Source organism: Urocampus carinirostris, chromosome 13, assembly GCF_059441175.1.
Source record: "Urocampus carinirostris isolate Australia breed hairy pipefish chromosome 13, RoL_Ucar_1.0, whole genome shotgun sequence".
Lineage (NCBI taxonomy): Eukaryota > Metazoa > Chordata > Actinopteri > Syngnathiformes > Syngnathidae > Urocampus > Urocampus carinirostris.
In genome coordinates this window covers 27,063,721-27,207,899 of record NC_142361.1, presented here as the reverse complement: position 1 = coordinate 27,207,899, position 144,179 = coordinate 27,063,721, and the positions used below count along the sequence as shown (strand labels likewise).

The window sequence follows — 144,179 nt, the reverse complement described above, 5'->3', positions numbered from 1 at the left end:
TAAAATTTCACTGACTGTTCAAGTTGAATATCGGTATCGGTCTGAAAGATATGGCATCAATCATCCTTAGAATTTCATTGACTGCTCAAGTTGAATATCGGTATCGGTCTGAAAAATATGGTATCGATCATCCTTAGAATTTTGCTGACTGCTCTAGTTGAATATCGGTATCGGTCTGAAAAAAGTGGTATTAATCATCTTTAGAAGTTTGTTGACTGTTCAAGTTGAATATCGGTATCGATCTGAAAATAGTGGTATCAATCATCCTTAGAATTTCACTGACTGTTCAAGTTGAATATCGGTATCGGTCTGAAAAAAGTGGTATCAATCATACTTTGAATTTTCCTGACTGCTTTAGGTGAATATCAGTATTGATATCTGTCTGAAAAAATTGAATCAATCATTCTGTTTTTCACTTTTTACTGTTGGAAATATATTTAGATTAGAGTACAACTTAGCGTTTGAACCTTGGACTTTAGAACTGCGAGGCGATAACAACTATTCCATAACGCTGCACATAAAGAAAACATAATCATGGGGAAAGAAATTACTTACATGACTTGGTCCTTGAGAACGTCATTACTAAATTGATTCTGAGGGGAAAAAGATATCAATTTGAATTAGAGATGATATCAATTTTGTTTAAATGACAATAGTAATAACATAGCAAATAAATATCATTTTAAAACGTGTGTACTTACCCATGGCTTATATGGCTTGGCTGCAGCGCCAAAAACGAGTGTGACCAAGAGTGCAATTCTACAAGTGGAAAGACTCCAAGTCAGCATTTTCTCACATGCACGGAGAAGAAATATTCTCTTCCTACCTGATCATCGTGCACTTCAGTTTGTGTACAGTCTCAAAAGTCTGAGAGAAATCGAAGCTATCTTTCCGAATCGGCGTCCAAAGTTCCACCAATAAAAACCCGTGTTTAACCTTTGAGTCTTTTTCGAAACTGCAACATTGAATCTTTATGGAGCGTGAGTCCGATTTGACGCCGATGTTTGCAAACACCAAATTGTATTATTGTTTTATGTAAATATGAGGTAAACAGCGTGTAAACATTCTATGCTGTAAGAGCTTTGACATTTTTATTGTTTAATATCTTGTGCATTCATTGATATGGGTGGTGTAAAGTGTAAGCCGTTTGTTTTGAAATGAAAGTGGAATAAGAAAGCTCGATACGGTTGAGAAATCGCTTATATTTCGTCCACTCTCTACCATATAGGAAGACCTCTTGAATCACATCTTCCCAAAGTAAGTTAAACTTAATTTTATTTATCTTTATTCATCTACTATTTTATTAAATGTTTATTTTTTAGTACTAAACAATACAGGTTAAACAAGCCATGAACATACAAAATATAGCACCTAAGCAACTTACGAACAAATTCAACTTACGTTTGTAAGTCGGGCATCGTCTGTATTATGGAATTTATCAGAGATGATGGGGACCGGAACCCCCAATTATATGTGAAAACCTGTGAAATAGCCTCCGATCTCATTTTTAACATGCGTTCTGCCGGCCCCTGCTTGTAGCAATAATCAACTGGGGATAATGGATTTCGGCCGCACAAGGTCTGCTCTTTATAACCGTAAAGAATATATTTTTTTCCCCTCTCTCAGCCCCTGTGCTTAGCATGAGTCGACTTGGGATAATAGAACGTCACAAAAGTAAAGTTCATTCTAGGCGGGCCACAAAAGCACGCCTTACGGGCACGAACTGAGAAAAAAAAAATCCATTGTTCAGAACAATAAATATTTTCATGTTACGATGTCGAACAGCAAGGAATAAAGCAGCCACATCCAAAGTTCGGCCTGGGGGCCAGTTACGGCCTCTGTCATAAAATTGATATGTGGCCTGCAAGTAATCTTGACCGCATTAAAAAAAAAAAACTACAAGAAAAAAAATATATCACCATTTCACCAGATGATGGCAGTAGCCTTTTGGCCAACTTCTCCTTGGCTTTCTGTGATAACTTTGACCCGCCTCATTTCCAACGTGACGAGTGTAAATAAAACAAGGAAAGTTGACTCTGATGGCTGCCGCTTCCAGGACAATTGGAAATTGGAGTATTCTTTCTCACGGAAATCCGAAACAATTGCATCTGCCTAATTTGCCAAGTGACTGTGGCTGTTTCTAACGAATATAATACCAAGAGGCACTGCCAGATGAAACATGATGACTACAAAAGGCTAACAGGAAACGAACTCTGTGAAAAGGTGAAGCAACTGGAAGCTGTTTTAACGACACAGCAGTTGATTGCCAAGCACACCAAACCTTTCATGGAGGGCCAATTTATTAACAACCGTTAGAAGAAAGCCAGGTTGAATAGTCTGCCCATAGCAAACCTGTCCCGTTTTCTGTAAAGTTTAGAAACCCCTGGAATAAAGAACGCTCTTCTTCTTGGAAATATTCGTAACTTTCTCCCATAAATCTCGACCAGAGTATTGGCCATGTTCCTGCAGATAATTCGTTAACAACAGCGGGAATGTCGTTGAGTCAACTTTAACTTTATTAATGTCAGCAAGCAAGCACACGCTTCCATTTTTTTCCTTTTTTTCTCTCTTCAAAAACAGCAACAGGAGTGACTTCCTGTCTGGAGCAGGGATGGCTCCAGTGCGTCTGCCGGGTTATCTGGCTTCGGCTATGGGATCCATATGTGGCAGGCGAAGCTAGGGCGCCCCCGGGTCGCCCTGTGATCTACTGTCCTCCGTTCTTTGTGCAAATGCCAAACATCTTCGACATCATGTGCGATATGTTAACATGTAAAAAGGCAACAGATTTTCTTATGTCGGGACTATACGAGGAAAATTGACTGTCGGAGAGGTATTTGTGTTGACATAAGCTTGATCAAAATCAGCTGGAGGGAGGATACCTTCCTAATGGACTTAGTATGATAAACACAACATTTTTCTCGTCTAAAAAAAACATAAAATGTATCATTAAAATGCAATATAAATAAAAAAATGATTCAGGGCTACGAAGCGTAAATTCCGGGCTACAGATCGCATCTGATTATAAGCCGCATGCACAAATTTGATAAAATAGCAAGATAATGACTACGATTACATGTAGGCAATAATCCGATAGAAAACTGAATATTGCCGATTGTGTAATCCCTCTCTACTTTGTGCTTTGTACTTTGCGGCTTCAGTGAATCGTAAAAAAAAGTTCCACGATCAATTATCCCCAAACCCATAGTTCTTCGAATAAGGGCCGGCAGATCGCTTGGTGGCTCTTTTTTGTAGTTCTGTCGACCAAAACGTGAACTTCTCTCGTGTGGACTCATTATCTTCGATTGCACATTAATGCAAGCAGGGACCACCCAAAGGTACTTTTGTCAGGCCAGGGTTTTTTTTTTCTCCGTTACTGTAATCCCAACAAAAATTAACTGCATTCTGACATCCTCAAGCCTTTATTCTTAATCCCATATTGTTGCAAGCGGAAACCCAGGATGCATGACATTCTGCCTGAAATAAGAACCACGGTTGTGGCCGAGATCCATTATCCCCATTTTACCATTCCTGAGAGCAAGGGCTGGCAGAGTGCATTATTTTCCTGGTTCAGGCCGCTGAAGCGCGCCAAAGTGGCACGATAAAATCAACTGGACTGTTTTGACATCGATCCATTATCTCCAGTCGACTACTGCTGAAAGCGGGGGGCTGGGGAGAAAATTTGTCATGTGTGGTGGATCACACATGCCACACATTTCCAATGGATTGTCAAAAAACATGGCAGAAGAAGACGTTATTAAATCTGTTTTCTAAGAAATGCAGGCAAAAAGGTAGATGATTGTTCATCATTCCCTTTATTCTTTGTGTTTTTTACATTATGTACCTCTCGTTTTTTTGTTTAGTGTCGGTAATCTAATTTTTGTATGTATTTATTTCATGTCCGGATGCTGTTTTATGATTTATACGGAAAAATACATCATACTTTTGCGGGGCTTGGAACGGATTAGCGCATTTACATTCAAAAGACGTCTCTACTTACAAATGTTTCAGGTTACAAAGCTACTCCCAAAACCAGTCAAATTCGTAGATAGAGTAACCACTGTAATCAGCATTTTAGTGCACAATTCCAGTGCAGCTATTTTTCCGCCGCATACCTCAAATCCGGCTTGTTTTGCTGTTGACTGACAAGGAAGACCACAGTCCGTGGGAGAGGATTGCGCGCAATGTGAAAAAAAAAAGAAGAAAAACCTCACACGTTCACACTGTGTCGTCGCGCTAAATACCGACGGGGGCCAAGAATAAATTGCCTGTCACTAACTATTTCAATGTACCATTAAATCTGGATTTATGCCTGTAATTCTGGGATGGCGAAACACGCAGCGAATGTTACCGCTCGCAGCAGTTTACGGCTCGACCCGACAGACAAACGCATATTTGTCTTAATTGCCGTTTGAGAAGAAGAAAAAAAAGAGAAAAAATTCTGGTTGAGCCTTTGCATAATGTTTCTGTTGCACAGATGTTGCGGCCTAGCGTGTAGGATTCTTTTCTTCGACTTAAACAAGTCATAAAAGGCAATTATTTGCTTTATATGGATCACTATGCTAGTTAATTACGCTTCATTAAAAAAAAAGTTGTTGTTTTTTAATTATGTTATTGACAATTATTGAGAAATGTGGTGTTTCCTTTAAGTTATGATTTATTCAGCTAGGCATTTGAGTGTGTTTGATTTGCTTTATCACTGAAATAAGTTATCTTGCGCAGTAGAAATTAAAATCAAAATGTAATATGCAACTACATCTGTGTTTGTACCGCGTTTATTTGATCAATCGATATCACGGTTCTGTGCAGTGCAACCAAAAACGGTTGCTAAAAAGCACATGGAAGAACTACGGAATGACAAACTGACCAAAAAGCAACATTTTTGATATTTCTCAACTAAAATTCTACAATTAACCAACTCACTTTTGTGTTGTGAATATATTCCACTTTTCTAACCATAGACAGCTCACATCTGGCTCTTAGTTCATTGTTCATTTGTATCCTTGCCCTGGCAATATCTATCCAATAAATAATCAGATAAAAAAAAATAAAAAAATCTAGCAACACATTTAGTGCCATTGACGACTATAGACGTCAAACCTGTAGAGGAACTACACTGCCACAAATTAATTTCCCTCAAACCTTTTTCCGACCACTGTCTCTGCCAACACCTCGAAAGGCCCACAAGCAATTGACAGGAAATGCCCAGATTTTCCAAGTGTATAATAAAGATTTGAAACCCCAAGCGTTTGAATGTAATCAATAGATTAATGATGATAGAGGATTTTTTCCATTGTGTGTCTGCATAAAATTTGGCTTATTATCAACAATTAGAGTTATTATAATAAATATAATCAACCCATTGGATACATCTATTTTTAGAAGCATCAACAGGAACTCACCGGTCACAGGACCCATCTCCAGTGACCGTGACATCATCATTTTAAAAGGAGAAGCGCGATTAGCTTTCTTCCTCTCTTCTCCCGCTTTCTTGGCTACATGCGCTTCAACTGCCAAAAAGCCCTGCTCTCTCTTGGTAGGGGATGTCACGCGGACCAGGACTAAGATGGCCAACAGAGGTCCCCAAGCTTTGGGCCTGGCCAACCCAGGCCCACGAGGCTTGGAGAGCCTGTGGTTCTCTCCGTCTCTGTCATTTGGATGAGAACAACCGCCGTGAAGTCCACCGCCAAAAGGGATAGGAACCTGGCTTTCTTCGTCTTTCTCTGAGGCCATGCGTTGCCTCTTTTGTTCTCAGTGGTACGAAAGAAGAGATAATGCAACAACCTGTTTCGGGTGTTTTGGGAAAAAACACATTAACACGCTATGAAAATAATTCCTGATCATTTAAATGAATTGATTTTCTTAAAACCACGTTTAGTACTGTTAACTAACAGAATTTCTTCTTACTACCCCCTTGCTAACCCTGCAAGTTCTTGTGTCAAAAATGTGCTTTATTCTTTTGTTTGATTCAATTTTCTTTGTCATGTAAATAAAATATAGTTTGTTAGAATCAAAACACATGCATTATTTATTTGTGTGTCTATATTATTTTCCTTCTGGACTGATCAACCATTATCCAGATCAATGAACTGTAAAATGGATCATTTAAAGCTAAAAATACTCAAATATTGTTTCGTAATTGCTTCCTTCATTAAAAATTATACCAAAGATAAAAGCGGCTATTTTGGGAACTGATTCGTATGTGAAACCGTTAGCACCACCTGCTGCCCGAATCGGTAACAGCCGAATTAGATTACTAACAGAATAAGTATGATTTAAAGCAATTTTCTCTACAAACCTTGATTTTTCATTCAAGAACGGTGGCTGTAAATAAGTGTAGAGCCGCTGTTGCCCTGAATGACTGAGTGATACAATCTAGAGACACATTCAGTTCCATTGACAGCTATGGACATTAAAACCCTATTTTTTGCCTTGTCAGAGCTCAGTTTATCTGATCTGAGATAATTTCTCATGGAATCATTGTTCTTTTTTATGCAACGTTCTCCTCAGTATAAATCTTCATCAAATTCCCACATATGTTTGACTCCTAGCTGACTCAAGTAGTCAGGAAACCAGCAGAGGTGAAAAGTCAAGTCAAGTCATGTTTATTTGTATAGTCCTTTATCACAAGGAGTCTCAAAGGGCTGCACAGACCACAGAATATTGCAGTTTTTTGGTCCAATCTGAACGTTATGATTGACATTTCAGGCCCTTATGCCCGAAATTTTGATCTGTTTGGGCTCGGGCTTAAGATTTTACCTTTTAGGTGTAAAGTGACGGACGAAACCTTATCCCGCTTGCGCACACTCTTGTTCAATAGCAGAGCCCAACAGCTTTCACTGGTTTACCCCTGCCGCATCACACAGGTGCCCTGCCCATCCCTTAGAACGCGTCCACACATCCCACTATCCTTTTACAACACCTCTCCACTCATTCCTGTCACCAGCAATTGTAGTCGTTCTTGCTCAGAACTACAATTGGCAAATCGCAGACAAATAATTACCTGTAAACCAAGAAATGGGGGGTAAAAAAAATCTAGCAACACCTTCAGTCCCATTGACTTTGGACGTCAAATTTTGATTTTTTTTAAGAGGATTGGCAGTACAAGAGATTACAGCTGCCCGGACTGACTTAAAGTAGCAAACCACCCACAAACATTTCCTCATAAGTGAAATGTGATCTAGCGACACATTCGGTGCCATTAACAGCTCTAGACGTCAATTTAAACGATCTTGCTGTGAACGAGTTCATAGCCAATATCGCTCCGACCGACTCGAGGCCTAAAACCGCCGACAAACAATAGTCAAAAAGAGACGGCTAGCTTGCCGGCTTCCCGCGAAACCTCCCGACACGCCGTTTGAAACGCAAATCATCTACACATTGTAAGCGCCGCACGAAAACACGAACCCACCCACTTCTAAAGCCGTCATCAGCTCCGGGCCACCGTCATTACTCGCAATAAATCACACCAAAGTTCCAAACAAAACCGCCGTTCCGTCTTTCCCCGTCATCTCCCCGCACACATTCGCAGCTTTTGGGAAAAGCGGATTTTTCTCTAAATGACTAAAATTAACGCAAGGCTCTACAATTAACTAAATTGATGCTTTCACCAATGCCCATTAGGCGCTCATTAGACATCTCTCGGTGGAGTCGGACCGCACAAATTACAGGGCGGCGAGCGGGACCTCCACGGTAGAGAGGACCCAAACGCCAAGTTAGTGACGAGAGTAACGTCTGACGTTTGGACACGCCACACAAGGATTCATCTGCTCAACAGTTGTGTGTTCAGTACTGGAAAACCGTTTCACTGAGAGACTCTCGGGTCTTCTGTTCGTGAGAAAATCAGGTGAGTCCGTAGAGAGGGAAGGGGGAGGAACCGAGCCGGCGATGAGACAGTCAGTCTGGGGCCTCGTGCCATGTGATCGTCACATTGACAATGGAGCTGGTGACAGCTGAGGAAGAGGGAAGATGTAATACACTCATAATCTGTGTCCTGTCTTGTATTGGGTTGGCACAGGACAGGATTGCTTTGCAACAATGGAGGAACTGTTCCCAGTATTATTGATAATACAGTAGACTCCCAGCATGTGAAATTAACCTGTTCTGAGGTTGCTGTAAAGAGGCGGATTGAAAAAAAAAAAAAACTATGGAAAGTAGCAGAAGGGTCTGTCAGCCCCAGATAAAAACTTTAAAACAACAAAATAGTGCCAACACAGTAATTTAGGTTGTTAAAATATATTTATTCCAGCCCAGTTTTGGGCATTTTAAGGATGTTATCTACAATAAATGTATTATCTTTGTTGATTTGAAGCAAAATCACCTAATATCTGTCTGTCCTTTTGGCAAACTTGTTCGCTGTCCATGAATTTTGCTAGCAGGCTACCTGAACAACAAGATAGCTACCTAAATAGCTGGTCTGCTATCTACTGTATCTAAATACTGTATCTATATGAAACTTAATGTTATTATTTTGTTAATTGTTCAGTAGATATGACTCAATTCTTACGAAGAAATAAAACAAATTTTTGCAGGATTGTTTTATCGGTCGTTTTGCTCGATACTATAATATTTTTCCATCAAGCAAACAAATGATCTGATTTTCAGTGGCTCAAACTGGAAAAAAATGCACTCAGCTGTCTCTTGCTCCAAGAAATAGTCAACTGGGGATAATGGACCTCAGCTTCCATCCTTCATTTTAATTTAGGCGGGCCGGAAAAGCACGTGGTCCCTGCTCCCAGGTGTATGGGATTGGGGATAATGTATTGTGGTCAAAGGAATGCTGTTTAATTTAGGCGTGATACAGTAATGGGCCTCAATGGAATGCTTCAGCGGCACAAAATGGCTGCTCTTTGCTCTCCTGCTCCCAGCAATAGTCTATTGGGGATAATGGATCCCAACCACAACCATGCCTTTCATTTTAGGCGGGCCTGATCGGCACGCCTCTCGACAAACGTGCCTTCGGCTAGTCCCCTCTCACAATTATATGGATTTGGAGATAACGGATCTTAGCCGGACGAATATATTTCATTTCAGGCAGAAAAAGAGGAATGTCAAAAGGCCTGACAAAAGTGCACTCTGCTGGTCCCTGCTTGCAGCAAGCAATATGCATTCAGGGGTAATGGATCACGGTCGCTCAAAAGCAGTTCACTTTTTGGTGGATGCAATAGCAAAAATGTATGGTCAGATCCAGCAAAAATGTGCTCTCTCAATCTCGCTCTCAGCAATAGTTGACTGGGGATGATGGACCCTGGCCGCATAGTGGCAGTTTATTTTTTGTAAAAAGAAAAGGAAAATAAGGAGCCGCCGCGCACGAAACAAATTTGCACTCTGCGCCCTAGCTCACAATAGCCGACTGGGATATTGGATCAAGGCCACACAGTGCAGTTCATTCTAGGCGCACTGGAAAAACGTGTCTTCTGCCAGTCCTTGCTCACAACAATATGGTCTCGGGAATAATGGATCGCGACCAAACGATTACTGTACATTTTATTCTGAAATACAGTTGCCAGATCCCACTTGCAATTAAATGTGATCGAGGATAACAGATCATAAGATATTTTTCAACCGTGATACTCTGAGGCCGCAGAGCATTACATTGGTTCATTTTGTACTGTATTCAGTGTCTGCGCCAACATCTGGTTGAAGCGTTTTTCAATATTGACGTATTTGTCAACATCCTGCTTTTCACGAAGTGTAAAAAAAACGCTAGCCCCTCGTTCCGTACCTCCCCGTGTAAACCGTGGAAAGGTATATTATTATTCCAGGCATAATAATTAGAGGAAAAGCACAAGCGGTCGGCTCAATCTTCACACAAACACGCTCCGTTATCCGCCCTTCATCACGCTCCTCATAAACTGGGTAAACATGTGGAAGCGGTTAAAGTAAGTTAAATAGCAATTAAATGTGTTTTGTAATGTACTGATTAGGGCATATTTTCCAAACGCGTGTTTAAATGACAGAGGTTATTGCTCAGGTGGTTCCCTTACGAAGAAACGGCCTCATTTCGAACATATCCGGCGTGCGTAACGACCAAAACAACCACAAAATCCGACTATTAGAACACCGTTTAACGGTCGTAAATTGCATCGATCCGCGAGACGGATTTAGTTACGGCGTTTGTGTCACTAACTGTCTGGCCCGGATTATTCTCGTCATAAGATTGGAAGTCTTGCAATTTGGGGGTCATTATATTTGAGACAATATTACCATAAGGATTCCCTATTTCAGTTTTTGGCATCCTTTGAGCAAAGACATTTTTAAGGCACACAGTCGTTTGAAAATGGTTGAATATATGTGTTTTTATTAAATGTTTAACTTCTATATTGATTAAATTGGCAGTTTTTTTTATCATTTGTTGCTCGGGGGTTAATACAGGTTGATTTTGTAATTTGGGATTTTATGACATTTTTATCCATTTTTTTTTCTAGATAAATAAGGAAAAATACGACTTAAAATTAGTAAAAATGATTTGCCAGTGTATGTCAAGAACCAGAACAGGAGGAGAACCCACACGGACGGGGCCAATTGGGCGCCATGGCAACCGTGACAGAGTGACACTTTTTTATAACTTTTTATTTTTTTTTAATAGAAATGTGAAATTGATAATACAATAAAATAGAGTATAATAGAATTGTCTTTATTGTCATTGATATCAACGTTATGAAACATTTTATATAATGAGATTAGAAATGGCACTCCAGGGTAAAACATGTAATAAAGACTTTGAAGGGAAAAAAGATAACAGAAAAAAACTAACTGCATAAATAATTTAAAAAAGGTTGAATAATAATTAAAATGATTAAATTTTATTCAATTTATTTAATTATTTTTTTCAACAAGATTTTTAAGTTTTACCTATTTTTATATTATTTTTCTCGAAAAAAAATGATAGGCCAGTGGAAGAAATGCATTTATTTTTTTGATAAAATTCAAATCAGAAAAAAAATCATGTAAGAGTATTTTTCAGTGAGATCCTTTACAGGCTCCAGGTATTAAATATACTGTACTACTTCATGAGAAGAGTACAACATGAAAAGAAAACCAAATAATAATCTGCAGCCATTTACTGAGAACAATGGCGTGGGTTTTTTTTCGCAAAGAACAAAATTCTTGCGGCACACTAGACAAGGTCTCACGGCACATTGGTTAGAAAAGCACTTCCCTATTTAACTTCTCTATAAAGTTGACATATTTGCCGTCATACTCATTGAATTAAGATGTTTTCACAAAGAACCCACACTATTTTTTTCTTTTGATATAAAAGCTATAAAATAAGAAATGAATAAGACATTACCAAACCATACTACAATTCTTTCAACTCCTTTAATCATTTAAGTCTTTCACTACAGTTTAATTTAATTTAACACATGTTTATCCTGGAGTGCCACATCATATCTCCAAGTAAACAACATGCATAACGGTCGGACATTGCCGGGCTCTCCGTTGCTCTTGTACTCGAAAGCAGATGTTTATCTATTTTGTTGGTATTTATTGGGGGTGCCTGGACATGAAATCTAGCTAAAGACGCTCCCAGGGGCCTAAAGTACAACTATGTACAATTTCACAACAATCGGTTCAGTCATTTTGGAACCTATAAGTCACATATAAATGCACAATCATGCCGATCGCTATTTAAAACTAGTTTTAGATAAATCGATTGATTTAGACAGATTTAGATACATTTAGATTTAGATAGGTTAGGTGGATTAGATCAGGCGTGTCCAAAGTCCAGTTACGGCCCATGATCACAATTTTACTGGAATGCGGGCTCTGTCATAAAATTAATAATATGTGGCCTGCCAGGATTGTTGATCGCAGGATAAAATAAGTTTATACCCCCAAAAAATAATTTACACATGGCAGTAGCCCTATGGCCACCTTCCCTTTGGTTTTCTGTAATAACTTTAACGCACCCTTTGTCCAACTGGACGCAGTCCGACTGTAAATAAAACCATTAAAGTTGACTGTGAGGGCCGCCGCTTTCAGGACAAGTGGAAATTGGAGTATTTTTCTACCGAAAATTCTAAACAACAGTCTCTACCTAATTTTCCAAGAGACAGTAGCTGTTTTCAAGGGATATGATATCAAGAGTCACTGCCAGATAAAACATGTTGACTAAAAGGCGTACTAGAAACGAACACTTTGAAAAGGTGAAGCAACTGGAAGCATTTTCAACGGCAAAGCAAGAGACCCTGCGAGTCAAATGACAATGTTACAAAGGTGAGCTATGAGGTTGTGACGCTGACGCCAAGAACTGCAAACCTTTAACAGAGGCTGAATTTCTTAAAGACCATTCAAAAGAATGCCAGGCTGTATTGTCGGTCCTCATACATTTTCAGCTTACCGAATCTGGCCTGCTCTCTGAAAGGTTTGGACACCCCTGGTTTAGATATACACCACGTTGTGATAATAAAGACAGTTCTATTCTATTTAATTGCACACTCTTTTGGCTTATGTGCATGAAAGTATTGACAAGATGATATTGATCTAATTTCTGGTCTCTGAAGGGCAGCCAATACTGCTATTGGCCTTTATACCTTTAAAGTCTGGTATCAGTAATGATACATGACTTAGTATCTTTCCTTCCCTATCTGTGGTTGTTAAATTTGTTGTCTACTGAATTAGTTGTTTTCATTCTCCCTTCCTATTTTGTCCAACATGTTACAATGAAGCAGTATTCGCCATATGTCGTTTTCCCCTCACCGCGGTTAAAATACGACCTAATGAGTCTCGATGTCTCCGTGCGAACCAAAACAGTTAATTTGCAAGCTGGGAAAACAGGCACTTCAAAGTTGCCGGGAAGCTCCTGCAGAGTCATGCGATAATCGTTTTCGGGGGTCATCACAACAAATGACACCTTTCACGTAGAAGAAAGAGAAAGAAATGCCTCCGGGACGAGTTCAGCAAACCCTGTGCCCCCCCGCCCGCTTCCTTCAATGAATGCCTCCTCGCTGGAGTCCGTGGCGGCCCTGCTTGCCAGCTGGAGTACCCTCTAACCTTTAACCCGTGACCCCCAGCGGCACAGAATTCATCACGGGGCCCCGACAGTCGGGCGCGCTCGACGGGGAACGGTTTCAGCGTAACGCGGGCGCGGCAACCGAGAGCAAGTATGGATGCAGGTGTCGAAAACTCACTCAGGTATAAGGCTGCGACGAAAATCTACAATAGAGATACATTACTCCCTCTGTTATCTCGGTTAATGGGGATTAGAACCCCCCATTAAACGTGAAAATCCACAAACTAGCGACGCCCACTTGTTTAAACCCCCAAGGGTCAAACTTACTTCTAAGAGTATACGACTATAACAAAATAACTGTAGATCTACAAATGAAAACACAGAATTTCAGTAAAATGAATGGTCTTTATGGACATTATTTATGTAAATGCTATAAACTTCATTTCACTTCTCAGATATCACTGTGTTTGTCTGCTATTTGATATATTTAACTGAAATTGCTGATCCGAACAACCTGTACTGTACTCTGTGTAACAGGTTTCATGGTTTCCTTAACTGCATGGGTCGTCACGGCACCAATGAGGACACAACTTTGGACAGCCTTCTCCATTGTTGACGGTCCCTGTTTTTGGGACATGGCAAAGTTGGCACCAGTCCATTCCTTAATGTTGTCAGCCCAATTTTGGGGGGTCTTCCTCTCCTCCTGCCCCCTTGGACTGTGCCCTGGAGAATTATCTTTGTCAGTCCTGAGGATCTTGTGACGTGACCATACCACAGACGTTTCCGTCTGGGGACAGTTGACAACAGTTCTTCGTAAGATCCAATGTACCCTCTGATGGTGTTACTCACCGTTTTGTTTGTCACACGGGTGAAGTAGCTGATGCCTAGACGTTTCCTGTATTATCCTGTCACCAAAGCCTGGATTTTCCTTTCCAGTTTTGCTGTGAGAGTTCATGTCTCTCAAGCGTAGAGGAAGAGGGAAGTAGACCTAAGATTTATGGCCCGAGCCCGAACCCGAACCCGAACCCGAGGCAATTTCGGGCCGGGTCGGGCCTGAAATGTCAGTCATACGGTCGGGTCGGGTCGGGTTCGGTCCTGCTTTTTTTTTTTTTTTTTTAATTAATTAATAATTATAAATATATGTTCATTAAAAATATATACTTAAACTATGTATGGATACTAGACCAAGGAATATAGTAAATCAAATAAATATTATTTGTGTACAATTAGTTGTGATTGCGGAAATCATAGCGTACGGTGACGTTGGTGACTTTTCCATCCGCATTAACAAACGCATTTTGTAAAATACGATCGCGCTTTATTGTTTAAATAAACGCGTTATATAGACTAGAATCTCCCAATTATAATAATTAGCTCGCTTTATTTTGTTTTAAAGCGTATTATATAGAATACGATCGCTTTTGTCGGAAGCGTACATTGACGTTGGTGACATTTTCATCCGCGTTAAAAAACGCAATTTGTAGAATACGATCGCGCTTTATTGTTTAAATAAACGCGTTATATAGACTAGGATCTCCCAATTGTTATAATTAGCTCGCTTTATTGTTTTAATAAGCGTTTTATATAGAATACGATCAGGGGGGGGGGGGGGGGGGGGGAATTTGCATAGGAGTCGGAAAAGGGCACAACACGTCAACACCCACTCAATGAAAGTGCTGCGCTAAAATCTTAAGGACGTACTACTACTGCTGCTGTGGATTATGGCCCAATGATCAAGTCGTCAAAATGACGGACGCCCTTAAATGTTTTCGCTACCTCAAAAAAAAAACCGTCAATGACAGATTGTCGCTTAATGTAACATCTGCAGTGCAGACACAGAAATATAAAATATGTAAATGTTTATACAGTTTTATTTAACTTAGGCCTAGATGTTGTAACAAAAGGCAGAGTTTAATTTGTTAACATAAATCACCCCTCCTTATAAATAAAATATGTAATTTCGGGCCCCCTCGGGCCGGGCCGGCAAATCCAGTTAATTAGTCGGGCTCGGTCCGGGTCGGGTTTAATACCCCTCGGGCCTGCGTCGGGCTCGGGTGCTTTTTTTTGGCCCGATCTTACCTCTAGAGGGAAGTAACTAGTGCTTGCAGGAGTCTGAACTTTGAACAGCAACAAAATGTCTCAAACTGAAATGTCAACGTAACACAAATTTAGTCTTTCAATTATCCCATTTACAGTTAACTTTATAAGATGATAAAACAAAATGGACCCTCTAAATATTACACAATATACATTAAACAGATGTATTTTGGGAACAAAATAAATCTGAAAAGAGTTTTTGAGGACACATAAATGTTAAATCATGTATGGTGAAATACAAACAAAAACCAATGGAATCGTGATACAGATCTGCAGTCGTCCATTTCTATTCTCCAATAAGTAAAGGAATCAAACTACTAGTTAGTTAGGTGCTCTACACACTAAAAATATGATTAAACTAATATTAAACACAACTGAGTTGCATGATGTCCTTCAAAATTTCCCACCTTTGACAATAGATCCTGTGAGCGGTTGGCTAACCGCGGACCGGCCAAGTAATAACATTACATTACTACTGATAACAATGAAAATATACGTAAAAATACTAACCAGCCTAAATCCACTGTGTAATCATTAGTCCACTTGAAATCTAGATGACACTGGAAACATTGGATTTTGTCAGCCTGGTCATCCTGGTGGGGGAATTACCTCATGTGCTGCCCCTTCTCAAAGTTTCTTCATTTTGTTCGTCATGAGCTTTTTGTGTTTTTCCTTGCCCTCATGTAGGGTTCAGATCAGGGGATGGTGCAATGTTGGTCTGTGCAGCTCTTTGAGACTTCTTGACTTAAAAGAAAAACAAACAGCACAAGTGTAAGCTATCAAATTAAATTCTTCAACATCTCATCTCATCAGCTGCACCGCTTATCCTCAGTAGGGTCGCGGGGGTGCTGGAGCCCATCGGGCAGTGGGCAGGGGACACCCTAAACTGGTTGCCAGCCAATCGCAGGGCACACAGGGACAGACAACTCGCTCGCTCATTCACACCTAGGGACAATTTTGGACCGGCCAATCCACCTGAAATGCATGTCTTTGGAATGTGGGAGGAAACCGGAATGCCCGGAGGAAACCCACGCAAGCACGGGGAGAACATACAAACTCCGCACAGGAAGTCCGGTAGCTGGAACCCACACAGGAGGTTCCCAAGACCTCAGAACTGTGCCGCACACGCGCTAACCACTGTGACGCTGTGCTGCCCATTCTTCAACATATGTTTTTTAAAACCCTGTGCTGCAGGTAAACATTGCTGTTCGAGGTGATGCTTTAAGGTAATAGAATACAACATTTGTGCGGTAAACGTCTTATAAAAGAATTAAGCTGAACCGTGAGCTTTGAAATGAAAGTGCCTAAAATCAATTTTCCACTTTGATTTCTCGCATTTTTACGTATGGGATAACGTCACAAAAATCGATCCTGGGGAACAAAAAGTTACCGAAGACCAGGGCAGACAACTCTGAAAAGTTCCCTGCCCAGCCATAGTTGCCTGCCCCATTTTTCACAACTTGAAACAAAATAAGTCAACTAATCGCAAAAAAAAAAGATTGTTGCAAAGTATTAGGGAATGATAATAAGAATATATAACAGAAGAACACAAGGAAGGCTCCAGGCCCGGACAACATTCCGGGGCGGGTACTTAGGGAGTGCGCCGATCAGCTGGCTTGTGTACTAACAGACATTTTCAACACCTCGCTAGACCAAGCCAAAGTACCATCATGCTTCAAATTTGCCAACATCATCCCAGTGCCAAAGAAACCCCAGATCTTATCACTCAACGATTACCGGCCCGTTGCACTGACTCCTATCATAATGAAGTGCTTTGAGAGACTGGTTAAAGAGCACATCACCTCCAGTCTCCCCTCCTCATTCGACCCCTTTCAGTTTGCCTACAGGACAAACCGCTCCACCAGGGATGCCATCTCCTCTGCGCTTCACCTGAGCCTGACACATCTAGAGGAGAAGAACACCCATGTGCGGATGCTGTTCCTGGACTTCAGTTCAGCATTCAACACCATCATCCCACAACATCTGGTAGACAAGATGAGACTCCTGGGTTTCAACACCCCCCTGCGGAACTGGCTGCTGGACTTCCTCTGTGACAGACCCCAATCAGTGCGGATAGGTCAGAACAGTTCAGATGTCATCTACCTCAGCACGGGCTCCCCCCAAGGCTGCGTCCTAAGCCCCTTGCTGTTCACCTTGATGACACACGACTGCGTCCCTAGGTCCGCCACAAACCACATCGTGAAGTATGCTGACGACACAACCGTGGTGGGCCTCATCAGGGATGACAACGACCTGGCCTACAGAGAGGAGGTGGAGCAGTTGGTGGGCTGGTGCACGGACAACAGCCTGGTCCTGAATGTCGACAAAACTAAAGAGATCATTGTCGACTTTAGGAAAAACCAGCCCAACCATGCCCCACTTTGCATCAACAACAAGGCTGTGGAGGTTGTCAGCAGTATCAAGTTCCTAGGGGTGCACATTACAAACAAACTCACCTGGTCCGTAAACACTGCATCACTGGTTAAGAGGGCACAGCAGCGCCTGTACTTCCTGCGGAGGATGAGGAGAGCCCACCTGCCCCCACCCTCCCTCATTACATTCTACAGGGGCTCCATAGAGAGTATCCTGACCAGCTGTATCTCTGTGTGGTGTGGAGGCTGCAGCGCTACCGACTGGGGTAGTGTGAGGAGGGTAACGAGGACAGCAGAGAAAATAATCGGGACTACACTTCCCTCCATTCAGGACATTGGCCAGAAGCACTGCCTATCCCATGCAAAAAAACATTACCGGGGACCCCTCTCACCCCCATCATGGACTGTTCACTCTGCTAGCCTCTGGGAAGAGGTACTGCAGTGTGCAGTGCAGGACCACCAGGCTCCGCAATAGTCTAGTCCCCCTGGCCATTAGACTGTTAAATGGTCAATCTAACATATAGTTAACTTAAATCTAAACGGCTGCTAATCTGACTTTTGCACTACTGGCAGTTTTTTTTATAGCTTGCCACTCCTTGCACATTGCTCTCTGCACTATTGTAATTACAGCGTTATTGTTACAGTGTTAATGTTACTGTGTACCTGACTTGTTAACCTGACTGACCATATTGCACATCTGGTTAGCTACTCTTCTTGCACTATCGGCACTATGGTAAAATACTACACGTAGCCAAAATACAATACAACATTATTTATATCTGTACATTCAAGGAAACTGTGGGGGTCAGATGCATCGACATTTCGTTCTGTATACACGTGTACTAGAATGACAATAAAGTAGATCTGAATCTGAATCTGAATCTGAACATCCATTCTATGTATATGACATCACTGTTTTCCATCTACTATTAGTATCTACCTGTATTTACTCATCTTCATTTATGCAACATTTGCGTTGCGTCGTCTGCTACAAGCCACGTGAACTCCTCTTTCCACGATGCTCTTAATGTATGTTTACATTTTGTAGCATCATCAATTTTGTTAGCTTCTTTTGAATCTTTCTTCTGGGGCTGAGGTTTTGGCTTAATTCCTAACCACTTATCCAATTTTCTTGTGTTTTCTATGCGTCTACTTTGGAAAATGATGGCAAATGCACGACCTTATAACGCTCGGGAGCGTCCGGAAGCACAAAGTTATTCGATGCAGGCTTCTGATTGGTTGCCGAGTATGCAACTTGCCAAACGAACAGAAATATCCAAACCTAACGAAGATTTCGAAATTGGTATAAAGCAAACGTTTGATTTGAAAAAGAAAAAAAAAAACAATGAATGTTTTGTAAGTTGTACGCCCGAAGTAAAACATGCACGCCGCGGGCGTCCAGGCAGACGTTATTTCAAACACTGATACATGAATTGATTTTATGGTCTGGAAGAATGGCGGCTGGGTGGTTAGCACGCAGCCCCACGGTGCAGAGGTTCAGGGTTCTAATCCAGCTACCGCAACCTCCCCATGTGGAGTTTGTATGTTCTCCCCATGCCTGTGTGGGTTTCCTCCCACATTCCAAAATCATGCATGTCAGGTTAATTGGCCGCTCCAAATTGTCCCTAGGTGTGAATGAGCGTGTGAGTTGTCGGTGTCTGTGTGCCCTGCAACTGGCTGGCAACCAGTTCAGGGTGTCCCCTGCCCACTGTCTAAAGATAGCTGGGATCCCAGCATCCCCTGGGACCCTACTGAGATTATGGATGGTAGGATTTTAAGGTCACACCCCTATCGGTGACTATTCAACTATTAAGTCAAGTCAAGTCATGTTTATTTGTATAGCTCTTAATCACAAAGAGTCTCAAAGGGCTGCACAGACCACAGATTATTGCAAACCATAGACTATTATGACACCATCCCCTCATCTAAAACCTACATGAGGGCAAATAATACTCAGGTATTGTCAACATAAAATATAAGTTATTCATATGCTATAGAATAGAAGTGAGTTTTAAGCTTAGATTTAAACATTTCCACTGAGGTTGCAGATCGAATCTCAGGGGGAAGAGCATTCCACAGCACCGGGGCCCGAATGGAGAACGCTCTCGAACGTGCGGATATCTTCTTGGCTCTTGGGATCACTAGTAGACCATCATTTTCAGAGCGAAAAAATAATCGTTAGTTGCAGGCTGACTCAGGTATCGCCGATTTATGATTTTACATGGTCAAAGGGGGGGGGCAGCACGGCGGCGCAGTGGTTAGCGCTTGTGCGGCACAGTTAAATGTCTCGGGAACCTGTCGTGGGTTCAAATCCAGCTCCAGACTTCCTGTGCAGAGTTTGTATGTTCTCCCCGTGCTTGCGTGGGTTTCCTCCGGGCACTCCGGTTTCCTCCCACATTCCAAAAACATGCATTTCAGGTGAATTGGCCGGTCCAAATTGTCCCTAGGTGTGAATGAGCGAATGAGCTGTCTGTCCCTGTGTGCCCTGCGACTGGCTGGCAACCAGTTCAGGGTGTCCCCTGCCCACTGCCCGGAGATGGCTGGGATGGGCTCCAGCCCCCCCGCGACCCTAATGAGGATAAGCGGTACGGCTAATGAGATGAGATGAGATGGTCAAAGGGACCTCTGTGACTTAGCGATCGACTTTGCGTGTCACGCTAGCATCTGCCCTGATGCTTCTGGGCTAAAAAGGGAGGATCCTGCTGTTCCTTGATGGAAAGCTGCCCGCTACAGAAAGCTCTGGTTACAAGAAGCGAATGCTTTCATCCTTATTAAAGAAACATGTGGCTGCCCTGCGTCTCTATATGGCAAATAGGACTTCCTCGGGGTCTCGCTTCGTGGTGATGCTATCTTGTCTGCATCAAAACTACTACCAGGGTGATAAAATTATAGGGGATGAGTAGTGTGCTGGCGGGAGAAGAGGAATAAATCAGCCTGCTAGCTTGGAGGGGAAACACGAAAAGTACGATGCATCATCATAGGCTAAAGTTGAAAGAAACATTATTTTGATAGTTAAATGATAAGCAAACACATGTTACACCACAGAACAGTTAAAATAAAGTTACCCATTGGAGTATATTCTTTATCCTCCTGGGTTGTCAAAGTATTGCTCATGTGTGGTACTGCCTCCTAGTGGCCATGTTAGAAGAAGCGATTAACAAGTGCATTCTTTACACCAGGGGTCTCAAGCTTGTTTTAGCCCGGGGGCCGCAAGGGAACAAAAACACACCAGACTAGTAGATTAAAGAGGAATAAAGAAGAAAGAAGGAGGGGGAGAAATAAAGGGATGATATAGACAGGGAAAGAGAGAGAGAATGAAAGTAAGAGAGAAACGGAGAGAGAAATGCAGAAAGCAAAATAAATAAGTAAAGCAGGGAAGAAAGAAAAAGGAGAGTGAGAGAGAGAGAAATCTAGAAGGGGAAAAGAGTGAGAAAAAGAGAAATACAGAAAAAAAATAGAAAAAAAGAAAAATAGCAAAAAGAAAAATAGTGATAAAGCAAGAAAGAAAGCAAGAAAGCGAGAAAGAAGGCAAGAAAGAAAGCAAGAAAGAAAGAAAGAAAGCAAAAAAGAAAGAAAGAAAGAAAGAAAGAAAGAAGGAAAGAAAGAAAGAAAATAAGAAAAGAAAATGAGAAAAAAAATAAAAAATAAAAATAAAGAAAGAAAGATAAAGAGTAACAGAAATGTGGGTGTTGAAAGAGAATGAGACAAAGAGAAGGGAGGAAAGAGAGAAGAAAAAAGGGAGGTTAAAAGAGGGAGAAAAAGAGAAGAATAAAAGAGTGAGACAAAGAAGGAAGGACAAAAAGAAAGCGAGACAAAGACAAAGAGAGACTGAAAAAGAGAGGGAAAAAGAGAAAGTCAAAGGGAGAAACTGGCAGAAAGAGAGAGGAAAAATATAAAAAGAAATTAAGGAAAAAATAGAGAGAAATACAGCAACAGTTGCTGTGGGATTGGCACCTGGCTTTGGGGACATGAAGTGGAAGTATTTAAAACTGCACCCCTTTTTATCCCTTGCGCTTCTCTCACTGTTATCTTGCAACAAATTTCATCAAGTTTATAGAAATTTCACATTTAATAAGGTTGTGTCACTTTTTTAGACATACTCCAAATGATTATCATTATATCATAATATAGAAATGATACTTGCTGTGCCTAAGAAAATATACAGATTTGTTTTTGTTTTCATTGCACAAAATATTTTCACCTCTTTAAACTGATTTTGCTCAATTAAGTGTTTTTTTTTTACGTGTTTATCCTGGAGTGCCACGTCTAATCTTCTTGCAAACAATATTCACGTTGATAGCAATGACAATAAAAACTATTCTATTTTATTCTGCTCTTCTCTGCTCTGTACTGCTCTGCTCTGTTCTGTTCTATTCTATTCCATTCTGTACTGCCGCGCTCTATTCTATTCTATTCTGTCCTGTTCTGTTCTGCTCTGATCAATTCTGTTCTATTCTATTCTATTCTATTCTATTCTGTCCTGTCCTGTCCTGTCCTGTCCTGTCCTGTCCTGTCCTGTCCTGTCCTGTCCTGGCCTGGCCTGGCCTGTTCTGTTCTGCTTGGTTCTGCTCTTTTCTATTCTATTATTTTCCATTACATTCTATTCTTTTCTGTTCTGTTCTATTGTATTCTGCTCTACTCGGTTCTATTTTTTTTATTTTTTTATTTTTTTTATATTTTATTCTGTTCTGCCCTGTACTGTTCTGTTCTGTTTTTTTCTGCCCTGTTCTATTCTACCCTGTTCTGTTCTATTCCATGCTGTTCTGTTCTATTCTATTCTTCTCTACTCTACTTGGTTCTATTCTATTCTATTCTATTCTATTCCGCTGTACTCTATTCTCTCCTATTCTATTCTGCTCGACTCTCTTCTGTTCTGTTTTATTCTATTCTGCTGTACTCTGTTCTATTCTATTCTATTCTATTCTATTCTATTCTATTCTATTCTATTCTATTCTATTCTATTCTATTCTATTCTATTCTAGTATGTTATGCTCTGTTCTATTCTATTGTATTCTATTCTGATCTATTCCGTTCTATTCTGTTCTGTTTTATTCTATTCTATTCTATTTTATTCTTTTCTATTCTATTCTGCCCTGTTTTCCTCTGCACTGCTCTGCTCTGCTCTGTTCTATTCTATTCTATTCTATTCTATTCTATTCTATTCTATGCTGCCCTGTTTTCCTCTGCTCTGCTCTGCTCTGCTCTGCTCTGTTTTGTTCTGTTCTGTTCTGTTCTATTCTATTCTATTCATATGAAAACATGTTTTCCATAAGCAGATGATTGATTTCGACAGGAGAGGGGGGAAAAAAAGCTACCCCGGCACTACATAACTTGTGTCTTAGGTGATAAGACTTCAGTGGCTGGATGTATTTAGAAAATGTTACTGATAATGAGCAGTCAAACAGAGCAGGAAGAGAAGAAGAGCAGAAGCACAAGACGTATGATAAGGAAAACTGATGTTTAGAGTGCATTTCAAAGAGTATGAAAAAGATCTTTGAAGAATTGTACTTCGTATATATTTATATATATATGTATACATATATATTTATAAAATAAATTAGCGCTGTAATGTTAGCAGGTAAACATTAGTGAAAGTCGTGGAAACAGAGGGACATAAGAAAATGTCTCGTCGGTAAAAACTTGTCAGAGCTACTTATATGCAAACTAAAGTAATTCTAGACAAACTCGCCCCCACGTGAAAACCAGCTTCGAACGTCTCGCTTCACCATGATGTGATGACATAGTAACTTTGTGGTTACAGCAACATTTTTTTTCGGTTTTATATTCTCTTTTCGCTAAAACCATAAATGCACTTTTAGTCCTTTTCTTGAGAAAAAAATGTCAGTGCCGGAAAGTTTGGTACATCCTTATCACAAATGTTTTTTTTTAACTTTTGCTTGAGTGCAATATTTAGGAAATTTTGACATATTTTGGAAATAGTAGCGGCAATATATTGTGTGTATATTTGATCTATATATATATATATATATATATATATATATATATATATATATATATATATATATATATATATATATATATATATATATATATATATATATATATATATATATAAAAGTGTACGCATCTTGTTTAAAGGGATTGTGAGTATTATCTGACTAGATGCGCCTGTTTTGTGTAGTGCAACCAAAAAGGATTGCTAAAAGGCACAAGGAAGAATACAAACTATGGAAACCGCAATATTTTGCCCAAACTTTTTCAAAGTTTTAGATTTTTTGGGGGCACCTTCAGAAGAAAGATCACAACAACAAATATATCAGCTCCCTCTAGGTGAGGCTCATGTACTGTTCAATAAATGCAATTTTCTTGACTTACGTGTACAGTATTTGAAAATGCCCATTACATGATAGTTCATGTACCTTTGCTTATTATTGAAATCAATATTGCTGTATTTATAAACACAAGGAGCTGCTAAATTTTACACATTGTCCCTTTAGAGGGTCCGCTTATATATGATATAGACTTTTATGCAACTATATATGGTACTTTTGTTGTGAAGTGATTTGAGATGGTAGAGTGGGTTACTGGGTGGATGCAAATGGGGGAGGAAACAGCTATTTTAAAAATGAACTAAATGCACATTTTTATGATAGTGCATGCATTTTACTATTTTTTTAATAATTGGAGGGGTTTTTCTTTTACGACTAGGAGGTACTTAATAATAGATACCGTCCCTTTTGGTGGAGAAGATTCGGGAATTCCCTACATACAATCATTTATGTTATTTCAAGTGACAGAAATGCTTGAAGATGAATACGGGATGCGAGTCGTATGTTTACCCTAAAATGGAATTAAAAGCTCTTGAAGTGGATAGCCGCAGTGTTCTTTTCTAATTAGCTTAACCCAATAGGGATACGCGCCGCGTCCTCTTCAAACAAGCCAGCCGACACGAGATGAAACCCCGCCGAAGGGGGTTATTATTACATTATTGCTTGACATAGGCCTAAGAACTTATCCCTGCGGAAACTCGCTCGCCAAAACGGGATTTTACTCAAATTTGAAAATCACTCCCAGCTGGCCCCGGCGCAGGAAATGCTGTATTCGTCTCTAAACCTCACAGCAAATAGTACATCTAGTGCAGGGGTCTCCAACGTGGTGCCCGTGGGCACCAGGGTGCCCCCGGTAGACACCCGAGGTGCCTGCGCGACAGTTCTGAAAATAGCTCGCCAGTGCTGGGTCGTTGTGATTTTATGGTAAAACGGTTACTTAGTGGCCCACTGAGTTACTTAAACCCTTCTTCATTTTCTCTCTTGTTTCTCTTTCCCTGTCTCTCTCTTTCTATCTATCTCTTTCTCTCTCTGTCTCTTTCTTTCTTTCCTCTCCCTTCCTTCCTTTTTTTCTTTATTACTTCCTTCCTTCCTTATTTTCCTCCTTGTCTCCCCTCCCTCTTTCCCCTTGTTCCTTCCTTTCTCTTTTTCTTTCTTTCTTTCTTTCTTTCTTTCTTTCTTTCTTTCTTTCTTTCTTCCTTCCTTCTTTCCTTTCTAACTTCCTTCCTTCCTTCTTTCCTTCCTTTCTAACTTCCTTCCTTCCTTCCTTCCTTCCTAACTTCCTTCCTTCCTAACTTCCTTCTTTCCTTCCTAACTTCCTTCCTTCCTTCCTTTCTAACTTCTTTCCTTCCTTCCCATCTAACTTCCTTCCTTCCTTCCATCCTTTCTTCCTTCCTTCCTTCCATCCTCCCTTGCTCGTTTCATTCCTTCCTTCCTTCCTTCTTTCCTTCCTTCTTTTCTAACTTCCTTCCTTCCTGTCTCGTTTCATTCCTTTCTTCCTTCCTACCTACCTTCTTTTTTTCTCCCCCTTCCCTATTTCCTTCTTTCTGTCTCCCTTTCTTTCTATCTCCCTTTCTTTCCCTTCCATTCATTCTCCCTATCTTTGTCTCCCTTTTCTCTCTCACTCTTTCTTTCTCTCTCTCTCTCTCATTCAGTCTTTTATCTCTCTCTATCCATCTTTTACTCTTTCATTTTCTTTTCTTTCTTACTTTCTTTCTTTCTCTCTTTTTCTGTTCTTTCTTACACTCTGTAAGAAGAAGAAATCCGCAGTGCTATGGAATACCCTGCCCCCTGAGATAAGGTTGTCAAACTCAGTAGAAGTGTTTTAAATCTGGACTTAGTACACACTTATAATTTATAGACCTCATCCTTTTGCTTTCCTGTCCTTTCTTGCTGCCTAACCGGTGGCGGAGTGAAGAAGAATGATGAACCTGAATGAGTCGGTGGACCAGAGCCTGGACCTGAGACATGGCATCATCTACATTGACCAGCTGGCTGAGATGAGAAGCTTTGTTATCGCTGTCTTGGACTTCTCAAACAATTTGAGTTATTACTTATGTTTTATTGTGGATTTTGACTATGTTTTACCAACTGTTGCCCAAGGAAACTCCACTCCAGGCTGGTCATCCTGGAAGGGGATTACGTTTCTTATTTTCCTCATGCTGAGGTTTTGAGTGTTTCCTTGCTTGCATGCAGATTTCAGATCAAAAGAGCTTATAATTGAGGTCTATGCAGTCCTTTGAGACTTTTGTGATTATAGATTTTTTTTAAAAGTTATGCAAATATGTTGCAAAATATTTCACGCCCCGTTAGAAATTTGGTCTCAAAGTTGACTGATCTGGCTTGAGTCCTGTAAAAGTCTGACGTCATTGAAGGAACACAAAACTTTCAAAATGGCTAGTTTCATCAGACTCCTTCAAGGTAGGCGATTGTGGCTTTTTGTTTGTGTTTTTTTTTCTACCAAGGTTGTGTTTATTATTCATTGTATGTTGTTTGGCCGGCTAGCTTGGCGTTAACACCTGTTTGGTCATGTTCCTTGGTATGTTTATTCCCGGTCGGTTTTGCGTTTGTCGCTGAAGCCGTTGCCACAACGTTGTTGGTTCCCGGTCAGCCTGGCTGCCACCGCATGTTTTTTGATTGGCCAGCCTGGCGTTTCTCGGCCTTTCGTTTTATCATTCTTGTTAGCCCCCCTAGCCCAGTATTCAGCCACTAGTGGCGGGCACAATTCCCCAAACACCGGCCCGGTAATACGCGTGCAAATCCCCAAACACTAGCCCGGTATGACGCGCACAAATCCCCCAACACGAGCCCGGATTTCAGCCACTATTGGCGGGCACAAGTCCCCCAACACTAGCCCAGTATTCATGTGGTTTTTTTTTGCCATTTAGTCTATTTTTGGCTGCTCGTCCTTTTTGGTCTCCTAACTGCATCCACTTGCAACACCAGAGATACCAAATCTTGGCTTAAAAAAAAACTCTTCAACGAATTCACAAATAAAGCATATGGTGACTAGCTTGCATGCGCCAGTGTTCTGCATATGTCTTCACAGCTCAGGAAGTCAAAGACGAGGCAGGGTGTCTTCAAGATCCCATCTCATCTCATCTCATTAGCCGTACCGCTTATCTTCATTTGGGTCGCGGGGGGGCTGGAGCCCATCCCAGCCATCTCCAGGCAGTGGGCAGGGGACACCCTGAACTGGTTGCCAACCAATCGCAGGGCACACGGGGACAGACAACTCACTCGCTCATTCACACCTAGGGACAATTTGGACCGGCCAATTCACCTGAAATGCATGTTTTTGGAATGTGGGAGGAAACCGGAGTGCCCGGAGGAAACCCACGCAAGCACGGGGAGAACATACAAACTCCGCACAGGAAGTCTGGAGATGGATTTGAACCCACGACAGGTTCCCATGACATGAACTGTGCCGCACAAGCGCTAACCACTGCGCCGCCGTGCTGCGTCTTAAAGATCCATCCAGAAATTAAAAAAAATGGAATACAGACGCTGCCCGACTTACGAACGAGTTTCGGACAATCGTCCGTAAGTTGAATTTGTACATAAGTTGCTTCAGTGCTATATTTGGTATTTTTGAGGCTTGTATAAGTAATCTGTATTGTTTTGCACTAAAAAATAAACATTTCATAAAATAACAACTATACTTTTGGAAGATGGGCAGTATAAGGTCTTCCTCCGTGATAGAGTGGACGGGAAAAAAAAGCGATACGACCATTTTCTCAAGCATCAAGCTTTCTTATTCCTCTTTCATTTCAAAAGAAATGACTCGCCTCTTCTTGACACTTCACACCATCAATATTGAATGGATGCACGAGATATTAAAAAAAAATGTCAAACGTCTTAGCGCACTGGAGATACAGTATAAAATGTTTACAAACAAACTGGAAAGAGGAAGCGGATTTCTTCTTCAGGGTGGATGCTGGGTGACCTCTCACAGCGCCACCACTCACCGGTGGCGACGGAAAGAAGAACTACAGTACTGTCCTGTACTCGGAAAAAGGTGTACACAATAAGAAATCTAACCTACAGGAATGTCCGGAAATTTTTTGGACATCCCGAATTTTTTTTTCGTATCTATCGTTTATCGTAAGTTGAATAGTCTGTATACTGATTAGATATATATAGACTTACGCAACCATGTAGTATTTCCTCACATAATACATGTTCTAGAACTTGACTTGACAAGTGCATGAACGAATCTCTCCTCTGACGAATGTCCGTCCTGAATTTGTCCTTCAGGCAGCTTGTGTTGCCTTCAGGGCCCCCACTGTAACGTATTAGAGGCAAACAGGCTTAAGAAGGTGTGAGGGACGCTGTTCCAATTCCCATATTGATGTCAACGATCGCACCGTGACCGAGGTCCTCGTGGATATTTAAAAGGTCCAAGGACATCAGTGGACATCTGAGCAGGCTTTGGTCTCATGCTTATGAAAAGCGTTTAGCGAGGACCCGGGGCCAAAAACAACAGTGTGGAACTGATTAGGGGAGGGAAAGAAAAGAGGAAAAGGGAGATAGCAACCGATAACATCTCACCCCGACAGCTTAAGATGCTAAAACGCTGTTTAAAACCTCGGGCCAAATGTAAACAATAACAATGAGGAATGGGAGAGAGGGTAATGTTTTCTTAAATTGGAGTGGAAAATAATGAGTCAATGTCAAAGAGGTTGATTTGAATTCGTATTACCAAAGGATGGAAAATTGTGAATTTTAGCGACATTAGCCCCACATTTATGTATTCGGTTACATAATATTGTTTTATCAACAGATTGAGATGAAATGTACGATTCAATTGCTATCCTTTTTTCAATTTACTTTTCGGCCTTTACACTGCAAAAAAATATCTTACTTCAGTTGCTTATTTTGGTAATATCTCCCATACACCGCCCCCTACAGGCAAACGATAAAAAACGTTGCTGATCACCGTACTAAAAAATAAAAACAAAATGGTGTCCGGGCTCATTAAAGAAGAGATTCGTTTTCACACTTGAATGGATGATAAATATAAATTTGCGGACTTGAAAATATTTGTCTGTAACATGCCTACCTTACTTTGCTTTTCCATTCTTTTCATTTCTTAAAATTTTGGGTCAATTTTTAAGGTGGCAAGAATTATGTCATGATTCCTCATTACACTCACATGTGCCTGCCCGTTTGGCGCCAGCTGCTGCTGGTTACCTGATTGGTTCCCCGTCCTATTTAAGCTCAGTCTTTTCACTCGCCTGTTGTCAGTCCGTCAGCAAACCTCTGTTTTTACAAGGCAAGCATTTTTGACTCTGACTCCCGTCGGTCCCGTTTTGTCACCGTTTTCCACTCGTCCGTTCCTGATTTCCCCGTTTGTCTCCTTCTACGACCCGTTTTTTGACCCCGACCACGTTTTGATCTCCTGTGCCAGCTAACGACCTGTTTATTGACCCAGACCACGTTTTGATCTCCCGTCCCGGCTAACGACCCGTTTTTTGACCTCAACCACGTTCTGATCTCCCATTCCGGCTAACGGCCTGTTTTTCCTTCTAACTGCGCTACGATCTCCCGCTCCGGAAGATCCACCCATTCGGAACACGCTCCGATCCCGTGAGCGGCTTGCTTCCCGCGTCCAGCGAGCACCGGATCACTGGCGCTGACTTTCCTCTATATTTCAATAAACTTGTGAGTAACGTTACGCATCTGGGTCCTCCTTCTATTCTGGTCTTGACAAATAAAGAAAAAAAATAAGAAAATAGTTGTCCTTTAATTGTATTCAAAAGAAGCAGGGATATATATTTTGAAAAGAAATAAAAAGGGAAAAGAGGTTATAACTGCAGGAGTTGAACTCAAACTTTTTAATTTTATTTCTTTGAAAAAAAAATGTTTTTCTAACTCTTTTGTCTTTTTCCCCACCTATTTTTTTACTTTCATTCTTTCATTGATTTTCAATGTTCTCATTTTTAACACTCAACCCTTAATGCCACCGGTAAGCAAATAAGCACCTTGCATGGCTGTCACAGATATTGGTGTGTGAGTGTGTGTGCGAATGGGTAAGTGTGAAACACTTTGTAAAGCACTTTGGGAGGTCTTCAGTGACTTAAAAAGTGCTGTATAAATGTAGACCATTTACCATTTAATTTTAGTGCTTCCTAGTGGTACAAAAAAACCTTTATTCAGTAAAATAAAAACATTGATGTGAACAATGGGCAAATATACATGAACTATCATACCAATATTAGTTTTTATAAATATTCATAGGTCAAGAAATGTGTAATTCTTTTAAATAGCAGAATCCACACCTCATAGTCGCTGCCATGTTCGTCTGGCATCTTGCTGCTTTGCTGTGATCCTTTGGCACTGGTTTTCATTCGCATCGGACAATACATTGCCATCTAGTGGTCAAATATTACACAACGTACCTGTAATATATTTGATCTCTCATGAAATAAGGAAAAAAGCATATTTGAAATAAGAGCAAACACTTACCAATAGTAGATCATTTTGCTAAACTATTACCAAAGGAAGAAAAATCGTTAATTTAAGCAACATTAGCCATCAAATCAAATTGTGATTTTTTTTATTAAAAAATACAACTCCTTACTTCATGTATTTGGTAAGGAAATATTTTCAATCAACAGACTAAAATTAAATGTTTATTTTAGTGCAATGTTTTTTTCAATTTTCAGCTTTTACACTGCACAAAATACAGTTTGACCTCGTATAAATTTTCCTATTTTGAGATACTTAATTGTGTTCCTTAATTTACATTAGAAAATACTCTTAAAATTAAAGGAATTATTTAGCAAACAGTAGATAATTTTGTTCATTTTTAATATGCAGAAAATACATTTGAAAAAAGGAGAATGATCTGTCCCATGTTAGATGCATTTGTTAATTTTCATATACTACTAGAAAAACAAAATTAAATATGTTCAGATAAAAATACAATATCTAATCTTGGTCTTTTGGTAAAATAAGGAAACATATACTTAAAATGAGAAAAACAATTCCCCCATTGATTGATAAGTTTGCTTATTTTCAGTTAAATTTTCCAATACTATTCCTAGAAAAAAATATCTTTTAAAATGATTTTGTTATAATATTCAGTATTTTCTAGGAAAACACCAAAGTGTATGCTTAAAATGAGCAAAACAATCTATTTGATGTTAGATACATTTCCACAATTTAAGTTTAAACGTTCTTAAATCATTACTTAAAAAATAAAATGTCTTAAAATTAAAATATAGTCTTACAATATCTAATCTAAGAATATAAGCAAGATGTTTTGCCAGTAGAAAAAGATTTTACTCGGGAATATTTGGTGATATAAATTCAGACTTCAGTATTATTAAGCTGTTGCCCAATTACTGTAACGATAAACAAAATTCGAAAAGCAAATACCACAATATTATGAATTATGTTTAACTATTAGTCCTAAAAAAAAGAAAGAAAGTCATTGTTCCAGATTTGATTCTCAAGTCATGGCAAGAAAAGGAACCGCGAATGATATCCATGATTTATGACTCTGACTCAATCCCTTATTAGTATTATTATGATTAAAGAAAGCAGTAAATCTTTTAAATAAATTACCATGAAACCACGTCGTAATTTTCAATATTTACTCCCTTCGCCCTCCGCCTCCTTTTTTCCTCTACTCCCACCGCATTGAATTTCCGTTGCCAAGTCTTCTTGTCTAAGTGAAGGCTGTAGCTAATAAAAGTTAAAAAGCAAATGAAAAGGAGGCGAGGGAGAAAGGAGGGAGGTGCATTCTTTCCTTGGAGAATGGAAAAAATGCTGCCATGCATTAAAAAGAATGGTCAAAGACACGATTACCTAAAAAATAAAAACAAACAAACTCTTGATTAACATTTTTGTCATTTCTTTTTTATTTTCCAAGATATTTATAACTTTGATACAATTAAATTGACATGTTTAATGTAGTGAATATTTCAATTGGTGGAGCTTGGTCACATGACACATGTAATCAGGAAGTGGTAAGTAGAAACGGTCCTGTAACATTTGCCTTTTTTGTGCCTTTTCTGTCTTTTTCTACTCCTGGAAACATCTTTAGTTCTAAGTTTACAATTTCATTTGGTCGTCAAAAGCTGTACAATGTTGATTTTTTATATTTTTGGCTTAACCTAATTTCCCCTAAATCGATCTATTACAAGCTAGGTGAATTGTGTAAGCTAATATGCTAATGGAAAAAGTCTCCTTTAACAATCGCGGAATATTTTTTTGTCTTTTCTTTCTTGTGTCTATCCCTGGAAACAGCTTTGGTTTTAAGTTTAGTTTATTTTTGTTAAGTCAATACAAACAAACTCTTGGTTAACATTTTCGTCATTTTATATATGTACAAAAACATTTATAAATTTGATACCATTAAATTGACATGCTTAATGTAGTTAATATTTCAATTGGCGGAGCTTGGTCACATGACACATGTAATCAGGAAGTGGTAAGTAGAAACGGTCCTGTAACATTTGCTTTTTTGTGTGTCTTTTCTTTCTTTTCTGTCTTTTTCTACCCATGGAAACGTCTTTAGTTCAAAGTTTACAATTTGATCTGGTCTATAAAAGCTGTACAATGTTGATTTTGATGTTTTTGGCTTAACTTAATTCCCCCTAAATCGATCTGTTACAAGCTAGGTGTATTGTGTGGGCTAATATGCTAATGGAAAAAGTCTCCTTTAAAAACCGCGGGATATTTTTTTGTCTTTTCTTTCTTGTGTCTATCCCTGGACACAGCTTTGGTTTTAAGTTTAGTTTTTTTTAAGTCAATAAGTGTTACACAATGTTGATTGTGACATTTTTGGACCTATTTAAAATCCCCCTCAAAATCTTAACTTTTACAAGCTAGTGTTGATGCCAGAAAGCTTCTTTTAACAATTGCCAGATTTTTTTTCTTTATTCTTTTGAGTTTTACCACTTTAAATGGCTTTGCTTGTAAGTTTACAGTTTAATTTGGTCTATAAGAGAGGTATGGTTGATTTTTATATTTTTAGACTGATTTTAATACTTAGTCTGATCTTTGATTTCACTGAAATTTTCCTGTCTCTCCGACTGGGTTTTAGTCCGACAAGTGCAGCTGTGATTTGAGCTATCTTGGCCATGATTTCTGGTTCTGACCCCTCTTCTCATATAACGACCCCAAGACATTTACATTAGGTTCAAGCTCTTGGTGGTTGATCAAGATGTTTGTGGTGATACCTTGGGGGTTGTTGGTCATTACTTTTATTTTCTTCTGTGCTGATTTCAATCCCATAATGAGTTGTTGCTTTGTCTAGGTGATTGACAAGATCTCTGAGCTCCTGTTTTTTTCCTGCCAATCAGGCAATATCATCAGCAGAACTGATGTTAGTGACGTTGTGGCCTCCAATTATGACTGTGCCTCCATGCTGCTCTTGGGCTTCGGTCATAATGCTCTCTAGGAAGATGCTGAATAAAGTTGGAGAGAGTATGACGCCTTGTCTCACACCGACTGTAGTTTGACACCAATGGTACCGTTGATCATTACAGCAATTTTGGTATTGGTGTACATCTTTTAAATGGTCTGAACTAGTTCCTGGCCCATGTTTTTTTTCCTGCGTTGTGGTCCAAAAGCGGGTTACTTTACTTTGTAAAACGCCTTAAAACGCACATTAGCATGATAGAAGTTACTCTGGTGTTGTTGAAACTTCTTGCGTAGGATGCACAGATTAAAAATGCGTTTTGTGGTGCGTCTGTTCTTCGGCTAGGATATTTTCAGCTTGTGGTTACAGTCTGTTCAGTAAGACCTTTAGCATAACTTTACTTGTATGGATAATGAGTCTGATGGTTATTGTAGTTGCAGCATAGTTGGAGGTATCCCTTTCTTGGTAGCTTAATTACTAGCGATTTTGTCCATGCACATAGGCACTGTCCTGTCTGCCACATCCTTTTGCAAATCTTTGCCAAGACGTGTAGTTAGTTCACCATCATTTCATATAAGTTCTGATGGGATGTTGTCGATTCCTGGAAAATCAAATTATGAATGAGATGTATGCTCATTTATTTTTGAATCAGACTTTGCCTCACCTGTTACAAACCACACTGCGCGTCACTGGTGTTTGGTCGAATAAAACCAAGTTAGACCCAAGTTTTAGAGTGCAGAAAAATAGTTATACTATCATTATGTTTGATGTCTGTTGGAATCACACCCTACGCTCTATGAAAGAGACCCACACCTTTCCAAACTTGACCGAGGGAAATTGTCCCGTCCTGTCTTGTCCTCTCCCCCCGACATGCTTAATAAGCAACACTATAGCGGTACCCGAAAAAAGCTCATCTCCATCTTCTCTGTCTCGGAGGAGAAGGCGGCCATTGTGTGCCCTCTCCTCTCTCTCCACAAGTCAGTTTCCCATTGAGGGTGGTGAAAGGGCCTTTGAGGGGCCCCCCGTTTTGGCCGAGGAGCTCACCTGCAGAGGGGAAACTAAGGGCCTATTCTGAAGCCCAGCAGCTGCCAGGGCACAGAGGCTGGCACCCTGCGGGACACAGAATAGCGGCCGCCGACTCTTTCAATATGAAGCCACTTAGTAACAGAAGGCATGTGCCAAGCCCGCAAAGGCAGGATGAGGAGTCACCCTTTGAAAATATCAGTAAAGACCCGATGTCGCCTCCTTTTCTCCCCGTCCTATCTCTTTGCTTGCTGACAGGATTGATAGAAAAGCGCCAAAGCGTCGGACCGGAGTCTTAACGCCGCAGCGTCCAGGCAGGACTTCGGACCCTGGAGCGCTGAGAGGCGGGAGAGGAATTGAGCAACTTCAGAGGCGTCAGGCCGGCGACACAAAGCCCCCTTTTCTGTCTGCTGCCTAGCTCCCACACTGGCGCTAATTTATGATGCCCTCACAGCGATTTGCACAGTCAGAAAAGTTCAATTGTGTTTTCCAGCTCATTAAGCATCGGCGCAACAAAGCTTTCATCTTCTCCTTCATCCCGCCGCTCTTCGGTTCCCTCCGCCCATCGCTCGCTCTTTATCCCGCCGTCTACTAATCTGCCACTTGTTTCTAACATCCAATCCAAAATAGATGAAGTGGAAGAGGTTAAAACGGCCATTCATATCAGAACAATCCATCTCTGAGTTTAGGTTTTAAAATCCCTTTTCTCGCTGAGCTCCAAGTTGGTCGGAGGGAGAATTTAGTGGTTGTTTATTCAGGGGCCTCCGCTGCGCCCTCCCATCTCTTTCAGAGCTCCTCGAGACAACGTGGCATCTATTGTCATGGGCCGAGAATCAGCCCCAACGTATTTGTTCAGGTTGTCACAGTGGCGAGATCACAGGAGCGAAGTGGCGTTCTCACACAAACGCATGTAGAAAAGCCAAACATTTGAACAATGCTTTTGTACACAGACTCCCACGTCACATCTCGGCATTGAAAAGTACAGAAAGAGCATAAATGTCAGCACGAGTGACGGACGGTCACGCCGTGTCTCCCATCCGCTAACGGCCTAATTGAAAGGAAGCCGACACAAAGTCAATCTCTTCCCACCATCGAGAGTTAGCGCGTAAGTGCCCCTTGACGAAAGCATGTAACCTCAATTTGTTCCACTTTTGACTTTTCTTTCGCTAGAACTATCGAGGCCTCTCAGAGACGTGATACCTTCGGGGTTTTTTTCTCAAAAAAGAAAGACGACACTCTGAAAAAAATGAAGCCAAGATGGAGAGTTTATCTGTTTGAGTCATTTAAGTCGTATATGTAATGTAGTAATGTTTATTTGCTGCATATTCTTTCTTGACTGCAGAATGAGGAAAGAAAATCAGTGTTTTCATTTCACTATCTCTTTTTATGTTTTGCACATTTGTTTTACTTGCACTGAAAGGACAAGCCCTTCAATTTCATTATGCTATTGTATAAAGACTATACATTCATTGAAAAAGGAAACGTTTAGGTAAATAAATAAATATTTTATGTTTAAAAAAAGAAAGAAAGAAAGAAAAAGAAAGAAAGAAGTCAGCTGATTTACCAGGAAAAGGTACAACAAGGCTTAAGTTTTAAATACCATAGAATGGCACAATTCTGAGGTCACGGACGACTGGATCAACGGATACCGATGACATACGAAAAGGCATTAGAATTTATCTCATTATCACACAATATTTAGTTGGTGCTATTTGTTTCGAATACCACAAAAAGAATGTGATGACGAGATCAAATGCGATACGTTTTCATGTGTCATGTACATCACCGCCGCAACCCGGGTTCGATTTCCATTGCATCCCACCACAAAGTCCGAGCTGAGAAAAAGTGAATTTAAATTTTATTATGATTTTTACTTTAAAATAAGGTGTGCACGTCATACACAAGTGTGCGTTGTAAACAAATAAAAGCAGTCATGTCCTATCCTGGGTTCTACTGTATATTAGAGCAATAACAATGTAAACGTAATATTTCCTCAATCAATTATGAATTCATGACGAATGATTATTCAAAAATAATAACATAATTAATAATTAAACTGTTGATCCAGGAAACAATTCTTAGAGTAAATTAATGGATGGATGGATAAAGATGGCCTTTCTGACTAAGCCTTCTGTTTGTGTCTCAGGTTTCCCCACTGCACCCGTTTTAACTCCTGTACTGTCATCACCTTCAAACGAAAGACGCCAATTTGGACTATCATGACCAGACAATAAAGCCTCCGTGATAAAGGGCCATCTCCAGCCTCCGCTGGAGGCTGGCGCTCTAAAGTCTTCATCAATGGCGTTATCACCGCTCGGAGTCTAAGTTCCCTGTCAGCACCGATCCCGAGTTCACCCCAGCACGGGTCCACGCGGGAGTGTCCGGTTCCATTTGTTCCCCGCTACACCCACCCGATATACTGTATCTTTGTTTACCTGTTAGCGATGCTCGCCACAGAGTCGCCGTTAGCATAACACTGGGCCCGAGGCCAGGTGGGATCCGCCTCCGTCCTATAAAAAGAAGAATAACAAGCTGCTCGCCGCTCACCTGTCAACACTTTCCCTGGCGGGTGAGTCGTGCTAACACGCAAAGGCTACATGAAAAGCACTTAACCAATCCATCAGGTAATTACAAAGAGGATCAGAGGATCAGATGTCACCTGTAGTTCTGCTACCAAAACAGTTAGAAAATGTATGCTGCTTCAGCAGCATGCATTTTGAACAGTTTTGTCGAAATCAAAGACAAACATACTAACGGATATAATTTATCTTGATCCTGCAAGATCATTTACAATAAGATAGATGGCACAGTGTAAAAATAAACGACATAAAATAAAAACAAACAAAAAAGAAATGAATCATCCCTTGTCATTATTGCACAATTCCCATCTACCGGTGTTTTATCAACGGTAATTGAGTGTGTTGTTAACAATCTTTCGGATGGTATGTTTAATCGTTTCTTGAAGCAGTTAGGAAAAAACAAGCTTACCTACTAATTGAAAACTAGTAGCGCGAATGGTGTGCACAGATAGACACTAGGCGGTGCTCATGTTTTTTTTAAATCATTTGTTTTGTTTATTTCTCGTATTTTTGGCTTTATTAGTGTTCATCCATCCATCCATTATCTGCACCGCTTATCCTCAGTAGGGTCGCGGGGGTGCTGGAGCCCATCGCAACTATCTTCGGGCAGAGGGCAGAGGGCAGAGGACACCCTGAACTGGTTCCCAGCCAGTCGCAAGGCACACAGGGACAGACAATTCGCTCGCTCATTCACACCTAGGGACAATTTGGACTGGCCAATTGCCTGTTTTTGGAATGTGGGAGGAAACCGTAGTGCTCGGAGGAAACCCACGCAAGCACGGGGAGAACATGCATACTCCACACAGGAGGTTCAATTTTATGACCTCAGAACTGTGCCGCACATGCGCTAACCACTGCGCCGCCGTGCTGCCCCTATTAGCATTTACTTATATTTTATTCAAGGTTTTTTGTTTATAATTAATAAAGTATTTTTGTATTCATTTATTTTTCTTACTTCATTTTTATTTTTGACCTTTAACTCAGAGGAAGTTTACCTATTTCTTTTTCTTTTGTTTTATTTACTTTAATGAAAAAAAGGAATTTAGAAAAAGATTTTTTTTAAAATAAAATCAAAAGTACTAGGAAGGTTTAATTTTCCATGGTTATGAAAATAGTGCTGAAACCAAAAATTGATTGTCTTATTAACTCCTATTTTAATTCATTTTTTTCACCCATTTTAACTCGAATGTTTAAGAGCATTTTACAAATAGAAATCAAATTACATTCATATACAGTAAGTGTGAAATATTAAAATTGCATATGACAAAAAAGTTGCCTTTTTCTCCTGTGAGCACTTGCACCAAAAATGTCCGTTGACCCCCAACGAGTATGTTTTTTAAATGTATTATTTTTTATTGATGGTAACAAAAAACAATTTTGTGCCACACAACACATTTTCAGGAAAGTGTTTGTTGTTTTCGCAATAAAAATAAAGTTTTTGCAGATCTCTTTTTAAACCAATATTACTTTGAAATCTTGTAATTAATACTTAAAAAAATACATTTTTTAATTACATTTAAAAAAAAATCTCAATAGCAGCTCAGATGACCTACACAGAACAACATGACACAACTCATCAAGGCTGACATGCTGTAGCAGTTCTCTTCATTAGATTAAAAGACCTCAGGCCTTCAACATCAACCATGACTGAACATGTATATTGTTAAAGACTTTACGATTTCAGTACCATTAGAGGTGAATAATTACCTAGATAAACTGTTTTATTGCTCCAGCAATTAGAAGTAAGATCTTAAGCCCGAGCTCAAACTGAAATCTGGGTCGGGTGTGAAATGTCAATTATTACTTCAGGTACAGGCTGGGCTTCTCTCTCTCTGACTTTTTTGGATTCTGTCCTCTTTTCCCGCAATGCAATCCACGTCCAGTATTGGGATTAACGCTGTTATATATGGGGCTTTATTTTGTCAGTAAAGGGGTAATCCAACTATTTTTCTTCCGTTACGACGCCATTACCGTTACTGTCGATCAAAAGCGGTGAGGTACTATGAATAAATTGAAAAAACTACCAGCCAAAGCGAGTTTTTACTCTGCTTTGTTTATTTGTCATCCTAGTACGTTTGAGAATACTGCCCCTGGGAGCCAAAACGTGTGTGTGTCATTTATTGTTATTCTTGTTTTGTCTATGGGGTGGTGGTGCATGTTATCTAACGTGAGGTTTGAGAAGCTTCTGCTTCTCAGATACAATCACTGGTTTGAGAAGGGGTAAGAAAGTCTTGTTGGCTGGATACATGATGGAGGAAGTACAGAATACCTAATTTGTCTCAGGTTGTTGGATTTACACTGCAGTGGTAAAAACACTTTTTTGAGTATTTTTTTGTTGAACGAATAAAAAAAGTAAAAGAATATTTGAAGTACAGTAGCATATGTCTACTTGACCAGTTGTCTGGCTTGAGACGGTGATCTATGCTACAGAGCGAAACTCACTTCATATTGTTTTACTATGGACTTTTGTTAAAGAAAATATTCTAGGTTCACTTGCCAATGTTTACTTGACCAGTTACATCAGGTTGTAAGAGTTAGATTCAATTGATTAAACTCACTTATAATTGTTTACTGCTGATTGTTATTTTATTAAAATGTTTCCTGATTATTTTTGTTGCACTTCAAGTGTAGGAAAAATCTGTTGCTGGTTAAGTGCAATACATATTACAAGGTTCTATAACTCAACTACCTGTCCGCTATTCTCTATTCAACTGACTTGAAAACTGCTCATAAAATTTCAAATTCTTTAAAAAAAACATTTTTAAAGTAATGGATAAACAGTGGTAACTCTACTTATGAATTTAATCTGCTCTGGGAGTGGCTTCGTAACCTGAAAAGTTCATAAGTAGAGACGCGCTTAAAATGAAAACGCACTAATCTGTTCCAAGCCCTGCAAAAATACAGTATGATATTCTTTGAGTAAATCATAAAAGAGCATCAGAACATGAAACAAATACATTGAAATTTCATTAGCGCACAATAAACATAAAATGAGAGGCACATAATGTTAAAAAACAAAGAATGAAGTAAATAATGAAAATTTTTATTAACTTTTCTGGCTCACGTTTCTTGAAAAACTGATCAAATGACGTCTGCCTCTGCCAACTTGTCAAAACTTTCCAGGTGATTTCTTTCCGCAAATTCCGAGACTTCACAGAATTTTGCAAAAATGTCCTCCTTCTCCTCAACACTGAACTGTGACGGTGACACGAAAAACATGCTTGGAGCACAAATGCACACTGGGTTGCCCGACAGAACCTAAGCGATGGCCCGTTTGTTTACGTTTGGGGAAACTCTGGGAGCGGCCAATAGCAGCGGGTAGTGTACTGTATTTCTGACTGTAACTAGAGGCAATCTTTCTAACTAGAGGCAATATTTTCCCGTTTGGGTACTCCGTAACATGCAACTTTCGTGTGTAGAGACATTTGTAAGTAGAGGCACCACTGTAGTTACAGTTCTTTTCCTGGTACATTGTTTTTTTTTTTTTTCAACAATAGAGTAAATCAGTTTAGAACTCAGTTACTTTTTGGAAGAGGTAGTGGAGTAACTATTACGTTTACGTGCCGAACACTGTCCACATTCATGCGCTTGGCACGCACGTGTCATTATTATTAGTCTATTTTCCTTTGTGTAGGATCCGCGCGCGATAGATACCGTCCCCTTTTAGCGCAATGCAACCGGCAACCTCCTCCTCACCAAAAAAAAGTAATCACAAAGAAAATATGAAAAATCGTGTTTGCTTCGGGCTTGGTCCCTCAAATCAAGTTTGTTCATTCGGCTCGAGCTGGTTTGGCCTTTAATAACCAAAGGTTGGATCGGGACTGATTTTTTCTAACGACAATCTATCAACTATATTGTTGTTCAAAGAACTCTGCAACTTTTTTATTCTTTATTTTTGTAAAATTTCACTTCTAATTTATTAGTAACCGATTCTCGTATTTAATACTTTCTGTACCAGAACCCCCACTTCATAACTATCTTGGAACGTAAGCGAAAATCCTAGAGTAGATTAGCCACAGATTTGAATGAAAAAAAGTACTGTTACTTTAGAATAATATGACTCAAGTAGAAATAAAAATCATCCAAATAATTGCTTGAGTAAAAGTACTTTGTGGAAAAAACTACTCAAGTACTGGGTAACTGTGGCTATGTCATATTTATTGATTTTTTCATCAAATCATCAAAGTCCATCCAATCAACAATAAATAATAATAATAATAATGGCATTGGATTTAAATATAGATTAAGATCCATCCCTGCGATTGCCTGGCAATCAGTTCAAGGTGTCCCCTGCCTACTGCCTGGAGATAGCTGGGATGGGCTCCAGCACGCCCGCGACCCTGCTGAGGATAAGTGGTGCAGATAATGAATGATTGAATGTATAAAACTTGCTCAATCACACTGAGACATGCATGTTTTTGGAATGTGAGAGGAAACCCATACAAACTCCACACGGGGAGGCTGCGGGAGCTGGACTTGAACCCTAAACCCCTGCACCCTGGAACTGCGCGCTGACACCCATCCACCGTCCCACCCTATGAATTAACCTAATCAAGGTAAATCATAGTACCTCAATAAACGATATGAAAATGATAGCACGAATCCAATAAATAAAAAAAACATGAGTAGCACATTTAGGGCCCCAGTACTTTTTCCAACAAGAAAAATTTGGCACTCACAAACAGAAGATAACCTCCCACTTTGCTTACTTTTAAAGACGTTACCCTCACTGCCAAAAAAACTCCAATGCCATGTGTTATATAAATGTTTACAACAAATGACTCAGCACCAGCATGCCAAAACACTCATGAAAGGGGAATCCTTTTTTTTCTTCTTCTAATGAAATAAAGCCTGCGCTGACATGTTTGGTTCGAGAGGAAAACCAAACTTATCTCATTAAACAGTTCTCGTCTTTGGCAAGCCGCAGCAATCGCTGATATGAGAGCAACTTTGTAAACTCCAAATTAACGGAGCATGCTATTAAATCTCCAGCTTTACGAGCCAAGATGACAGATCCGCAGGGGCAATAAAGGTATCGGAGTGCGTGGAGAGACAATAGGTGGTGCTAGAGCTTCTACTTATAAGTGCTCTCATAAAAAAGTATTTCTTTGAATTAAATGAGAACAACCCTAACTCTAAATATAAGGAGTATGCTATTAAACCTCAAGTTTTACAAGCTAAGATGACAGATGTGGAGTGGTAATAGAGCAATTTGCGTGTGTGGAAAGACAATAGGTGGTGCTAGAGCTCCTCCTTATATGTAATCTTGCAAAAAAGTGTTGGGTTTTTTTAAATAAAATGAGCAGCATGGTATTAAATCTTGAGCTTCACAAGCCAATTTAACTGATTTGGAACACATGAAAGGTCCCCGGTTCAAGACCTGGTGGAAAGATATTTTGGCCCGGAGAGGGATGTACTTGCCCAAGACACACCACAAGAAATGGTTCCCCTACGACACTAGTGGTTAAGGCATCCCCCAACCAACTAACCAATTAATCAAGCCATTTATGTTCAGGAAGATAATACATGGTGCTAGAGCATAGTACTCTCTTAAAAAAATCATGGAGCATGCTATTAAATCTCGAACTTTACAAACCAAGATGTCAGATGGGGTGGGGTAGTAAAGCTATTGGTGTGCGTAAAAAGACAATAGGTGGTGTTAAAGCTCCTGCACTCTCAAAAAAGTGAGTTTTTTTTTCTTAAAAACAATTGGAGGTCATTATTGACTTAAATTACTTTTTAGAAAAATTACTGTTGACAATCATGCACAATAATTTGGAAATTGTTGGTACATTTCTTTTTTATCAACGAAAAAACATTTAGAAAATACTTTAAGGGTGTTTAAAAAGTTCTCACTTTTATTATTGCACCAGGTTGTTCTTCCTAAATCATTGAAAGTGGAAGAAAAGATTGTTGTGAGATTACCTATATATATACTGGACTGTCTCAGAAAATTAGAATATTGTGATAAAGTTCTTTATTTTCTGTAATGCATTTAAAAAAACAAAAATGTCATACATTCTGGATTCATTACACATCAACTGAACTATTTCAAGCCTTTTATTATTTGAATATTGCTGATTTTGGCTTACAGCTGAAAAAAACTCCAAAATCCTATCTCAAAATATTAGAATACTTCCTCAGACCAAGTAAAAAAAATAATTTTATAACAGCAAAACTAAATCAAACATTTGAAAATGTCCATTGATGCACTCAGTACTTGGTTGGGAATCCTTTTGCACGGATTACTGCATCAATCCGGCGTGGCATGGAGGCAATCAGTCTGTGGCATTGCTGAGGTGTTATTGATGCCCAGGATGCTTCGATAGCGGCCTTCAGCTCATTTGCATTTGTAGGTCTGGTGTCTTTCATCTTCTTCTTAACTATACCCCACAAATTCTCGATGGGGTTCAGGTCAGGGGAATTAGCAGGCCAATCAAGGACAGTGATGCCATGGTCAGTGCACCTGTTACTGGTGGTTTTGGCACTGTGGGCAGGTGCCAGATCATGCTGGAAAATGAAATACTCATCTCCATAGAGCTTTTCAGCAGATGGAAGCATGTAGTGCTCTAAAATCTCTTAGTACACAGTTGCATTTCCTCTGGACTTGATGAAACACAGTGGACCAACACCAGCAGCTGACATGGCTCCCCAAACCATTGCTGACTGTGGGAACTTCACACTGGATTTCAAGCAACTTGGATTTTGCTCTTCTCCAGCCTTTCTCCAGACTCTGGCGCCTTAACTTCCAAATGAAATGCAAAACTTGCTTTCGTCTGAAAAGAGGACTTTGGACCACTCTGCAACTGTCCAGTGCTTCTTCTCCATAGCCCAAGTCAGACGCTTCTTCCGTTGTCTTGAGTTCAGAAGTGGCTTGACCATGGGAATACGGCTATTGTAGCCCATTTCCCGGACACGTCTGTGAACTGTGGCTTTTGATACCTGGACTCCAGCTTCAGCCCACTGTCTTTGAAGCTCCCTCAAATTCTGGAAGCGGCTCTTCTTCACAATTTTGTTAAGGCTGCGGTCATCTCTCTTGGTTGTGCAGCGTTTCCGGCCACATTTTTCCCTTCCAACAGACTTTTTGTGGATATGCTTTGAAACTGCACTCTGTGAACAGCCTGCTCTTTGAGAAATTTCTTTTTGTGTCTTACCCTCCTGATGGAGGGTATCAATGATGGTCCTCTGGACAGCAGTCAGATCAGCAGTGATTCGGTTTACTGAACCAAGCTGAGTGTTTTTAAGGCTCCGGAAACCCTCGCAAGGTGTTTCGAGTTAATTAGATGATTAAGGTGATTAGTTGAATAGCCTACTTGTATACTTTTTCATGATATTCTAATATTTTGAGATAGGATTTTTGAGTTTTTTTCAGCTGTAAGCCAAAATCAGCAATATTCAAATAATAAAAGGCTTGAAATAGTTCAGTTGATGTGTAATGAATCCAGAATGTATGACATTTTTGTTTTTTTAATTGCATTACAGAAAATAAAGAACTTTATCACAATATTCTAATTTTCTGAGACAGTCCAGTATATGTATATATATATATATATATATATATATATATATATATATATATATATATATATATATATATATATATATATATATATATATATTTATATTTATATTTATATTTATATTTATATTTAGAGAGAGAGAGACAGAGAGAGATTTTTTACATCTGTTTTTCCGAAAATTTGTATTCAAAAAAAAATCCAGATCTTATTCGAATTGAATGCAGACGAAAGTCTTTTTGTCCATCCAAAATCATTTCACATCAAGGAGGAAAAAAATATATGTATATTATTACAGCTGCCATGTGAAAAAAATCTTTGTTTTTCTTGTTTACAATGTAAAAAATCCATAAGTGCAAAAAAGAAGACAAAAAGTGAAGATGTTTTGCAAGGTAAACATCCCATAAATCAAATCGGTGATAGTGATATAATTTTCAAAATGTAAAAAATCTCATACATGCAAAGAAAACAATGATAATACAAAAATGGAAATATGTTTTTTCCTGGTAGATTTTACTGTGTTTTATTACAGTTTTAAATCATGTTTTACCCATGTGCTAAAAAAACATTTTTAACAAATACCAAATATGACAAGGATGATAAACAATTTAAATTTTAAAAATGCTTTATTACAGTTTTATATCATATTTTTTAATCTACATCAGAACCCAAAATGTTTACAGAGCCTTATTAGAACAAAAAAACAACAACAACACATCTTTGGGGGCTGCAAAAAAATTGAAACTTTATATAAACTTTATAAGAAAGGCAACGCATATTGTGTAGAACTAACTATAACTATAACCAATGACTTTTTAAAGTAACTCCCTGTAACATAACTACCTGCCTATTCATTTCTATTGAATTGGTCTGAAAATTTCAAATTATTTAAAATACAACAACATATATTTAAAGTAACGGAAATAGTTGCTTTCCCTGGTAACTAGTTACTTCTACTATTGAGTATTTCACTTCCTAACTCTTTACTTTTTGGAAGAACTAGTGAGTAACTATAACCAATTCCTTTTTGAAAGTTATTGGTCCATCTAGATGCCGTGACTTACATTGACAAATGTAATATCACCCAGAGTGCCTCAGTCAAAAATTTAGGTGTCATATTTGACCTCGATCTGTCCTTCCAAACACACGTTAAGAATATTACTAGAACAGCTTTCTTCCATCTTCGCAACATTGCTAAATTTCGCCCTATGCTGTCTCAGTCGGATGCGGGGATTATAATTCACGCGTTTGTTACTTCTCGTCTCGATTACTATAATGCACTACTCTCCGGTCTCCCAAAGTCCAAAATCAAGAGCTTTCAGCTGGTACAAAATGCTGCAGCGAGGCTTTTAACTAAGACAAGAAAGTTTGATCACATTACCCCGATTTTAGCTAACCTGCACTGGCTCCCTGTTATTTGTGATTTTAAGGTTCTGTTGATAGTGTTGGGAATTAATATCAAAATATACCGTTTACCAAATTGTTCGAATTAGTTATCTGACTCCATTAACCAAACACAACCTACATTCACCCAACAATTTATCCGCGCTCGTTTCTTGAGGGAAAAGATGAACAAGAGAGGCGACATTTTCACACGGGGGCAGATTTAATTTCATTAACAATTTAACTATGTGTACTGCATCGAAAACGACCGAATTAGCGACTTTGGAGTCTGTGTGAAGCCTTCTTCTGAAGTCCTTTAGCTCTGTCTTATTGGCCATCTTCTCCCCGCACAATGGCGTGCCGACTCCTCCCATGGGCGTGCCAGGGAAGCCCCCCTGGGCTCCACCATCTCGTCGGAGAGCGTCGCGATGTCTGGAATAACCAAAACCACACTGAGCGTTTCTACGTCATCAGGGCCTTTCTGCGTCTGGATGTGCTGATTATCTTATCAGCCCCAGTCCCGTTCCCGCCGTTCCTGTAAACAACATTTTCTACTAGGATGCCCTGACATCGCACCACAGCCCAGCCAGTGAATATCTTTTGCATTAAATGTAATTTGTATTTGATCGTATAAAATCCTTTATAGTCAAATGTATAAAATCCTTCAGCAGTATACAAAATCATGCATGGACTTGCTCCCTCATATCTTTCAGATTTAACTTTTCCCTATGTTTAAATCTAAGCTTAAAACACACTTCTATTCTATAGTATATGAATAACCTATATTTTATGTTGACAATATCTATGTATTATTTTCCCTCATATAGGTTTTAGATCAGGTGATGGTGTCATAATAGTCTGTGGTTTGTAGTAATCTGTGGTCTGTGCAGCCCTTTGAGACTTCCTGTGTTTAAGGGCTATACAAATAAACATGACTTGACTTAAAGCAACGTGCCCAACACTGGTGATCATTATGCAAAAACACAGCGAAATCACAATTCTTCAATACTTCAAATACAAAAGCACCAATATCCAGGAATGTGATTACTACATTCGAACAACTACACGCCCGTTTAAAATAAACAAAAAAAAAAACGTATCCTTTTTCAAAGAGCGGGAATCAAAGTCAAAAGTTTTCCCTATTCTCATTAAGTAGCAAGAATGTAATGGTTAAACACTAAATTACAGGCGCAGCAATGTCGTCTGGTTACTCAGCAATCTATCAGTCGCACACAGAGAGAAAAGGAAGGAGGAGGGGGTTAGACATGAAGCAGACAGGCGCCAGTCACAGCAGGATCAAAGCCCAGAAAAGAACCTCGGGGAAAGAAACGGTTAACTCCGTTTAACCAATTGTCCCACAGACAGTCAGCGAGCTTTTGCAGCGGGACCCCCGAAAAGTTCCCATGAGGCCCGGGGAAAAAAGAAGCATATTAGGTTTCTCTGAAAATGATTTGACTCGATTTGAAGCGCCGCCGAGCAGGACCCGATTGGACGGGCCTCTTTTAACAGCGGGGGCCTCTTTTCCTACGTTTTTTGGGCTGTCTGTCCGGGCTGACAAGGGACACAATGAGTTGAAATACAGCCAATACGCAGCCATAGATAATTGGATTACAGCTAGGTCAGGAGGCGGGAACTTTACAGTCATTTTGCCTGTATTAAAGTTGTGTCAATAAACCGGATTTTTGACATTCTTGCTTTGATTCGTCGCGCCGATGAAATGCTTGTATCTGTTCGAACGTGAAGGCTTAACCTATATACGGTATTTTCCGGAATATAAGGCACACCTATAACACTAGGATCTACCTGAAATTTGAAAGTACGTCTTGTGTACTGGAGAATACAATAGATAAAATGGGAATTGCATAGTTACAATTAACTTATTTTTCTCAAATGGGAAGAGCAGTTGCCAACAAATTTTGGCTATTTTAACTCATTTTTGAAAGCCTAATTTGATTTTTCTCTTCCTTTTGTTTCTTTTTTTCTCAGCTTTTCACTACTTTTTCATTTTGTATTTTGTATTTTTTTCTTTTTTGTTCTATTCCCCCCTTCCTTTAAGTCATTTTGTGCATAATTTTACGTAATATTTGGTCATGTTGGGATTAAAGAAGCAAAAACAACCCGAAGAGCCGTTTAGGATCCAAAAGAGCCGGTTCCTTTTAGTGAGCCGAGCCGAAGAGGCCGGTTCCCGACAAACTCTACTAACTTTACTCAACTTCGTTCTCCTTCGACTCGACTTCAAAATACCGCATTCAGGACACAACGTCAGGGAACCTGTGTATTTTTACCTTCATGCACTGTAACTTTGACTTGAGTCGCTTCTTAATTAGTAATTTTGAGCCCTCATTTTTGTGCGCTGGCTAGATTTCCTTGTGCGCTGAGAATGTGAGAGCAGTGCGCAATTGCGCACGCGTGCAGCTTAGAGGGAACACTAGTCAGGTGTATCGACATTTCGTTCTGTGTGCATGGTTACAAAGAATGACAATAAAAGTAAATTACATTCTATTCTTCTATGATATTGTAAAGATTTTTCTCTATGGTAACGTTGTTTGGGAAATTCTCGAATTATTGTTAGCATGTCTTAGCTTTGCTTTGAAGCTAACGGGACTTTTTTGTACTATTTTGTTTTTGGTTTTACGGTGACCCTACAAGGGCCGAGGCCGAATAAACAGCAACTCCGGAAAATAAGTCTGTTTATCAGGGACGTCCTTTGCTAGTTGTATCGCTGGCGACAAAGGAGATACTTTGGAATAAAGACCGCAAAGTAACCATTTATGAATTAGTTAATCAATTTCAGGGGTGAAACCAGATGTCATAAAGTTATTTTATGTTACATGAAATAAATGATTTCAATTTAAATGTATTTATTATTTGTATGCAACCTAAGCTCTTACTGTAGTTTTAATTCCATGTGCCTTACAGTCGAAAGCGCCTTAAATATGAAAAAAATATTTTTGAGCAAACATTTTTGGAGGTGTGCCTTATAATCCAGTGCGCCTTATACTGCAGAAGATACTTACATTCTTTCCACGTTTTGCAGCTTGCTAGTCAGTGGGCTATAAAACCAGTGACATTGATTTTCCCAGGGCACACATGAACGATAGCATTAACTTGTTTTTTCCAGAGAATTTATTTCTAAGTTTTAGCAATTGTGCATTAACTGCTCAAATGACTAAACATCCAAAGGATATCGGCGCAACTATTCTGTCGTGCTATTTGGTTTACATTTCTGGGGAAACAAAAGAAAAAAAAACGTGCGCGTCTTAAGAAAATATATTTTTTAGGGTAAATCTCAAAGTGACAGTGTGCAGTAATTCACCACTAGAGGCCGTGTAGCTTCAAATGGAGTTAAAATGTGTACATTTGAAGAAAAAGTCTTTTATTAAAATGTTGTTGTTTTATTAGTTTGTAAAATCAGAGCAATTTTAAAGTTAATGAAAGAAATTACTTATTTGAAATGACTTTAAATTGAACATTGTGATTTCTAATGGTTCTATTAAAGTGACAGTGTGTAATAGTTCACCACTAAGAAGAGATTTTTGTAGCTTCAAATGTATTTGAAGAAAAAGCCCTACTAAAAGTTACAAATTACTAAACCTAGGAGTTTTTAAAAAATATAAATTTACAAGATAGTACATGTGAGTTGCTTATTATTTGAATTAATAGTGTTATATTTCAATATATAAAACACGCTAGAGTATTCTCCTATTTGGTTGCGGGAAAAAACCTGCGAGTCAACTTTTTGTGCCATTTTTTGTTTGGTGGTGTGCCACGAAATTGTTTCCTAATGTGCCTTGGCTAAATAATAGACGCAAAACAAATAGTATGAGAGAGAATTGTGTTTGAGAGGAAATCATTCTCACTAACAATCAAAACACTTGAACCGAAATTTCGCAACTTTCACAAGATGACCCAAATTTGTGTCGGTTTTCGCTTTGAAACGAAACGTTTCTATTTTGAGAGTTGACGATTTCCTGCAGGTATCCATTCAATTATTTCTAACACTAAATTCATGTGAGGTTATTTGGGATTTTATTATTTTAGTTGTTTTGAAAATCTAGCTATCTTGAATGAAATTGAGTTCTTCAAAGTTGCACATTTATTCATTTACACTTGAATGTGTGCAGCCGGAAATACATTAGTCAAGTCATGTTTATTTGTGACGCCCTCAATCACATAGAGTCTCAAAGGGCTGCACAGACCAAAGATTATTGCAAACTACAGATTATTATGACACAATCCCCTGATCTAAAACCTACATGGGGGAAAGGAAAAACCCAAAAACCTCAACATGAGGAAAATGAAGACACTTTGAGAAGGGACCGCACATGAGGTAATCCCCCTTCCAGGATGACCAGGTTGCAACGGATGGAAGTATGATAAAGTTGTTGGTGTGCATCGAAAGACAATGGTTAGTGCTAAAGCTCATGCCTTTTCTTATTCTCAATTATGTGTTTGTTTATTAAAAAGTTTACAGACGTCACCACGAACTGAAATCAATCTTTTAGAAAAACTGCAATATTGGACATAATGCACGATGTCTTGTAAATTGTTATTTTTGTTTTTTTATCAAAGAAACATTCATTCATTCATCATCTGCACCGCTTATCCTCAGTAGGGTCGCGGGGGTGCTGGAGTCCATCCCAGCTATCCTCGGGTAGTGGGCATGCTAGCTCATTCCCACCTAGGGACAGTTTGAACCGGCCAATTAACCTGACATGTGGGAGGAAAACGGAGTGCCCGGAGGAAACCCACGCAAACACGTGGAGAACATGCAAACTCTACACAGGAAGGTTCGATCTCATGACCTCAGAACTGTCTAGTGAACGTGCTAACAACTCAGCCGCCCTGCTGCCCTTGTGTAAATTCAATCAAACAAATATGTTTTTTATCTTTTTTAGATAGGCCCCTCGGGAAATAAATTTGGAACTTAAAATTAAGAGTCCATATAGGCCACTTCATTCGAAAATTTGGACACCCACGCCTGCACCAAAACAACAAAAGGGAGTAAAATACCCAACGTAAACTGACCAAGATACAGTAAGGAATTCCAAATAACAGAGGAAACCCTGCTGGAATGTTCAAGAGGCAATATAACATTTTTAGGGTCTCAAATTAAGCCTTTTGGTCGGAGTTGTGCATCCCAAATTTCGTCAGGAAAACTCCTGCCCAATCACAGACAACCTGGGTGGAGTCACCGAAATCCACTATGCAAAAAACCTCTTGACACTGAGTCCGGGAAGCATTTGGATGCGTGAGGAGCAAGAAAGCGCGTCGGAGAAATTGAATATATATCTATTGCGTGCGTAAAAGCAAGTCAAAAGCGACGGAGGGCACGCAGGGACGTATGGTTGTATGGCACCTCAGCTGTGCGTCATGAATCCTGCGCAGGGATCGCCACCATCACCGGAGGGCACGTCCGCGGAGGAGCGCGCCCCGGGGGTCTCTGCACCCGAGCGGATCGAATCGTCACCTGTGGCCCGATGTAAAGGAAAAACAGTGGATCTTCCTTTCAGCGTGGAATCACTTATGCGAGTGACGAATCCTTCATCCACGGATGCGACCGGTGCGCGTTTGGAAGCCGACGCAGGGCGAACATCACCGGCGGAACTTTATCGCTTCAAGGGAGAGAACGTGGACGGGAACGAAAAGGAGAGCAGTCCGTGGTTGGGGTCCTCTTACGAATCGCCTCCGAGTGAGTGGGAAAGTTTGATTATTCATGTGTAAAAATTGCACTTTTTTTACGCATCGAGTAAAGTACATGCATACGCTTTCCCCGTATTGTATACGTGTTTTGATTAATTAAATTTGTATACCCCGTATAACAATCCTTGTAAGGGAATTTTTAAGATTAAGAAAACGTTTTTGTTAGACCCCAAATCGGCTCTAACCCGGATCGTCTCGGTCACTGGCAGCAGACGACAACGTCATCGTAAATTGGCAATATCGTCGCGACACCATGGCAAATGTTATCCTCGATCAAGCATTCGTTTTATAAAAAATAAAGTTGATACTTAAATTATTTGTTTTTAACTCAACATAGTATGGCTTGCTAAAACTAAGCGCTGCTGTATTTTGTAAGTTTTTTCTTTTATATCTCAGGTATTACGGTAACATATCTATTTTAAAGTTATTTGAATACTGTATTGTAAAGCGTCTTTAGTGGTTTATAAATGTGTATTTGTTATTTTAAATAGCTATGCAGGACTTTAAATATTTACGTTGATGTCCGTTACGCGTCTCACGTGACTGAAGAGAAACAAATATTCAAAACAAATAGAATTAAAATCGCCTTTATAAATATGGCACTCTAACTTTAATGTCAAGTTATGTAACCCTTGTATTTCAAGTCATGTACGCCATATGACAATTTTTGTACGGGTTTTTTTTAAATACGTATAAGCAACACCGAATTTACTGTTAGCGGAGAAAAAAACTGAGAAAGATGCTAAAATAATGGATTGAATTGTTTATTTGGTAGATAGAATTGATTACACAAATTATCTGTTTTTATTCAACATACTCTGTCTTGTTGTGAGTAAATAGATGCCGCACGAAGGTTTATTATCGTTTAATAAGGGGAATTGCAATCATTAATAAGGGGAGCAATTGGCTGAGGTTGACTGGTATTAAATAAACATCTCATCACGCACTTTAGTTTTATGCGTGATACAGTGTCCAGAATATTAAAAAACAACATGTGCTTGTTAAAACCCGGAAATTACGATTTTTTTTTCCATAACGGTAATCTAATGCAATCGTTGGAGCAGTTTATTCACGCATTCTTGTTTAAAATAAAGCTGCCATGGACTAAAATACAAGTCTAGAAATTTTGTGTTTGTTTAAGGGGAGAAAAGTAGTAAACACATAAAACAGTAGTTTTGGTGAATACGATTATAAAGATATATAAGAGAAAAATAAGAGCGGTAAATAGCGTAAAAATAGAAAAAAACGATCAGTTTTGAGCTTGCTACAAACATGCGCATGCTTTTAGAATGTTGACTCGATTTTTGTAATTTAATTGAAAATTGCATCTTGTGGAAAACATATTTTGAACAATTATTATTCTGCAGGACTCCCCAGCCCAAGCCACTGCAACCTGCGCAAACACAAGAACAACAGAAAACCCCGAACTCCCTTCACCAGTGCTCAACTCTTGTCCCTGGAGAGAAAATTCCGTCAAAAGCAGTACCTCTCCATCGCCGAGAGAGCGGAATTCTCCAGCTCTCTCAACCTCACAGAGACCCAAGTGAAGATCTGGTTTCAGAACCGCAGGGCCAAGGCCAAAAGACTGCAGGAGGCCGAGCTGGAGAAACTCAAGCTGGCCGCTAAACCTCTGCTGCCGGCCTTCGCTTTTCCTTTTCACCTGAGTGCCGCACCCATGGGTGCTCCGGCTCTTTACGGGGCTGTGAACGGGCCCAGACCCACCTTACCAGGACCGAGACTATTTGGTGGACCTTACGGGATGTACTACTTGACTTAATGCTGCATTGCATTGGACACTTTGCGTGTAGGATTGTGTGCGTGTGTGTGCCTTTAAGAATGACCTCAATGCCACAAAGCAACGAAAGTGAAGATGTTCTAAGACTATTTATTTTTTATTGAACACAAAAAGTTCGTATACATTTGTTTTAATAACTAAGGGGCCTTAACATTTTAGTCCGAGCAAACATTGTTTTTTTTTTAAAGCAAAAGAGGGAAACTTTTACAAATTGTTTATGTGCTTCCATCAGAATTGTCTTTAAAAAAAGATATTTATTGCATTCTTTCAATTCACCATAAAAAAACTCAAATTCAGACAGAGGCCATATGTTTAATGCAATTTTAACTGGATTGACGAGCCAAAAATGTCTTTAAATTGTAACCCAAAGAAGTATAGCCAGTCCGACACATTTGCACAAAATATGTTGTATAAAACAATAATTGTATTACATTTTAAATTAGATCTATGGTCCATTTATATGAATTTCCTATTATGCCAAATTAATACCCCCCATATATAAATAATTGTTACACTGCTGACCCTAAAACGTACTCTCATTTTTCCATTTCTTCAAAAAGCTCTTAGCGGGTACTATTTTCATCTGTAAATAGGAACTGATTATTTTACTAAAAGTGATCAACTGTGTATTTTATATTTGCTGTTTGAAAAAAAAGTTTTGGAAATTAAAGTCTATTACAAAATAATTGAGGTTCGTTTGTTTTTGTTGTCACGAACAAAGGGTCTGATTGTCAGAACCAGAAGAAATGGTAGACCCAAACGCGTTTCATTCAAAAGTTTATTGGGATATCGAGGAAACAAACGCCAGCGTTCCGGTGCTCGCTGTACAGGGGGAGCAAGCAGCTCACGGGATCGGAGCGTGATCGAAATGCGGAAGTGGATTTGCTGGGGCGGGAGATCAGAGCGTGGTCAGTGGTCAAAAACCGCTCATTAGCCGGAGCGGGAGATCAGAGCGTGGTCAAATGGACAAAAGGGGCGATAGCCGGAGACAAACGGGAAATCGGGAACAGACGAGTAGGATACCGATGAAGACGGGGCCGACGGGAGCCAGAGTCAAAGTGCTTGCCTTGCGTGTGCAGAGGTTCGCTGACGGACTGACAAGGAGTGACTGGAGTACTGGGTATAAATAGGAGGGGAATCAATCAGGCAACTAGCAGCAGCTGGCGCCAAACGAGCGGGCACAGGTGAGTGCAATGAGTAATCATGAGACTGATCACATAGTATGCAGAGAATATTTTATTTTTCATTATACAAAATAGTAGAGCTCATTTGTGATGCATGGGGGTGTTTTATTTCCTTTTTCCTCTGCGACCTCCAAAGCCTCGAATGGAGCCGTGACCAAAGCAAACATTAGAAGGAACCCTACCAGAAAAAAATGATTAAACTGGGATGTTTTGTTTTGTTCACAATTAAATATTCAAGTGAAAAATTGCAAAGCTGTCCCGCGAACCTGTAGGAATATCGCGGTTTCGGATGCTCGGCGTTTATGTTGCGATCTGCGGCCTCCTCGTTTGAGGCGCCTTTTTCAGGGAACTGTGTAGCGGGCATGGGCATCTCCATGGATTCTTCAAGTTCTGCATGTTTGGATTGATCTACACAATGAATCTGACTGCCATTGTCCTCTACTTCCATCGCTACATCCATCTGCTGCTGCTTTGTCTCTGAAGGTCTATAGATAAAGTCAAAAATGTTGAATATATTGGAAATCAAAAACTATGCACAACGTAAAAAGTTACTTTTGAATTTCTGCAGAGGTGGGTAACAATGTGCTTAATATTCTAGTCAAATGATTGAAATGAACCTTTTCTATAGATGAGCCATGATTTGTTGTTACTCGCTACTATTTTTATCACCAAGACATTTTTGCATCAGGTGACTTTTATGCTAGCATTGTTGAATTTTACGGTCAAAAATGTTCTTTACAGCACCACACAGAAGTTTTTAAATAAATAATTTACACAAACCGTGGTTAAAAAAAACACACGAAAGAATGGCTTGGCTAAAATCACAATAACAGCACTTACATGTCTGTATTAGACACCATAAACGTTATTTTTCATCAGAAAACAAAGCCGGATATTGAAATTATGAGTTTTATGTATTAAGTAATTAAGTATTATAAAGTTAAAAAAATTAAAATACGCTCAACAATTATTCATACAGCACTACATACTTAATGAAATAAGTAAAACATGGAAAAAAAAAATCAACATAAGTTTTTTGTTTTAAAAACTTTTAATAATAATGATACAGACGCTCCCCTAGATAAGACCATTCGACTTACAAAAAAACGGTAGATACAAACATTTTTTTACGGGATGTCGAAAAATATCCGAACATTGCTGTAAGTTAGATATTGTATTGTGTGCACATTTTTCAGAGTACAGGACAGTACTGTAGTACTACGGGCTACCGGCGTGTAGCGCTGTGAGAGGTCAACCAACATCCACCCCGAAATCCACTTCCTCTTCCTAGTTTGTGTGTAAAAATACTGTACTGCATTTCAAGTGCGCTAGGAACCCTGAAATATTTATTGTTTAAAGAAGAGGCGAACCGTTTCATTTCAAATTAAAATGGAATAAGAAAGCTTGATGCGGTTGAGAAAATGGTTGGATCGCTTTTCGCATCTTCCAAAAGTAAGTTAAACTCAACTTTATTTATCTCTATAGGAAATATTGTTTTCAGAAATGTTTTTTTTTTTTGGACGAAACAATACAGGTTACTTACATAAACCTTAAACATACATTCCCTACAAAAAATAGCACTAATGCAACTTACGAACAAATTCAATTTACGACTCATTCGTAAGTAGGGCAGCGTTTGTATTATGTACAGTATTACCTGTCTAGTGGACATAGTGTTTTATTACTGTCAGGCGAGAAAAAAAAATCTTAAAACTGCCTAATGAAGACTTTTTTAAATGTACTATTATTGTGTGAAAACTAATTACCACACGCTTCAACAACCTTTTTGAAGCCTGAGAGCGGTTGCTGATTACCACAAAAGGCTACCAGTTTGATTTGCATTTCTGAAATAACATGTTATTACTATGTTGTTACTATGTTATTAGCAGGTTGTAATGATTAGAAGTACGCCTCAAATAAGCTCAGTCAACCACTCAAAAATTTGCCTTGTATAAGGGCACAGAGTGATTGACATAAAGCATATACATTTTAGGCAAATTTTAAAGACAATTTTGGAAGAATGTATCATGTATTTAACAACACCGAGCATGACAATGATTTTCTATGCCAGTTCGAAATTGAATTTCCTAGATAATCACAATGACCCAGCACTGTTGAGATTTTTTTCAGAACAGGTCTGCGGGATACTTAGGTGATCTTAGGGTCTACCTCTTAGTGACTATGAACATCAAATTAGTGGCCACTGAATTTAAGCTTTTTTTCACTCACGCTTCAACATTGATTTTTGCTCAGTACTTGTTTCAGGATTTTTTACACTAATAAAACTCAATAACTTGGCTGGCAACCAGTTCAGGGTGTCCCATGCCCACTGCCCGATGATTGCTGGGATGGGCTCCAGCACCCCTGCAACCCTTTTGAGGATAAGCGGTGCAGCTAATGAGATGAGATGATGAAAACTCAATAACCAGTCTACTTCTAAATATCAGTACCCATAATATAGACCGAAATACAGTACTGTATTTAGCTGTTGCTGCCAGTGTTGTTTATACAGTAGTTTTATCTAAAAAGCCACCAAAGAATAACAAAAACTATACACAGATCTTTGCTGACATCTATTGAACAAACAAAGAAAGTGCAGTCTCACCCTTTCCCTTTTTTGGGTTTGTCAAATCTGAAGTCTGGAGGATACTTGTGAATTCGTATGAGGTGGTCCTTCCTGAGTGTACTCGTCCCGAATTTGTGTTCACAACCCTCCACCAAACACTGGTACTGTGAATCAGGTAGGCCACGCAAGCAGTTTGTTATTGGTATTTCCATTGTTATTTGTTTGATTTCCTGCCTGACATTTTTTATATGAAATTCGAACTCTCACATTTCATACCATGTCTTGCCGTTGCGCCAGCACCATGAAGACGGAATCGTGCCACTCCTGAATGTGAACGTCCAGAAGGCGAGCGGTGGGCAGAGAGCGTCGGCAGATGGAACACACGTGACGGTGTAAGGAATTATAGTGATGCTCGTACTCCTCTAAAGTACTGTGGATCGCGTTACAGCCAGAGATGTGACAGGCGAACTCTGAAACACTGGAAAAAGAACAAGACGAATAACTCCGGATTTCATAAGCGACTGGAAATTGAAGTGCTGTACAGGAAAAGTCTGTTAAAACGGAAAGGTTTTGGTCGGGTTCCAAAAGAAATGATGCAAAACATTGTGTACAGCTCTACTTGTTTAGTCAATAAGTAAGTAATTGGAGACCGACTTTTAAATCAGTGTTTTATTTTTACACCAGTAGATGGTGCTATACTTTATACAATTCAGTCACTCCCCTACTTACGACCATTCGACTTACGAAAAACGGTAGATACGATCATTTTTTGGGGATGTCGAAAAATATCCAGACATTGCTGTAAGTTAGATTTTGTATTGTGAACACCTTTATCCGAGTAGAGGAATTACTGAAGTCCTTCTTTCCGCCGGGTGCCGCTTTGAGAAGTCACCTAGCATCTACACCGAAGAAGAAATCAACTTTCTCTTCCTAGTTTGTGTGTAAACATTCTACATTGTATCTCCAGCGCGCTAAGAACATTTGACATTTTTATTGTTCGATATCTCGTGAATCCATTCAATATGGTTGGTGTAAAGTGTAAAGATGAGGTGAGCCGTTTCATTTGAAATGAAAGTGGAATAAGAAAGCTTGATGCGGTTGAGAAAATGGTCGGATCGCTTTTTTTTTGGCCACTTTTTACCACGGAGGAGGAAGTCGCCTAACTCTTAAAGCTCATCTTCCAAAAGTAAGATTAACTTAACTTTATTCATCTTTATAGAGCATATTATTTTATTAAACATTTATTTTTCAGTACAAAACAATACAGGTTACTTATACAAGCCTTAAACATACTTATATCAACCTTAAACATACAAATTATAGCATTGAAGCAAATTCAACTTACGAACGGGGGGATTCTGTGCTGTTGACTTTGTTGAGCATAAAAAGGTTCAAATTCTATGTATTTTATGTTTTTTTTGTGAATTTACAAATCCATCCATCCATCCATTATCTGCACCGCTTATCCTCAGTAGGGTCGCGGGGGTGCTAGAGCCCATCCCAGCTATCTTCTGGGAGTGGGCAGGGGAGACCCTGAACTGGTTGCCAGCCAGTCGTAGGGCACACAGACAGACAACTCACTCGCTCAACACACCTAGGGACAATTTGGCCCGTTTAATTAACACGACATGCATGTTTTTGGAATGTGGGAGGAAACCGCAGTGCCCAGGAAGAACATGCAAACTCCACACAGGAGGATTTGATCCCATGACCTCAGAACTGTGCCGCGGACGCGCTAACCACTCAGTCGCCGTGCTTCCCCAGATTTACAAATATCTTAATTATTTTTCCTGTGTTTTTGAGTGGTAATGTGTTTGTATAAAATGTAAGGTTAATTCTTTTTTCTTATTTTATCTATTTTTCCTCTTGTAATTGTATTTTTTTTTTGCATCTATTCTTTCCATTTTTATCTCTTTTTTTCTTTATTTACCAGACCTTTTTACATCATCTGTGCATACAGTATTGTTCCACAATAATTAGTAATGTAGGGATAAAAGCAAAAAAAAACAACCCGAAGAGCTGTTTGAGACCTGAAAGAGCAAACTTTTTTAGTGAGCCGAGCTGAAAATGTCGGTTCTCTAAAATGGTCGGAATTTCCAACCCTGTAAGTAAACTAAGCATAGAAGCACAGACTAACACTACATATTGATAAATACAACTGCTGTATCCACAATACATGGACAGTAGCAGTTTCACAATTGGGGCAGAAAACAGAACGGAAATGTCCCAGAGATTTCAACAAATAGATAAGAGGCTTTTTTAGTGAGTAAGCCAAAGTTTTCATGTATCATCCATGTTTGAACTACAAGTCCCTCAATGCATTGTTGCATTATGCAAGATAAGGTAAACTACCTTGCTTTCAATATAGATAGATAGATAGATAGATAGATAGATAGATAGATAGATAGATAGATAGATAGATAGATAGATAGATAGATAGATAGATAGATAGATAGATAGATAGATAGATAGATAGATAGAATTTCTTATTAGCGGAACTCCATGTAATACGGGTGGTTGTGGAACAGCTTACCAGCAAAAACCGAGGGAATACCTTAATAAGTCTTTATTGTACTTTAACTAAAACTTGGTGTTTATTTTTACAAATGCCTCTATACTTTTGCAGAATCTAATCTTGTGAGTCCCTTTTGAATGGTTGAAAACTTGAATGCTCTAAATCACAGGTGACAAACAGGCGGCCCGCGGGCCGGATCAAGCCCGCTAGGGGATTGAATCCGGCCCGCGAGACAATGCTCAGGGAAGCGCAAGGGAAAAACAAGCTGTAGGTTGAAATATGTCAACTTGATGTTGCCAAATCCAGGTGCCTCTCACAAAGACACTGTAGTTGTGTTTTTCTCTCTCTCTCTCTTTCTCCCACCCCTTTTCTCCCACTCTGTCTCTTTCACTCTCTGTGTCTCTCTTTTTCTCTTCCTTTGTTGGTCTTTGTCTCTTTCTCTCTCTGTGTCTTTTAACCTCTTTTGCTCTAACTTCCTTTTTTCCTTTTCTCTCTTCATACCCTTTGCGATTTCTCTCCTTCTGGCTTTCTATTTCAATTTGGATTTCTTTCTTCCGCTCCCTTTCTTTACCCCCTCTCTCACAACGTTTTATCTTTTCTTTCTCACGCTCTCTCCCCCTTTCTCTTTCTTTCTTTGTCCCGCCCTCTCTCCTTTTCCCTCCCACTTTCTCTTATTTCTTTATCTCTTTTTCTTTCTCTTTAATATGCTAGTCCGGCCCCCGACAGAATGTTTGTTCTATCGTGTGGCCCCCGAGTTAAAATGAGTTTGACACCCCTGCTCTAAATGTATCTAAAACTGGAGATAAATGTGTAAAACTCTCATACCTGAGCGTTCGATTTTCGTCGTCTGCCTCTGAAATATAAAGGTCCTGAAGGTACATATGTCTTTCAACGTCCCCATCCTGTAAATTAAAAAAAAACTTGCAGCAAGGCTCCATAGAAAATTATATTATTAGAAAAGCAATTCATATTCGCATTACCTCAAACAGCTCATGGTCCTTGTGAAGATAAATGAGCTGAGGGCTGAAGTTAAATGGGTTTGTTTCCTCCTCCGAAATGTCAGTAGGTGTGCAGTCAGAAACAGGCAGAAATTCTTTTAGATTTGACATTACTCTTTTTTTAACTTCTACGGATTTGAAAATGATGATTTGGGTATGTTTATTGTCAGTCCTCAAGTCGCTTAATGATGACGTAGAGGCTTAAAAATAAGAAAAGGAAAATGGCGCCATCGTGCGACCATGTGAAATCATCCACTGAGGAAATTCCACATTTTCGACCTTAACTTTATTTCACGAAAATAGTTAATTACTTTTTTTCAACGCTGTATGCATATTTTGTAGTTACCAGATTGAGAAAAGATAACATATTTACAAGAGTTTTGTATTTTGTTCTAACTTTCTCGTGTATGAACTACAGTACACGTAGATGGCCAGCAGGTGGTGAAAACATGACAGTTCGAAAACTTTTGTCCGAATAACAATTCCTTTATTTCTTACATTTTATTCAACAGTATTACACCATATTAATGTGTCAGAGTCTATTGAAAAATATCTCCAGTTGACTTATCATTTACATTTGTTTGTTTGCTTTTTCGCGCATTAGGTTTATGGCCGATTTGCTAACTTTTATTTCACGCATTACAAAAAAAATCAGTGTAAAACATATTGCATTTTTTAAAAAGAAATAACAAACGCATGCTTTTTATTCCCTTGTTCTTTTGTGCGTCAGAGGGTCAGTTTGAGGAAATTACAACAGAGAAGGGCGGAGAGAAGCTGGTCTTGTGCATTTTCTCAGACCGCGCAGCTCACAATGACTGAGTACGTCCGAGCAACATGACCCACTTTGGATATTCCATATGGATTTTGATTTCCGCCTGGGGTATCTATCTTTTCTACTTTTTCGTACTATAGACTTTATTTTTTATTTCTGTTTTCTTCATTGGCTCACTGGATATTCCTATTTGCAGGGAGTGTGTGGACTCTACCTCATGTGATGAAGTATGAAACAGTCACTCCTCAGAAACTGAGGAATTCATCTCGCATCACAAATGATGCCACCCATCAGGTAAGGATCTCAAACAGGTACCCTACAGCAGCGTAACCACTCACGTATATGAAATATTTTTTGAAGCATTCAGATGTACTGCAATACTCTGTGAAGATTGCGGGACAGAATCACACATTGCACTTGGAAAGAAATGTGTAAGGGAGATTTTTCAGTTTGTCCATTTGTATGAAAATACATTTACTGATTTTTTAATCACTTCAGGGAGCTCATCGGAAAAACCTTCTCTGTGACACATTATTCCAAGCAAGGCACCCGACTAACATCAACTCATGTGCTTGAGGTATATGTTATTGTATGAAAATTGTGAGATTTGAAATGTATATTTTAAGGATAAAAGGAAGGAAAAGGTGGGGGAACATTTCTCTTTCAGGGGTTATTTCAGCTTTTCTCACAAAATAGAATGAAAAAAAAAATCCAGCAGGATCAAATTCAGTTGCAGCCCGGGGTCCTTGGGGACCTATATTTTCCCATGTTTCCGTCCAAGTTGTGACCCACTTGTATAGAAGGCAAATAACTTTTTTCGGTGTGGTCTCTGCGGTTGGAAAGTCAGCTGAGATAGTCCAAGGACAAGGACAAACTATCACAATGGTCTCGCCCCTATAGTGGAGAAGGACTTGTTCATTCTTCAGTGTGTCAAATGCATGTTCAGTTTGGTTGTTCCGATTCTTCATCAAGAACAGGATGTCCTGTGGCATCATACCCACGCATGTTGTCCTTTACTCAAATTTGCATCATAGCCACTGAAGTGTTCGATTTTGGTCAAAGTTGGGCAAACATTTGACACACATTGGATTGTAAAATTTGGCAGAGGGGTTGGGTCAGTGGGGAAAAAAACATAAATTGATTTGTTTCATTAAGTATATGCCCAAAACTAGTCTCAGTCCATCCGATACCATATACAAAAATGATTTTAAAACAAGCAAAATAACATAATACGTCCCAATTTTAAGCACAAAATTAGATAAAACGCTTTGAAACAACACAAAATTCACTAGCAATAGTTTTTGGGGATCACATCTGATTAAAGTAGCAAAACATTTTGTATGTGTTTTTTTTCATGATGAATACTGAAAAATGTATCCCATAAAAATCAAATTAAAAAAATAAGTTGCAACATTGACACCGTTTGAATGCTGGCCTTGGGTGCAGTACACTTAAAAGTGTCAAGAACCGGAATGGGAGGAGAACCCAAATGCGTGACGTTTTTCACACAAGCTTTTATATTACGGGAAATGGGGCAGCCATGCACGTAACCCAAACGCCAGTGATTCGGCTATCGTTGGGAGGAAGATGTAATGCAGCCGTCTGGCGTGGAATGACAGGAAGCCAGAGACGGACGAGATCGATACCAATTCCACGAGCAAATATCGGACAGATAGGGTAGATACCGGACGGGACAGACTGGATTGATATCATAACTGGATATCGAAATTAAACAGGACAAAAATATACGGGAACGATACCGGACAGGAAACACAGGCAGGAAACCGGACACAGTCAAAACCCACGTCTTGCGGGGCAGAGGTTCGTTGACAGACTGACAAAGGTTGAGTGAGAGCACTGAGCTTAAATTGAAGGGAAGCCAATCTGTCGACGAGCCGCAGCTGGTGCCACATCTGCGGGACCAATTGGGTGCCATGGCAACCTTGACAAAAAGTGCTGCTAACACAATTTAGAACTGATTCATGAGCGTTTTTAATGCCACCAATGTGGATCAAGCTAAATAATTAGCACTTGCTAAACACTGACTCAGAGTTTCATGCACCGCAGATGCTATTTACGGTCATGATTGTTCCGTTTTCAAAAAAGAGAGAAGCTTTGCTGGTTCAATGTACTCAAAACAACTTGAAATGAGGTTTGAGTGCACCGTCTATTGAAGAAATAAGGTTATTGCCGTAAAAAGGGAAAACTATTGGTTGTACTTTTCCATATTGTTTTCTAACATATACACATTTGCCGCATAGGATGCTAGTTTGTTATATTGACTATAATACTATGTATAATATGCACTGTTTACATAATTGTCACTGTCATCCAATCATGTTGCTGTACTTTAATAGCCACATCCTTTAGGGTGGATCGGCATTTTATAACCTAGATGATTTAATAAAAATAATGGCTACAGAGGGGGTTAAAAGAGATTTAGAATTTGGCACAGTGAGGGTTTCTTGTAAATTCATTGAGGTCTTCTCTCCTTTTTTAGTGTCTACTGAATTATAAACTTATCACTAGAATTTTTATTCGGTGGGACCCATTAAAAAGCATAACGGGCCGTACGTGGCCCACAGGCCATAGGTCACCCGTGCCGGTTTTCGGTGCTGTGATTTCTTAATGAGACATTTCCTTCCTCGAATTCGGACACCTCACACCGGAAGTTGATTCGTAAGTCTAATGTATGTTCTCCCTTTCTCATTTCCCCCTTCAGCGTGACTCATAAAGTGCACCACATTGAACTTGGCCTCATTTGTGTTTAAATCTTTTCGTCTCCTATTCAGAATCACTGCTACTACCACGGACACGTCGTGGGAGTGGAAGACTCTTCCGCCAGTGTGGAGTTGTGCTCAGGGTTGAAGTACGTCTTTCTCCCTCCCCATTTTGTAAATAGGTTATTGTTGCTGTCGCATGGCATGTCAAATTCACTTAAAGCTATTGAGGACGCAGACTGCTCATCATGACTCAAATCCAGCATGTTAAATCCAGACTCTGCTGCAGCCGTTTCCTCCATTAGAAATAATAAGATTGATTATGACTATGTCTGGGTTGTAGATGTCTCATTCTTGCTTTAGCTATATGTATTGCATTTTTTTCTGCCAGCAATGCACAGACAGCCTCTGAGGGTAAACCCGTTTCTGTTCCTTCTCTGAATTTATCGTATTTCTCTGCAGGGGGTTTGTCCGCCTCCAGGATCAAACTTATCTGATAGAACCCCTGGCGCGGCAGCACGCCAAAGTTCACAGCAACGAAGGTCCTCATGCAGTTTACAACTACAAACACCTGAGAAGGAAAAGGAGCTCCTGTTCCCATGGAAACACGACCATGTACTACGATCATGTCTCTCGTCCGTCTGGACTGTTCCAGCTTGGCAGTCTGGTACGTAAAGATGCACAGCATGGACACAAAGACATTATTTATATATTACATTTCTATAAAGCAAACAAAAATAGAAAAACATATAGAAGTACAATTCACAGTTTTAGGAAAAGTGTGCAATCATTGTTGTGCTTTTTTTTTCTTTTCTTTTTTTATAAAAATCCACAGTTCTGTGTGTTGTTTTTAGACACAACTGGCAAACTACACAAGTAGACCTTTTTTAAAAGTACAATATCAACAGGGCTGTTCGTGATCTCCTGTCAGTTTTTATATCACCCTCTACAGTAATAGCCAACAGTTTTTCTCCCTGGTACATATGTTGCTATTAATACTGGAACTTTGATAAAGCATGTTTCCATACTGATACCAATACTCCATTCTTGCCTTGTCATGTAAACCAACACAAGGTGCCGATACTAGAAATACAAAAATCTTAATCTTCTTACACTTGACACATAAAAACACAATAGACGAAATACCTTCAAATCCCAACATTGTGATTTGCCCATTATCAATGTCAATGATGAAGTCAATGTAAAGTCATGTTAGCTCTACAAAACTCTACAAACTATTGGGTCAAAGTAACCCAATTTGTGTTAAGCGTGGGCCGATATCTTACTTGGTATAATTTGATCCGACTTTGTGGGTTGTTTGAAAAAAAAAAAAAAAAAAACATGTGTCAATTTTTTTGAGAATGCGTCCCATAAAATGGGGGTGAGATATATATAAAACAAGCCCAAAACTTGATCACTTTATTACAAGCTAGGTAGTGAGGTAGTACCTGTTATGTTTTAGAGAGGCAGTTACATGTGCACATAAGCTGACTGACAAGAGTTTATTTAGGGGCAAAAGTAATTAACAAAAGGCGCTCCACACATGGGAGCAGGGAGAAAATGAGTAACAAAAACACAGTATGGAAATCACTCACAGCTATCAATGTTCAGGTAGTCCAGAGTAGATCAAAGGCAGGTATACTCTGGCAGGAACTAAAGAACATATAGGGCAAACAACATTCTTCAGCTTTTGCTGTTGACACAGTCCTTAAATCCTGGGTTCCTGATTAGAGTCAGGTGCAGGTGATCGAGAACAGGTCTGGGGTCCCCCAGGTTGTCTTCCTGTTGGTGGCAACTGGAGGACTGTGGTAGGATGGATCCCAACAGTACCTCATACAAAGCTCTCAAATTTGTCGTTTTGAAACAAAAGAACCATAAAATTACCTTTACATCCATTTGTGTGAACCTGCTCCAAAAAGTTAGTTTTGTTGTAATTTGTTTTAAAAAGTCAAAAGTTTCAGTAAAACAACCCAGAAAGTTTAATTAAATTAATCCAATCAACGGATTGTTAAATTCTTGAACCCATTTTGAGTTGTTTTTGACCCAAAGTTTATTTTAAGGTGTAGTTTCTTGATCTTTATTGGGAAATGGCCTCCGTTGCAAGTATTGGCATTTTTAAAATGGTATCGACACTGATATCAGGGACTACTCATTCCTTGTTTTCACTGTTTTTGATTTTAATTGCAAAATCATATTGATTTTGATTTAACACTCCATACTTCAGAAAAGCCGAGGCCAGACTAAAGGTGGAGGAAGAAAACCTAGAACAGTGGAGCTTGCTGTGGTGGTCGACAACACAGAGGTTTGGTATTACTTTTCACATTTGTTTTGATTTAGAAGATACATCACCTATCATTAATTGACTTAAGTAAATGTTTTTTGTTTCAGTACAAGAGGTTCGGTAATAAAAGGACAGTGGAAGCCAGAGTGCTCGAAATAGCAAACAATGTCGACAGGGTAAGTGTCCCTCACTAAGATCGGCATCCCGATGTGATGCTCTAGAACAGGGGTTGCCAATGTGGGGCCCATGGGTACCAAGTGGCCTCTCAAGAACACTTAACTAGCCTGCAGATAGGTGCTGAGAATACCTTACCAGTGATGTGTCAATGCGATTTAGTGGGTAATTAGATTTTAAACTAGCATTAGTAATTACATGATAAGTGTTTTTAAATGTATGATCTATTCTTTCAAATTTATGTTTAAGTGAGCACATCAATAATATATTTAAATCACTTGGTATCCTTATACAAGGCAAATGTTTTAGTGTTTGACTGATACTTCTAATGATTACAACATAGTAATAACATGATAGCTTGTTATATCAGAAATACATATAAAACTGGTAGCTCTGCTAGTGCTAATCAGAAAAAGAGTAGGTCTCAGCTTAAAAGAAAAAAGGTTACTCCTGTGTTATATGATTATAATAAATACTGTGAAATAGTTTGATTCAAAATTCCATGTACGACCAGACGTATTTTATGGGTCTAGGATTATTTCCTGTGAAAGCACAATTTTTCCGTTGCGTCTGGATAGCAGACATAGAAAAAAAATTAAAGTGCTGATACTGTCTGTTCTCTACCAGCGATTAAAAAGAGAAGTTCTCTCACTTCGACTGCGAATTTTTACACGTTAGCAGAGGAGTTTCACACGTATCACACTTTCCCTGTTTACAATATTTTTTTAAGTGGGCCATTGACTCATTAGACTGTAGACCCAACACAAGGGTGGTCTGTGAAAGTATTATAGGCTCGGTACATCCGCGATCATGTGGTTTGTTATGTAATCTTGGAATCGATTTAGAACTTTTAGCATATAAGCAATCCATTTAATTACTTTAAAAGATTCAAGATTCAAAGTGTTTGTAGTTATTTGCACAGTAAAGAAACATGATTCCCTGCTCAATGAAATTCTTACTTTGCTGTCCACACAGTTGCCATCGTAATAAAACTAAGAAACTATATACATGTATACATAAAATAATATTTTGAAAGAAGCCCTCCTGTGGACTCTGCGGTGGAATATGCTCTGCAGAGAGGGCAGTGGAGTCCCGGTGATCTTCTGAGCGTTAAAAGAGTTCTACCGTTGTTTTTAGGTGTACCGTCCGGTGGGTGTCCGAGTCATGTTGGTTGGTCTTGAAATATGGTCGTACAAAGATCAAATTGAGGTCAGCTCCAGTCCCGAGCAGACGCTCAGTCGTTTTCTCGAATGGCGCCAGCGTTACCTCCTGCCGAGGCTGAAGCATGACAACGCACAATTCATCACGTAAGTCTCAGACGTATTTTTCGGCAAAGATAATTTGGTCTGCTTTGACTAATATGTCAAGAATGTTCTGTTTTTATTGTTTAGAGGTTTGGATTTTGAAGGCACCACGGTCGGGCTCGCCAACACAAATGCAATGTGCACCTCTAGCTCAGGAGCTGTCAATGAGGTGGGGAGCTTGCTTTTGTGTCCTATGATTATGCATACTTAGCACAAGGATATTTAAATTCTGTTAGCTGTGAATAACTGGGCACTGGGCAAAATCCCTTTGTTCTCTGAATTGGGAAAATATGAATTTTGTTTATACGTCAGCTTTTTATTCCATGCAACAAGTAGCAACTTCTTCTACACATAACTTCTAGCTTTATCTTTTACGCTCAAAGCAAGCCTATTTTATGTTGGAAACTAGGATCTCAATCTTCTACTAACCAAATACTAACTTAATCGTCTATGCTTAGAGCTAGCATCATTTTCCATTCTTTACCAAAAACTATGATCTTCTTCTACAGCGAATGCAAGCTTAATCTTCTACGCTAAGATTTAGCTTCAGCTTTTCTTTGCGAGGAACAAATATCTTCTTTATTGACACCCAAAAATTAGGGTTTTTTTCTACGCCTAAAAAGTAGCTTTTTCTTCTACACCAGAAACTAGCATCATCTTCTCTGCCGAAGCTAGGATCTTCTTCATCTGGCCTCAAAAACTAAGAACGTTGTATTCTCCCTCTGAAAAAAAAGCATCTTTTTCTGCAACCAAAACTCGTGGAATTTTTTTCATGCAAAATCTAGAATTTTCTTCTATGCCTGAAAAAAACTACCTATATATTTTTCAATGGTTGAAACAAGTACCTTCTTTTATTCATGAATATTACCTTCTCCTTTTAGTCAAGTCATGTTTATTTTTATAGCCCTTAATCACAAAGAGTGTCAAAGGGCTGCACAGACTACAGATTATTGCAAACCACAGACTATTATGACACCATCCCCTGATCTAAAACCTACATGAGGGCAAAATGAAAATTATGCTGAATTTATTTAATAATTTTTTTTTTTAATTTATGCTGAAAATTAGTATCCCTTTTTTCCACACCCCCAAAAAATAGCTCCTCTTATCTACACCAAAAAAATTGTTTAATCTTCTTCTTTGCAAACTACATCCTCCTCTTCATCTTTGTGCAAATATTTTGCTGTCCCCTTTTGTTATTTAGTGGTTGATTTTTTTTGTGCAGTGCCCAAATAAACTTCATTCATTCGTTCATTAATTCATTCATTCACTAAAAAAAAGTCATGTGCAATACATAGCATTTTATTCTACGCCTGCAAAATAAATCCTCATTTTGCTCTATAGCATAAAACAAGTATATTCTTCTACAAAAAATATTTGCACCGATGATTACCATCCTTTTCTTCCAAGCCCAATAATTAGCTCCTTCATCCACAGCAAAAACTTGCATCATCGTTTTATATATGCATAAAAACAAGCATCATATTCTTTACCATAAAAATAGCATTGTCTTAAAAATTATCATTTCGAAAGCATGCATGCTAAGTTAAGTGACTTATCCATTGATGTGAGTGGAATAATTATTCATCTGTTTGACTTGGTTTTGCATGACGACTGTGCACACAGGATCATAATAACAACGCCATCGGAGTTTCATCCACTATTGCCCACGAGATGGGTCACAACCTGGGTTTGTCTCATGATACTGAGAACTGTATCTGTGGCACTACAATGTCGAAGAAAGGCTGCATTATGGCAGAGAGTGTTGGGTAAAAGCAGTACAACTGCGTCCTATGTGACTATTGTACAAAGCTAACTTTGCTTCTGAATTGCTCCTTCAGTGCGGTACCTCCAGAGATGTTCAGCAGCTGCAGCCAACAGCAACTCAACAGGTTCCTGGAGGAAATCAACCCGGCTTGTCTTTTGGACACACCCTCCACAGGCCGAATATACGGCGGGCCAGTGTGCGGTAACGCCTTCCTGGAGCCCGGTGAGGAGTGCGACTGTGGAACTGTGGAGGTAGGCCATGCTCATGCATCTTGAAGTTATTGGAATCTATTTAGAGTTAAACAGCTACACATTAGTGGGATCAGAGTGTGAAATCAGATCGGTGTGTCCGTGTGCTGGGCACTGTTGAACTGGCCTCCCGAGAAGACACAGATAAAGGTTGATGTCAGTGGGAACACTGGACTTGGGCCAAGACTGGGAATGTAGTACTTGAAATGTAAGCCTGACAAGTTAATTTCCCATTTGGGATATTGCACAGCTAAATGTTGGTCCACACAATCTCAACTGCACAATAGTAGAGTTGACATCCGTTCCAGCTAAAAAACAAAAAAAATCACAAGATGGAAGAGAGACATGCTGGCTACGGGCTCTCTCGGTCTCGTCCAGCTTTTGTGGTTTGCTCCACCCTGTTGTATCTCATCCATACAACCGATTTTTACGTGTTAAAATGCCTATATTCCCCCGGTTTTATTGACCGTATTGTTGCTAGAGAGTAAGTAAAAAAGGATAAGAGGAACAAAACAGCTTTATAAAATGTAATGATTGAGAACATGCGTTAATATCCAAATAGACTAACAAATAACTGTTATTAAGATACAAAACATAATGATTTTAATTGATTTATCGAATAAGCGTGTGTTATTAAGGGCAGTGTTTCTCAACCTTTTTGAGACAATGAAAACTTGTTGTCATCAACTCTTGAGGCACACCGTCCGTCAGGAATGTTTAAAAAAATAATACCCTGCATCAGGTACTTGTTTTTTTGAAGGCAAAATTATAATTTTTCTTATCATTTGGGCTAATGAGGTAATACTGGTTATTAATTTTGGTTAATACATTTGCTGTAGTTTTTATTTTACCGTATTTTTAAACTGTTTTACTATATTTCTAAATAGTACTTAAAATTAGCAAATATTGTCTGCCGTTCTAACATTTTTTTGGGGAAGAAAATAAGAAAATCATTAATGTATTAATTGAAGCTGACCCCTAAAACTGCTTTCAAATAGCCACATACGAAAATAAATAGAAGATAAAAGGTGTAAACAATCCTTTGGAAGTAGTAAACCTTTATATTCTTGGTTCATACAATCTTGAGAGATGGCGATGAAACACCTTTTTGAAACACTCCATATACATTATGTCCCTGGTGTTCAAACAACTCCCAAGATATCCTTCTCCATTTTTGTCTACTTCAAGACGTTTTCTTTTTTTTCTCCAGGCATGATGTATTGCAATAATAAGTTTGAAATAAAAATACCAAAATTCATCACATTTTTATTTTAAATTCTGTACTCACATTTGCCCAATTGATGTAGTTGTTCTTGTATACCCGACTCTCCCCTCTTCACATTCTACCAACCATTCGATACTTGTGACACACAACTAAATTTTGTGTGCACATATGAACTAAACCCCTGATTTTAGTATTTTATTTGATAGTTTTGAATACAGCTTAGATGCAAGTATATACGGTGGAGAATATCTCGATGAGGAGAAATTCAGCATCCTCGTACTCTTTGCTCAAGACGGTGTCACCGTATCTGCACTTAGTTGTGATTTTTAGGTAAATATAAACAGGGTTGGGTAGGGTTACTTTAACTTGATTACTTTCAATTACTTTTGGATTACTCCAATACCAAATATGCTAATAAAAGACAAAAGAAACTAGATATGAATAAAATGATGACTCACAACACGTGGTAAGCTTTCTCTCCTGGCTTTGATCTCTTTGATCTCCGGCGAAACTAACATAAAATGCGACAGAAACAAAATGAAAATAAATCCAAACAGCTTGCCAACATCATTTTTGCCGTTCCATGTATTCCGTTACTCCCCAAGCCTGCACAAAAATTAGTCATTTTATTCATATTTAGTTTCTTTTGTCTTTTATTAGCATATTTGGTATTGGAGTAATCCAAAAGTAATCAAGTTAAAGTAACCGTACCCAACCCTGAATATAAACACACCCACCCTTCGCGTTCTTAAGCGTTAGTGGCAAATTGAGGGTTGTGTGTTACATCCTGGGCGAAACAGGAACAGTTGGCGATCAGAGGAGGTTGTAATTCATGATCTCCCTTAAAAAAGTAGCAGAGTAAAACACCATGTTGTAACGACAGTTGGGTTACAAAATCTAATTTATAACTCATTACCAAGAAAACTAATCGCGTTCCAGGAACGCATTCCTAACGTGTTAGTCCCAACACTCACTGTAATATTAATTTCTCTTCCTAGGAATGCAAGAATCCCTGTTGCAATGCCACAAACTGCAAACTAAGCACAGGAGCCCAATGCGCTGAGGGCGAGTGCTGCCACGACTGTCAAGTGAGTAAATTACGTGAAAACGTGCTACTATGCGGCTGCGAAGATTTACGGGCTTTCGTGTAATCAATAGCGTTTCAATCACAGCTGAAGGCGACAGGCAGCGTCTGTCGACCCAAGGCTGGGAGCTGCGACTTGGCAGAGCACTGCAGTGGACTGTCGGCCTCCTGCCCTCCAGACGCCTACGCACAAAACGGACTGTCTTGCAATCGTGCTAAAGGATACTGCTACAACGGACAGTGTCCGTCCAGGCAGCAGCACTGCAAGAGACTCTGGGGGCCAGGTAAAATGAAATGGAGTTTTTTATTTGTTTGTTTTTTTACTTTTTCTAAATTGGAGCTCATCTGAAATAAATTTACAATTGTCTTTATTGTCATTGATAACTACATAGTGAAAATCGCAGCAACATTAGACATGTCATTCCACGATAACAAGGAGACAAGACTTAAATAGCAAAAGATAAGGTAAAATAATGAATAGGGCTGTCAGGACCAGAAGGGAAACAGGACCCACTCGCATAACGTTACTCACAATTTTATTGGGAAGAAGGGAAAGGATAGCACACACGATCTGGAGATCGCTGGTTGCAGAGAGCAGGTTGCTCAGACGCGGAAGTGGTATTTCCGTGGCGAGTGATGGCGATGTCAGGAGCGGAAAAAACAGGTCAGTAATTTGGGAAGGGAGAGCAGATTTGGTCTAGCTCAGATAGTAACGGGAGAATAACAGGAGCAGGACAGGCGAAAAAGGGCTTGCCGTGTAAAAACAGAGATTTGCAGACGCACCGACAAAAGCGGACAGACAGGACAGTTTAAATACCGACTGTCAACAGGCTGCAGCTGGCGCGACACGAGCAGAGCCAATTGGGCGCCATGGCAACCGTGATACACGGGCGGGGCCAATTGGGTGCCATGGCAACCGTGACAAGGGCTTGGAGACTGGCTTAAATTGTAATAATAATCAATAGTGCAATAAAAATCTAAATAATGCATTGAAGAGTTGTGCAATAACATCTAGCAGCAACAACATTTCCAAATAAGTTGATCATTAAGATATGATTACCCATTTTTCTATTCAATAACCTGATGTTTATTTGTAACAATAATTCATGTATTTATTGATTTAGGGATTATTAAAACTGGCTTTAGATTGTAAAACAGTGAAGTCAATGTCAAATTCTTGCCTAACTTGCCGACTACATTGTTTACCCTATCACTGATTATGGACCTTTTTTGAGAAAATCAGGTCTAAAGAATCACAAGCTAGACAAATTTGATCAAACAGTAACTTATAATGTAAAAGAAAAATACTCGTTGCTAATTTTTGCTAATGTTTTTATTATGCTACTATATTTTTATCTCTGTATTAAAATAAAAACAGCAGTAATTGAGTTTGTTTGAATAATAGAGGAATACAAATATTACATTTATTATTATACTCGAGAAAAATTTAATACAATAAGAAAAATGTGGAAAGTATAGTTTTACACAAAAAATGAATTCATTAAAATAAAAAATAAACAAAAAAATATTTAAACATTATTGTAAATAAACAAAATGACGTTATGTGGAAGATGTTGAATAAATAAGATAAACAAATAAATACACCATAGAAAAATAAAATTCGATTTTTAAACAAGGATAGGACAAAAATAATCTCCAAGAAGCAAAAAATGTTTTGACTTATTTTAAGTATTTCTTAAGCGCATTCTATTTACTTCTACAGTAAAATAAGAAAAATAAAAAATAAAGATTATCAACCAACCTTTGGGAATGGAATGGACTGCATTTGTATACAACTGAAGACCTCCAAAGCGCTTCACAGTGTACTTCACACTTTACCAATCCACACACACACTCGCACACTGTTAGCCAGGGGCAGCCACGCAATGCGCTTACCTGCCTATTGGGGGCATTAGGGGTTCAGTGTGTTTGCAATTCCAGTCAGAATAGTTTTATGTTTTTGCTTATAAAACAGGGGCCTCAAACTTAATTGACTCAGAGCTAGGATCTGGCGAACAAGAAATTCCACCATTTTCAAATACATTTTTGAAAAATGTCAAATAAGATATGAATGCGTTCTTAAGCATTAGTGGCAAATTGAGGGTTGTGTGTTACATCCTGGACGAAACAGGAACAGTTGGCGATCAGAAGAGGTTGTAATTCATGATCTCCCTTAAAAAAGTAGCGGAGTAAAACACCATGTTGTAACGACAGTTGCTTATAAAACAGGGGCCTCAAACTTAATTGACTCAGAGCTAGGATCTGGCGAACAAGAAATTCCACCATTTTCAAATACATTTTTGAAAAATGTCAAATAAGATATGAAAATAAAACATTAATGAAATAAGAAGAAATAAACCGATCAGTAAAAAATTGAACGCATGTTTGGCATGGGCTGCACTTCAATTAAGCTTTCATATTAAGGCGGGGACGCAATTGGCCCTCGGGCTGTGAGTTTGAGGCCTGTGTTATTCAATGTTTGAAAGTCTGTCATTTACTCTTTGTGAATCCACTCCACTGTATGCATTATTCGACATTCATCCGAAACAACTGAAGTTTTTACTCCTGATTGTGTAAGGCAGAGCTGCTTTTTGTTATTAATTAGCGCCAAGGGCACCCAGTTTGATATGCGTTTGTAAAATAACTTATTGTGTCATTACTATGTTGTTACTATGTTATTACAAGGTTAATGATTGGAAGTAGGGTTAAATAGACTCAGTCAACCACTAAAAAAAAAACGTATATGAAAAAAATCCAAATGACCCAGCACTAGTGAGCTATCTATTCACCCTGGTCATATCCCTCAAGAGGGGTGACCGACAACAAGACAAACACATACAAAAACAAAGCAAACAAAAAAAGGGAAAATGTAGCAAAAAACACACAAACATTTTTGGACCAAATGCCCAAACACCCAAACAAGTTAAGCGCCTCTGCACCCAAGTCTGTCATGCTTTCGTCCCTCCAGATGAAACATGACACAAGTAAGCAACCATGTCCCTCGGATCAGGGTGACACAAAACACTCTTCTGTTCAACAGCAGGGCCCGACAGCTTTCACTGGTTTACCCCTGCCGTATCATACAGGTGCCCTGCCCATCCCTTATAACACGTCTAAACATCCCACTATCCTTTTACAACACCTCTTCACTCATCCCTATCACCAACAAGAGCTCTAGCTTCCACTACATTTAGTGCACTCATAACACCATCCATCCACGTCAATTGCGGCCTTCCGATTGGTCTCCTTCCATTGACTTCTGCTCTGTAGATCATCTTCAACCTTCGCTCCTCATCCATCCTCTCCATGTGTCCAAACCAACTCTCTTATCCACACGCTTGCTCAGTTCCACTACTACTCCAGTTCTGGCTCTCACAATTTCATTTCTCAATCTATCCAATCTTGTCACTCCTAACATACTCCTGTCATGTGGTGATGGGCCCTCTCCCCCTGGGAGGTGGTGAGAATTTTCCTACTGTGGTCCATTGGGTGTTGTAAGAGGCGACTGAAGTGGAGGGAGCGAGGGGACTGGGGATCTTCTCCTCTCTATCTGTACTCCCTAAGAGACAGCAAGGTAAAGAAAGGTGGGCGGGAGACCGAAAGGTCTTGCAAACCGTAGTTTTAGGGTCACTAAATGTAGAGGATATGGAAGTAAAGCGACTGAGTGAAAGAAAGGGAAAATCGGAAGGATGATGACTAAAAGGAAGGTTGATGTGTTAGCCTTGAGTGAAACAAAGATGAAAGAAAAGGGCACTAATGAGCTACTTTTAGAAAACGTCACCACACACCACAGTTGTCCTTAGGGGGCCGCCAGGTTGGGGACCCCTGGTGTAAGAGGACTGCTTGGTCAGCTTGTATTTTTTTGCTCCTAGATGCTGAGGTGGCAGCAGACGCTTGCTTCTTCCAGTACGGAGGCTGCAGAAGGAGCTTGTTCATGCGTCGATGTTTTGGCCAGTATGTTTTGACAACAAGATATCCGAGTGTTGCATTGCATTCCCTATTTTGCGATTCATTGCTTTACATTGTTTGGTGGCAGGGAGCAATCATGCGGGACGCTTTTCTGCTCCGGGGGATGGGAGTTCCCGGTTACATCCAGGAAGTCCTTTTACAAAGTTGGAAATGAGGATTGCAACGAGGCGACCATGAACCCTGAAGACAACTATCCTGCCGATTTGGGCATGGTGCCCACCGGTACCAAGTGTGGTAACAATATGGTAAAACTAAGTCTTGCTAATCCCGTAGACCTCCGGGATGCTATAATAATCCGTTTTGAGGTGCGGATCGCAAAGTGAATTAGATTTAAAGCGGGGGATAGAAACCTATGGTAATTATCTACTGCCTTCCCCCAAAAAAACCAGTATGTGTAATATAAATGTGTTCGATTAAAAAACACTATGAATAAATATAAATGTAAAGCAGTTGTCTAGAGTATCCCGGGTTTCTACTTTCTTGTACTTCCTTAAAATACATTCACTCAAACATAGCCTGCTCCATCTTTAAGGTATGCTACAACCAAAAGTGTCATGACATCAGAAACATAAGAGAATACGGAAGCAGTGACTGTTCCTCCAAATGCAACAACCGCGGGGTGAGATTCTTGCACTAAACACAGCTTTCGGCATCCCATATTGACTAAGAGTGTATCTACAAAACAGGTTTGCAACCATCAAAGCAAGTGCCACTGCGATCCTGGCTGGGCACCACCGTACTGTGATGTGCTGGAATCAGAAGTCACTCAAGGTATATTATAACTATACTCTTTGACTTTTTTTTGGTTTTCTTTTTTAATTAATGTGGGTAAATAATTGTATTATATCAATTGAATATTAGAATGATCTTAATGTATTCATTTATTTTTACATCTCGGTATCAATATTTGTTATCAATCAATTTATCTCTTTAAAAATAAATAATTTTTATGTTTACATGAGTGTTTTTAATGTAATAATACAACAAACGTCCAATTACCTATAAGGGCTAAATGAAGATCTTACTCACAGAAGGTTATTGAGGAGCTCCAATATAATGTTGTATCAGATACTATGAGTCAAAAAATTAAATTAGCCTAGCAAATATTTATGTTTTAGGATTTATTGTAGAACTGGAAAAAATATACCTTTCACTGTGGTATTTGATGCAGATGCGGTAGTTGGTACCAGATTTTTTTAACTGCTGTTCTGTCTAATTTTGAATTGAGGGGAAAAGTAATAAAACAAGTAAAATAATCATCTTTTCAATTTTTTTTCCACAGGTGGATATTTTTTTACTGTATGAAAATCATTTTTATAATAATAATAATTATTATTATTATTGTTATCACGATTTAACTGAGATTTATTTGCATAATTATTTTGTTAAAATGACACTGGTATAATAAGAGTGATTGAATACATTATCCATCGTCTACATTTTTCACTCTTTTTATTTAACAAAAAATGTGTTTAAAAATACTTTTTAAATTATTATTATTATTACTATTATTATTATTATTATTCCATTCCATTTTTTTCCCATTCCATTATTTGCACTGCTCATCCTCAGTAGGGTCGCGGGGGGTGCCGGGGCCCATCCCAGCTATATTCGGGCAGTGGGCAGGGGAGACCCTGAACTGGTTGCCAGCCAGTCGCAGTGTATTATTATTATTATTATTATTATTATTATTATTATTATTATTATTATTATTGTTATTATTATTATTATCTCATCTCATTATTTGCACCGCTTATCCTCAGTAGGGTCGCGGGGGTGCTGGAGCCCATCCCAGCAATCATCGGGCAGTGGGCAGGGGAGACCCTGAACTGGTTGCCAGCCAGTCGCATTGTATTATTATTATTATTATTATTATTATCATTATTATTATTATTGTTTTTGTTATTGTTATTATTATTATTTGTTTGAGATTTTCTTCCAAAATTATTGTATTACAACGTTGCAGATAGGCTGATCAAATAAATCATCCATCTTCCCCATTTTGCGATATTTTTTATTTTTATAGAAGAAATTGTTAAAATGATGGTAAGATAAGACAAAGAATATCTTAAAATGGGCAAAACATGTACAAGAATATGTGCATTTTAAGATTACAAGCATTGAGCCTGAGTATTTCATTATTATAATGGTGTGAAAAAAGAGATATCACACTTCAGTATTACGCAAACTACATTATGAGATAATCATGTACAATTCCAAATATAACACAAAAAGATATGGCATTATTGCCTTACGTATAAAACATATGATTATGAGATAAAAAAAACAGTGTGGGAAAACTAAACCAAAACAAGAGGACAAAACCATTAGATTGTCAGTACGTACAGTACTTACAGTAATTGCTTGTTTGAGTAGGATGTGATTTACATGTGACTTTGCCTTATTTTATTTGACATTTATTACATGCAACGTATTTCACGTGGCCTCCGAATACTGCGTTCTTGTGTTTCGAATAGAAAAGCGTTTTCATGGAATTTCCCTCTGAGGCGACAGTAATGAAGTTAGCGGGCATTAAGTGTCGCTCCCCTTAAGCTATTTTGATGCTGTGATGTCTACAGGCGGGGGACTGGGCCTTATTGTGTCTTTGGCTGTAAGTTTCCTGATAGTCGCCGCTCTCCTCATCGGGGGTTTCATGTGCTGCAGCCAGAAAAGGCAACCCACAAAAAGGTTTGAAATCCTTTTCCCCTGACCTCCACGGATCAATGAGGTCTTTGTCATTTGTTTTTTTGTATTGTAATGCTTTGTTCATTTTCCAGATGCCCCGAATCTACCTCAGGACAGACAAATCCTTTATTTCCATCAGGCAACGCTGGGCGCAGCCCTCATCTTCGCTCCACAACTATCAGCCAGCCAACATTTGTCGAGTCATCAGCCACACAACTGTGTAAACCACTTTCCTTCTCTGTGGTTGAAAAATCGAGTGTGGCGTGCAAGCCATGCAGAACGGCTCCTCAGGTGCGTCGATTTGATGGGGCATGTCAAGAACCCACTCGGGTTTGTGCGTAAGCAAAGTGCAGAAACACAGATTAGTGCAGGTCTTTTATCCGTACACCAGAAACTAGGTAGCCAGGCAACAATCGTGATCCAAGCAGCAGACGAGGGGTCAGGGTTCCACTAAACCAAAACAGAGAAGGCGACAGTCTATGATTTCTTCAGGCAGTACTTTTGGTCCAGAGGGTTAGGCAAGTGTTCAGGCCACTGGAATAAGAAGAAGTTGAGACAAGAGTGCTTGGGATTTGATATTGAAGACTACAAACTAGCAAGGTGCCAAAGGGGACAAAGTAGTAATAAAGGGAAGAGGTAAATCAAAATAAGAGCCAAAAGCTGTGAGGGGGAAATTAGCACCCATTAGTGATTGACCTATGGGAGAAAGAGAAAGAGAACATACAGAAAAGCAGACCTCATATTGCAGGATTGTGAGAGTGTAGTTTTTACCTGTTCGAACAGAATGAAGCCAGAAACAAGCTTATTATCATTGACTACGTTTAAATACAGGCTTATATCTGACTGGGATCAGAATTTGGATTTTAGGAGCTATCCGAGCGAAGGGTTTATATGATTAATGACAAAGGAACAGTCACGTATACATGGCGTTTGATAGTATTCCAATTACAAGAGCTCGGATGGGGCGATGCCATTACGCAAATATTTACCTTTTAAATAAATGATTATTTCATTCATTTCACTTACTAAAATCAACAAAGTACCAAGCTTGTTTCCCCTCTCCTCCAAAAGTGCTACATCCCTTGTTTCTACAAGCTGTGCTTGTTCATAACAAGCAAGAAGCACGGTCATTTTTGCCGTAGGGGCAGAAAAATAAAATGTATATGTCCTGGAGAAATCAACCAATCCACATGAGGCTTTTATTTGAGAGGAAAGCAGAGTTTGCATGCAACATTCATCTTTGTACTAGAAGTCCCAAGTCAAGTCAAGTCACATTTATTTATATAGCCCTTAATCACAAAAATGTCTCAAAGGACTGCACAGGATTACAATTACACAATTACCTGATCTTAAACCACAATGCTTTGCGGTATAAAATCAGACTACTCGAATGTGATTATTAAAAGGAAAATAAAAAGGACTGACGCAACCATCGCTATTGGAACACTTTAGGTCAAACCTTAACAAGACTTCTGTGCGTGTTGTCACGGCTTTACATAATTGGAAAAATGGCAATAGTCCGTTTACAATCGTATTACTGCCTGCATGTAAATGTAGTCATTGTCTCTGTAGCATTGCCCCCCTTGTATTGTGTCTTGTATAACATTTTACTTTCTGGTCACTGAGTGCACTAAGTCATGCTATCCGCTTTGTTGTGTTCTGCAGGCCCCCAAAAAGGAACCAACTGCACCACAGCCATCTAAGATACAACAGGTAACGTTACCCAGATGTTACTTTTAAACCCCCGCTCTTATCATCCTCAACTCAAGTCACTTAATGTTTTTTCAAGGGATTAAAGCCTCCCCTCAAGCCACCGGCAGTGCCCAACAAGCCAATTTACACTGAGGTACGTGATATTTTAAAGAGAATATAAAGCAAAGAACCATTCTTATTTAAATTGTGTCATTCGTTCAGGAAGATTGTACATAAAATGATTTTCTTTAGGGAGAGGTACAGTATTGAAAATAATTTGGGTTGGGAGTGGATTAATCTTTTACTTTGGTGAAGTGGTCCAAATATATTAATGTTTTATTATGAAGTGAAGAAAAATTGTGTCTAAAATCATAACCCCCAAAAATTGATCATTCAGTTTGAAACCGCAAAATGTAGATACTGGGCTCTTTGATTAAACCAACTCCAAAACATAGTACATTCTATTCTATTCTATTCTATTCTATTCTATTCTATTTTATTCTCTTCTCTTCTATTCTAGTCTACCCTATCTTGTACTATTTTATCCTATGTTATACGATTCAATTCTCTTATACACTGTGAAACATGAACTTATATAGAATAAGACCTCCTTGGAATACAGGTAGGTAATTAAGTTTGAAATAACACAAAATTGGTTATTTATTTTATTTATAAAAACCCAGAAAAAAAACCACTGTATGATATTTTATTTAACTTCAAATGTTATGTCTCTTTCTAGAATGCCCCCAACAATAGAACATAATCAAATGTTGTTATAATTAAAATTTCCATGCGAGCTGTATAAATAAAGTACAGAAATGGTCCCAGAAGCATTGAACACCCCCCCCAAAAAAAAACCAAATTAGATAGATAGATAGATAGATAGATACTTTATTCATCCCCGAAGGGAAATTCACTTTTCCAGCAGCATCCCTAAGCTGAGAACAATCGAAAATAACTGAGAACAATCGAAAATAACACGGGAGCTGCTGGAGTGGCTGCCATTCGTGACGGCGCCGGAGAAACGATTCAATTTGAATCATGTACAAACAAACAAACAATTGAATCATGTACAAGAAACGATTCAATCTGAATCATGTACAAACAAACAAACAATTGAATCATGTACAATAAACAAACAAAATATTTATGTTTCAATAAGTGGAGTGTTAATAAAATGGGGGGAAAATAATTTCTGATACTGATATAACCAGGTAAAACTAATTTTAAGTTACCTGTCCAAATGAATGTTGTGCCATCTCACCTTTCCCACTCTCTCTGCTCGCTCCTGAAACTTTATCAAATAGTCCAAAATTTTACCTCATCTTCTCCGCTCACCTCGTCGTCCTCTTCTCCTTCCACTTCGCACTACAGAGACTTTTTAGCTGAGCCGTCTCTTATGACACCATCCCCTGATCTAGACCAAACTAATGCAAGCAAAAATGCAATGGCAAAGCAAAGCCACTGAGGAGCTAAACGATAAAATGCACAATTATATGATACCGTAGTTTTGCTATACTAGAAGATGCAAAATAATACACACGTGGCTGTGGAAGTACGGACAATACAATAAAATTGACTTCCCTGAATTGGGTTATAATAACGACAATAAGTTAGATGCAGCACATACTGTGGAGTAAGCACTACTTTGTCATTATTTTTGCATATCTCTCCAAACAGTCTTAGTTTTTTATTCTCCTTAAAGTATCTCTCACATGTTTAGCCTGGATTGCCATGTCAATGTTTTACAATGTTGATATCAATGACAATATAGACTATTCAATTCAATAGACGCAAGCAAATCAACATTGTTATTGTCATTATTATATTATTGTGATGATGATAATAATAATAATAATTATAACTATTGTTTTTATTGTCATAAATTATTGATTTTATACAAAATAATCCAACAAAATGGGTCACTTTTTAAACTAGCAAAAGAAATGATCATTTTGTTTTATAAACAACATTGGACAGTTAAAAACCTATTTGCTTAAAATCCCCCAAATTGTAACAAATTTATAATAACATATAAAATAATATTGCTTGAAACAATCAAAATGATTGCATTGTTTTCTTTTTAAAGTGTAATGATTTATTATTTTATTCATATTTCCAATTTCTGGGACAAAAATTCAGGTCTCGGGTGGGGTCATTTAACAACACAAAATTGGGTTATATTTATTTAAACCCCAAACAAGGAACAAGGTTTGGCTGAAAGCTACCACACCAAAAAACATTTTGTAGAAAATAGCCTTCAAAAATGGGTTCTAATTTTTCCTTTTATAAACTACACAATAAATTGGATCATTTTGTTTGAAACCCGAAATCTGGCACATCATGGTCACAAACTAAGGTTGTTTTTCTTTTAAGGCGTAATTAGCGGTCTCTCTTTTTGTGGGTTAGCTAAAAACAAACTATTTTAAACACACATTTTCTCACTGTTCAGTATATTTCATGAAATTATGTATTCGTCGAGAACAGAAGAGGAAGTGTGGCCTTTGAACCTTATCACAGGGGAAAAGACGGTTGTCAAACACTCATTTCCCTTCACTAGTGCAAACACCCAAAAAGCTTTATTTTCTGTAACACAACGTAAAGATAGTTTTGTCTTTCTAATGAATAACTTTGTGGTTTGCGATGACTTCCAGCCAAAGCCACAACCTCCATCCAGACCTCTCCCCCCACTTACGTCCAAACCAGTAAGTCAGCATTTAATGTTAATATTTTTGTCACTTTGACGTAATTATCGGCGTACTTTCAGGTCATAAAGTCCAAACCTGCTACGCCTCCGGTCAAACCAAAGCCCAATGTCGTCCATCCGCGGCTGCCTCACACACAGTTGGTACGTCTTGATGCTAAATATCATCGTTATTCCTAGGGAATCATGATAATGGATTCAGGCATAGTATCAGTTTGAAAAAGGCGGTATCGAACGTCTCTAATGATGAATTATGTGTTTGTGGGGCTACGAATAAGGCAGCAACATCCAAGAGTTTGTTTTCTTTACCCCTTCGAGGGTGGCCATTTTGTCAATACTGTCCACTGATGATGACATCACAATGTCTTCGGGCTCAGATTGTTAATGTGATAAAACAAAGGCCACTTTGTAGTTGTTACACGAATCTTCGGGTACTGTGATGTCATTTAATTTCACTTTCCCTGAAGAAGAATAAGAGAGTGAATTTTGCTGCTGAATTCATTTTTCACAACTACAATATTAACGGGAATCGGAATATAAAAGAGAAATATCAGAATGTATTAATCTACAGTATTTGTGTACATTAAACTGTTTGAACTTATCAAAAATGTACACATATGGTTGTGGGATCACTTAACCATTACGGTTGTAGGAGCACCATTCCTGTGGAGTGTCTTGGGCAAGTACAGCCTAGTGGCGGCCATTTCTCTCCAGGCCAACAAATATAGTATTGTGTCCTTTAATTTGCTCGTAGCTTACAAACGAGCATGTAGCGGAGACACTCCATATCCATTTTGTCACTGGGGTCCAAACACTTGGTGGGTGGGAGGTTGAGGTAGGTAGGTAGGTAGGTAGGTAGGTAGGGTGGATAGATGGATGGTTAGATGGATAGACAGATGGATAAATGGATGGATAGATAGATAGATAGATAGATAGATAGATAGATAGATAGATAGATAGATAGATAGATAGATAGATAGATAGATAGATAGATAGATAGATAGATAGATAGATAGATAGATAGATAGATAGATAGATAGATAGATAGATAGATAGATAGATAGATAGATAGATAGATAGATAGATAGATAGATAGATAGATAGATAGATAGATAGATAGATAGATAGATAGATATTCTGCATATGTATTCTGTGGATTTTGTATGTTCTTTTAATTATTGGGCGAATGGATCCTCCAAACAGAGTTTCCTTGGTCTTTTTGAAAATGACAACTATTGTGAATCTCAAGAAATTGTATTCAAATAAGACGATGCTTCTTTTTTTTTTTTGTTTAGCTCGCAGGGAAAGCTGCCCTGACTCCTCTCAGCGGCAGACCTAGATGACCAAGGGGAATCCTTTTACTTCTGATGCTCTCATCTCACCGGCAAGGACGAAAATCAAAACATTTCTCGGGAAACGTCTTACAGATTCACACAGGGACGACATCCAGATGAAGGATCAAGAATAAAAAAGACAAGTTTTTACGCCGAGAGGACCGCCGCCGTTTGCCTTTGCTCCTTTGATAGCCAGCTCTAATGAGTGTGCAACTATGATGATGATGAAGATCTTTTTGAAGGGAAACATCTCCCCCTCTTTTCTCCTCCTCCATCCTGAGATATGTGAACATTTTGTGATTGCACTGCCGATGCTGTAATTATTTTTATAACCTTTTTTGGTACTTTTTCAAATATGGCACCAACGTGGGCACTTTAAAAAAAATCTGTGTGGTAAGGACAGAATGAATTTGCCTTGTTTTGGGACTTTTTGAATGTATGAATTATTGCTTGGTTATTTTTTCTTTGTCATGTCAATATGTTACTGGTAATTTTATCTACTCAAGGGATTTTTTAAATAATATTTACTTTTACAAGTTTCATTGTCACTCAAATAAGTAATAATAACAAATTCCTTACGACGAGGACTCAAGATTCGATTTGAGTTTAATTTATATTTATAAAGGCTATTGTGTGTCGACATGCTTGTGCTGAAATAAAATTTTAAACTGATTTTCCTTTTTCTCCTTTTCTATATATTTGAAGGGAAATTGTATGTTATTTAGCACCTCCCAGTGCTGGATAAAAACAGTCATTCATTAAAAAATCAATTGTGTTTTGATACATGAGCAAAAATAGATCATATAAACGTGCTTTTCCGAAATAGAAATTCCTAGGTCGAGAAATGTGTATTTTACATTTTATGAGGGTCACTGAGAGGGAGCTGACATTATAGTGGGCCATTTTGCCGCTAAGGGTACCCCAAAATCAAAAACCTTGTTGAAAATAAGGGAAGAAAACCATGCATTTTGGTTACTTTAAGTCTTCGTAGTTTGTATTTTTCTTTGTGCTCTTCAGCATTCATTTTGGATGCACTACTACTCAATACAGCGACATATAATGGGGAGCAATCATACAGTGATTTTATTAGTTAGTATCATCACAGTCCTACCAAATTGTGAAAAATGACACACTATAGTTACAAATATAAATAAATAGATGAAGACATATTTTATGAATCACTTTGAAATTATTATATTTCATATAAATAGAATTGGCTAAGGTTTATTGTTTGTTTACTTTTCTATCTTCTTGCTTATGTATTTTACGTTAATTGCAAAAATCATAGATTGTAGTTCAGAACTTTGGGATTTATATATATATATATATATATATATATATATATATATATATATATATATATATATATATATATATATATATATATATATATATATATATATATATATTTATATATTAGAGAGAGAGAGAGAGAGAAATTAACTTTCCTTCCGCAGTTCTAGGACGATGAGCAGTTCCTTTGAAGGTTTTATTCACAGAATATTCTGGGCACAAATGAGTCAAAAACAATTGCTGTTGACAATTCTTGAGTGAGGAGAAGAATTCTTATATCAACAGGTTGTCCGTAAGCTGAAACAAAACTTAAACTTAGAGGAAAATATACCTTAAGGTACAACAGTAGTGGAAATCTCCACTGCACAACAGTACTTGGTGATAATTTGGGTACTGTTGGTCATTAATTGTGTTTATATATCCAAGGTATGTTTGGTTTGTTGGATCTGATAACCACCAAGGTCGTAGGGGCACCATTTCCTATGGTATGTCTCGGGCAAGTACAGCCTGGTAGCGCCCATCCCTCACTGTATATCTTTTTCTTTTTATATTTAGTTTGACTCAAATGTGTGCTTCTGATTGTCACGGTTGCCCATGGCGCCCAGTTGGCCCCGCCCGTTTGGCGCCAGCTGCGGCTCATTGACTGATTGTCTTCCCTCCTGTTTAAGCTCAGTGCTCTCACTCACCTTTTGTCAGTCCGACAATGAACCTCTGCCCCCGCAAGACGTGGCATTTGACTCTGTCCGATTTCCTGCTTCTGTTTCCTGTCCGGTATTGTTCCCGTCTATTTTGTCTTGTTAAATATCGATCTCCAGTTTCGTTCCCGGCTATTTTGTTCTGTTTGATATCGATCTCCAGTGTCTGATATCATTTCCGTCTATCTCGTCCTGCTTGTTATCAGTCTCCAGTGCCTGATATCAATTCTGTCTGTCCCGTCCTGTATCGACCCCAGCTGTCCGATATCTGCTCGTGCAATTGGTATCGATCTCGTCGGCCTCTGGCTTCCTGTCATTCCACGCCAGACTGCTGCCTTGTGTCTTCTGCCCATCAATCGCCGAATCACTGGCGTTTGGGTTAACGTGCATGACTGCCCCTTTTCCCGTAAAATAAAGCTTGTGTGAGAAACGTCACGCATCTGGGTCCTCCTCCTGTTCCGGTTCTTGACACTGATTGATTGATTTGTTATGTTTTAAAGGCTTTTTGAACAAATAACATGAGAAATTTCAAACAATCAAAGCAAATGAGAAAAATAAAACCTGTTGGTTTGCTTTTCTATGCCATATAACTTTGTTTTCTTAAAAAACGTGTTTGTGTCTTTATTTTCACAAACCTTTAAAATGTCATCCCAAAAAGTATATGCTATGAGTGTTTTTGATAAATATTTACGACAGTATATCAAGAGTATTTTCAAGTAATGGATGTTATTGCGGCGCAGTGGTTAGCGCGTGTGCGGCACAGTTCTGGGGTCGTGAGATCGATCCTTCCTGTGTGGAGTTAGCATGTTCTCCCAGTGCTTGCGTGGGTTTCTTCCGGGCACACTGGTTTCCTCCCACATTCTAAAAACATGCATGCCAGGTAAATTGGCCAGTCCAAATTGTCCCTAAGTGTGACTGAGCGAGTCTGTCTCTGTGTGCCCTGCGACTGGCTGGAAACCAGTTCAGGTTGTCCCCTGCCCAATACCCTAAGATAGCTGGGATGGGCCCCAGCACCCCCGTGACCCTACTGAGGATAAGCCGTGCAAATAATGGATGGATGGATGTTATTGGGGGGCGGTAGCGACATAATTGCAAGCCTGAAATGTAAATTATATTCTATTATTTGTGCGTAATGGTTTTCTTGTTTTGATTTTCAATATGTCTTTCCTGTAAGAAAATAGGAATAGGGTAGGCACTTAAAAACTTTTGATTCAGCCTACTCCCTTTGGGCACATACTTATGCAGTATATATTAGTGTATTGTAAAACATATAAGGCCTATTGAAGCAGCTTCTCAGTGATGCACTCTGCTGAAAATATATTAAGATTATATTTAAACCAATGTATCTTTACATTATAATAATTAGTAAGCGTGGTAAATTACGCATAAAACACACTGTATCGGATTACGTGGGTATTGTTTACGTCATTTAAAAGCACTCCGCCTTTCCCTCTTGGTTGCCTAGCAACCCCTCAAAACAACCGCTCGACATCGCCTGGCCTTTAATTCGGTCCTAAATCGAATTCAAAAGTGTATTTAAACGCAAACTAGCGAATGGAGCGGGAGCTAGACGAGGATGAGCTGCAGGATTTGTACGCATGGATAGATAAAATTCGTCTTTCGAGACCGAAAAGAAACATCGCCAATGATTTTAGCGATGGAGGTACTTTAAGCTAGGCTAATGCTAATGTAGGACGTGAAATAAGCCTGTGCCGTCAAGTAACGGTTTTTCTCCTGTTGTTTTTTTCTTTTGTATGAATGACAAAGTTAATTTTTGTATAATTAAAATAAAGTGTTAAAATTAAAGTACAGGTCTAGAGTAAATAGTCAAACAATAAATAAAAATAAAGACTATTCAGGTGTACATAATGTCAGTTCCTTGCAATTTTCATTTCTGAATATATTGTTTATCATGTTTTTTATTTTTTCATTATATTTAATGATTATACATACTTTTAAATATGTTCTTTTAAAACGATACGTAGCACATTTTTATTTATATGCATAGATCATCATGTTATTCATTTTTATATTTGTTTTTAAATAGTTTCCTAGAATTTGTTTTAAAATCTAAATGAAATATTAGATCCTCTTTTAAGCACTTAATTTGAGATTTACTTTTGTAGTATTTGTTATATTACTGTTGTATTTTGTAGTTGTATTGTAGTACTATTTTGGTAGTATTTCTGTAGAAGTATTTTTGTATTTTTTCCATATATCTGTAGTATTTTTGTAGGATTTCTGTAGTCTTTTTTCCATAGTAATATTTTTATAGTATTACTCTACTTGTACTTCAGTAGCATTTCTATAGTAGTATGTTTGTAGTAGTATTCCTGTAGTTCTTTTTTTGTACTATAGTTCTGGCAGATGCTAGTTTTAGCTGTACAACAGTATTTGGTAGTATTTCTGTAGTATTTCTTTTCATAGTACGGCACACAAAAAGAATATATTAGGTCTCTGTTTTTAAGCACTAAATACGCTTTTTAGTTTTGTATTAATTCGGTAGTATTTTTGTAGTATTTTCGTACGAGTGTTTTGTAGTAGAGACACAGAAGGACAATGGCGACGAAGCTAGCACAACAAAAATATTTATTTGTAGTATTTTATTTACTATTATGTTTATTGTCATGAGTTTCTACCTGTTTTGTTCAGTGAGCGGGATTAAGTAGCCGACGGGCCGCATGTGGCCCGCTGGCCATAGTTTTTCCAAACCTGCTTAAAACACATCCCTTGACTTATTTACCGACACCTATTTGTGCAAAAATACTTCATATATTGACATTAAATACTATATATTAAAATATTAAGCAAAGTAGATAGACTCTCCCATGAACCTTTTTTTAAAGACTTATAAATTTACAAATTTGTAATTGTACTACAGAACTTGAGACTTTCTTTGACGAAGATGTTTGGCAGCCATCTTACAACTATGGAAGCCAAAATGGCCATTTTACACAAGAAGCCTGTCCTGGTGATGCTTTTAGAAGTTAACCCAACTTACTTTCCACAGCTAACCTCCGCATATGATGGCCCTGGAGTCCACTGCATTTTCCACTTTTTCCACTGTTTCCTTCTCTAACCACCCATGTTAGCATATAAGCCGAGCACCGCCGCTCACTGCCAGCGAATATTGCGGTTTCTATTGGGCTTCCGAAGTGTGTCTTCTTCCAATGCATACGCTTGAGCTTTGTTCTGATTTACACACTGTCACTTTAATTCATACCTGTTTTTGCCTGCAGTGATGGTGGCGGAGGTCGTCAAACATTTCTTCCCAAAGATAATCGATTTGCACAACTACACTCCTGCCAGCTCCACTCAGCAGAAGCTCAGCAACTGGAATCTTCTAAACAGGCAAGTCATCCATCAAAAAATGGACATGATGCAACCTGTCTGGTTTGTGTTTGTCAATGTCAAGTCAAGTCAAGTCATTTTTATTTGTATAGCCCTTAATCACAATAAGTCTCTAAGGGCTTCACAGATTAGTACACTATGTTACACAGACTATTTTTCAGCCGACAAGAAGAGTAGGCTATTATTCATATGCAATGGAGTAGAAGTGAGTTTTAAGTTTAGATTTAAACATTTCCACTGAGGTTGCAGATCGGATCTCAGGGGGAAGAGCATTCCACAGCACCGGTGCCCGAATGGAGAACCCTCTCGAACCAGCACAACACTTCTTTGCTCTCGGGATCACCAGAAGACCGGCACTCTCAGATCGTAGGCTTCGGACCGGGACATAGGGGCAGATCAGATCTGAAAGATAAGAGGGAGCAAGTCCATGTATGATTTTGTACAATACTAAGAGAACCTTGAAGTCACATCTTTGGCTAACTGGGAGCCAGTGCAAGTTAGCCAAAATCGGTGTTATGTGATCGTACTTTTTTGTCCTAGTTAAAAGCCTCGCTGCGGCATTTTGTACTAGCTGAAGAGACTTGATTCTGGACTTCGGGAGACCGGAGAGTAGTGCATTACAGTAATCGAGACGGGAGGTAACAAATGCATGAATTTAAAAAAGACAAGTTTTACATATTTTTTATTGTATACAGTAGCTATTAAGAGTAGTCCACCTCACTAGTAATAACAAAGAATAATATATTTTATAGAATATAAATAATTTATAATGATAAACATAATGGACAATGATAAAAATAATAATAATAACATCTGAAATAATATTGAATTTATAATAATAGAAATAAGGACTAATAAATAAGAATACAATAGCTAAAATGTTTTTATTTATTTTTTATAAAATGATATAGAATTTATAGTACCTCAAGGTTTCTTCATTTTCCTCATGTTGAGGTTTTTGAGTTTTTCCTTGCCCTCATGTAGGTTTTAGATCAGGGGATGGTGTCATAATAGTCTGGTTTGCAATAATCTGTGGTCTGTAAAACCCGTTAAGACTACTTGTGATTAAGGGCATCACAAATAAACATGACTTGACTTGATTTGACCGGGGGTCGGCAACCCAAGGCTGCCGAGTGGCTCCCTGGTGCCTTCCCCAAAACTTTTTACAAATTAAAAAAGATAGGGGGAGGGAAGCGTATTCCTTGTTTTTCTCTCTTAATAGTATCATGTTGCAAAAACAGGGGGTACTGGTTGTTGCCCTAAACCCAGCAACGTCATATATTGTGACATGAAGGTGTAGCTCTCAGGCTTGAACCCCTTAGCTGCAATGCTAAACTACAGGGCTGCTCTCCTTCTCCTGCTCTCCTGCTTCTTTTCCTCTCCCCTCTCTCACCCGTGTTGGAAGAGCAGTGTGGCTCAAGCTTTTCTCCTTTTAAATGGGCAGCGTCACAAGCTGCTATATTATACTATTTTATTTTTCTTACTTCACGCTGTGTTTGTCAAGAACCGGAACGGGAGGAGAACCCAAATGCGTGACGTTTCTCACACAAGCTTTTATTTTACGGGAAACGGGGCAGTCATGCACATTAACACAAAACCAGTGATTCAGCGATCGCTGGGCAAAGAAGAAAGACAGAAGTCTGGCGTGGAACAACAAAATGTAAGAGACCAACGAAATCGTTACCAGTTACACGAGCCGATACCGGACAGATGATGTTGATACCCGACAGAACGGGATTGAAAGGACTGATAACAGATATAGGAGACTGGAGACAGATATCAGACAGGACGAGAATCACGGGCACAACACCAGACACTGGAGACGGGAGACTGAAATCAAAACAGGACGAAACAGACGGGATCGAAACCGGACAGGATACACAAACGGGAAACCAGACAGAGTCAAAACCCACATCTAGCGGGTACAGAGGTTCGTTGACCGACTGACAAACGGTGAGTGACAACACTGAGCTTAAATAGAAGGGAAGCCAATCCGTCAACGATCCGCAGCTGGCGCCAATTGGGCGCCAATTGGGCGCCATGGCAACCGGGACAGTGTTTTATTGCGCTCTCTTTGTAATGCACAGTATGCATGTTCCATTTTGTTTTCTTTTTTGAATAGTCAAAATAAAAATGACATCAAAAACTTGATTGCTCAAATGCATTTCCCTAAAGCACCAGTGTGTAATCATTGACCACTAGATGGCACTGTTGTCTAATTTGAACAAAAACCTGTGTCGTAACAAGCGGCAAGACAGCAGACAAACTTGGCGGCACCTTAAATATGGATTCCACTATATAAGATATACAAATTTATTGACTTGTGATTTTTTGGGGAGACCAACATTAACATTGGTAAGTTTATGTATTCAAACCAATGTTTTGTCTTTTTCACTGAATATAAGTTTGTTGTACCACTAGGAGGCACTAAATACTTCTCACTGTCCCTTTAATATTGTCAAAACAATGAAGCATACTGTAATTCAGAGGCGGTGTGCTACAACAGAGTAGTCACGTGGTGCATCGTTCTCTACTCGCCCTGCATCTAACCTTTGATAGTAGGCTAATATTACTAATATAAATCTATATTGCATGTTTTGCATTCATTATAAGGCTTTTATTTTTTTTAAGCTTCACACAAATTTGTTTTTGTTTTTTGGGTCCATTATGGCTCTTTCAATATTTTGGGTTTCCGAGCACTGTACGAGACACATCGATGTATTCACTGTAGCTGAAATGCTTAAGACCCTTCACAAAAAGCGTAAGAACCATTCCCAGACATTTAAATGGTGCAACGCCGACCTCAAGTATCCCTGTGGGGTTTATCATCAAAACAGTTGATACAAATCGCCTCCCATCCGCTGTTCCTTTTCTAATTGGAAACTGATGTCTGTGCTTGGTTCCTGATGTTTTTTTTTCATACAAACTTAGGAAGGTGTTTTCCAAGTTGAACTTCCACGTGCCTGAGAAGTCGGTGAAGAAGATCATCTTGCGCTCTGCGGGGGTGATCGAGAGCGTGCTTAGTGACCTCAGGGAGAAGATAGACCAGAGATTGGACCAAAAAGCACACAATTTTTCTGTATGTAACGTAAATTGAAGCAGACATGCATTCTGTTTGTGTTAAATGTCTCCTTTTAATGCAGGATTTGGAATACTATGACGCCCGAAATCCAGATAAAGCTCATACAGGTAAGCGAGCCAAATCGCTCTTCAAGAGAAGTTCAGAAATAGGAAATCTGTGAACATGACTTTACGGAAACTCATGTGATGTCGATATCTTGTGTTTTTTGTCTAGCCATGCTGCAGCATCCGCAATTTGAATGAATAAACAGTGGTACTATTTACAAGGATTTAATTCAGTGTCCACGTTTAACTCAAAATACATCTGAAATAAAATGAAAAGGCTATTTGTATCTTCAGCCTTGCATCCCAGCAAAAAAGAAGGAACAAAATGAAAAGGATTCATTGATATATGTGACCTGATCTGCAGAAATGCGTCACAGTGAGGCAGATATCAAGTTTGGGATTTTTAGTATCAATGGAAAGTATAAGAAATGAGCTATAACATTATACCCTAGTCATTTTTCTGATCAAAATCCTAAAAAAAATCATGTTTAAAGTGATGTCATTCAAATGTTTTTTGCAGTTAAAGGGATAGTCTCATTTAAAGTTTAATTTTAATTGTCACGACCAGAACGGAATCAGGACCCAAATGCGCAGCGTTAACCACAAGTTTATTGATAGAAAGAGGAAGGGCAGCACCTGCGGCCGTGCTTGCTGGACGCGGGAAGTAAGCCGCTCACACAATCGGATCGAGATCCGAATACGGAAGTGGATCTTCCGGAGCGGGAGATGGCGGTGTCAAGGAACGAAAAAACAGGTCGATAGCCGAGACAGGAGAGCAAAAATGTGGTCGGGATCAAAAAAGGGTCGTAAGACGGGACGGGAGAGCAAACGTGGTCGGGATCAAAAACAGGTTGTAGCCAGATACAAACGGGGAGATCAGGAACGGGAATCAGAGTCAAAATGCTTGCCTTGCAACAACAGAGGTTCGCTGACAGACTGACAACAGGCGAGTGAAAGGACTGGGCTTAAAAAGGACAGGGAACCAATCAGGTAGCCCGCAGCGGCTGGCGCCAAAGAGCGGGCACAGGTGATACTAATCAGTAATCATGACATTGAGAAAGGCATTTGTACACAAATAAATATTTTTGCACATATTTATTAAAATACAAAATTTTGTTTTCTATAATCATAAATATAGAACTTTAATAGCTGTTTTTTTTACTTTCCCTATTTATGTGGATCATGAAACTCAGGGAAAGTGTTTTTAAATGGCATATGCTTCAAAATATTAAAAAAAAAATGGAAAAACTGATTTTTTTCATAATTTTCCTCAGTTTTTTTGTCAGTTATCATTCTGTGGCTAAAAATAGAACGTTGCGATTTGCAATTAGTTTCGGCAGGGCAGGTCACATAATACTATTTAGGTAGAGGATAAAGAATATATGCATGTGAATGGTATTGATTCGTCCAGGTAGGTGTTATATTTTTGTAAAGATAACCATTTGTTATTGATTATAAAGAAACAACTGTTAGCTGTTAGTATCTCGAAAGCATTTTCCAATAATTTTCAGCCTTAAGTTAGTAAAGGACATTCTTAAAGGGCACATGTCCTCTAAAAAGCCCTATCAAATAGAGGTAAGGTCGGGCCTAAAAGATTCATCCCGACCCAACCTGAGTCGCAAGTACATAAACCCGAACCCCCCCAAACCCGACGGATTGACTTGGTTTGATAAACGAGCCCTAAATAAACCCGAGTCTTTAATTTGCTGACAAGAGTAAACACAAAAGGTTTACTCCGGCCGCGCATACTTCCTTTTGGGATGAACTATGCAGCATGGGATTTACTTATGGCCAAGTCCCTCTAATCAAGTGTGCACTTCAAGTGCAGCACCTGAATGAACGGTTTTGGCGCATTTCTGTGACTTGCAGTGAACGAAAGTGAAACTGAACGAAATGGCCCTGAAAAAAAATCATATTCTGCAGACTACAAGCTGCAAATAGTGAAAGATTTGTCCAAACGTAGAAAGAAGGCTTGTTAAGCTTGTAAGATATTGACAAGAAACGGAAATGACTTCTGACGTGAGAGGGGTGGAAGGAGGAAGCCGCGCTTCTTTTACCCCAACACCGAGGAGGAAAATGTATTTGGATTTAGTGATTTTGAGTTAAACTGATGGTATAAGCCCTTTATTTATTTAAATAATTACTTGAGTACAAATAAGTGCATGCTGTGTAGATCTGCCAGGAAAAAAGGAAAACAAAAAAATAAATTAAAAAAACCGCGAAAGAGAATCCCGACCGGCCCAACTTGATGATTGACTTTTTAAGCCTGAACACGACTCGAATTTCAGGCCAGGTTTCGGGCCGGTTTCGGGTCGGGTTCATGCCCGGGCCCAAGATCAGGCCAGAAAATAAGTCAGATTTATTGTGGGTTATGTCAGTATGCGGCAAAATTTATGTGAAGAAGAGGACAATGCAAGCTTCCGCATAATTGAAGATGATGGTAGAGTTAGCTTCACAAGAAGCAGCTAATATCTATAGTGAATGAGGACGCATTAGTTTTCAGTGTAGAAGATGGTACACTACTCATGTTAGCTGTAGAAAAACAAGCTAATATCCGTCGTAGGAGAAGACCACAATAGATTTTAGTGTAGAAAAAGATGGTGGTAGTTTTATTTTCTTAAAAATAGCGGACCTAACTTGGATTGGTCAGACCTGGTGTGAGTTGCTAACTTTAGCCGCTAGCGGGAGAAGCTACATAAAAGGTTTGCAAAGGCGAAACCAGATTTTGCAGCGTTGGGACCCTGAATCACAGAATCCAACTAACTACAGTTTAATGACCAAGTGTGGGAGCCGAGTGACAGTAAAGGGTGACTCCAACTGGCTAATAAGTGGCTAGAGAAGGAGATAAAGGAAAAAAGTGAAGATGCCTGAAACATGGGACTCGGTGACCATCACATTCAGGGCTTAGTTATGCGCGGTAAGTGGCCTTTAATTGCTAAAAAGACCACTGTAACTAGCTACTGTTGCAAAGCTGGTTTTGGTCATGCTTAAAGCACAACATAGCATGACAAAGGTGAATGTCCGTCTTTGAAATGATCATTTTTTGATTATTTATAAGATGCTCCTGAGTATGTATCGTTGAGAGAAAAAAAAAGTCAAGTCAAGTAATTTTTATTTGTATAGCCCTAAATCACAAAGAGTCTCAAAGGGCTGCACAGGTTATAACACAGACTATTTTTCAGACTATTATTACACCATCCCCTGATCTGGGACCAACATGAGGGCAAGGAAAAACTCAAAAACCTCAACATGAGGAAAATGAAGAAACCTTGAAAAGTAAATTATAGTTTGGAACATTTGGTAAAAAAAAAAAAATGTTTTTTCAAAGGAAAAAAGGCTACAGGGTATATTTCCCTGGAAACACAACAAGAAAATTAATTTATAGTCTGGAAAATTAGGTTGAAAATTAAATATTCTTTTAATGTATAGGACGCTCCAGAGCAAGGATGTTAAACCCAATTTAGCTCTTTGGCCGGATCCAGACTTTCTGTTCTCAGACAAGCCCGATCAGTAAAAGAATGTCGACTTAACATGTTTAGCTTAGCGTAATTTTTCAGTATTGTGACTTTTCATTTAACCAACCCCAATATTTTATAATCAGTGTTGGGTAGGGTTACTTTAACTTGATTACTTTCAATTACTTTTGGATTACTCCAATACCAAATATGCTAATAAAAGACAAAAGAAACTAAATATGAACAAAATTATGACTCACAACACGTGGTAAGCTTTCTCTCCTGGCTTTGATCTCTTTGATCTCCGGCAAAAATAACATAAAATGCGTCAAAAACTAAATGAAAATAAATCCAAACAGCTTGCCAACATAATTTTTGCTGTTCCATGTATTCCCTTACTCCCCAAGCCTGCACAAAATTGAGTCATTTTATTCATATTTAGTTTCTTTTGTCTTTTATTAGCATATTTGGTACAGTGGAACCTCGGTTTTTGATCGCCTCTCAGTTCAAACAAATCGGTGTCCGACCAAAAATTTCGAGAAATTCTTGCTTCGCTGTTCGGTCAAAAAATCTGAGTTCGAACGCCGGTAATGCGTGAGTGCGTACGCTAGGGTGCGATGCTGAGCGGCGTACGGGTGTTTTAGCCCCTAATTATGCCTCCGAAGAAAGTCAGTGCAAGCAGCAAAGTTGCTACAGGTGAAAAAAGAAAAGTAGTGCGTACAACTATTGCATTTAAGAAAGAAATAATAGCCAAATATGAAGGAGGTGTGCGAGCGCCTTCTGCTGACCACCACAAAGGTAAGAAATCCTTTTCATAAGATTACGATAACGCGAACGTACGATTAGCCTGGGTTAGCTTTAAGTTTACGTTAAACATTCAAGGTAAACATTCAGGGTGTTGGAACGGATTAAAAAGATTGACATTATTTTTAATGGGAAAAATGATTTCGGTGATCGAATAAATCGGTTTTCGAACAGGGTTCTGGAACGGATTATGGTCGAGAACTGAGGTTCCACTGCATTGGAGTAATCCAAAAGTAATTGAAAGTAATCAAGTTAAAGTAACCCAACCCAACCCTGTTTCTGATCATGATTAAAAGGAAAATTATAAAATATATATATTTCACAGAACATTAATATTATGAAATCTGAGTTCACTGCTAAATGAAAGGTACCATATGTCAAAGCATTTCATCGTAATGATTTAATTCACTGTATTTCTGGTCTATAACCTGCACTGGATTATAAATCACGCTTTGGAATTGCAGGCAAATTTTTGTTATTGGGTGCGCCTTTTAGTTCGGAATATACAATATTTTTTTATGCACCGTGAAGATTTTTCTGTAAAAAAATCATACAGTTGTGATCACAATGACCACACACAAACACAAGATAAGAAAACGTCTCCACCTTTTTGGGCGTCGGTGCGCTCTAAATCTCACACCTCATCCGTTCTGCCAAATAACCTCGTGAACTCACTTCAGAATCGTTTTGCGCTATCACATAATGACACAGAGCACACATTCTTCTATCAGCAAATGAGCTTATCTCTGACCACAGATCAGAACTTCAAGGCCTTCCCGTTCATGATCTGTTTCTCCTCATCCCCTCATGTCATCCCCTCTCGGGCCCCTTTTTTTGTTTGCACTCAGAAGATTTAGTGGACTTCCAAAAACAGGCAGCTAGCCATTCACCTCTTAAGAAAAGCCGAAATATTTGTAGAATGAGTGTCACGCGTTTTCTTCTCTTCTTTCAGAGATTAGTCAGATGGAGGCCAGATTTCTGTCTGAGATGGTTCGAAAGGACGTGGAACGGGATGGCAAGTTGAAAATGGACACCAGGTGATAAAACGTTAAATAAAAAGAGGTTCTTTTGAGGCAGGGGTCAGGAAACTATGGCGCGACTGGCGTTTTGTTTTTGTTTTTTTTTAAATATGGTGTCAAGCAGTGGTGTAGAGCAGGGGTGCCCGCAGGTCGGATCAGGCCCGCTAAGGGAATGAATCCGGCCCGCGAGACAATGCTCAGAGAAGCGCAAGAGAAAAACAAGCTGCAGGTTGAAATATGTTCACTTGATGTTGCCAAGGCCATGTGCCTCTCACAAACGCTGTATTTCTTTCTCTCTCTCTCTCTCTCTCTCTCATTCTCTCGCGCTCTGTCTCGCTCTCTGTCTCGCGCTCTCTCTCGCTCTCTCGCACTCTCTCGCGCTCTCTCGCACTCTCTCGCACTCTCTCGTGCTCTCTCGTGCTCTGTCTGTCTCTCCGTCTGTCTCTGTGTCTCTGTGCCTCTCTTTGTCTCTGTGTCTCTGTGTCTCTGTCTCTCTCTGTCTCTCTGTCTCTCTGTCTCTCTGTCTCTGTCTGTCTCTGTCTGTCTCTGTCTGTCTCTGTCTGTCTCTTCCTCTGTCTCTGTCCCTCTGTCTGTCTCTGTCTCTCTCTCTCTCTCTCTCTCTCTCTCACTCTGTCTCTCTAACTCTGTCTCTAACTCTGTCTCTCTAACTCTTGTCTCTCTTTTTCTCTTTCTTTGTTCCTTTTTTTCTCTTTCTTGCTGTGTCTTTTTACCTTCATATGCTCTCCTTTCTTTTCCCCTTCTCTCTTTCTCTCCTTCTCTTTTCTTCCCTTCTCTTTTTCTCTCTCACGCTCTCTCTCTCTCTCTCTCTTTCCCCATTCTCTTTTTGTCCCGCCCTCTCTCTTTCTCTCTCTCTCTCTCTCTTTCTCACTTTCTCACTTTCTCTCTTCTTTTGTCCCGCTTTCTCTATATTTCTCCCCCTCTCTTTCTCTTATTTCTTTCCCTTTTTTTCTTTTTCTTTAATCTACTAGTCCGGCCCCCGAGAGAATGTTTGTTCTATTGTGTGGTCCCCGAGTTAAAATGAGTTTGACACCCCTGGTGTAAAGAAATTGCTTTGAATATATTTATTTAATTCAGAATCTAATTTGGTGGTTATCGATTCAACCAGCAAGTTGTGCTAACGGTTTCCCACCCGAATCAATTCGACATAGTCTCATCTTGTCTCTAGGTATATGTGTGTGTGTGTTTTTTAATTTGTTTACCCTTAGTCTATATTTTAAAAAGCGAAATTCATTCAGAATACAATAAATTTGACAAACCTCAACGTATCCGCATCAGTAATATTCTGGCACCAGTATTCATTTGTGTCATGATTACTGATGTGATCCACCTGTGCCCGCTCATTTGGCGCAAACCGCCGCGGGTTCTGATTGGCTCCCTGTCACTACTTGAACCCAGTCCTGTCTATCCCCTGTTGTCAGTCCTTCTGCGAATTCCAGTGTATACTAGGTAAGCCTTTTTCGACCCTGACTCCCACCTGTCCGGTTTTTGCTCCTGTCTGTCTCCGGCTATGACCTGTTTTGATCCTGACCACGTCGGCTCTCTCGTCCCGGCTTACGACCCTTTTTGTCCCCGACCTCGTCTACTCTCCCGTTCTGGCTTACGACTAGTTTCCGACCCGACCATGCCTTGCTCTCCCAGTCCCGGCTACCGACCCGTTTTTCCATCCCTGACACCGCCATCGCTCGCTACGGAAGATCCACTTCTGCGTTGGGATCCGAGTCCGAATCCGAGAGCGACTTGCTTTCCGCGTCCAGCGAACACCGGATCGTGGGCGCAGCCCTTTCTCTTTCTTTCAATAAAACTTGTGGTAAACGTCACGCAATTGGGTCCTGTTTCAGATCTGGTCCTTACACATTTGGTATCGTATTACAAATTTTGATCAAATATCACAGCTATACCCCTATTTAATGAAGTGTGTACTATATTTTAAATATATACATTTTAAAAGCATCAACAAAACTGGCACTTGATATCAATACCAATGAAGTGCACTCTATATACCCCTTAAAATCCAGTTTATTCTTTAATTGAATACTTTAGCTCCAGTCCCCTTCAAACAAGGTCTGACATTATTTAACTCTGCCTCTTTTTAGCAAACTACAGCACACAGCTCAATTTTACGCCAACCTGGACCCTGCGGTGCGCCAAATTCTAAAGGAAAAAGAACATGCGGCCATGGCTCTGCAGGAGACAGTGGAGGTAGACTCACACAAACACTCTCACACCTACAAAAACACAAAAATTATTTCATTTAGACATTAAAAAAGTGCGCGTGTGCACGGTTACATGACACAAGCTGTGTCAGCAACGGTCGATGAGTCGTATTCACCTCAGCGGATATAACTCTCAACGTGTGACACAAGATCTGCATGTGATGCAAAAGGCTACACAAGGACACAAATGTGCAACACTTCCTCTTTGTTGGTCTTTGTTTTTCATCACCCGCCGCTTTTTGGGGTCGATACGCGACCTGTTGTGCAGATCCTGCAAATGAAGGTGAGCAAGCTGGAGCGTCTGGTTCAGCTTAAGGACATGCGCATAGACGACCTGAGACACAATCTGGAGATGTGTACCTGTTTGCCGGGAAAAGCCAGCGATTCCAAACCCAGCAGCATTTAAGCGGTTTCAAGAAACTAGTTGTTGTTGTTAAATCTTTTGTATTATCCGTAGTGTCCCTTGCTACTTCGATGCACATACACAATCCCATACCTGTCAACCTCAGGCAATTTCTCCCCTTAATAATGATAGCAATTCCTCTTATTAATCACGAATAAACCTTAGAAAGACAACGCGGCACCTATCTACTCACAGCAAGACAGACTTATGTAGATTAAAAACAACGATACTTTTCGTAAATACATGTATTTTATTTACCAAAACGACAACGCAAACGATTCTATTAACATAGTAAATTCCGGACTATAGAGCGCACCTGATTATAAGCCGCACCCACCACATTTCGGGAGGAAAACCGATTTTGTACATACACAAGCTGCACCTGTATATTTACAGCATGCGCCCACATTGAAAAAACCGGCAAAACATACATGAAATGAACCCATACCCGATACAGTGCAATAAACACAACCGGTAAAATGAACGGAAAACGATACCGGTACTTAACATTTAATGCAGACCTGCAGAGTCCAGTTGCCAGTTGAAAGTAATCCAAGGAAAAAAGTGTATATTTCCAAAGGTAAGGGTGGGAAAAATATATATCTGATATTGTCGGCCGTGTCCACAAACACGTCTCACCTTTACTCCACTTCCCGTCAGCCCGCGTTTGCCCCGCCCCTTCTTTCTCATTTGCTCGTGCAAAACATCAGAATAAGTTTCTAAAATAAACACATTACAAAAATATACAGTTGTAAATACATATTATACATGGTTACACTTATTTACAAAGAAAGACGGTACACCGAGAGAGTTTTTAAAGCTTTAATAATAATATTATAACTTTCATCCCAAACCGTGCCTGTGAAGGGTAGCAAAACGCTACTAGCAACACGCTCGCAACACAGTAAACAGCGCTGTTAAAAAAACAAATCAAACTTGCAGTAAGCACGGTAAACCGTCCTCATCTTCCTCCTTTTCACTGACATCATCAAAGTCGTCTTCCTTCAGTATGGGAAAGAGACTTTGTCATGTATACGTTGCCCCACGCTCCCTTATTCAAAAACACGTTAGCGTCACGCTCGCAAAGTAAAGTTCACGTGCGATAGCTCTGTCTCCTGTTTTGGACTGCTCGATTGCGTTTAGCCTGAAAGTTGCGTCATGTGCCTTTCTTTTTGCAATTTGCACGATTCAGATTCAGATTCAGATCTACTTTATTGTCATTCTAGTACACGTGTATACAGAACGAAATGTCGATGCATCTGACCCCCACAGTTTCCTTGAATGTACAGATATAAATAATGTTGTATTGTATTTTGGCTACGTATAGTATTTTACCATAGTGCCGATAGTGCAAGAAGAGTAGCTAACCAGATGTGCAAAATGGGCAGTCAGGTTAACAAGTCAGGTACACAGTAACATTAACACTGTAACAATAACGCTGTAATTACAATAGTGCAGAGAGCAATGTGCAAGGAGTGGCAAGCTATAAAAAAAAAAAAAAAAAAAAAAAAAAACTGCCAGTAGTGCAAAAAGTCAGATTAGCAGCCGTTTAGATTTAAGTTAACTATATGTTAGATTGACCATTTAACAGTCTAATGGCCTGGGGGACTAGACTATTGCGGAGCCTGGTGGTCCTGCACCGCACACTGCAGTACCTCTTCCCAGAGGCTAGCAGAGTGAACAGTCCATGATGGGGGTGAGAGGGGTCCCCGGTAATGTTTTTAGCATGGGATAGGCAGTGCTTCTGGCCAATGTCCTGAATGGAGGGAAGTGTAGTCCCGATTATTTTCTCTGCTGTCCTCGTTACCCTCCTCACACTACCCCAGTCGGTAGCGCTGCAGCCTCCACACCACACAGAGATACAGCTGGTCAGGATACTCTCTATGGTGCCCCTGTAGAATGTAATGAGGGAGGGTGGGGGCAGGTGGGCTCTCCTCATCCTCCGCAGGAAGTACAGGCACTGCTGTGCCCTCTTAACCAGTGATGCAGTGTTCACGGACCAGGTGAGTTTGTTTGTAATGTGCACCCCTAGGAACTTGATACTGCTGACAACCTCCACAGCCTTGTTGTTGATGCAAAGTGGGGCATGGTTGGGCTGGTTTTTCCTAAAGTCGACAATGATCTCTTTAGTTTTGTCAACATTCAGGACCAGGCTGTTGTCCCTGCACCAGCCCACCAACTGCTCCACCTCCTCTCTGTAGGCCAGGTCGTTGTCATCCCTGATGAGGCCCACCACTGTTGTGTCGTCAGCATACTTCACGATGTGGTTTGTGGCGGACCTAGGGACGCAGTCGTGTGTCATCAAGGTGAACAGCAAGGGGCTTAGGACGCAGCCTTGGGGGGAGCCCGTGCTGAGGTAGATGACATCTGAACTGTTCTGACCTATCCGCACTGATTGGGGTCTGTCACAGAGGAAGTCCAGCAGCCAGTTCCGCAGGGGGGTGTTGAAACCCAGGAGTCTCATTTTGTCTACCAGATGTTGTGGGATGATGGTGTTGAATGCTGAACTGAAGTCCAGGAACAGCATCCGCACAAGGGTGTTCTTCTCCTCTAGATGTGTCAGGCTCAGGTGAAGCGCAGAGGAGATGGCATCCCTGGTGGAGCGGTTTGTCCTGTAGGCAAACTGAAAGGGGTCGAATGAGGAGGGGAGACTGGAGGTGATGTGCTCTTTAACCAGTCTCTCAAAGCACTTCATTATGATAGGAGTCAGTGCAACGGGCCGGTAATCGTTGAGTGATAAGATCTGGGGTTTCTTTGGCACTGGGATGATGTTGGCAAATTTGAAGCACGATGGTACTTTGGCTTGGTCTACGATGAGGATATGTCTACGCTAATTTAATTTGTGCACAAGTTAAGAAGTTGCAGTCTAAATCTTACCTTTTGTACTCGAGCGCCGCTGGCGGCCATTAGAAAAATTACATAAATTGGCCGCATCATTGAATAAGCCGCAGGGTTGAAAGTTTGGGGAAAAAGTAGCGGCTTATAGTCCGAAATTTACGGTAATTATTTCGCCACTTGCAGTCAATTTAATGTTACTTGTTATCGAATTTCTTGTATACGGCAACAATATCAGAAATTTACCATGACGTTGTCATCTGTCACCAGCAACCGAGACAATCCGGATTTTAGCCCAAATGGGTAAGACGAGATCAGTTTAACAAGTCTCAAGTCAAGAAGTCTCAAAGGGCTGCACAGACTATTATGACACCATCCCCTGATCTAAAACCTACATGAGGTAAAGGAAAAACTCAAATACCTCAACATGAGGAAAATGAAGAAACCTTGAGAAGGGACCGCACATGAGGTAATCCCCCTTCTAGGATGACCAGGCTGCTACGGATGTTGCAATGGCAAATAATACACAGATATCGTCAACAGGAAATATAGGTCATTCATAAGCTATAGAATAGAAGTGTGTTTTAAGCCTAGATTTAAACAGTTCCACTGAGGTTGAAAATCGAAACTCAGAGGACAGAGCATTACACAGCACCGGGGCCCAAATGGAGAACGCTCTCGAGTCTGCGGATCTCATCTTGGCTCTTGGGATCACGAGTAGACCAGCATTTCCGAGCAAAGGCTTCGAGCAGGAACATAGGGGGAAAATTATACTGAGTACATGCATAATTTTGTATAATACCAACAGAACCTTAAAAATTACATCTTAAACTGACAGGGAGCTAATTAAGGATAGCTTGTATAACAAAAATGTTTAAAAAAAATCCAAATGATTCAAAAAAAAGTTGAAAATACAATGGTACCTCTACTCACAATTTTTTCTGCATACAAAAGTTTCAGTTTACAAAATACCTGGATGGGAAAATATGGCCTCTACTTACAAAGGCATTTCAGGATACAGCGACAAAAATGCATACGCATTGCCATTCATAGCTCCCAGAGATGCGTGAATCCCGGCATGCTCTTCGTTTCCCCAGTTAAAGTTAAAAGGTAAATCCATTTTTTTTAGTATTTCCTCTTTTTTATTTTTTTACATTACGTCCCTCTCTTTTTATGTTTATTGTGCGTTAATCTAATTTTAACATGTATTTGTTACATTTTCTGAGGCTTTTTTTACGATTTGTTTAAAAAATATATCATACTTTAGTGGGGCTTGGAACGGATTAGCGCACTTACATTCAAAATGCGTTTCTACTTACAAATGTTTCAGGTTACAAAGCTACTCTCAAAATTTGTAAGAAGAGGTATCACTGTATGGGGACAAAATACAAGTTGACAGGTATGCAATCCACCCCCACTCCCTGTTTGTAGCTTTATATTGTGGTTCCAATAGGGCAAGGGACACTTCTCTACATCTCTATGAAGGTTCAATTGCTTTCATAGTGAAAATGTTTTTTTTTCCTGTTGGAAATGATATAAATCCAAAAATATCTCTTCAGTAACATTGCATGCCAACAAGTGACCGCAGCAATTGGCAGCAGCTAGCTAGCTGATTTAGCATTAGCAGTTAACCTCACAGCCTTACTTCTATACTCTCTTCTCAAGCCTTGATTTATTTTCTTTGTGTACTCATAAAATAAATCCCAAAAATATATTTCCAACAAGTGACTGCTATAGCAGCAATTAGCACAAGCTGGCTAGCAGTAGCAGCTGAGCTAGCATTAGCACTTGCCTTATATTTTTACTCTCTTCTTGAACCTTATTGTCTTCTTTTTGTACTAATGATATAAATCCCCCAAATAGATTTATTATTGCACTACATGACAAGAAGTAACTGATCCTATACGCATTAGCAGTTGACTTCCCTGCCATGTTTCTTAAATCTTTTTTCAAGCGATATTTTCGTTTTTTCTACTAAAAATATGAATTCCAAAATATGATTCAAACGGCAGTACATGCCAACAGTTGACTGCTCTTATAGCGGCAAATGAGCTAGCATCTGCATTTAACTTCAATGCTTTAACTGTTTACTCTCTTTTTTGATACAAAAGACAAAGGATACTAAAAACACATTGAGTTAGCCAGCATTTGTGGCTGAGCTAGCATTAGCCTTTGACTTCACTGACTTTTTTTACTCCCTCAGGTTGAACAGAAAGATAAAATGTATTAAAAACATATTAAGTTAGTATTTTTACCATGACAAGTGAGAGCACCATAAGCAGAAATTGACAGCAGCGGTAGCAGCTGAGCTAGCATTAGCAATTGAGCTCATGCCTTATTTTTTTAGTAAGGTTGAAGAAAAAGACAAGAAATTTTAAAATAGCACAAACTTAGTATTTTTTCCAATGGCATAACAAGCCAAAAAGAGACAGCACTTATAGCAGCAATTGAGAGCCACTAGCTAGCGGTAGAGGCTAAACTAGCATTAGTTTTTACTTTACTGCTTTAACTTTTTACTTTCCTTCTTAACTTTTATCATTTTTTGTTAGCGTGTAAGAAATGAAAAATGGTACTAAACTCATTGAGTTTGTATTTTATTCTAATGGCATAACAACAACACTTAACCGCCCTTATAGCAGCAATTGACCGCAGATAGCTAGCGGCTGAACTAGCATTAACAATAAACGTCACTGCCTTATTTTTCTAATTCTCTCCTCAATCCTTATTTTATATTTCTTTTGGGTCAGCTTGAACAAAACGACAAATAATGACAGCACTTACAGTAGCAACTAGCTAGCGGTAGCGGAACTAGCATTGACAATTGATTTCACTGCTTTAATTATATACTCATTTCGAGTCAGGTTTCAAAAATACGACAAATGATAACAAAAAACCTCACTGAGTGTTTCATTTTTTCAACTCAAGAGCCCATCCCAGCCATCTCCGGGCAGTGGGCCGGGGACACCCTGAACTGGTTGCCAGCTAATCGCAGGGCGTATTCTGAACGTGTTCTATTTATTTTTTTGAACGTTCTAGAAAGTCTTTGCTGTAGCGTTTTCACTCAGGAATCACCAGTGCTAGTGGATATTAAAATATAATTTATATATATAAATATAATTTAGTCATACTTACCACACAAATGTAGAAAAATGTCGTTTTTATGGATATAATATAAATCTTATGTCAAGAAATATTGAGAAACATGTATTTTCTATGGGTTGTGTATTCACCCGCTCAACTTGTTCTGTGTGTTTTGAAAACTGTTAACGGAAAATTGATTTTCTTTTTCCTCATCAATGTACAAAAATGTGACTTGCTCAAATAATGTACGTTAAAAATGTGTTTTGGGTTTTTTTGTAATTATTTTTATAGTCATAAACAGAACTACCAAACACTAAAACTGGTAGAATGTAGAATATAGTGTACATAGGAAATGTGTTTGAAAGAAAACCCTTGGCTCATTCAATGTTTTTTTTGTGTTGGAGAGATTACGAAAATGTGAATAAATTATTAAAGGGACAGTTTGTTGTATTTAGCACCTCCTTGTGGCAAAACAACTTAACTCATCAAAAAAAAAAACAATATTGATAGAAATAATAAGCAAATAAAATACGTGAACAATCATATCAACGTGCATTGTTAAAGTACAGTGGCTTGCAAAACCATTTGGCCCCCTTGAACTTTGTGTCATTTTTCCACATTTCAGACTTCAAATATCAATATATAAAACTGTAATTTCTTGTGAAGCATCAACAATAAGTGGGACACAATCATGAAGTGGAAAACACTTTATTGGATATTTTAAACTTTTTTAACAAATAAAAAACCAAATTATTCAGCCCCTTTACTTTCAGTGCAGAACTCTGTCCAGAAGTTGAGTGAGGATCTCTGAATGATTCAATGTTGATCTAAATGACTAACGATGATAAATGGAATCCATCTGTGTGTAATCAAGTCTGGAGCCAAATACAGGACCATTCTGCAAGAAAACCTGATGGAGTCCGCAAAAGACCTGAGACTGGGACGGAGATTTGTCTTCCAACAAGACATTGGTCCAAAAGAAGCAAAAGCTACAATGGAATGGTTCACCAAAAAACATATCAGGTGTTAGAATAGCCAAGTCAAAGTCCAGAACTCAATCCAATCGTGAATATGTGAAAAAAACTGAAAACTGCTGTTCACAAACGCTTTCTATCCAACCTCACTGAGTTCGAGCTGTTTTGCAAGAAGGAATGGGCAAAAATATCAGTTTCTCGATTTGCAAAATTGATAGAGACATACCCCAAGCGACTTGAAGCTGTAATCTCAGCAAAAGGTGGTATTAACTCAACGGGGCAGAATCATTTTGCACACCCACTTTTTCGTTTTTTATCTGTTAAAAACGTTTAAAATATCCAATATAGTGTGTTCCACTTATTGTTGATTCTTCACAAGAAATTAGTTTTATATCTTTATGTCTGAAGTCTGAAATGTGGCAAAAGGTCACAAAGTTCAAGGGGGCCAAATAGTTTCGCAAGCCACTGCAACATCTACTGGGCAAATAATTCACGCTGTCCCTTTAAGTGTTTGTGTTTTGCCTTGAAATACACCAGCAACTTTATTGACTGTACATGTTCACAGCAACCGTGTAAGATTTATTGCATATTTATTTGTTCTTGTTGTGTTTTGCTAATAGTTACTTTTGTCGTGCGAACGCGGTGGTTTTTTTGATAACGAGTTACTGTAAACTTGTGTGCAGCTTGTAACTTATGACCACCCCGTGCTCAATAAATAATCCGACCACTTAAATGTGACTTTTTGAATACCGAATGGCCCTTTTGAGAAATGATCCTCCAGCACAATGACACGCAGTGTTAGCTTTACTCACAATCAAAGTCAGTTCCCCATAAAAGGCCAAAAGCGCAACCGTTTGTTTTTAAATCCACTCCCGTTTCTGTGACTTGCTTAAAAAGAGAAATCATTTCACCGACGTTAACAGTAAAGAAGCTGACGGGAGAAAAAGGAACTGATTTTGCAAGATTCACGTGATAAAGCATTCGGTCATTCTAGAGAAACCGAGATTTACACTGTCCCAATGGGGTAAAATAGTGATCTTGGCAGAACCAGCGGGGAAATGTCTAGTACAGAAAAGCAACACATTGTGGCGTGATTTGGGAAATTATGTTCGCAGCTGTCGGGAGAAAAAGAAAACACTGCAAGATTCATGCTCAAGATTCCCGCTCATTTGGCGACCTTTTTTAAGCCCTGTCACTCTCCGGTTGTCAGTCCGTCAGTGAACCTCTGTTGTTACCAGGGTTGGGTAAGGTTACTTTAATTTGATTACTTTCAATTACTGTTGGATTACTCCAATACCAAATATGCTAATAAAAGACAAAAGAAACTAAATATGAATAAAATTATGACTCACAACACGTGGTAAGCTTTCTCTCCTGGCTTTGATCTCTTTAATCTCTGGCAAAACTAACATAAAATGCGACAGAAACAAAATCAAAATAAATCCAAACAGCTTGCCAACATCATTTTTGCCGTTCCATGTATTCCGTTACTCCCCAAGCCTGCACAAAATTTTGTAATTTTATTCATACTTAGTTTTTTTTGTCTTTTATTAGCATATTTGGTATTGGAGTAATCCAAAAGTAATTGAAAGTAATCCAGTTAAAGTAACCCTACCCAACCCTGGTTGTTACAAGGCAAGCATTTTTGACCCTGACTCGCACCTGTCCCGTTTTTTGCACCCGTTTTTCTACCTGTCCGTTCCTGATCTCCCCGTTTGTCTCCGGCCTACGACCAGTTTTTGATGCCGACCACGTCAGCATCAAAAGCGGGTCGCTTCAGAAATACGACAAATGATAACCAAAAACCTCACTGAGTGTGTAATTTTTTCAACGGCATAACAATTGACAGATTTTATAGCACCGATTGACGGCAGCTAGCCCAGAGTAGCGGCTGAGCTAGCATTGCCAGTTGACCTCATGTACAGCCTTATTTTTTTTTTTTAAGTTGAAAAAAAAAAAAAAAAACTGAAAATACATCGAGATAGTATTTATTTTCCCAATAGCAATGAAGAGCTAACAAGTGACAGAACTCATAGCAGCAATTGACTGCTGCTAGCATTCGCGGCTGTACTAGCATTAGCTGTCATGATTGCCCTATTTGAAACACCTGTGGCAGCTTGATTGGCGCCAACAGCCCGGACAAGCTGATTGGTGGCCACACCCTTCTTAAGCCCCCGACTTCAGTTCAAACTTTGTCAGATCGTTGCGAGCTGTTGTGTTTCACTCAGTGAGCGTTCCCGTCCGACTCCGTCTCTGTGAAAACCTGCTTCCTGCCTGATTTCCGTTTTCGACCCGTTTCTGAAGCTGACTACACCTGTTCTGCCTGCCGCCTGCCTACGACCACTATTACGAACTTTACATCGCTTCTGATCTCCAGCATTGGTCAAAAGACTTGCCATTCCCGCCTTTCTTCTTCCGAAACAGAAGTGTCACTCCCGCCTTGCTCGTTCCCGCTCTCTGCCAGTCTTCGAATCAAGCAATCAAGCAAGCCTTACTCTCACTCTCTTTCAATAAAATCTGAGAAACACATGCAATTGAGTCCTGTGCCCGTTCTGGTCTGTGACATTAGCATTTGACTTCGACTGCCTTCGTGTTTTACTCTCTCCTCCTTTTTAAACATTTTTTATTCAGTTTGAACACAAAAAAAAAACACAAAAGAAACTGAAATATCATTGTGTTGGTCATTTTTTGCTAGCAAGCTAGCGGGACGAATCATGTGAGAGTGTTATCTGGACGGCAGTCCTACAATTTTGGCCAAAATCAATTCAATATGGCTCGTTTTTTGATCCTGACCACGTTTTTGCTCTCTTGTCCCGTCTATCGACCTGTTTTCTGTCCCTGACACCGCTGTCTCCCGCTAGGGAAGATCCACTTCTGTATTCGGATCATCGTCTGTTTGGGAGTGCAACTTGCTTCCCGCGTCCAGCTCTTTCTACTCAATAAACTTGTGGTTGGGTCCTGATTCCGTTCTGGTCAGCGGGGAAATGTATAGTACAGAAAAGTAACACATTGTGCTGCAATTAAGACACTTGTTTGAAAATTATGTTCACAGCTGTTTAGAGAAAAAGAAAGCATTGATTCGGCAACATTCAAGTGGTAAAACTTAAGGTTATTTGAGGGAGAACGAGATTCCCACTGTCCAAATGGAGTAAAATTGTGATCTTGGCAGAACCAGCGGGGAAATGTCTAATACAGGAAAGCAACACATTGTGCCCTGATTTTGCTACTTGTTTGCAGACTATGTTCACAGCTGTCAATCAACTAGTGGAGCGGTCGATATTGAATTCAATGTTGGCATTAACATAAAGAATACAGGGTTCGTAAGGGTGCTTGAAATCCTTGAAAATGCTTGAATTTTAATGATGTGTTTTCAAGGTCAGAAAAATGAGTCAAGTGTTTGAAATTGTTGCGATTGCTGTTTCTTGGCAGTTTGACTCCAAAGACCACACAAATTGTTTTTGTATTTTTTTTAAGTGTGTGAAAACAACGCCGACACACGCCTGCTCTGGTGGCTTGTGGTTATGGCGTTGTCATATGAAGCGTCACCACCCTCTACTGGTTGCATCCAAGAGGACGGCTCTGGAATTTATAGAACATCAATTTTAAACCAGGTTAAAAGTGAGGAGGTTGGTTTTCAAAATAAAAGATGAACGATGTGAGACTTGTACCAAAAAAAGTTTCTTCCTCAATTTTGAGCAAGAAGCAGCTAACCAGTTGTACTGTGAAATCTGGAATTAACTGTAGTTCGATTTTCGAACACTATAATAGTGAGGTAAGTTTTCAAAATAAAATCTGAGAGATGAGCAGTTATTTTTTTAAAGCACAGCTAGGATTTCCAAACTAGGGTTTGAAAGCACAAAACAGGGGTTTTAAAGCACAGCTAGTGTTTCCAGCTATAGGGTTTCAAAGTAGGAGTTTTGGCGCTAAACTTGGGTTTTAAGGCCCAGCTAGGGTTTCTAAGTAGGGTTTGGGGCACAAGCTACGGGTGTATAAAGCAGCTAGGGTTTTCTAACTAAGGTTTCAAAGTAGGGTTTTGGGCCCAGACTAGGGTATTAAGGCCCATCTAGGGTTTCTGAGTAGGCTCTTAAAATCGAGTTTTGGCCACAAATTAGGGATTAAAGCGCAGCTATGGTTCCTATCAATGGTGTCAATGTAAGGCTTTTGGCCAGAATTAGGGTTTTGACTTAAAACTCAACTAGGGTTTTTTTCTGAATTTCAAAGTAAAGTTTTAGGCCTTAACTAGGATTTTAAAGTGGAGCACGGGTTTCCAACCAAGGTTTTAGCCCCATACTAGGATTTTAAAGCACACCCAGGGTCCCTAGAAAGATTATTAAAGTAGGGTTTTAAAGCACAGCTAGGGTCTCTAAAAAGGATATTAAAGTAGGGTTTTAAATCACAGATAGGGTTTCCGAACTAAGGTTTGAAAGTAGGGTTTTGGCCCCAAACCAGGGTTTTAAAGCGTCCCGAATTTTGGTTTTAAAATGTAGCAAGAGTGTCTATTAGGGTTTCAAAATAGAGTTTTGCACAAAAACCAAGGTTTTAAATGGCACTTGAATTAAAGTTATGATTCCATTGAGGCAAAATCGAAAAAAACGCCAACAGAAAAACAAAGATAAGGTTGCTCCCCCTACACCTGTCACTGTAGTACTTTTTGAAAATCAAATCCAACACACAACTAAAACTTTTCCGTGAGAATTCATTATTTGTTGATTTTGTTACAAACCTGAATACAAAGCGGTGCCTTGAGTGTTTTAAGCATGAGTGTGAATCTCCAGCACACGCCTTTGGAATGTAAGCCCGAATCGACAGCACACAAAGCTCCATGGACGGCAGATGATGAAAGAGTGAATCACTCTCTCATTTTTCACTCTTCTGTCTCGATATTTGGTTTAATTTGACATGGACGTGACCTGACTTCCAGGAACATGATATACGTCCATATTAGCATTAGCGAGATTCATTTGTTTTGATTCTATGAATGCCATGGTGGGGCAGATCATGTTTATAATTATTATTTATCATAGTCGATTGGTCACGAGAAAAGAAAGGAGCTTTTCATTCAAAGAATTTTAAAATTAAATCAAAAACAAAACCCTGTTGTGTGGGTAAAAATGCCTTATATAATGCCCATGTCATTGCTGGCCAGGGAGGAGAATCTTGATATACTCTTGATATATTAGTAACATACAAAGAACTAAATTTGTTTATCATATCATTGGGGTATGTAAGGTCACTTCAGATTAAAATTAGTATTATAATAATATGTCCTCGCTACATGGCCTCAGTGATTTGCGGTTCCATTATCCCGATTACATATTGCTGCAAATGGGGGCCAGCAGAGCGTATATTTGTTGTATCTGGCAGTTTCTTTTCACTGTTCTGTCCATGAAATAGTGAACTGCACTTATGCATCCGTGATCCAATATCCCCAACCACATATTGTTGCTATCAGGGACTGGTAGAGCTCATTTTTGTCAGGCGTTGCGGCTCTATTTTTCCATTATCTTAACCAAAAAGTGAACTGTAATCGTGCAACTGCGGTTCATTATCCCCAATCCTATATTAGTGCAAGCAGGGGACAGCAGAGTGCATATTTTTCCGGGCCTTTTTTCCTTCTTATTGCCGTTCTGTCCACTAAAAAGTGAAATGTACTCTTATGGCCATGATCCATTATCTCTGATTGCATATTTAAGCGAGCGGGGCCAGTGGAGCACTAGTTATTTTTTGCCGTTCTGTTAACAAAAAGTGAACTGCAATCGTGCGGCCACAACCCATTATTGCCAATCCTACATTACTGCAAGCGGGGGCCTGCAGAGCGTATTTTTGTCAAAGCCTTTTAGGTCTTTTTTGTCGTTCTGTCCACTAAACAATGAAATGTACTCTTGTGGCCATGATCCATTATCTTCGATCACATATTTCAGCGAGCGGGGCCGGTGGAGCAGTAGTTGTTTCTTGCCGTTCTGTTAACAAAAAGTGAACTGCAACCGTGCGGCCACAAACCATTATCACCAATCCTATATTGCTGCGAGCGGGGGCCTGCAGAGCGTATTTTTGTCAAGGCCTTTCAGGTCTTTTTTTGCTGTGCTGTTCACTAAAAAGTGACCTGCACTCATCCGGCCGCGATCCATTTTCCCTTCTCATCTTTTGCTTCGAGTAGGGGTTGCTGACCGCATTTTTGTCGGGCCTAGCGGCTTTCTTTCCGTTCTGTCCACTAAAATCTGCACTCATATGTTGCACTCTATTCCCCCTTAATCTGGAAATCTGTCCCCCTTTAAACCCACTAACAATCCAACTTGGCTAAAGTCTCTTTGTAGCGGTGGGATACCTTAACCAAACGGGTCGTAGGGGCACGATTTCCTGTGGTGCGTCTTGGGCAAGTACAGCCTGGTGGCGCCCATCTCTCTCTCCAGGCCAACCAATGTTTCCACCTGGTCTTGAACTGCACTGGTAATAAAAGTGACCTCTTGTTTTGTCAGTGACCTTGAAAAATGAGGCTGAGGAAGTCCTGCCTCATGCTCACGTGTTGAATGTTTCCTGTTCGAGCAGCTGACCCTTGCATGACACATCATGTATGTTATGCTTGAAAATCCGCTTCATTCACTCGTGGTCATGAAAAACGAGTGCATGTCGAAATCATTTATGTTATTATCATTTATGGCATGCTAAATATTACCCTATCGTCCATGTTTACACACCAAGAATTTCTGGAGTTGTTGCCCCCTCTGTTGGGAGTTATAAGAATTACACTAGATTGGAAATGCTTGGAAACGTTTTATGAGTTTGGGGTCTGTTCCAAGAAGTTTTGAACATGACATATGATAATACAACATATAATCTTCAATTTTGAGGGTTGGATGGATATTCTTTTGAGTACTAAATACTTTTATACTCGTTAAATCCGCGAGTTACATTACTGGAATCTATAAATTTCATAGTAAATTATCAATTTTTGTGTTTTTTTGTGTACTCTTGTACACACAGAAAATATTATTTGCAATTTTTGAGCATTACATGTTAACAATATAAATACTGTATGTGCATATATATATATATATATATATATATATATATATATATATAGTGAAGAAAATAAGTTTTTGTCCACCCTGCTATCATGTATAGTGATTTCTAGATTTTTGTTTTATTTTATGTCTTTCACAGTGGACATGCACCTACGATGAAAATTTCAGACCCCTCCATTTCTAAGTGGGAGAAATAACAAAATAACAGGGTGTTCAAATACTTATTTTCTTCACTGTATATATATATATATATATATATATAATGTATGTATTTGCCGTTCTGTTCATAAAAAAAAGTGAACCGCACTCGTGCCGCTGCGATCTATTAGCCCCAATTGCATATTGCTGCAAGTGAGGACTGACGGAGCGCATTTTTGAGGGAGGGGGGAAGCGCCTTTTTTTTTTTACCTTTACTGTATTTCCGCCTATAATGAATGAATTTTGCTGCGATCAAAGGCACTTTTGCCAGGAGATGGTCGTAAAATTAAGTGCCCATGATCCATTATTCCCCAATCCTGCGAGTGGCCAATGGCAGAACCCTTTTTTGTCTGTCATCGTGGCTTTTTTTTTGCAATTTTGTCCCTGAAAAAAAGTGAGCTGTGCGGCCGCGTTCCAATAACCACGATCGCATATTGATCTATGTGGAGGCTGGCAGAGCGCATTTTTGTCAGACTGTGCAGCTCTTTTTTGCCATTATTACCACCTAAAATGACCTGCACCCGTGTTTCCGCAATCCATTATCCCCAATCCATTTTCTTTTAACTGTAAATAAATGACTGGATGCTCTAAACACAGTTTTGTTGCTCTTTGACAACAGCATTAAGTATTCTAAATATATATTGATACGAGAGGAGATTGAAAGAAGATACTTTCGTCGGGAGGTGTGCCATAACTCGAAATGCAGTTGTGGCCGCGATCCGTTATCCCCAGTTGTCAACGTCTGAGAGCAGTTGTTGTCTTTCCTGTTATTTTAACCTAAAACGAATAGTACTCGTGCGGCCGCTTTCCATAATGCCCTGTTGTCATTTTAGAATGTCAAAGCGACAAAATGTAGTGAAACAGTTCACTTGTTTCACATCAAGTATTTTTTGATAATTATTTATCTTTGCTTATTATTCATATCAACAAAGTTTTTGCTTAATCAATATTTTTTTTCCCGCGAGCAGGTGCTAATTGATACACACAATATTCCTTTTTTTTCTTTCAGGTCTTTTATTACATGTTTATCCTAGCATGCAAAAGAAAATTCTGATTCGCAATTAGGGGCGGGGGGCTTTTTTTCTTCGTAAACATTCATTTCATGCAAAAAAATGTAAATACTACCCCCCAAAAAAATGCAGCTGTCTTTAGAATACCAGCGACAGTATGAAGGTAAATCAATCCATCACTGCATTACCAAGAGAGGTACCAAAATAGGTTTTATTTAAGAACATTGTCAAAACATTTCTCTTGCATACAAACGCCTTAAAAACAAAGACAATTTCGAAGAACTTCACAGATTGTACAAAAAATGCTCATCGAGAAAAGACAAATCAGTGATTTATACCCCGCGGTTGCGTGTTTATTGGCGAGTGGAAGGAAGAGCGTTGACCTGATATCGGCACGTGTCTCTTTCAAAACAAGGAACTAGTGTTTTCCTCCGCTCGCGTTGATGCCTCACAGAATGACCAATCGCCATTGTTCAACATCAACTCCTTTTCCGGCCGAGAACTCAAAACTAGCCCCCGCGAGCATTACTTATTAACGACATCTCGCATAAAAGGACGGTAGTGTTATTATTTTGTTTGGCAAAATCCGAGACGTCGCAAACTTTTACGCTTATTTTCCTTCCCATTTTCAAACAAGTAAACCTTAGCGAACCCAAAGAAAGAACTCCAAAGGGCGTTTGGATCCAGTACAAGAAGAAAGCCCTTCCGACTAATTCTAATTTTCCTGAGATACCTCGAAACGGAAAGTAGTCGGACCCGAGCAGGCACTACTTTTCATCATAAGACGAACTGGCGAGCCTCATCGAAACGGAAAAGCTCGTCCGCTCGTTTGCATTTTCAAGTCCTCTCGTTTTTTAGCGACAGGCCGCAGTGCGGTGTCGTCCGCAACTTATCAAGAAATGCCTCAAAATACAAGTCGCCTCTTTTTTCTAATTAGCGTCGCCCGCTGCGTTCCAGTCCAGATCAACAATCATTTTTGCATACAAGGAGATTAGCAAAAAGCAAAATTAAAAAAAAGTAAACAAGCAAATTAGAGCGACTCGTTGCTGTCGCTTCACAGGCAAGGTAAGCTTTTAAGCGTCATCCTCAATCATTCCCTTTTTCCTTCCCATCACCTCCAAATCTCCTTTTGCGGTTTAAGACTCCGTGCGAACGGCGCGTTTAAGATTTCAGCAGGTCCTGCTCTGGTGTTTTAGGACCTTTTTCAGCTTTGGGTGTGCCCAAGTTGCCTTCCACAAACATGTTGGGGATTTCCTGGCCGAAGTAGATCTTGCTGTTGCTCGCTATGGCTTGATACTTCATGAGCTCCAAGTACTCGGGGGTTAACTTGAGCTAAAAGACACAGAAAATGGGATTGTTCCACTCATTTGACGCTGTACAACAGGAGATACTTTTTTTGTTATGGAGTAGCGCAAAAGGCTACTCAAACTAAGGTTATGAAGCGCAGCTAGGGTTTCCATCTGGTTTTTCAAAGTAGGGTTATGGCCTGAAACTAGGTTTTTAAAGTACAGCTAGGGTTTCCATCTTTAATTTGAATGTGGGCCGCGACTAGGCATTCTCAGTGCAGCAAAGGTTTCCAGCAAGGGTTACAAAGTAGGGTTTTGGCCTGAAAATCAGGTTATAAAGCGCAGTGAGGGTTTCTATTTGGGGTTACAAACTAGGGTTTTGGCCCCAAACTAGGGTTTTAAAATGCAGCTAGGGTTTCTATCTGGGGTTTCAAAGTAAGGTTTTAAAATAATAATAATAATAATTTCCTTGTATCGTCATTCTGTGTAACAATGTACACAGAACGAAATGTCGATTGCACCTGACCCGTTGTAGCGAGCCGATGCAGCCGCAGCCAACATAGGGCGCCGCCGACCACTTTTTAAGTCTTAGGAATGACTCGGCCGGGGCGCGAACCACCGACCTCCCAGTCTCAAAGCGGGCGCCTTACCATCTAGGCTACTGAAATGCAGCTATGGTTTCAATCTTGTGGTTTGAAGTTAAGCTTTGCTCCCTATCGAGGCATTCAAAGTGTAGCGAAGGTTTCCAGCTAGGGTTACCAAGTAGGGTTTTGGCCTGAAAATGTAGGTTATAAAGCGCAGCTAGGGTTACTATCTGGGGTTTCAGCCCAAAAGTAGGGTTTTAAAGTACAGCCACGGTTTCGATCTTGTGATTTGAAGTTGGGTTTTGGTCCTTATCTAGGTATTTAAAGTGCACTTAAGGTTTCAAAGCAGGGTTTGGGGCCAAAACTAGCGTTTTAAAGTGCAGCTAGGGTTCCAACAAGGGTCTTCAAAAGGGCTACCTGTTTAGTATGCATTTCTAAGTGAGTAATTTGTGTCGTTACACCAGTATTGCACTGTTATCTGAGATATTCATTATTTTTGGATCTAGAACAAGGGTGGCCAACCCGGTCCTCAAGAGCCGCATGTCCTGCATGTTTTTGGAGTTTCTCTGCTCAATTACAAGTGAGTCCAATCACCTGAGTCATTATCAAGCTCCCACACAGCTTGCTAACAAGCTTGAAATTTGCATCACCTGAGTTGGAGAAGAGTAACCTTCAAAACATGCGGCTCTTGAGGACCAGGTTGTCTACCACTCATCTAGAACATCCCTCGAAAGTTTATTTAACAATTATTTAAAGAGTGTTTACTAAAATGTGAAAATTGAAATGTATCATTGCTTTCATGAGATAAAAAAGAAAAAAACATTTTTGAGATGATAATACCGATAATTATTACATTTAGTGTTTATACCTGGTTAGCCTCAGCAAACTTAGCAGCAGTGTAGAACTCTGCATCCGCCCTAGCCTTCTCCCTGGCTAGAAAGGCGGCATCTAAAAGAATACACCACACCGAATTAATAAATAACACTTGCAAGAGATGAAAAGGAAGCACTGTACATAATATCTAACCTTCAATTTCTGAGATCTTCTTCTCTGTTTCTTTTTCCATCACTTTCTGCTGAAATTGGATCTGGGCTACCTGAGCCACTTTTTCGGCCTCTAAACAAACGAACAAAAAAGAAAACGGTACAGATGCAGGGAGAACGCGCAAACTAACAAACGAAAACTAAAAACACGTTTACCGATAATGGCTTTCTTTCTCTCGGTCTCCGCCTCCTTTTCTACCACCCTCTGAGTCTGAGCCGTGATTAGCAGACGTGTTTTCTCAGCTTCCCTACGCAATTTTACACATTTGTTTTCAATCCCCTGAACTTCTTAGGATTATTGAGTAAGCCATTGGCAAAATATGAATCATACGGAGAAATTCCAGGTCAAACTCACATGAGTTCAAAGTTCCTCCTGATAGACTCTGGGATCTTTGGCTTGGTTACACGGACAGCCTTAAACAGAAAGTTAGACAAAGGCTTTTAAATCCACCACAAATTATTTCCACACCTTCTAAATTGGTGCAAAATATTATTTAAGTAGGATTGTACTGCATCCTAGTTTTTAAGTGGAATGAATGGGTCGATATTTATTCTTTATGACTCCGAAATAGAGACGAATAAAAATGTTTTTAAAAAAATGGATAAATGAAAATGTAAGAAAAAAATAAATAAGTACAGTTTAAATTTCCGATAAATACAATTATATTGTTTGATTAAATTTTAAAAAATGTTAACTAAATAAATATAACAATGGAAATGAAATAAAATGTAAATAAAAATTTGAAAATATATTAGAAATAAAGAATTAACTGTTAAATATATGACAAAAAAGAGTTTAAATAAATATGTAAATAAACTAAATGAAAAAATAATTAAAAAAAATAAAATAACTAAAAAATGTTAAAATAAAAATACATTACAATAAATAAACTAAATAGACATAAAAATGTAAAAACGAAAAAATATATTTAATGTAACTAATTTAAAAATGTAGATTTAAAATTAATAAATGTTAACAAAATAAATAAAAATTTAAAAATACATAAATATTAAAAACAATTGAAAATCTAAAAATGCATTAAAAATAAACAAATCAATTTCAAATAAATGATGAATCGTTTTTTTAAATGTAAATAAATAGATAAAAAACAAAATTAGAAAAAAAACTATAAATAAAAAAAGAGAAACAAGTGATTAAATAAATGCTAAATCAAGTTAAGCAACGTTTTTAGTTGATGAAAAAAAATGATAAACAAGTTTTTATCTATATGCACTAGAAAATGGCCTAGTGAAACATTTCATTTTTGCAGAAAGGATAATATCGAAATTATATTTTTTGTGTGCGTGTTTACACTTTGCAGCTTACTTTAATCATAATTTACCAGATTTTACTACATCTGTTTTATATTTTGGAGTCAAATAAATAAAAACCTATTCATTTGTCATAGTTACTTTATATGGTAAATATTTATTCTCATTGAGATTTTTTTTTAACTAAAACCAGGATGAAAAATATTTTATGGGAACATTGAAAAATGTATCCCAATAAGCCAAGCTTTATAGTATGTAGTACAAAAAAATAGGATCTTAAGGGGAATCTGTAGAGTCCTAAATAAATAAATGAAAAAAAAAGCACATATATAAACAATCAAATACATTGAAAATGAAAAAAAAATACAAATGTAGAAAAATTGATTAATGAATTAAGGGTAAAATAAAGTTAGGCAGCATTTTTCCCCAACAACATTTTATTTCAGCTTTACTAATCCCTGACACTTGTACAAGCGGTACCTGAATGGTCAGTCCGGGTGCCATCACATTAAGATCCTTCTGCAAGGCAGTCTTCAGGTTTTCATCGATTATATCTGTGCGATAAAACAACATTTATCAATTCCCTTGCCGTTTATTGTAACGTATCATTTGGTGAGAAAACCAACCAAAGAGCTCAATGTAGACCTCTTGCAGAGTGTGCACGCTGCAGAACTGATTCAATTCGTGATGAATCTTGTTGAAAATGAGCGTTTTGTCATAGTCGGCTGTGTAGTTCCTGACTATGTCCACCACTAGAAACCGAACAGAAAGCAAAACAGCGAGGCCATTGCTGACACTGGGCTCATGATGAAACAAAAGGAACTTATGCAATTGCTTCTGAACATGTTGTACCTGCCGAGGAGACCAGCATGTTAACAACTTCGATTCTGTCGAAATAGATCATCACACCGCCGCTGCCGGAGAGATGGGAAATGTGTCGGTATTATCGCAAAAGGAAAGCCGCAAAGGCTCAGGTGAAAATAACATGTACACCAGAGGTTAGACTTGATTTGGGTATTTTTGTAATACTTTGACCGCACACATACGTGCCCGTTACGCTTTAAAGACGTTTGAATTGATTCCCATTGATACTCTTTTCCGGACTATAAGTCGCTCCGGAGTACAAGTCGTATTTTGGGGGGAAAATGGTTTAATGAAACCCAACACCAAAAACATACATCTCTTCTTCGGAGGCAATTCAAAATAGAAGCAGGCTGAATAAGTTCCTATGGTACACCAACATTATACGATTGGCATGGCACAACGTAAAGTAGTATTCCAATAACTCATTTTCACTCCAAATCACTAAATTCAGTAAAATATTCATTCTCTGTGCCACTTTAACTGGTAAACAATCCGCCGATTCAGTCTTCCAGTTCCCCATCTCTTACGTCAGACTAGTCTGCTATTCATAATTCTCAGCTTTCTATCTCCAGAATACGATTCTTTTCGGTGCCATTTTTATTCATTTGTTTTCATAAATTAGACATCACTTTTGAGCATGTTAGAAATATTTACTTTGGCAAAAAGTTTCAGGTTTTAAAGAACCTGAATGGGAAAATATTGCCTCTCGTTAAGAGCGTGCTTCAGGATACGAAGTCAGGAGGACGCACCTATCATCAATCAGCCCAAATTAAAGACATTTTACTAAAATTGTACGAAGTCTCAGAATTTGTAAAAAGGAATCAACCGGAAAAAAAGTGTTGACAAGTCGTTCATAAGGAAGTCTGCCTCACGCATTTGTGACGGACTGTCAAAAGCAGACGTCATTGGATCAGTCTTTTAGGGAACGCAAGGCAAAAAGGTAAATGAATTATTTTATTATTTCCTGTATTTCACTTTTTTTACATTACATTTACATTTATGTTTACAGCGAAGTAATCAATTTTGACATGGATTTGTTTCATGTTGTGATGCTCTTTTATGATTTATCAAGAAAGAAAGAAATACTGTACTTTTGCAGGGCTTGAAACGGATTAGAGCATTTTCATTTAAAATGCTTCTCTAAATACAAAGTTTTCAGGTTACGAAGCTACTCCCAGAACGAATTGAATTTGGATGGTGTTTTCTCAGCCCCTGGTTACAGCATTTTGCACACCGTACGGCCTTAACAAATAATTTTGCCCAAAGGCTTAGAATATTCAAACTTTGCAAAGCGCGCATGACTGCAAGATACGTCACTAAAATGCCGTTCTACTTTCGGTAGACATCATAAAAGATGCTGGTCTGCTATTGGCTTGAACTTCTACGATGCTCTTTCTCTTTGTTTGAATATTTAGTTACGGATCTCAAGACTTGCCGTAGTGGTAAAGGAAACGATAAAAACATGATAAACGTGGAAACAAAGATAGCAATTATCAAAAAATATGAATAAGGCACACACAGGAATATGGCTGTCACCAGTCGACGTTCAGAGTAATTATTTTTTTAAAAATTATACAATTTAAGCAGGCAAGTATGAGAATCCGCGCAATTAGAAATTTGAAATCCCTTTTCACTTTAAACGGACGTGTCCTCCCTTTCGTGCATCCACCCAATAACACCACTGTACCGGCTCAAGTCACATCACACCAAAGTTAAATCAAAAAAAACATTTTTTCTTTCTAAATAAAAATTCATTTACAATGTTACATAATCATATACGTATATATTACACATAAGTAGTTCTTACTATATACTACTTTGTTATTTTCATGCTTGTATCTGGGCTAACAGGGGCTCAGAACACATTAGCTAATACCATAAATTTCTGTCCTCCGCTATACAGCAATTACAGGTTGCAATCCCCATGTTAAAACGGATGAATTGTCATATCCTTGGGTTCTACAGTATTTTAAAGTGATCTTTTTATTGCATGGATAGTCTTGTGTTTTTGTACCTTGTTCCACAAGGTACATTCTTGATCTCATCAGTCTGGAGCGTAGTCTGAAATCCAAACACACCCAAAAAAAAAGTACAAAAGATAGCTTAGATGTCACAACCATTTCACCACATATCACAAGATGAAACAGCAAACTTTAGTGTACACATTTCATCATTTTCTCTTTAGGCATATGTTGACACGCACACTGTTGACTTTTAACTTCCTCATTCTTGTTAAAATGACGGCAACCTTTTACCTGCACTGATCTGTAAGTGGTAATGAAAGGCAACATGATATGATACCCAGGACCATTTGGACCAGTCAGCAAAGCCCCGCCTCTGAAAACACATTTCAAAAAACAAAACAAGAAGCAGCTTGTGAAAGGATTTCGTAACGGATTGATATCTCCTGATTACAGTAGAAGAGTGTAGAGAAAAGCAAAAGGCCTCAAGGGCAAAACGTTGACAAATTTTACTCTGCCTGCCACACAATGTAAACTCAAAAGTGGATCATAAATCTACAAGTGACGTCAGTTTCCGCGCATAGGAAAAAGAATAAGTCAAGTTATCATAGCGTAACATTATTTGACTGTATAGGTTGTTCCAAGAAATTAATTGCCACCAATTGTGGCACTTTTTGTCATATTAAACCACCAGACAGTAAATAGAATGCTTTAATGTCTTGTTATTTTTAATTTAATAATCAAAGCATTTTATATCATGCCTGTTTTATGACAATACCTGTAATAAACAGCAAGGTGACCTTCCTCTATTTTATGAATGGACGAGTGCAGAAAGACAGCCGCCACTCCTGCTATCGCTGCAAACACAGCCCCGACATGCGGCATCATCCTCACCTGCGGACAGAACAACATGTTTTTAAGTATTTTAAATCAGAAATAAGCACACAAGTATTCTACAAATTCGTATTCAATGACCATGTAAGGCTAGGGATCAACAATACTCTGCTATAACGATCTAATCCCCTTATAAATCAGCCCGATTTCATTTCTAAGGTTTGAACTTAAGGATATCTTCAACTACAATGATTCCCAACAAACACATTATAATTGGAGATTTATTTGACATTTTATTCAACTGTTCAAATTCAACAACTCTGATTTAAAAAAAATTGAAAACGAAAGGGGAAAAAAGGTTGATGGGAAAAAGCTGGAGCTTATCTTGGTCCCATCTCCTTGACAGTCAAATCCCTTTCCACAATAATCAAATAATGCAACCAAAGTATCATAACAAGGTATAGCATGTAAATTGACTCACATATTGTCAAGTCAAAAAAGAATAATGATCATTTGCTTCAGATAATAAATGTAACATTCCAATTAATCATAACACCATCTGATTCAACATAATCACACACAAACATAAGACTAAGACAATTTTGATGTATGGATATTCCTTAATTTTTTTTTCCTCTCGATATTTTTCGGGATGTTTGACGCGACATTTTAAAAGACCAATTCAATAATCTTGATTAGTCAGTTACCCATAAGACATTACAATAATATGTTTTACATAAAATTCCATTCCCTCTTCAAAAGAAATACTGATATTTTTATTGAAATACCTTTAAATTTCCTCAAATGCTTTCCTTAATAGAGCATGGATTTAATACAAATTTACCATTCCTTTAACTTTAGGTTAGTGATTCTTGAGTAGCCACCGGAACGCTGCCATTGCAACACATTAAAATAATGATTGTGAATTTCCCTGCGGGGATGAATAATATATCTATCTATGATGCCTGGTACACGTACCCATTCAGCCCCAATTATAATAACGCAGATATATGTTAAGCTGTAAAACACTGAATGAATGAATATTATATGTAGTTCAAAATGTATAATTAAATACATCTGAACGGAACCAGCATTCACTCTGTAGAAATACATTTGTGGTTGTGTGCCTTGTGGTCAGATCTATCCAATGCAAACTATGTGATTCGCAATAAAGGTTGTAAACTTTTGCATGTGATTGCTTAGATTTTTTTACCAGAATGTGGTTTGTTGTGCTGGTGGCTCTACTGAATTGCAGAACTTACAAATATTTAAAATCATATTTGAGAAAGAATGGAGCAGTTTTCCTAGTATAATTGAAGACTGTAATCTTTAGGTTAAAAGTGCTTCTTAGACAAGGTTTTCACTTAAAAAACTACAAAGTAGCATTCACTAATAACTTACATATACAAATATGGTACAAAAATATGAACTAACATTTGTCACAATCAAAGTATTCCAAACAATCATCACATTCGATGAGAACAATGCTTTATTTTATTTGGATTTTCTTAGTTTTCCTAAAAAAATGTCTGTAGTATTACCAGATTACTATAAACTGGCGTAGTAAACTATGGAAGATAATTGGCATTTGGCATCTTTGGGATCGTATTTTCTACCCCCTGGCAGACCCTAAATGTCCTTTAATACAAAGAGGCAGAGACACTTCCTTCCCACAGCCATCACCACCCTAAACAAGCACACAAATAACACTGAATAACATCTATGGAAAAAAATTATATTCAAATGTTATTCTATATTCTTATTTTTGTTCAATGTTACTGCTAAATATAATTGCAGTTTTTTTTAATGGACTATGTTCTCATGCACTTAAAATTTAACCCAGTCTAAAAGCGCTACCTTGTAAATATTGCATATTTAGCTTGATATTTCTTTTTTTTTTTAAATCTTAGTTTTTTTTCTTTATAGTCCTTTATTGTTTATCCTGGAGAGCCACGTTTATCTCATTATAAACAATGTAAACTACAGTATGTCAAAAAGGCGAGTATATCCCTCACAATTTTACAAAGATTTGATCAAAATGTTTAATTGAAAAACACAAAGGAAACATCACTTCGACACAATGAATGGTAGTCTGTGTAAAGCTTACATAGCAGTGTGAATGTATTTTTTCCCTCCCCAAAAAAATAAAATCAAAATATATCTTTTAGTAGCTAAACTCTTGGAAACAAAGGTGGGTACACCCTTAAGTAAAAGTTCTTGAAGTTCAATATTTTGTGTAGCCACTGTGATTTGGCAAAACCACCTTAATCACCCTGGCTATAGATTTTGCCTGAACCTCACAAGTTATCACTGGAAACCTCTTCCACTCCTCCATGACAACATGACTAAGCTGGGGGAAATTATAGATCTTGTCAACTGTAATTTTGGATTTGTGTACTATCTATGAGGTGACATGTCATCTGTGGTTCTGAATTTGTATACCATCTTTGAGGTAGTTTGATTTTTGCAATCGGGAGATGGAATAAGAGCTTGCTCTGTCCACTCCACGCATCGGCCCGGCATTGCAGTACCTCCAGGAACGGTGCATCCGCACTGATCGCTGCTCGGCTCTGTGGCTAGGACCTTGACTCAGCCTCTTGGCTGAGAGCAAGTGTCTCGGCCCCTTGGCTTTGTAGCGCATTATGATTTGACCGATAACGGATAATAGATAATTGATAAAGAATATAGAACAATAAACCTTACAAAATCCTCTGTGCCAAATAAATTCATCTTTGACTCATCAGACCAGAGACTATCTTTACAGTAATCCACTACCTTTTTTTTCATTGTGTTAAAGCAATATTCATTCAATAATATTCTATTAAACGTTACAATGAAATCTCTGCAGAAATGCGAAGGGTCAGCTCACTTTTGTGACATACTGTGCAATGTAATCAATGACAATAAAGAATTCGATTACATTCTAACATTGCCAAAGTTAGTGACTACTAAATCAGAGGACCTTATCATTTTACACCTTAGTTTTTAACAACATGTAACAGTGAAAATGATAGTAAGCTATGTTTAGTATTTTAACCACTTTATTCAAGCGTTCTTTTTTGTTTTGCACTTTGTTATTTAAGTCGTTCACTTCTTTGTTTCTAAAGTATGCAACAAAATGATAATGATACATCTCTAAATTGTTCATCTGGGAGGTCGGTGGTTCGCGCCCCGGCCGAGTCATTCCTAAGACTTAAAAAGTGGTCGGCGGCGCCCTCTGTTGGCTGCGGCTGCATCGGCTCGCTACAACGTGTCAGGTGCAATCGACATTTCGTTCTGTGTACATTGTTACACAGAATGACAATACAAGGAAATTATTATTATTATTATTATTATTATCTAAATGACAGAAAGAAATGGAACGAAATGTTGAATTATACGTTGTACTTTTCCTGTTTGGAATTCCAAAGAAATGCATTTAGTGAGTTCTTGTTCCAAAGCTTGACTCATTGAAACGATCAGGGTTGGGTAGGGTTACTTTAACTTGATTACTTTCAATTACGTTTGGATTACTCCAATACCAAATATGCTAATAAAAGACAAAATAAACTAAATATTAATAAAATTATGACTCACAACACGTGGTAAGCTTTCTCTCCTCGCTTTGATCTCCGGCAAAACTAACATAAAATGCGACAGAAACAAAATGAAAATAAATTCAAACAGCTTGCCAACATCATTTTTGCCTTTCCATGTGTTCCGTTACTCCCCAAGCCTGCACAAAATTTAGTAATTTGATTCATATTTAATTTATTTTGTCTTTTATTAGCATATTTGGTATTTGAGTAATCCAAAAGTAATTGAAAGTAATCAAGTTAAAGTAACCCTACCCAACCCTGGAAACGATATACTATAAAATCACTTTCACATTGCCGCTGCAGAGCCCACACCATTTAAATGCCCACAAACAACTGTCGCCACACTGACAAGTCACAATTACATACAACAAGCATGGCGATAACATGGACTACATTCTACCGCATATAAGTCGACACCAAAGCATTTTTAATAGTGACCATGAGTAACATTACAAAACGCAACCGACAAACATGTTTCTACTTGCACAATTAAAAAAAACGACGTTTGTTAGCCACAGTTAGCTTGGGTGCACCAGCTACCGGGGGCGGACTGAGGCGGCTACAACATGCTGTGTGCTAGCTAACGTCTATACGGGGAGTAGGCGCTTTTGAAATACAATAAAATAATATGTATAACATATATTATAATATAGCAGTGTGAAATGGAATATTGAGTTGTCGTTAAATAAAAATTTACCACAAACTGGAAGAGTCACGTCTCCTGGTGTTCATTCAAAGGTTCAACCCCCTTTAACCGCCTCCCACAGCTTTTTGGTTATGCTCTGTGGTGCATTCCAGGACTGTCAGAATAATCACAATTCACGTTTCGAAATGCGGTAAAACCTGTCACGCTTACATATATATTGTATATATTCATTCTAAAACAATTATCATTATTTTTATTAGGATTATGCAACTTATGTGTGTTATATTATAATATAAAGGTGATTGATTTATTTTTCTTGGGATACATAGTCCTGTGTTTTTATGCACTTCTACAATAAACTACAGGCATGTAAGTGATTATAAATACGTATAGCGAAAATTTGTATCCACAAGAAAAATTGTAAATCAAATTTTCAGAGTTTTGGCAGCAAATTTGTTTTTGTTGAGAATATCCACTTTTAATGATCAAACAAGTTATAATACTATATAATTTTCTTTTTACTCCATTTCTTTTATTAATTTACGTTCTTTTCTTCTAGAGCACTTTCTGTTTCCTTGGGACTTTGACTTTGTATTGTTGTTTGGCTGTTTTGTTTGGAATGATGCAATGTTCAATTAAAAAATAAGTATGAAAAAAAGTAATTATAACTTAATTGACGCAATATTTATGACGTATTTCTGGTGGAATTTAGGCGTGTGTGCCCACTTCCGGCTAATGTAACGTAATGTAAAATATCAAATTTATTGCTATTCTATAGTATTGCAGGGGACAGATGTACATTTATTTTTTAGGAATGTATTGTCTGATATTTTAAGCATTTTTGGTGATTTCAGTGATTATTATCTTGCCTTTGACGCATTTTATAGGAGTTCTTAACATATTTCCGGTCAAATTTTACGTATGGATGCCAATTTCCGGCTAATGTAACTTGCTGCTAGAAAAGTAAAAATGTATCCATTGTTTTGCGATTCATTTGTTTTACTCAAGGGTCATATTTTGGGATTTTAGGCACTCAACAAGCTAGCGAAATTAAGTGATTACATGTAAATCGAGCTTTTTCTGTTCCTCCTGAATCCGAGATTTGACCTCCTGGCGGACCCTCCTCTCCAGTACCCTTGAATAGACCTTACCAGGGAGGCTGAGAAGTGTCCCCTGTAGTTGGAACACACTCTCCGGTCCCCCTTCTTAAAGAGGGGAACCACCACCCAAGTCTGCCAGTCCAAAGGCACTGTCCCCAATGTCCACGCGATGTTGCAGAGGCGTGTCAACCATGACACGCCCAAAACACCTGGAGACTTAATGAACTCCGGGCGTATCTCATCGACCCCCGGGGCCCTGCCACCGAGGAGCTTTTTGATCATCTCGGTGACTTCAACCCCAGAGATGCGGGAGCCCAACTTAGAGTCCCCAGGTGGTGATCAGTTGACAGCTCCGCCCCCCTCTTTACCCGAGTGCCCAGAACATGCGGCCGCCGGTCCGACAAAACGACATCAAAGTCGATCATCGAACTACGGCCTAGGGTATCCTGGTGCCAAGTGCACATATGGACACCCTTATGTCTGAACATGGTGTTCGTTATGGACAAACCATGACGGGCACAGAAGTCCAATAACGAAACACCACTCGTGTTCAGGTCAGGGGGGGCCGTTCTTCCCAATCACGCCCCTCCAGGTCTCACTGTTATTGCCCACGTGAGCGTTGAAGTCTCCCAGCAGTACGAGGGAGTCCCCAGGGGGCGTGTTCTCAAGCACATCCTCTAAGGGCTCCAAGAAGGTCGGGTACTCTGAACTGCTATTTGGTGCATAAGCACAAACAACAGTCAGGACCCGTCCCCCCATCCGAAGGCGGAGGGAGGCTACCCTCTCAACTACTGGGGTGAACCCCTACGTACACGTGCCTAGCCGTGGGACAACTAATATGCCAACACCGGCTCTGCGCCTCTCACCACGGGCAACTCCAGAGTGGAAGAGAGTCCAACCCCTCTCGAGAGGACTGGTACCAGAGCCCAAGCCGTGTGTGGAGGTGAGTCCGACTATATCTAGTCGGAACTTCTCAACCTCACACACCAACTTGCGCTCCTTCCCTGCCAGAGAGGTAACATTCCATGTCCCTAAAGCCAGTTTCTGTAGCCGGGGATCGTCGCGCCAAGGACCCCTACCTTGGCCGCTACCCAGCTCTCTGCGCACCGACCCCTTTGGCCCTTCCTACAGGTGGTGAGCCCATGGGAAGAGGGTTCCACGTCGTCCCTTCGGGCCATGCCCGGCCGAGCCCCGTGGGCAAAGGTCCGGCCACCAGGCGCTCGCCAGAGGACCCCACCTCCAGGCCTGGCTGCAGAAGGGGGCCCCGGTAACCCGCGTCTGGGCGAAGGAAATTGAGGACCAATGTTCTTTCTCGTCATAAGGAGTCTTTTACACATACCAAATACTGTGTACAATCCAAGTTTGCAGTTTTGAATGGAGTCGAGAGAATGATTCAAAACTAATGACTACACTTTTATTAAAAATAAGCACCCCAACCAGAGTAAACAGAACAGTCTCCAGAGAATATAAATGAAGTGGCAAAAATGTATAAATATCCAACAAGGAAAAAAATTGTCAACAGTTATCAAATCACAAAGGTCCACGGGGTTAAAAAATAATTTTAACATCTTTGCAAATATGAAAGTTACACACAATCCAAACAGCGTTTCATCTATAAAAGCACTTCACTTTTCTTAAATTGTATTTAGTTCAGGCTTTCTGTATAAACCTATATCAATGTTTTTTAAACGTGACAGATGAATTTTGTAGCAGAAAATACATTCGTGTCAAATTGAAAGTGTAAACCTCTTGGGGGAAAAGTGCATGTATTAGTGGTTTTGGCACACAAAAACATTGGAGAGTAAGTTATGTGTTGTTGTTTTTTTACAATACTTCATTCTAAAATCAATTTCATTGATAAATAACCTAAAAACTAGTACAATATTTTCATAGCCCACTGATATATCATTGCTCACTGACTTTAACATAAAGTCTGTGTCCTTATCACACTTTGTAAGGCAAAGGCAGAAACAATACTTCTCAGCAGCATACATGTGCTCCAGGATTGATAAAATGTATATAACTCATTGAGTTTTTGGTTGGCCGTCCAAAGCATTTTGATCAGGATTTATTGCGCCATTGGGGATCCAACTCCAATCTTGCTCCTGAGGAAAGAACAAACACCAATGTCATTTTATTCAACATTAAAAAAATCCCAAGGTTTAATATAACCAGTGCAGCTCACAAAACAAGAGGTTATAATCAGAGGAAAACCATTTTGACACATACTTCCCCCTTTGATTGGTCTGTTTGGGAATGTATAAACACAGGAGGCAACCAAAACAACCGCATAAAAGCACAGTTAAACCTACCATCATGCTTTGCTCCCTTTCACAGTTTGCATCTTGCAGCAAAGTAGTGAGCTTACTTAGATAATGGGAGTTGTCATCCAAGAGTTGGGCAACGGTTTCACTTCAAAAGTAAAACATAGTTAAGGTTAATAAACTTCAAACCTGTTTTTGAATGCAAAGAACACCAAATAAAATTATTCAAGTCCTGTCATTTAGACAGTATTTATTTTCTAATATAATGCGGGATTTAAACACATTACCTATCAGTGGATGGCTGAACACAAATCTGTGATTCATTCTGGGCCTGAACACATAGTTTATGGATAAATCTCCTAAATATTGTGACCAGTGACTTTTTTTTACATGTGTTTTACTTAATAGTATTACTCACACATGCAATCTTAAGGAGGTACCAGAACTCTTTCTGCCGCTTGGTCTGCATCTGCATCACGGCTGCCTCTGCAGTCTTTATGCTCTCAACCGCCTTCTCCAGCTTCGGGAACAAATCAACAATGTGTTGCTTGCATGCCACAATTGTACTGCAGAGTGGGACAAATAGGATTTATTAGAGTGACACATGATCTTCAGTTGTCCCGGAATCAATTACCTAAGGTGCGTATACAAATCTTTCAGCACTCGGTCTTGGTTCTGAACCATTTGTAGTATTGCCTTGACCATGCCTGAGCTGTCACTGTAACCGTGCGGTGGGTCGGGGCCTGTACAACGAAACAAAAAAAGTGGTATGATGTGGCATTTATTTTTTTGATTTATTCATTTATATACACATTTATAAGATTTATAAGTCTGCACTCACTTTTGCATTTAGCTTTGAGCTGCTTGTAGAGTTCAATAGCTTTCCCCTCACTGTGAAAAAGCAAAGGTTACTTATGGTGCAGTGCACGGCACCGAAATAACTCTTATAGGATTGTAAATATACTGACAGTTCTTCCATTAAGTCTCCTTGTCTCCTCAAAAATGGACTCCGCTGCAACTCCACCATTTCAGAATGAAGTGCAATGATCTCTTCATCCAGATAGCTCACATCAGCTACCTACAACGAAAATTAAAGTAGTCTGTGTGGAATTAAGAAATTATAGATAGTTGTCTTACCTTTGTAAAGCTATCAGCCTTCACTTCGTTTTCATGCCAAGTCCTAAGCATCTTCTCTGAAGCTTCGTATAAACACACAAAAATGGATTATTTGCAGGTGATACTTTTAGAGTGACAGCATGTAATAATTCTGCACTGCAGGTTAAGTGTAGCTTAGAGTGCAGCTAAATTGTGTGCATTCAAAGAAGACATACTACGGAAGACCGAATGAAAAATTCCACTCTCTGGGATTGGTCAGACCTGGTGTAAGTCGCTAACTTTAGCAGCTAGTGGGTGAAGCTACATAAAAGGCCTGCAAAGGTTTGCAAGGGCGAAACCAGATTTTTCAGCGTTGGGACCCTGAAACACAGAATCCAACTAACTTCAGTTTAATGACCAAGTGTGGGAGCCGAGTGACACCAACGGGTGACTCCAACTGGCTAATAAGTGGCTAGAGAAGGAGATAAAGGAAAAAAGTGAAGATGCCTAAAACATGGGACTCGGTGACCATCAAATTCAGGTCTGAGTTGTGTGTGGTAAGTGGCCGTTAAGTGCTAAAAGTACCACTGTAACTAGCTACCTTCGTGAAGTCATCATTCAAGCTTCTGTAGAAATAAGACGGCGGCAAAACGTGTAATCTTCTTCAAAAGAAATCTCAAGTTATGTTATATAATTACAAATGTTCAAACCTACCAGTCTTTAAAAACATGTTTACAAGATGGTGTAAGTGTTTTTGCTTATTATTTAAATCAATAGTGTTTATTTGAAAGAATTAAGTATTTTTACTCCATTAGGGCTCACTATATATTTCACACTGAAGCTTTAAATACAACATTCCACAATGTATAGTCAAAATTATTCACACATCAGTTCAAATACGAAGAATTTATGAAATAAAAAAACAACATTTGTCATTTTCTATTGTCTTTATCATCACAAAATCCTCACAAATAAACAGAGGTATGCATGAATTGAGAAAGTAGATTGCAAAGAAGAGGCACTCACAAATGCCTGTGTGTGCCTGCTTGCTGTATTGCTCCAAGTCATGCTGGATGCTGGCTTTGAAAAAAGCCAACTTGGCTTGCAACTGCTGCGACTGGGAGAAGAGCAGGTTCTTGTAGCGTGTCAAGTTAGTGTTGTAACGCAGCAGACTTCGCCTACATGCAAACACATTTTTTTAGGAATGGACTTCCAGCTTGCCCAAATAATCTACATATTGGAAAACCAGTTTGGCATTAGAGCAACGTTTAAGAATTTTGAAGGTTCACAAACAAGAAACACAATTAACATTACTACATTTAAACACAAATTTAAAACAAATAATAAGAGAAGCATGAGGCACACCCACATTTTGGCAAGGTCAGTCTATTCAGACGGCAAAACCCAAACTTACCTGTTTTCCGTCATGGTGCCACTGGTGGAGGAAGTTTACTATCCCTCATATATTTTGGGATATTTTACAATTGGGAGCATGGACAGCTATGACAAAAACCGAAATGACAAATATGACTCTACCCGTGAGATATAATGCTGTATTTGTCTGGACACAAATACAGTAATCCGTTTGTTGCACCGGTTATGTTTAAAAATAACTCATAATAGGCAAAAAAAGTGAAATAGAAATCCTTTTTAAACAATTATTTTACAATTAAATACTCTGTTATACACTGAAACCTAAAAACAATCCCACTTATAAAGACTCAAGAATTATTCAACAAAAAAACGCACTGTACAGAAATTGTACCGTCAAACAATTATAAACAGGGAATCTTCCAAGCCAATCAGAATACAGGACACATTGCAAATCTGGGAATTGGCAAAACAATGAAAAGTAAACCCCAATATAGTAAGCGATTACTGTATATTTAAAACGTGTTTTGTTTAAAATAAAATAAATAGTAGTGACAATTACCAATTGACAAAGTACTTCACTTAAGCAAAGTTATTGTCGTTTGGGATTTATTCATCTGTTTGTTCTGTAAATCCCAAGATTCTATCCCTTTTCTGGGAAATTAAAATGCCACTCCATTATTATACTTACATAGCTGCTCTTTGTCCCTGATATAGGCGACTATAGTCTTCTTTTAGTCCACAAATGTAGCTGACTGCTTCACCCCAAACTTTCCTCAATGCTGCTAGTGGGAGCTGTGTCTTCGTCTCTCTGACTATGAAAAAAAACCAACTAATTATTTACCTTTGATAGCATTGGGAGTCACATTAGTAGCCAAGGCCTCATTTTATTTAATTTGAATTCAACAAAGAGGCAAGTGGAATCCTTGGATACATTTTACAGGAGCAAATACTGACCTATAAAATTGACACTTTCAGGTAATGGTCTGGCAATAAGAGGTCCATTATACTTGGTTAGGCTCTTATCGAACAGGAAGACGATGAAAGTGTCCCAGCCTCGCTGACAGACAATTGGACAGAAAATAAAGAACAAGGCAAATATGTTGCTGATTTAATACAAATCTACTCAAACGTAAGCGTCACGTACAAATCCATCTGGAAGGCATTGCGCAGGAGGTCTGCGTGGATCTAGGGAGATTCCCGTCTCTAACAACAGTTCTTGATTCAAAGGGGAGATGTGCGTCTGCGTGTTCGTCTCCAGACGAATCTGCAATGAGTGTAAGCTCTCTTCGGCCTCCATGTTCAAAGAGTGCAGCTGGGCTGACGTCATGTCCAATACGTGGATAACCTGTGCAACAAATCTGGGAATGATTATCTTTATAAGGCAACAAACTGAGGAACCATGCAAAAAACCATCAACACGCTCATGAAATCATCGGCTGCTCTCTGCCAAGTCTGGAAGACATTGGCAGCCCTTGCTGCCACATCAAAGACTCCTCTTTCCTCTTTGACCAGGTACCACCATGTAAATTTTGCCTATCTTAATATTCTTTTCCCCCGCGACCCTACTGAGGATAAGCAGTGTAGCTGATGAGATGAGAAGAGATAATATTCTTTTCATTTTTTTTCATGAGTCTTGTATTATGTATTCAATATTTTTTCTGCCAAATGTTGAAAATAATATTTCATACAATTTTCATATTCGGAATATGTTTTGATAGTAGTGTTTAAGAGCATCGTATTTAAGACTAAAGTGGTTCTTGGACAATGTTATCGCTTAATGCTGGTCTACTAGTGATCCCAAGACCCAAGAAGAGATCCGCAGGTTCGAGAGCGTTCTCCATTCGGGCCTCTGAGATTCAATCTTAGTGGAACTGTTTAAATCTAGGCTTAAAATACATGTCTTGTACATAGCTTACGAATTACCTATATTTCATGTTCACTATATCTCTGAATTATTTGTTATTGCAACATCCTTTGCAGCCTACTCATCCTGGAAAGGGGATTACCTCATTTGTGGTACCTTCTCAAGGTTTATTCATTTACCTTATGTTGAGGTTTTTGAATTTTCCTTGCCCTCATGTAAGTTCTAGATCAGAGGATGGTGTAATAATAGTCTGTCGTTTGCAATAAGCTGTGCTCTGTGCAGCCCTTTGAGACTCCTCGTAATTATGGGCTATACAAATAAACAAAAAAGCACACTAAATCTGTTGTTCCTCCAAGTGTCCATCAGATGGCAGTACTGTTGCATAGAAAAACAAGGAACAACCAAAACTCAAAAGAAAAGAGTCGTACTTGATTACTTGCGTAGTTAACTAGAGAATATTTGTAGTATATAGTAGCACTGCATGTTTACCCTGCAGTGCCACGTCTAATGTTGCTGTAACCAAGGTACACTACCTTGTTTAATCAATGACAATAAAACAATTCTATTCTATTCATGACATTTGGTTCACATCAAACAGGAATGTACATTTGGGCTTAAAAGTGAATTACCAGTCAATTTAGAGGTGGATAATTGTGTTACAAATATTATAGAGTACAATTCGGTTACTAATCACCTTCATGTTGAGAATATTCTGTAGAGCTCTGTAACAGTTTGGCTTATTCGTAACAGGATCCAAACCTCCGCCACGACCTGCTGGGTCCCACAATAGCAGCATCTGCAGCAAATTCTCTACTGGTGCCAGCAAAGGTCTGAACACAAACATGTGTAAAGATTAGAAATCAGAATAAAATTAATTGCTATTTTTATTTTACTCCACAGGGGAAAAAAACCTTAATAACACAATCATGTCATTAAAAGTTTCATGTGCATCTCTACTGATGGCAACACTAACCTTGGGGGGAAGAAACGAAAAAAAGCAATTGTCTCATTAAATTGGATTTCTTGGTATATTCCTTTATGTACCTGCTGAGGTTGTTGGGATATGGAAGATGTGTTGAAAATCGAACTTCTCCATTCATGTCCTCTACTGCCATGATGTCTTTGGGTCCTTTATTCTTAACGTGACTTGTCCTATTAAAAATGCACCCACATTATACAAATCATGTAAACAGCATTATAAAACGCTCCAAGCTGGGATACTTTTTTCAATAGATTCAATTTACACGTACACTTCATTTTGACGAGCCTATTTTGGACACATAACTCCAGTGGATCATTCGGACAAGGAAGCTCTGGAGTAATGTGTGTTCTTAGCAGAGAATATATAAGACGAATACTATTTTGTTTTACTCCACAAGCTACTGACAATGATTTTCAAATACAAATGCTGTTGTCGTTATACTTGATGAAAATGGTCAAAAAACACAAAAAAAGGTTACAGTTTTCAAAGTTATTACCCTCATTTACTCAGAGCTGTATATTCCATTCATGCAGATCTAATTCCAATGCAAACTCACCACTGTACGGGCTGCATATGGTGTAGAAACGGGCGAAAGCCGCAAGTGCATTCAAAGATCACAGTTCCGAAACTCCAATAGTCCACAGTGACCGTGTAAGGTTTACTCTCAAAAAGTTCAGGAGCCTAGGAAAACGGTTGGTTTTCATCAAAAAGAAAAATAATATGTCACACAAATCATAATCTGTGCACTTACGAGATATTGGAGTGTTCCGACAAATGATGTACAGACACTGCCCTGGTCAAGATCTTTCGCGTAACCAAGATCTATAATTTTATGAACGAGCTGGACAATAATAAAATTGAGGGACTGTAAAAGGAAACAGTTAGAAGATTAACAACAGGGATGTGATTGAGGTGAGGAGAAAAAGTCTGAAACCTAGCCGGGGGTTTGGGGGCCCAGGGCAGAGCCCAGTGGGGGGGCGATGCCCCCCCAAAGCTCCTGGGTTTTAAGCAATTTACTTGTCCAAAACCATGCTTGAATTAATAATTTAACATCTTTAGAAGATTTAAATAACAAAATAATTTGCCCACATACCTGATTTTTTTTGTAAATACTGCAAGGTCAGTTCAAATGCAGTTCAGACCCTGCAGCTTGTGCAACGATGTGGCCAATTTATGCAATTTTTCTAACGGCCAACAGGGTGCGCCAGAGCAATAAAGGAAAGAGTGAGACAGTCTGATTTGTTTTCTACGCAAGTGAAAAAGTCGGAATTCCGACTATAGTCGGAAAAATCACATCCCTGTAACAAAAAAGGGTTTTTGTTTACCTTTCCATTCACCTCTTGAAGGACTATATTCTCTGGCTTTAAATCTCTGTGGATGATCTTATTTTCATGAAGATACTCAATACCGCAGCCTGTCAAAAAGTTAAAAGCAATAAACTTTGTCGCCACTTTGGGGCTTTTGCACTGAAAAATACAAAAATAAATCTTACCTATGTCACTGAGCAGAGAGAGCACCTCACTCTCCTTCAAGCCACAACAATTTTCTGGTTTACTGAGAACCTAAGCAGGTTTTAAGGAATTATACATATTGAAATTGTAATATTGATACCTTGATTGTGTGTGCTGTGCCTAAATTTAAATATCTTTGATGATTACTTTGCGTAAATCTCCTCCAGAGCAGTACTCCATGGCTAGCAGGGGTAGATCATTTAGGGAAATTAAGCTTAAATCTTCTGGGACTTCGCTAGCCTGAACAACATTTACGTGATTCAACCTGAAAGGGAAAAAGTGGCACAGTGAAAATTAGTTTTTTCATGGCTTACCTGATTTGTTCATTCACTTCTTCATGATTTGGATCTCCCTGCCCCAGCGTTCCTTGTTCTTGGAGCTCAGTTCGAGGCGGCAAATTTTCACAGCTAACTTTTCCCCAGACTTCTGTTTAACAAATAAAAATAAGAACCAGTCAGTCATAAGGTAAATCATAGGCTACATTAATCCCTTCATATGACAGTAAAATTATTTACATGTAATCACTGGCTGTCTTCTATTAATAAATGATAATTTAATCATAAGCATGCTGAAATGTACCCTATTCCAATAATGATTTCATTACCCACTAACATATGCTGTTGATGATATCATTGCCATATGTTCGTGGGTGATGATACAAGTCACTGCTATACTCATGAATGAGCAAGCTCATTGAATTTCAGTTGTGATTACCATCTTGCCAGGAAAATTGCACAAAGAGCAGAAAACTACTCAGCTTATCCCGAAATTGTGTCAAAGAAATGTCCTGTGCCAGGAAAATGTGATTTAAAATCTTAAACTGTCCAGCTATTACCATGGTATGTGACAGTTTAAACAGAGGATCTCATCAATTTAAACCTAACTTTTAGTTTTCCACAGGTTACAGTGAAAATAATGGTAAGGTAGGATGTTTAATAAAGAGGATTCCGAGGATCTTCTGACTTTAAGTCTTTGTTAACTGCTTACCTGTTCAAGAACTACATGATGGCCGGTAAACTCAGTTAATTTAACTTCTCTTTCCCAGCCACTAACAAACTGCTTATATGCTCCGAGGCTTTTATAAGATCGAAATTCATCAAGAGTGTAAGGGCTTGGTCGGTATATCAAGTAATTGCGGGTAAAACACCAGGACAACTTGTCATTTTTCATAAAATATGGGTCTAGGTCTGTAATTACCCTCAACTTCTTCTCGTATCTAGACTTTGAAACCTCGTCTAAACTTGTGAAGTATACAGATCGATTTATGTAAGCATCTTAGGTGTCATATTTGACCCCGATCCGTCCTTTCAAACACACATTAAGAATATTACCCGAACAGCTTCTTTCAATCTTCGCAAGATTGCTAAAATTTGCCCTATGCTGTCTCAATCGGATGCGGGGATTATAATTCACTCGTTTGTTACCTCCCGTTTCTATTACTGTAATGCACTACTTTCCGGTCTAACGAAGTCCAAAATCAAGAGCCTTCAGCTAGTACAAAAGGCTGCAGCGAGGCTTTTAACTAAGACAAGAAAGTTTGATCACATTACCCCAATTTTAGCTAACCTGCATTAGCTCCCTGTTACTTAAGATGTGATTTTAAGGTTCTGTTGGGAGTATACAAAATCATGCATCGACTTGCTCCCTCATATCTTTCAGATTAAATATCCCCCTATGTTCCGGTCCAGAGCCTTCGCTCTGAAAATGCTGGTCTAATAGTTATCCCAAGAGCAAAGAAGAGATCCGCAGGTTCGAGAGCGTTCTCCATTCGGGCCCTGGTGCTGTGTAATGCTCTTCCTCCTGAGATTTGACCTGCAACATCTATGGAAATGTTTAAATCCAAGCATAAAACACACTTCTATTCTTTAGCATATGAATAACCTATGTTTTATGTTGAAAATATCTGTGTGTGTATTATTTGCCCTAATGTAGGTTTTGGATCAGGTGATGGTGTCATTATAGTCTGTGGTTTGCAATAATCTGTGGTCTGTGCAGCCCTTTGAGACTCTTTGTGATTAAGGGCTATACAAATAAAAATGACTTAAATCTTCTTTTATTGTCGCCTGTAATGCATTATGGCAGGCACTTATAAAGCCACATGACCCTCGGAAGCTTCTATCTGGGCAACTTTTCTTCACTTTATTCTTTCCTGTGCAGTGGCTAGAAAGTAATGACCAAGTAAATGAGAGAACCTACGTGATTTTGGTAAAGGTAGACATGCCCAAAGCCTCCCATCCCAAGTCTCTCCTTCATCTCCCATGGTCCACACAGTTGGTTCTGTTTGATGGGTGCCCGCTCCATTCTCACCTGTTGAAAACACAACAAGTATATTGCAGAATTCATCAGTTTTTATAACGTGGTACGTTGGAATTGGTGCAATTGAATGTTGGAGACGTTTATTTTTTTCCTGCCCTCATTTTAGAGAGTCAGTTGTACTTTGTGTGGGTGAATTATTGCAAAAGATGACAGGTTTACACCGCAGTCCTTTGTTTTGGGTGACATGATGGTAGCTAAACACAGCTAACACAATCTCAATAACAAGTATAAGTAGTATTAAGTATTTCAAAAACGATTGCCCGTGTAGTCAAGTCAAACTCTTGTATACAAAGAGTACTTCAAATTCGAATGAATTCATCTTACCTACTTAACACATCCGTTTGTTTGTGTCATGCTTCATCGAATCACAACATTATAGCAATATCCCAAGTTAGCTAACTATTACGATGTTTCTCTCTTTGGTCACTGTTTACGACCAAAACTTAACAAAACGAGCAACTTTTCCAGTCCATCACGCTTGTCACTTGATATTTTTTTTTGCAATTATTTAGGCAATTGAAAGTTGAAATATCTAAAAAGGAGTTCCAAAAACAAAGTGAAAGTAATGTCATCGCGTAGTCACATCTGCGCATGCGTGAGTAGACCGTCTCAAAGGAAAAACTGAAGACTACTCGCACGAACTTTTTTCCCTATTTAACATAATTTTGAGTATAACGATTTCAAAATACACAAAAATTTTATGAATGTTACCAAAAAAAGTCCGATTCAACATGGTGAGGTTTTGGATCTGGTCTGCAGAGGGCGTCATACACTTAGCTTTTGTTGTGTTTTTTTTTTTTTTTTTTGGTCATGTTTAGTGCACCCTCGCTATAACGCGGTTCTATTTCCACGGTCCTGCCACTTCACTGCATCGATGATGATGATTCAAATTATTATTTGTTCTGTGGTTTCAGTTTACTGTATAATAGAGTACATAATTGTATAACAATTTTGAAATAAATCAAGTTTATGACTTCATGAGTTCCTTTTGGAATGTGACTCCCACAATAAACGAGGTTCCACTGTATAATTTCTTACGCTTATGGTTTATCAACAAATAACTGTAAATTCTTGTTTTATAAAAAGAATATTCATCTATAGATCTACATATTGATAGTTCTTTAATGTATATCTACTCCCTATAATCAAGTAAATTATCAAGTAAAAACAATTGATTGAAGTTATATATTTTCTATTTGCATTTTTCATTTCAAAAAACGGAAAGATAATATTTCTTAGAATGTAAAATTGGTGAAAAACCTAATATCATTTGTTTCATCTGAACAATTGTTTTTTGTAGGCCTACATCTGGGAGTTTATTTGTCACAATCACCCGGATCGGGAACACCTGTGTTCAGGATTTGGCGCCAACAGCCAGGACAGCTGATTGGCGCACCCTGTATATTTAAATCCCCAGCTTCCAGTTACACTTTGTTGGATTGTACTCACGCTACCTGTTGCCTTCAGCTCAGTAAGCCCGTACCTCTGACTCTTTGCCTGCTCCCTGTTCTCTTCTGATTGATCTCCGTTGCCGACCCGTTTCTGTAAATCTGCCCTGCCCGTCTGACTCCTGAACTATTTTCCGAACACTACGATTACGCCTGTCCGCGACCATTCCCGCCAAGCCTTCACCCGCCTGTCAAATTCCGTCAATCCGCCAACCAACGGATCGAAGAATCCCACCTTGTCATTTCCTTCCTTTCAATAAAACCAAGAAACGAGCGCAAGTGATCTCAGTCTTCCTTTCGTCCTGTCTGACATTATTTCTCATAACACAGTTTGTCGTTTGTATTATTTGCAATAAAAAGTATTTCATCTTAGGACATTCGCAACATTTTTGAATCTGTATTTCTGTCTCGTCTGGGGAGTTCAATTCTCACACAGTCACTGAACAAAAAGACATTGATTCCTGCACTATAAACATAATGAATATAAAAGGGATGTATGTTACAGTTGTGCATGCTGACAAATAATATTGTAGAGCATTTTAATCATAAACAGAAGTTGTGATTACACTAAGGAAAGATTCCAATGAATTAAAGAAAAAATCTGATCACCGTAGGCCTTGAAAACAGCATTTAAAAACGGAAAACAATAAGGAGGTGGATGTTTTCATTCATGTTCCTGTTGAGTTGTTTTCCGCTTCCTGCCTTGGCTACAATCTGGCTTCACATGTCGTCATTCCGAATCTACTTGAGATCAGGAAACGTGACTAATGAAGGTGTCATATTTAACAGATAGTTTATTGGAGGGGGTTTCAAGGACAAAATCCCCCTATAGTACTTATGGATAGGAAATTTTATATTCATATATTATTTGTTTTCTGCACAATGATGCTGCAAATGTCATTACAGTATTTCTGCTGGACAAACAATTTAGGCTATTCTACTTTTCTGCATTTATCTATATATATATATATCTATATCTATAAATTTATATCTATATCTATCCATCTATATGTATATATATATATATATATTATTTATTACAGATTGTATAAAATACAGCCTTTTAGGCCGGTGGTTTGTAATTTTGTCTTTCGGTCGGATGTTATAATTTTCGCAGCCTGGCCCTAGGTTAGATTTGAACATATTTGTACTTTTATTTCAAACTAAAAATTATACTAATAAAAACAACAATATTAATTATAACTTTAAATAACAACATTGGTAATAATAGCAATATGCACTGTGTAATGATGTGGTCCCCAAATTATTTGGTATTTCTTACTGTCCGACCAAAAATTCAAAAGTTGAGTTAAACATGTTTGTACTTTTTCTAAACTACCACTACTACTACTACGACTACTACTACTACTACCACTACTGCTACTACTATTACTACTACTACAAATGTAATAATAAAAATAATATTAACAATAACAATATGCACAGTGTAAGTTCCTGCATTGTTTGGATCTCCTGGTAACATGGCACCAACATCACAAGCCTTGGGCAATTCTGTGCCAAATCACTGCAGAACACTCCGGTCGCTATGGTAACATTAAATGCAAAATATCACGGCGTAGTAAGTAATCAAAGTCCAAATAAACTGACCCTCGCAAAAATGTGTGTTGGTGTCGTTTTCCAAACATAGGGATTCCATTCATTCTCGATCTCGAGTATATTATTGTGAAAAGTGTCAAGAGAGTCAAGGGGAAAGTCCTTTTTCATTAATACTTTCTCAATTGTATTGTTAAATTGTGCATTTTGATTTCAATGTAACCTTGCATCTGGATGAACGGAGGGAAAAAAAAATGTAAATCCTTCAATCAATCACTTAATCAATCAATTAATCACTCACTCAATCAATAAATCAGTGATTTAATCAATGATTGAATCAATAAATTAATCAATCGATCAATCAGTGATTCAATCAATGATTCAATGAATCACTCACTCAATCACTGATTCAATCAATGATTCAATCAATCACTCACTCAACCACTGATTCAATCAATGATTCAATCAATCACTCACTTAACTATCTAGTTAACTTAACTTAACTTATTATCAGTGATTCAATTCATAAATTAATCAATCAGTCAATCAATCAAACTGCATTGATTATCGTTATTATTATTTTTGACTATCTTTGTGTCATGACATAGCAGGCTGGCCATTCTCTGCTCGGATTGGCTATAACTAACACTAAAGTTCAGAAATTATTTTGTTTTATCCCCACCGTAGCTTTAGTGTACTGGGATCGCCGCTAAATGACGGTTGAGTGTCCGACAGGCAACTACACCCTCCCGTGCCAACCACACTGACTTTAATTTCAAACGTACCGCCTCAAATGCTC

General features: G+C 38.9%; 6 protein-coding genes and 1 pseudogene across 16 annotated transcripts; 4 read left to right on the top strand and 3 right to left on the bottom strand.

The window, feature by feature from the left end:
• Positions 1-50,840: 50,840 nt before the first annotated feature.
• On the top strand, positions 50,841-53,646 carry msx3 (muscle segment homeobox 3). The gene is made up of 2 exons (XM_088351113.1): positions 50,841-51,275; positions 52,654-53,646. Exons 1-2 carry the CDS (start codon positions 50,936-50,938, stop codon positions 53,061-53,063), a joined length of 750 nt encoding a protein of 249 aa, XP_088207239.1. The 5' UTR covers positions 50,841-50,935; the 3' UTR covers positions 53,064-53,646.
• Positions 53,647-54,299: 653 nt separating this feature from the next.
• znf511 (zinc finger protein 511) lies at positions 54,300-60,550 on the bottom strand. The gene is made up of 6 exons (XM_088351371.1): positions 60,327-60,550; positions 60,172-60,248; positions 57,108-57,309; positions 56,871-56,995; positions 54,532-54,750; positions 54,300-54,443 (listed from the first exon to the last, which is right to left on the bottom strand). The coding sequence occupies exons 1-6, from the start codon at positions 60,453-60,455 to the stop codon at positions 54,371-54,373; spliced, it is 825 nt and encodes a 274-aa protein (XP_088207497.1). The 5' UTR covers positions 60,456-60,550; the 3' UTR covers positions 54,300-54,370.
• Positions 60,551-60,631: 81 nt separating this feature from the next.
• adam8a (ADAM metallopeptidase domain 8a) lies at positions 60,632-84,977 on the top strand. 2 transcript variants are annotated; one of them, XM_088351040.1, is made up of 25 exons: positions 61,075-61,224; positions 61,313-61,410; positions 61,477-61,547; positions 61,615-61,693; positions 63,909-63,985; positions 64,299-64,503; positions 66,061-66,138; positions 66,225-66,293; positions 67,429-67,598; positions 67,683-67,764; positions 69,222-69,364; positions 69,437-69,614; positions 71,835-71,924; positions 72,009-72,204; positions 75,793-75,874; positions 75,957-76,134; positions 76,422-76,508; positions 76,576-76,660; positions 78,469-78,577; positions 78,667-78,865; positions 80,240-80,287; positions 80,364-80,420; positions 82,921-82,971; positions 83,034-83,114; positions 84,266-84,977. In XM_088351040.1, the coding sequence occupies exons 1-25, from the start codon at positions 61,179-61,181 to the stop codon at positions 84,311-84,313; spliced, it is 2,607 nt and encodes an 868-aa protein (XP_088207166.1). In that variant the 5' UTR covers positions 61,075-61,178; the 3' UTR covers positions 84,314-84,977. The 2 variants fall into 2 exon arrangements, with proteins under 2 accessions (XP_088207167.1, XP_088207166.1); XM_088351041.1 differs by lacking the exons at positions 82,921-82,971; positions 83,034-83,114 and adding an exon at positions 60,632-60,646.
• A 2,784-nt stretch (positions 84,978-87,761) lies between these two features.
• Positions 87,762-142,100, top strand: spef1 (sperm flagellar and cilia associated 1). 9 transcript variants are annotated; one of them, XR_015852518.1, is made up of 9 exons: positions 87,762-87,955; positions 89,532-89,643; positions 92,575-92,722; positions 92,787-92,832; positions 97,981-98,065; positions 100,162-100,267; positions 100,550-104,629; positions 104,850-104,918; positions 106,445-108,307. XR_015852518.1 is itself a non-coding variant. In XM_088351614.1 (7 exons), the coding sequence occupies exons 1-7, from the start codon at positions 87,847-87,849 to the stop codon at positions 141,763-141,765; spliced, it is 693 nt and encodes a 230-aa protein (XP_088207740.1). In that variant the 5' UTR covers positions 87,762-87,846; the 3' UTR covers positions 141,766-142,100. The 9 variants fall into 9 exon arrangements, 6 of the variants coding, with proteins under 6 accessions (XP_088207740.1, XP_088207742.1, XP_088207743.1 ...); XR_015852519.1 differs by having other exon boundaries at positions 104,474-104,629; positions 104,850-108,307; XR_015852517.1 differs by having other exon boundaries at positions 100,550-104,918.
• Positions 115,989-128,055, bottom strand: erlin1 (ER lipid raft associated 1). Its single transcript, XM_088351611.1, has 12 exons — positions 127,924-128,055; positions 123,593-123,708; positions 123,109-123,190; positions 122,868-122,914; positions 120,842-120,903; positions 120,616-120,741; positions 120,470-120,543; positions 119,073-119,131; positions 118,874-118,965; positions 118,701-118,790; positions 118,543-118,622; positions 115,989-117,136 (listed from the first exon to the last, which is right to left on the bottom strand). The coding sequence occupies exons 2-12, from the start codon at positions 123,700-123,702 to the stop codon at positions 116,966-116,968; spliced, it is 993 nt and encodes a 330-aa protein (XP_088207737.1). The 5' UTR covers positions 123,703-123,708; positions 127,924-128,055; the 3' UTR covers positions 115,989-116,965.
• On the top strand, positions 126,087-126,201 carry LOC148354205 (U2 spliceosomal RNA; annotated as a pseudogene).
• LOC148354203 (inhibitor of nuclear factor kappa-B kinase subunit alpha-like) lies at positions 130,213-140,973 on the bottom strand. Of its 2 annotated transcripts, none has more exons than XM_088351609.1 (22): positions 140,703-140,973; positions 140,259-140,369; positions 138,394-138,488; positions 138,210-138,327; positions 138,044-138,113; positions 137,877-137,965; positions 137,303-137,416; positions 137,108-137,232; positions 136,614-136,721; positions 136,264-136,399; positions 134,850-135,050; positions 134,660-134,762; positions 134,394-134,517; positions 133,358-133,509; positions 132,374-132,435; positions 132,205-132,314; positions 132,078-132,127; positions 131,871-131,979; positions 131,655-131,802; positions 131,524-131,567; positions 131,285-131,384; positions 130,213-131,077 (listed from the first exon to the last, which is right to left on the bottom strand). In XM_088351609.1, the coding sequence occupies exons 2-22, from the start codon at positions 140,361-140,363 to the stop codon at positions 130,997-130,999; spliced, it is 2,244 nt and encodes a 747-aa protein (XP_088207735.1). In that variant the 5' UTR covers positions 140,364-140,369; positions 140,703-140,973; the 3' UTR covers positions 130,213-130,996. The 2 variants fall into 2 exon arrangements, with proteins under 2 accessions (XP_088207735.1, XP_088207736.1); XM_088351610.1 differs by having other exon boundaries at positions 130,215-131,077; positions 137,303-137,392.
• Positions 142,101-144,179: the final 2,079 nt, after the last annotated feature.

What these genes read in the sequence shown, in the direction of transcription:
- msx3 (XM_088351113.1), top strand. Translation starts at nt 50,936, where the DNA reads ATGGCACCTCAGCTGTGCGTCATGAATCCTGCGCAGGGATCGCCACCA. An exon ending in CTCTTACGAATCGCCTCCGA is followed by an intron (nt 51,276 to 52,653) that starts GTGAGTGGGAAA and finishes ATTATTCTGCAG; the next exon opens with GACTCCCCAGCCCAAGCCAC.
- znf511 (XM_088351371.1), bottom strand. Translation starts at nt 60,455, where the DNA reads ATGTCAAATCTAAAAGAATTTCTGCCTGTTTCTGACTGCACACCTACT. An exon ending in TGGCGCAACGGCAAGACATG is followed by an intron (nt 56,996 to 57,107) that starts GTATGAAATGTG and finishes CCTGATTCACAG; the next exon opens with TACCAGTGTTTGGTGGAGGG. An exon ending in AAACCCAAAAAAGGGAAAGG is followed by an intron (nt 54,751 to 56,870) that starts GTGAGACTGCAC and finishes CTTTATCTATAG; the next exon opens with ACCTTCAGAGACAAAGCAGC.
- adam8a (XM_088351040.1), top strand. Translation starts at nt 61,179, where the DNA reads ATGACCCACTTTGGATATTCCATATGGATTTTGATTTCCGCCTGGG. An exon ending in GACAACGCACAATTCATCAC is followed by an intron (nt 67,599 to 67,682) that starts GTAAGTCTCAGA and finishes TTTATTGTTTAG; the next exon opens with AGGTTTGGATTTTGAAGGCA. An exon ending in ATTATGGCAGAGAGTGTTGG is followed by an intron (nt 69,365 to 69,436) that starts GTAAAAGCAGTA and finishes TTGCTCCTTCAG; the next exon opens with TGCGGTACCTCCAGAGATGT.
- spef1 (XM_088351612.1), top strand. Translation starts at nt 87,847, where the DNA reads ATGGAGCGGGAGCTAGACGAGGATGAGCTGCAGGATTTGTACGCATGG. An exon ending in AAAAAGCACACAATTTTTCT is followed by an intron (nt 92,723 to 92,786) that starts GTATGTAACGTA and finishes CTTTTAATGCAG; the next exon opens with GATTTGGAATACTATGACGC. An exon ending in TCCAGATAAAGCTCATACAG is followed by an intron (nt 92,833 to 97,980) that starts GTAAGCGAGCCA and finishes CTCTTCTTTCAG; the next exon opens with AGATTAGTCAGATGGAGGCC.
- erlin1 (XM_088351611.1), bottom strand. Translation starts at nt 123,702, where the DNA reads ATGATGCCGCATGTCGGGGCTGTGTTTGCAGCGATAGCAGGAGTGGCG. An exon ending in CCACTTACAGATCAGTGCAG is followed by an intron (nt 122,915 to 123,108) that starts GTAAAAGGTTGC and finishes TTTGGATTTCAG; the next exon opens with ACTACGCTCCAGACTGATGA. An exon ending in GGTCTACATTGAGCTCTTTG is followed by an intron (nt 120,544 to 120,615) that starts GTTGGTTTTCTC and finishes TTTATCGCACAG; the next exon opens with ATATAATCGATGAAAACCTG.
- LOC148354203 (XM_088351609.1), bottom strand. Translation starts at nt 140,363, where the DNA reads ATGGAGCGGGCACCCATCAAACAGAACCAACTGTGTGGACCATGGGAG. An exon ending in GGAGACTTAATGGAAGAACT is followed by an intron (nt 132,128 to 132,204) that starts GTCAGTATATTT and finishes GCTTTTTCACAG; the next exon opens with TGAGGGGAAAGCTATTGAAC. An exon ending in GATTTGTATACGCACCTTAG is followed by an intron (nt 131,803 to 131,870) that starts GTAATTGATTCC and finishes CCCACTCTGCAG; the next exon opens with TACAATTGTGGCATGCAAGC.